The sequence below is a fragment of the Acartia tonsa genome, chromosome 1, assembly GCF_053477335.1.
Source record: "Acartia tonsa isolate MP-2025a chromosome 1, ASM5347733v1, whole genome shotgun sequence".
NCBI lineage: Eukaryota > Metazoa > Arthropoda > Copepoda > Calanoida > Acartiidae > Acartia > Acartia tonsa.
In genome coordinates this window covers 38055669-38199847 of record NC_137260.1, presented here as the reverse complement: position 1 = coordinate 38199847, position 144179 = coordinate 38055669, and the positions used below count along the sequence as shown (strand labels likewise).

General features: G+C 33.1%; 10 protein-coding genes and 2 long non-coding RNA genes across 22 annotated transcripts in view; 5 read left to right on the top strand and 7 right to left on the bottom strand.

The window, feature by feature from the left end:
* The first annotated feature begins 1353 nt into the window (after positions 1-1353).
* On the top strand, positions 1354-5791 carry LOC145318908 (uncharacterized). The gene is made up of 5 exons (XM_080160600.1): positions 1354-1464; positions 2113-3640; positions 3904-4088; positions 4333-4604; positions 4887-5791. The coding sequence occupies exons 1-5, from the start codon at positions 1408-1410 to the stop codon at positions 5611-5613; spliced, it is 2769 nt and encodes a 922-aa protein (XP_080016726.1). The 5' UTR covers positions 1354-1407; the 3' UTR covers positions 5614-5791.
* Positions 5792-23901: 18110 nt separating this feature from the next.
* On the top strand, positions 23902-31800 carry LOC145327423 (endoglucanase E-4-like). Its single transcript, XM_080170978.1, has 11 exons — positions 23902-24018; positions 24452-24560; positions 25844-25909; positions 26657-26753; positions 27544-27695; positions 27766-27796; positions 28140-28197; positions 28743-28817; positions 29627-29790; positions 30359-30452; positions 31646-31800. The coding sequence occupies exons 2-11, from the start codon at positions 24500-24502 to the stop codon at positions 31754-31756; spliced, it is 909 nt and encodes a 302-aa protein (XP_080027104.1). The 5' UTR covers positions 23902-24018; positions 24452-24499; the 3' UTR covers positions 31757-31800.
* An 884-nt stretch (positions 31801-32684) lies between these two features.
* Positions 32685-72703, bottom strand: LOC145318891 (uncharacterized). 3 transcript variants are annotated; one of them, XM_080160570.1, is made up of 35 exons: positions 71821-72703; positions 71090-71193; positions 69910-69961; positions 69354-69408; positions 68179-68254; positions 67381-67452; positions 66766-66882; positions 66117-66249; positions 65553-65637; positions 65250-65308; positions 64829-64934; positions 62771-62827; positions 61688-61754; positions 61119-61227; positions 60164-60244; positions 59753-59849; positions 53290-53400; positions 52789-52847; positions 51619-51679; positions 50174-50245; positions 49528-49688; positions 48975-49176; positions 48145-48317; positions 47797-47906; positions 44722-44947; positions 43983-44422; positions 43230-43332; positions 42266-42348; positions 37668-37757; positions 37331-37408; positions 36246-36321; positions 35495-35589; positions 34667-34788; positions 33836-33974; positions 32685-32975 (listed from the first exon to the last, which is right to left on the bottom strand). In XM_080160570.1, the coding sequence occupies exons 1-35, from the start codon at positions 72007-72009 to the stop codon at positions 32909-32911; spliced, it is 3927 nt and encodes a 1308-aa protein (XP_080016696.1). In that variant the 5' UTR covers positions 72010-72703; the 3' UTR covers positions 32685-32908. The 3 variants fall into 3 exon arrangements, with proteins under 3 accessions (XP_080016696.1, XP_080016712.1, XP_080016703.1); XM_080160586.1 differs by having other exon boundaries at positions 44767-44947; XM_080160577.1 differs by having other exon boundaries at positions 36246-36323; positions 37339-37408; positions 71821-72702.
* Positions 72704-78709: 6006 nt separating this feature from the next.
* LOC145318862 (uncharacterized) lies at positions 78710-88959 on the bottom strand. 2 transcript variants are annotated; one of them, XR_013879560.1, is made up of 15 exons: positions 88878-88959; positions 87948-88052; positions 87635-87715; positions 87247-87324; positions 86707-86763; positions 84969-85993; positions 84104-84182; positions 83551-83698; positions 82941-83143; positions 82378-82461; positions 81002-81078; positions 80712-80815; positions 80380-80423; positions 79071-79853; positions 78710-78775 (listed from the first exon to the last, which is right to left on the bottom strand). XR_013879560.1 is itself a non-coding variant. In XM_080160528.1 (14 exons), exons 1-14 carry the CDS (start codon positions 88935-88937, stop codon positions 79794-79796), a joined length of 2205 nt encoding a protein of 734 aa, XP_080016654.1. In that variant the 5' UTR covers positions 88938-88959; the 3' UTR covers positions 78710-79793. The 2 variants fall into 2 exon arrangements, 1 of the variants encoding a protein (XP_080016654.1); XM_080160528.1 differs by having other exon boundaries at positions 78710-79853.
* Positions 88960-89608: 649 nt separating this feature from the next.
* On the bottom strand, positions 89609-95680 carry LOC145318884 (uncharacterized). The gene is made up of 7 exons (XM_080160556.1): positions 95531-95680; positions 94849-94998; positions 94414-94533; positions 92711-93078; positions 91952-92308; positions 90141-90575; positions 89609-89669 (listed from the first exon to the last, which is right to left on the bottom strand). The coding sequence occupies exons 1-6, from the start codon at positions 95588-95590 to the stop codon at positions 90461-90463; spliced, it is 1170 nt and encodes a 389-aa protein (XP_080016682.1). The 5' UTR covers positions 95591-95680; the 3' UTR covers positions 89609-89669; positions 90141-90460.
* On the bottom strand, positions 95614-112728 carry LOC145318875 (uncharacterized). Of its 2 annotated transcripts, XM_080160541.1 has the most exons (8): positions 112588-112728; positions 112203-112307; positions 111521-111682; positions 111154-111198; positions 98781-99112; positions 96744-98300; positions 96304-96428; positions 95614-95860 (listed from the first exon to the last, which is right to left on the bottom strand). In XM_080160541.1, exons 1-6 carry the CDS (start codon positions 112675-112677, stop codon positions 97196-97198), a joined length of 1839 nt encoding a protein of 612 aa, XP_080016667.1. In that variant the 5' UTR covers positions 112678-112728; the 3' UTR covers positions 95614-95860; positions 96304-96428; positions 96744-97195. The 2 variants fall into 2 exon arrangements, with proteins under 2 accessions (XP_080016667.1, XP_080016671.1); XM_080160545.1 differs by lacking the exon at positions 96304-96428.
* On the top strand, positions 100922-102617 carry LOC145318815 (uncharacterized). Its single transcript, XR_013879540.1, has 2 exons — positions 100922-100981; positions 101936-102617. It is a non-coding gene; the product is annotated as an uncharacterized LOC145318815 (long non-coding RNA).
* LOC145311842 (uncharacterized) lies at positions 107655-110176 on the bottom strand. The gene is made up of 3 exons (XR_013876894.1): positions 110106-110176; positions 108163-108225; positions 107655-107787 (listed from the first exon to the last, which is right to left on the bottom strand). It is a non-coding gene; the product is annotated as an uncharacterized LOC145311842 (long non-coding RNA).
* A 2833-nt stretch (positions 112729-115561) lies between the features above and the next one.
* Positions 115562-127756, bottom strand: LOC145318825 (protein Aster-B-like). 7 transcript variants are annotated; one of them, XR_013879541.1, is made up of 21 exons: positions 127627-127756; positions 127379-127455; positions 126950-127155; positions 126655-126835; positions 126316-126488; positions 125518-125660; positions 124938-125089; positions 124552-124683; positions 124228-124310; positions 123805-123900; positions 122514-122752; positions 121863-122083; positions 120563-120653; positions 120181-120272; positions 118798-119188; positions 117987-118133; positions 117395-117570; positions 117003-117144; positions 116233-116337; positions 115780-115828; positions 115562-115636 (listed from the first exon to the last, which is right to left on the bottom strand). XR_013879541.1 is itself a non-coding variant. In XM_080160480.1 (21 exons), exons 1-19 carry the CDS (start codon positions 127724-127726, stop codon positions 116234-116236), a joined length of 2946 nt encoding a protein of 981 aa, XP_080016606.1. In that variant the 5' UTR covers positions 127727-127756; the 3' UTR covers positions 115562-115636; positions 115787-115828; position 116233. The 7 variants fall into 7 exon arrangements, 5 of the variants coding, with proteins under 5 accessions (XP_080016606.1, XP_080016593.1, XP_080016618.1 ...); XM_080160480.1 differs by having other exon boundaries at positions 115787-115828; XM_080160467.1 differs by having other exon boundaries at positions 115562-115828.
* Positions 127757-127843: 87 nt separating this feature from the next.
* Positions 127844-129096, bottom strand: LOC145318852 (uncharacterized). Its single transcript, XM_080160516.1, has 2 exons — positions 128307-129096; positions 127844-128034 (listed from the first exon to the last, which is right to left on the bottom strand). The coding sequence occupies exon 1, from the start codon at positions 129043-129045 to the stop codon at positions 128389-128391; it is 657 nt and encodes a 218-aa protein (XP_080016642.1). The 5' UTR covers positions 129046-129096; the 3' UTR covers positions 127844-128034; positions 128307-128388.
* Positions 129097-132625: 3529 nt separating this feature from the next.
* On the top strand, positions 132626-134749 carry awd (nucleoside diphosphate kinase). Its single transcript, XM_080160453.1, has 4 exons — positions 132626-133243; positions 133545-133617; positions 133925-134131; positions 134376-134749. The coding sequence occupies exons 1-4, from the start codon at positions 133191-133193 to the stop codon at positions 134499-134501; spliced, it is 459 nt and encodes a 152-aa protein (XP_080016579.1). The 5' UTR covers positions 132626-133190; the 3' UTR covers positions 134502-134749.
* A 6087-nt stretch (positions 134750-140836) lies between these two features.
* The window catches only part of LOC145318822 (uncharacterized), a 3617-nt gene continuing 274 nt past the window's right edge, over positions 140837-144179 (top strand). Inside the window, exons 1-3 of the mRNA XM_080160437.1 lie at positions 140837-140931; positions 142353-143206; positions 143533-144179. The exon at positions 143533-144179 is cut by the window's right edge and continues 274 nt beyond it. Coding sequence (XP_080016563.1) covers positions 140901-140931; positions 142353-143206; positions 143533-144179 — 1532 coding nt within the window. The 5' untranslated portion in view covers positions 140837-140900. The remainder of the gene's footprint in view (positions 140932-142352; positions 143207-143532) is intronic.

The window sequence follows — 144179 nt, the reverse complement described above, 5'->3', positions numbered from 1 at the left end:
TTTTGCGTTATTTCAAAAGAAAACACTTTTTGATAGATGCAAATGTTTTAGAGCGTAAATAATATTATGAACTAGAGTTGGCTCAATATAACTATATCGCTATTGGCTAGTTTTCTATAAGTACATATCTATTTATCTATTTCTCATTAAATCAATTTTCCTCCCCCGCCATTACTATCCAAAAGAAAGAAGTAAATATTTATTAATTTCAGTTATTTTAAAAAGATTTTTTCAATTATATTTTTTTTTACATTACCCTCACCAAAGGGTTAATATGATTAAAATTTTAGTTTTAATATTTTAACACAAAGGAAGTGTCGCCAGAATCGAATTCTTTTAAAATACAGTTTTCTTAGATTTACTCTATTATGAACGTAAATTTTTTATTTGTGAAAAAAGGATTAAATACTTCAATGTAATTCAAATATCAACATGAAGGGAAAAACTTAATTCATTCCATAAACAAATAGAATAAAAGTCTTATCGCTTTGGTCAATGAGAGTTTAATGAGGATTATTGGAGCACTATGAGTTTTAAACACTTTACCATTGGAAGACTCGAGCTCATTTATAGACGTTTATTTCCTATATAGATCTGTCATGGATCTTGATGCAATAAAGCAGGCCGTTTTGTAAATGTTAAAAATTGGAAGATTTCATTAAATAAAAGTAACCGCAAATATACTTAGTAAATAAAAATAATAAGTCAAAAGCTGTGCTTTTGTTTAAATCTAAAATTCTAAAAATTCTAAATAATGTATATCATAAATGAGATATATTTTCCTGCTAAATAAAAAAATGATAGGAGGGGTAACCACCCCTTGTAAAATTAAAGACGGAATACACCCTTCTACAACTCCCCTGGCATACACCCTTATCATACACACATCATTCGGTGGTACAGACAGACACACACACACAGAGATTCTGTTAACTTTACACAAAATTTTGCTTTATATGATTTTCTGCCCATTAAATTAGGATGAAAACATTATCAGTGTGTCCTAAATTTTTTTTTATCAAATCCCAGTGGTTTCTCTCAAATTGCCTGGTCGAGCTTTACACAGGAAACCCACCCACCCCCTTTATTTAAAAAAATGAAAATAAGGGTAGGGGTAGTTTTTCGCTTGAATCATAGGTTCGGCTATATTTTGTACTAGGAAGCCCCGCAGGGTTAGTTCAACGTATTCAACAGGCCCCGAAGAGCAGGGTAGATACTTTGATGGAAAGCATCCAAAATTAAAAATATCCACGCTTTCTAAAGTAAAAATATTTTATTGTTGTATGGATATTTACAGATGTTTCTTTTGTTTATATTCACTTAAAAAGTATAAAAAGGGACAAATTTTCATTTTATCGTCAGTTTTATTTCAGATATCTAAACAGAAAGAGATTTCTTGTCGGTAAAATGAAAAAGATCATAATGTATCAAGCTTTATTTTTGCTCATATTTACAACAGCCAAGGTAAGTTTCAAACTATATTTTTATGTATCTAAAGTGTCTTTTTATGAACTTAAGTTTTAGGTAATTATAGAATCGTTATTTATCGCATCGTATTATTGACAGCTTTTTGCGGAAACTAAAACTAAAGATTATAAGATTAATCCCAGTTAGATGGCCCCGAAGGTACTGGTATGATTTTTCCAATCAAAGCTTTATATCAGGAGATGCATCAATTTAAATCTCACTCTTTAAGCGGAAAAAATGAAAAATAACTGCACTTTTGAATCAAATTCTGTACACTTTCTAACCAATAATATGACTAGATTGTTCCTCCACTGTTTTCCTATTGGCTAATTTTGAGAGTGTGTATCTAGAACTTCTCTATCTATCTAATTCTATCTATCTAATCAAATTTAAGATAGCTATAAAAAGTAAACCCAACCTTTAAAAACGTAATTTTTATGATGCCAGACTGGGATTATTACCTAAGTTCCCATATTAGAATCTAAATTATTTATTATTTCTATCTATATATAGGATTTTTATAATAAAATGCATTACTAAATATTAAAGAGAAGAGGAAGTTTGTAAATGTTTGATTAGATAATTTTTTTATGGAACTGCCTCTTTTACTATTAGTGCATGTTACCAATTGCTATGTTCTTCTAGGTTTGCACTGCTCCTATTAGCGCTTGCACCTCTGTTAGCTATGACCATTACTGGAATCAGGGACAAAATGGTGTTCTTTCTTTCACTTTCCCCTCAGATACCTCATCATGGGAAGTTATTGTAGAATTTGATAGTCCTCTAAACAGTTTTGTTTTCTATAATGGAGAGATAGAAAATATTTCTGCAACTAAATACAAGATTACAAACAAGAATCACAATGGCGTGCAGCAAGCAGGAGCAGTCTTATCTGGCCAGTGGCAATCACAATTTTCTGACAGACAGACACCTCCTAAAATGTCATCAGCAGTGCTAGTCTCTCCAAGCTGTGGTGAGTCAGCTACAGGGTCTACTGAAGGTTCTTCTGCAACAACTACAACCATTAGTAGTTCAGTATCTGCAAGTCCTTGTATTAAAATAACACATGGACATCACTGGAATCAAGGACAAAATGGTTTTGTTGATATTTCTTTTCCTGTTGCTGTTACAGAATGGAAGATAAAGGTTCAATTTGATAGAGACTTATCTGATCTTCAATTCTATAATGGAATAGTAACAAGAATTGGCAGCAATACTTTCTTAATCAAGAATAAGAACTTTAATGGTGTTCAAAAAGCTGGTGCTATTGTCAGCAGTGAATGGCAAGCAGCATTTGCCAATAGTGCAACTCCTGCTCAAATGGTTGCTGCTGAACTTGTTGATGTTGATTGTCAGGCAGCTCCTACAACAACAACAACTACTACATCAAAGGCAACAACTACTACAAAAACAGCTACAACTACTGAAACCACCAAAACAACATCTTCGCCAGCTACATCAACCACAACAAGTGGCCAATCAACTGGGTCATCTTGCTCTTTTGATTTTGAGGAGAAAAACTCTTGGAATACAGGTCTTGACGGCAGAATCAATCTTAAGACCAACACGGATGTCAATGGATGGAGTGTTGAAATTGAATTTGGTGGTAAAATTTCTTCTTTATCTTTTTACACAGCTAATCTTGTAAGTTTAGAAAATAAAGTTGCCTCAATAAGCAACAAAGAATGGAATGGAAAGTTGTCAGCTGGTTCAACAATAATGCTTGACTGGCAAGCACAATTTAACTTTGGTCAACAAAAACCAACAGTCCGAAATGTCAAACTAAATGGGCAAACATGTTCATCGCAAGTCTCTATAACTTCAACAACACAGTCAAGCTCAACTTCTACTACATCACCAACAACTAGTGTATCTTCAACATCTCAATCAACAACAGGCAGCTCAACTGCAACATCAACAACTCAAAGTACAACTAGTGGAAGTACACAATCAACTGAGTCAACAACTTATACAAGTGGTTCATGTAAGAGTGTTACTGATTATGATTATGATGAAGTTATCCAGTTGTCAAACATGTTTTACCAAGCACAAAGATCAGGAAAGTTGGATGCTTATGGAGATTTTAACCATGAAAAGATTCCCTACCGAGGAGACTCCTGCTTGGCGGATGGTTCAGATAATGGTGTTGATTTAACTGGTGGATACTTTGATGGTAAGATACTTGTTATAAAGCATATCTACTCTATAACTGTAAATGTCCTTATTATCTAGCCACCATCTGACTGTTTGTCACATATTTTCACAAGATAATGATTGTTTGTTGAAAAAATCTTTTGCAAATAATAAATTTTATTTTACTCATATTTATACCCAAAGAAAGTGTAATTCCTTGGTATTGCTGTCCTTCTTATCTATAAATTTCAAATTGATGAATGATTGCTTATTTGAAATTTTAATCATGTTTAAATATTATAGCTGGAGACTATGTGAAATTTAACTTTCCTATGGCTGCTTCAACAACTCTTCTTGCTTGGGGAGCTATTGACTTCCAGAAAGGGTATGCCAGTGCTGGTCAATACAAGGCTACTCTCAATACAATCAAGTGGGCTACTGATTACTTTTTGAAGTGCCATGATGCTCCGAATGTTCTCTATGCTCAGGTAATTAGCAATATTCATAGATAATGCTTTACAAAACAAACTATTTTGTTAGAAATTTTAAACAAATGATTTAAAATTTTTGAAAAGCTTCAAAGTATTTGCATCTTTGCAATAAATACAAAATTGACAAAGAAAAATTGTCCACTTACAATAGAACAATTCTATTTTATTTAATAAAATATTTACATTTTACTTGACACTTCCAAAATTTATGGCAGAAAATGATCCACTTGCTCTATTTAAGGTTGGTGATGGTGGGGCTGACCATGCCCAATGGACCAGAGTGGAAGACATGACAATTCCCAGACCCTCCTACAAAATTGATGCGCAGAACCCTGGTTCAGATTTAGCGGGAGAAACAGCTGCTGCTTTAGCAGCTGCTTCCATTGCCTTCTCAACAGCTGATAATGACTATTCTCTTGAGCTGTTGGATCATGCAAAACAGCTGTTTACATTTGCTGACACCTACAGAGGAAAATACAGTGATTCTGTACCTCAAGCTGCTAGCTTTTACAAGTAAGTATTTCTCAACATTCATAAAATTGCAGCTTCTCTATGAAATAAGATATGATAGTACACAGTCTATAGTTAGTTTTTCTATGCATACAAGTTTTTTTTGCAGCATAATGTTTTAAATAGTTTGTTACACTAATGGTATTGAAAATGTAGTAATTTTTTATTGGTAATACAGTATTACAGTTTTTTTACTAAAAGACCAAACTGTACTTGAATGAGTTGTAATAAAAAAAGTTTTAATAAAATAAGAATGAGATTAAATAACCTTGATTTTTTCATTAGATCCTGGAGCGGTTATAATGATGAACTGCTTTGGAGTGCAGCATGGCTGTACAAGGCTACAGGGGATTCTTACTACCTCTCAAAAGTTGATGAATTCTTCCAGAGCAAAAACGTTGCAGAGCTCTCCTGGGATGAGAAAACAGCTGGAGCAACCATCCTGCTGGCCCAGCTCACTGGTCAAGATAGATTTGTGACTAAAGCAGCTGCTTTCTGTGACAAAATGGCTGATCAGCAACAGAAAACCCCAAAAGGCATGGTTTGGATCCAACAATGGGGCCCCCTTAGACACGCTTCTAATGTTGCCTTTGCCTGTCTTGAAGCTGCCAAGATTGATGATGCCAGAATAAACAAGGATAAATATTATCAATTTGCTAAGAATCAAATTCATTATGCTTTGGGTGACACAGGACGCAGCTTTGTTGTGGGATTTGGCACCAATCCTCCACAGAAACCCCATCACCGTTCCTCTTCCTGTCTAGTTGATCCTAATGAATCCTGCGGCTGGGATGATTATAACAATGATGGACCTAACCCCAATACACTGTGGGGCGCACTGGTTGGTGGTCCTGGCTCTGATGACAGCTATGAAGATGACAGAGGGGATTATATTAAGAATGAAGTGGCTTGTGACTACAATGCTGGATTTCAATCAGCTGTTGCTGGCCTCAGGACTCTGGCTGCTGAAGGCACTCTACCTGGATTAAATGGAGCATCTTGTAAATTCTAAAAAAAATGATAAATAAAAAAAGAATCTCACTTCACCTGGATATACAAAAATTATATTTAAAATTTTTTCAATCATTATGAACTATGTGCCATGGATTGTATCTATTATCTATGTCTTATGTAAAATTTAAATAAACCTTAAAATTAAGTACTAAATAGGTTTATTTTGTTTTAATAGTTTTCTTTCATATTTTAAATGAGTGAAATAGACTATGTAAGAACAGAACAAACAGATGACATGTAGACTAAAATCGCAACAAACTCATTTCACATTGCATTGATTGAACTGAACTTGATTAAAAGCACATCACTATAGCATTGCATGCTTCTATTTGCTTACTTGTACATTCGTGCACATGACAAAATATATAAGTCTACTATAAGTCTTAAAATAGTTCACACGTTAATACATTTTCCAGTATAACTTCAAAACCGATTAATATCAGGTGGATTAGAACCAGTCTTCAGTCATACTGAAAAATCAAGTATACCAACGAATTACAGATAATTGCCCACGAATATCAAAATAAAAATCATAAAATTATTACTAGTTTTAATAGCACTGGCCATCGGCCACCCTAACCTAACAAAGCTGGTTTTAACTTTTATTCTTCAAATTTATTCATTTTAATATCAACCTGAAGTTGTCTATAATACGCTGCGATAAATAACTATTCTAATATTTCCAAAATACTTTTTTGACACAGTTTATAAAAAAAATGTATTTACTGTCAAATGTTCTATTCTCCTTTTATGAAAGTAACAAGGATCTGATCGAACAGATACACGCGACTATAGCGCATTCGCTAGAAAATTATAAGTTCGAATCTCAGCCCAACACCGCTTCATAACTAAAGACATTAATATAGTTCTTACTCAGAGGCGTCCAAGCTTTTTTTATTTTGGGGGGGGGGGGGGGTAAAATTTTGAAAATAAAAATTTAGGGGGGGGGGGGTAATCTTTATTTTATAGAGGCATTTTTTTTATTGGGGGGGGTGGTGGGTAAAAATTGAAAATCCAAAATTTTGAGGGTGCCTACAGCACCCCCAAATTCATTTAGGGGGGGGGTAATCACCCCTTTACCCCCCCCCCCCTTGGACGTCTAAGGGCTATGTCCTATGTGTGACATATATAGTTAAAGTAGGGAGAACGCCTTGGCCCATACAGTAAAAGTAACAGTAACAAGCCCTTTTCACTCCACAGGGGGGAGCATAGGCCGCTGACAATTCGTCAGTGTTTCTGTAACAATGTGGCTTATGGATATGGGATAGGGTTGTCAGCCCTAAGCCCTATGATTGCGGTGTAAAGCGTCCATTTGCCATCAGACAACCAACCCTTTGATTGCACGACCTTTGTCTGAGAAGTCCTAACTGTGCATGGTAGTGAGTTGCGCCTGTTTTGGGCCAAGGCATTCCCCCTACTCTAACTATTTATGTCGCGCATCTGACATAGCAGCAGTAGGAACCATTTTTAACGTCTTTAGTTATGACGCGGTGTTGGACCGAGATTCGAACCTGTCACCTTCCCGACGACGAGCGGATGCGCTACGTGTTGAGCCCATACAGGCGCAACAGAATGAACGCCCGCATAGGTAAAACGGATATGGTTCGCATTCTCAATGAAAGATGTTTCTCCCCCCCCCCCCCCTTCTAAAACCCTTCCCTCAGGTGTTTCAAGGGCTTAGTCTTTAGTAGCTAAAATTTAGATGTCTAAATAATGATTTATATGAATTATTTGTATTTAGGAGACAAGTAAAGAAATAAAAGATATGCTTAATAAATACAATTATACACAAGTTTTACAACTGTCAAATTTGTTCTATCAAGCACAACGATCAGGAACACTTTAATCATTTTTCCAGTATGGCTTTGAAATTGTTTCATATCCGCTGGATTAGAACCGGTTCTCAGGCAATTTAAAAAAATCATGTATCGTATCGTATTGCTGATAATTTTCTACGAAGAATGATTACAAAAATCATAATATTGCTGCCAGTTTTGTTAGACCGGGACTTTGGCACCTTGGGGCTTCCAATACCGGAATTAATCTTATCGTTTTACTTTCCGCGGAAAGTTGTCTATAATAGGATGCGATAAATAACTATTAAATCTATTAATAATTTAGAATATTGTCAAAATGATATTTATACACGTGTATAGCAAATGCCAGAGTAGCTGAAAACCAAATAACAATAGCTTAGTAATCCTTTCATTGATATAAAACATTTGTTTGCAGAAAGCAATTTCTACAATTATGACTTGTTCGTGCGTTTATTTATCATTATCTGTATGATTAATCAAAAACTTAATTCCATGAACAAGTTTCATATGAAATATCTTGCATTTTGAATGGTTTAAAAAAATATCATTCTGTTTTTAATTTACTTCGAAATTAAAAGGGCTACTAATTCCTAATATTTGTTGATCGGTGCATCGCTTTTACGAAAGTTGTGTTCCTTGTTTTTATTTTAGGCGAAGCTTTTCTATAGCCAGGAAATCTCCGTCAGAGCGTCCAAACGTTTCAAACTTTGCATGAAGATTCCTGTAATAGAAATGTACCACTTAGCAAGCGTAGCAGCTCAATATTTGTTACCAGAAAGCTTATACATCTATTTAAGACACGCTTTTAATAATTTTTGATTGGTTGGTTAAAAAAATTGAGTGCCCAAACGTTTCAACCTCTAATTGTAATCTACAGAAGAGTTAATTTTACGTATCATTATTTGGGACGTACATCAATTTATTGACCATTGTCTTATCTCTTTCGATCACTATATATTTATTTATAACTAGCGGCTACGCCCCCTTAGAGGCCTCTAGGGGTGCTTGAGGAGGGAGATATGAATTTGATAACCCAAATTATTATTTTAGATTTTAAAAGAGAAAGTAAAAAAAAACTTTGTGGGGGAGGGAAATTTTTTCTAGGGGCGATTTCTCTTGGGAGGGTGAAGGTACCCTCCCCCAAAATAGTTATAAACCTTCCCGGGACCTATAAAAAGCTAACCTGATAAGGAGAACCCGATTGGTTCAGCGGTTATCGAGATCATTTGGTACAAACACAAACACACAGACACACAAACACCCTGTTACTTTAGTATAAGGATTATCCTATTCATCTGATTTTTGGAATTATTCATAGAACAACAAGTCAAAATGTTGTAAGCGAAGCATCTCTATCTATGCTCAAGTCCTTAAAATGTAAATTCTGAAACTAAAAGTTTGTTCGTCCTATCGTCTAATTTTTGAGTTTCACTTTTATGACTGTTGTCTTCCTTGTTTTTTTTGTGATAAATTTCTATAAAATTTTTCATCTGTTTAAAATAAATAAAAGTGTTAAATAAACAAGGAAAACTGGATGCATTTCAAGACTTCGACCATGAAAAACTAAAATTCAAGAAAGATTCTGCACTTCAGGAAAAAGTTATTTATTATTAAATTGAATAAAATATTGTGTTCTCTGAGGTTTAGTGTAGGAAAGTGATATAATTAAACAATTTGGTCAAACATTTAAATGATATTATCCCACCCAGAACAAACCCCCCCCCCCCCACCTCTCTCCATTATTTTAAACTTTGAAGAAAAAAACTTTCTCCTTTAGGGAACTCTAAAATTCCGAGACCTATTCCTATTTAACCTACCTTACCTAAACTAACCAAAAAATATGACGATTTTTTTTCTTCAAAAAGTTTTTTTTTTTTGTCCATCTGTATATAGGGAAACTGCTAACTGGTTGAAAGGAGGCGCGGCTTTTTCTGATAAATACAGATTTTAATAATTCTTAAAACTAAACTAGGACGGAGCTACTGAAGGCGTTGATCTATCTGGTGGTTATTTTGATGGTAAGGCCATTTTTAAACTAACAAAACAATTTGGGTCACAAGAGAAAATCTTCAAATAATTTACCAGCAGCTATGTGGAGCTGGAGCCGGTTTTTTGCAAGTGCTAGATTGGAGTCACCCTAAAGTAACAACGGCTCCACATTTCTTTTACCGAAGCGGTGGCTCCATATCGCTACTTTTGAGAGAACATTCAATAATTCTAAATTAAAATTACCTTTCCATTACTTAATAAACCGTGGAGATGCGAGAAAAAAAATATACCTTCCATCTCTATGACAATGTGAGGATCTAATTAAATGGAAAATTATATCCCAATATTTCAACTTCAGCCAAGGAATATTTTGTTTTCCAGATTCGGTATTGGTCTCAGGCCTAAAAACCTCGACCAAAAAAAACTTACCTGAAAAAATCTCTACGATTTCATGAAAATAGGGATAGAATTTCTCATTACGTTGAAGTCCTGAAAACGTCAGGGAAGGTATTTCCTATTCTTGATATCAATTAGTAAATGATAGTAAATTTTCAAGAAGCAATTAGGGGATAGATTTAACTATATGACATTAGCCTATTCTAATAAATTATATTTCTGTTACATGTGTATTGTGTATACTTATATTGAAACCTTTATTGGAATCATGGAAAGAAAACGAAGTAGCGGAATTTGTTGTATTTTCACAGTAACCTTTCTCCTATTTTAGGCCCTGCGTGGAGTAATCATAAACATTTACATACAAAATTCGCGAGTCGGCTCCTATTTTTTTCTGGCTCCCAATATCGAATCTCATATGTATTATAGTAAAGATTATAAGCAAATTTACATATATAATCCCAGAATTTTGGGAGTCAATTCATGTCTTCAAAGGCGATTTTTTTCAAAGATTTTTGGTGTTTAGGAGCCACTTTACAAATTTGATATGTAACGGTAATAAAGATGTTAAAGATAAGAAAGTATTGTTTATAAATAATTAATTACTCTTCAAATACTTGAAAAATATACTGCTAAAAAATCGCGCAACCTATTATATTTGTTAATTAAAATCTTGTAAACGGCTTGAATGATTGTTACAAAATTTTATTTATTGGGATTTATGTATTTTATTTAAGATCTATAAAACGGCGAAATCACACATCTTATTGACTATTCTATAAATCAATTTATCTGTCTGTATGTATGTGTTAACAAAGATCTCATAAACAGTTAAATCACACAATTTTTAACCGCTGGACCAATCAATACAAAATTTTCAGGGAAGTTTAATGTAGGTCTCGGGTTAGTTTTAAGTTGTTTTGAGGGGGGAGGGGGGTGGAGATTGTCAACTAAGATCTCGTAAAATTCCGCGGTACCCAAAGTATCATAACAGCATCTTATTAGACATTGGGGACTGTAAATTTCCGCGGTACCCAAAGTATTATAACAGCATCTTATTAGACGTTGGGGACTGTAAATTTCCGCAGTACCCAAAGTATTATAATAGCATCTTATTAGACATTGGGGACAGTAAATTTCCGCGGTACCCAAAGTATTATAACAGCATCTAATTAGACATTTGGGACTGTAAAATTCCGCGGTACCCAAAGTACTATAACAGCATCTTATTAGGCATTAGGGACTGTAAATTTCAGCGGTACCCAAAGTATTATAACAGCATCTTATTAGGCATTGGAGACTGTAAAATTCCGCGGTACCCAAAGTATCATAACAGCATCTTATTAGACATTGGGGACTGTAAATTTCCGCGGTACCCAAAGTATTATAACAGCATCTTATTAGACATTGGGGACTGTAAATTTCCGCGGTACCCAAAGTATTATAACAGCATCTTATTATGCATTAGGGACTGTAAAATTCCGCGGTACCCAAAGTATTATAACAGCATTTTATTAGACATTGGGGACTGTAAATTTCCGCGGTACCCAAAGTATTATAACAGCATCTTATTAGACATTGGGGACTGTAAAATTCCTGCGGTGCCCAAAGTATTATAACAGCATTTTATTAGACATTGGGGACTGTAAAATTCCGCGGTACCCAAAGTATTATAACAGCATCTTATTAGACATTGGGGACTGTAAATTTCCGCGTTAAAGATAAAACAATAGCCATTAATCCTAGTAGGCTAAATTTTTAATATGTTGTACTCAAAGCAATTCCTAACAACTTTGCTTTTATAAAAAAGTTGAAAAAAATCACTTTAAATATCATTTTTTCCCTTCGTAAGTTCGTATGTAATAATTATCAATGGAAAGAAGGAAAAAAAGATAGATAGATAGATATTAGATATGTTTAGGCTAGGCAATGTATGGGTTGCGTATGTATATGTGTGTGTGTGTGTATTATGTGTTGTGTTATAATTACATACGGAAGCCCTTACCACAGCGCATCCAACTTACAACTAGTTTTATCAGTCTGTCGGTCTACAAGCCATAAAAGACATATTAAATACTACACTCCATAGATGCCTCTAGGGGCACTTAAGGTAGGGGGGGGGGAGGTATCTCTTATTAAGAGGGTGAAGATACCCACCCCAAAATTAAAAAAAACTTCTGACCTTAAGAACCATATCGGTTAAACAGTTAGCAAGATCCTTTGTAACAGACAAAAAAGCATACTACTTTATTTCAATGGCATCTATAAACCCCGACTAAACTGTACATATATTAATTAGGAAATTATCTAGTTTTACTTTCTCAAGATTTTCTACAGATATGATTGTACTTGTTTAAAAGTTTAACCTTAAACTGCATGGAAGGCAATTAATTTCCAACGAACTATCATAACAGCTAAAATATTTGAAGAATAAACAAACAGATAAATAGATAGATAGATCACACACCCACTTACAAATACATATACACATTTTAGCATTTTTTTTTGTTGTAAAATTTTAAATTATATTTTGTAACATAATTTTCTAAAACATTTATTAAAAATCCTCTTTTTGTTTTATGAACACTTTGTGTTTTATTAAAGATTTTTAAAGCATGCAATTTCAAGTGTAAAATAGTTGAAGTAAATTAAAGTAAAACAAGGATGACAACATCTATAAATTCAAAGCAGTAGGACAAACGAACAGTAACACTTGTAGAGTGTCAGAACTGAATAATCAGAATATAAATGTACGAGTCTAAACAAAATTGTAAGTAATTCTTTTGAAAATCTTTTTGATACAGGATAATGTTTATGGATGTACTTACATTTTTAGGGCTTAATTTTACAGATGCTTAGCTTATAACATTATACCTTGATGTAAGAAGAATAATTATTCTCGTATTCATTCGAATCCGGTGGATAGGAACTGGTTCTCATCCATACGAAAAACTATGTCTAGCATCGTATTATATACAGCTTTCTACGAATATAAAAATGTACAATCATAAGATTAAAACCAGTTTTTTAGCCGGTGCCTTCGGCACCTCGGGGCTAAAAAAACTAGTTTTAATCTTATAATTGTACATTCTATATCCGCGGAAAGCCGTTTATAATACGATGCAAGAAATAACTATTACAAAACTCGGATGAATAGAATAATTATAGCACATTTTGTTGTTGAAAAGGTTAAAACCTACATGTTTTTAATGGACTTAACAGACTTTTTGGAAATGCTTATAGAGTTGCTACGCTTTCTAAATTATACCTAACTTATATAGGAATCATCATACAAAGTTTTTAAATTGACAGTACAATTCTAACATGTCTAAATTAACTAAAAAAGCTATTCATTCCAGACAAACAGACTGACCATTATTATAGAAAAGCTTGACTTTTAAAAACGTTTTTTTACTGTATAGAAAATGTGTAAATTTCAAATTTAACCAAAAAATTCATTTACTAAGTATATTTGCGATAACTTTTATTTAATGAAATCTTCCAATTTTTAACATGTATAAAACGGCCTGCTTAATTGCTTCAAGATCCATGTCAGATCTGTATAGGAAATAAATGTCTATAAACGAGCTCAAGTTTTCCAAGGAATATTTGTTGAAAACTCATAGTGCTCCAATAATCCATAATAAACTCTCATTGCCCAGAACGATAAGACCCATTATTTTACTTTATTCAAAATAAATTCCTTTTTTTAATTTCATGTTGCTATTTACCTTATATCAATGTATTTAATTTCTAATCATAAAAAAGAAAATTTAGATTTATAATATAATAAATTTAAGAAAACTCTGTTTTAAAAGAATTCGATTGTAGCGACACTTTGTGTGTTCAAATATTAAACTAAAATTGTAATCATCATCATTAACCCTTTGGTGATGGTAATGTAAAGAAAAAATATAATTTAAAAAATCTTTTTAAAATCATTTAGATAATTAAATATTTACTTTTTTTTAGATAGTAATGCCGGGTGAGGAAAATAGATTTATTGAGAAATAGATATGCATATAGAAAACTAGCCAATAGGGAGATAATTATATCGAGCCAACTCTAGTATGTATAGATTAGCAATAAAGATAGTCTTAATTGCTCAACTGAATTTTTCTGAACGGAAAATATTTCTTTTTTTATTTAAACTTGGAAACTATTTGACTTTTACTGTATAATCTACTAACTGCTTTGCCCCTAATCTTTAGGGCGAGTTGGGAATGTAAGAAACATAGCATAAAATCACCCCAAGATTATTCATAAAGCTTTCCTGAAAAGTATAACCAATTAAGACCCACAATTTCTGTAATTTTTAGCTTCAGACAAAAAAAACCTTACTACTTTATAGTATGGAACACTGTACTAGAAGCGGCTACGCCCCTAGAGGCATATAAGCGCTCTTGGTTTGGGGGGAAACATATATTGTTATCCCATAAGTGATTATATATTATGTAAATTCTAAATTTATCATATTATATTCATAAGTTTTAAAGTTATTGTATCAAAGCCAATTTAAGGATTCTTTCAATTTAGCAAAATGTGTAGCTTTTAATGTTAAACTTATAACTTGCTATTATTTCAACAATATACTAGAAATTTAATTTCATTGGCTGAAAATTTTTCTGTTATAAATACTTTAATGAAATGAGTTATTTGATAAACCCAAATTTAGCAATAATAAATATTTAATATTATATTTGAAATTCAAACATAAGTCAAAATCTAACAATCTATAATACAAAGTAGAATAATGTTTCTCCGTCCGTCTGTCTGTTTGTCTGTCTGTCCGTTTGTCTGTCGGTCTGTATTATATTTTACTATTCTTTTATATATTAAACATTGGAGTGTTATTCATACTCTAAAAATGCACGAAACTTGCAAAATGCCATCCTTGTTAAAACCACAGACAAAACTATATAGCAGTGTAATTAAAGGCATACTAAAATTGTTATCTTAACTTGAGACAAAAATAGGTGTAGCCCTGGGATTTTCAGGGCTTAAACATTGTAGGACAAAAGTTTGATATAAACACATAATTAAACTTATTATGATAGAACAGTTGCTTTAATTTTTAATTTAACAAAAAAGTCAATGGATGAGATGATATGATTGTAAAACTTTGGGGACAAATAGAATTTACAATCCAGTGTTCCCATCCCTTCCTCCCTGATCTAATCTGCTTCAGTAATAAGAGGTATTTTTTTAAATCTTAAATTATATAGGTATAAATTATAGAATGATAAAGGAGAACTCAATCGGTTAAGTGGTTATCGAAATCTGAAGCTACACACAAATTAACTTACTACTTTATACGATAGGATATATTTGAAATAACTTATACATTTTTGAAATAACTTATATTTTTTTCTATCGATTTATCCTTTAGAATTCGTGAACTATTACTTGAAAAGGTAAAGATTATATTTCTGTAATAAAATTCCCAGTTGTCGTTGATGATTCGCCAAACCCAAATTTTTAAAAGTCTTTAAAAAAATAACAATAAACTTATTTTGGTGCTATTATAATTAAATTTGGTATTTACTTGTCTGTCGCGTGGAAAACTTTTCCTTATAAAGTATTACAGTTCTTTGTTCGTTAAGATCTTAGTAACCAAAAGTTACAAAAGATCACACTAGTAATTTCAAATATACTAAACCTAATACACATGAATTAAAGGTACAGAGGGTTTGAATAAAATAATATTTGTACAGTTTTTTCAATATCCTTTACTTTATATTCTTTTATATTGTCCCATGTAGCCTTATTTTAATTTAGATGCAATGTTGTTTAAGCTATGGACATAATTGTCTTTGTTTGTTTAGCTTTGACTCGTGAATTAACTTTACTTGTAGCAATAAAGATAACTTTTCTTATGATTGCAAGACATTTGTCTGAAAGTGCTAAAAGCGCATGGTTATCAGTTTCATTAAAATTAAATCTAAAACTTTTACTAAATATAGACAGATATATAGACCAGCTAAATAGTAGCTCTGCAATGAAATATTTATGCTTAATAACCGCTTTTCTCAGCTTTTTATCTTAATACTAGCAGCTACGCCCCTAGAGGCTTTCTTAGGGCATTTGAGGTGGGGGTGGGATTTAAATTCTAAAAGACAGAGTAAAATGATGGGTTTTTTTTTTGGGGGGGGGGAGTTGATTACCCCCATTTTCATTTCAATTTTTAAACGAAAAATTGTGAGGGTGAGGGGTAATTTTTAAAAGCGAAGCTTTTCTATAATTAGGGTCGGTCCGTCCGTCCGTCTGTCCAAGTCCATCCGTCCGTCCGTAACGGATAGCTTTTTTCGTTAATTTGGGCATGTTAGAATTGTCCTATCGATTTCAAACTTTGCATGGTCATTCCTGTAGTAGTTAGGTACGATTTAGAAAGCGTAGCAACTCTATAATCATTACCAAAATGTCCGTTTAAAACATGTTGATTTTTTTACTTTTTTAATAACAAATTTTGATGTAATCTAATCATCCGATTGATCTCATTTTTTGGATACTGATTCCTGGGACATCAAAATACAATATTATAAGCGAAGCAACTCTATAATTAAGTCCTAAAAATGTCAGTATGTCCATAAACATAATTCTGTGTCAAGCATTTTTTCAACAAATTTACTTACAATTTTGCATCGACTATTATACATTTATATTCTGATTATTCAGTTCTGACACTATACAAGTGTTAATGTCCGTTTGTCCTACCGTTTCAGCGCTTCGCTTTTATGGATGTTGTCATCCTTGTTTTGGTAGAGACAGACACAGATTATCACTTCCTTAGATAAATAGATAGATAGTCAGATAGACAGACAAAAAGATTAATAGATAGATAGATAGAGATAGATAAAGAGACAGATAGATAGATAGATAGATGGATGGATAGATGGATAGATTGATAGATGGATATATGGATAGATAGATACAGTTAAAACATATTCAATAATTTGAAGTATTTTAAGAGTTTTTTTTGTCTAGAGTTAAAAATCATGAAAATTGGTAAACTCAATTAGTTGTTCTTTTAAGGGCAGCTTTATACATATCTTACTGGGTGGAGAGAGGGGACAATAGTCCCCAAAGTTTTCTTATTCGTTGATTTAATAATTTTATGGCCTATAGGGAATTTTGATTGCTTGGTTTATTGAGTTGTGTGTTCAAACGTCTCACTCACTAATCTTCAGATAAGGTAATTTGTGTATAATTTTGGATGTTTATCAATTTATCGGCCTTTGTCTAATCCCTTTAGATATCTGGTTATATTATAACAATTTGTTATTAAAAAATCTTTAAATGTCTTTTTATGTTATATTCTTTTTAGTAGCAAAGCTACTATATAAATAACTTTGTGTGTCTATTTGTCCGTCCATCTGTACGGCTAGGGGGAAATATCAATTTCGTAGAAAGCTGAAATTTTTAGTGTTAACCTAAGAAAGAGAGGGGACAATGGATTGTTTATCACACTAGTCCCCAAATTTTAAAATAAAGTTTACTAATTGTTGGCTTAACAACTTTGGGGATTTTTCTTGACTTTTGATTAGTTGGTCCATAAAGTTGAGTGACTAAACGTTTCAACCACTAATTGTAATCTACAGAAGAGGTTATTTTGTGTATCATCTTTGGGGTTGTACATCAATATATCGGCCATTGTCTTATCCCTTTAGATCCCTTGTTATATTATAACAATATCTTATTTATCTTTATCTTTAAATTGCTTCTTATGTTATCTTTTTTAGCAGCAAAGCTACTCTATAAATAACTTGGTGCGTCTGTCCATGCGTCCATCTTTATAACTAATGGGAAACGTGTATTTCTTGACTTCTATTTAACGTAGAAAGCTGAAATTTTTGTTGAAAACTTGTAAGACCCATGCACATCCTGGCTATACATCTTCCAATAATTACATTATACCAGGGAGGGAGATGACATTGGGCTGTTTATTACACTAGTCCCCAAAGTTTTATGATAACATTTTCTTTTTTGTTAGTCTTACAACTTTGGAGACTTTGGTTGGTTCAATAAGTTGAGTGTCAAAACGTTTCAACCCCATTTTTTCATCTACAAGTGGGGTAATTTCGTGTAAAATTATTTGGATGTTAATAAATTTATCACCTTTTGTCTTATACCTTTAGATCCCTGACATTATACAGTTTGACTTTTTTTTACTAGAAAACCTTTTTTAAACAAAACTCTAATTAGGGTCTGTCTGCACGGTCATCAGTTTGTAATTTGGACGTGTTAGAATTGTCCTATTGTTTTCAAACTTTGCATGATGATTCCAATAATAATTAAGTAAAATTTTAAAAGCATAGCAACTCTGAGAGAGAAAATAAGATTTACCCGCGGCAAAAATCAAGTTTCTTGGATAACTAGCGAACGGATTGGGTTAGAGTGGATCTAAACACGGCAAAATGAGCGTCTCACTATGCTGGATTCACACAAAAAAATTAAAGGAGCTAGGACAATTTTAAAATAGGCGGACCAAACGATTTATGTTCCATCGATACGAGTCGAGGCTTAAAAATTTCGGCCTTTCAGCAAAAATCAAGTTTCTTAGATAACTAGCGAATAACGGATTCAGCTACAGAAGATCTAAACACAGCAAAATGACCGTCTCAATGAGTAGAACACATACAAAAAATTTGAAGACTCTGGGACAACTTTTAGGTAGGCGGACCACATGATTTGTGTCCATCGATACAAGTCGAGGAGTAAAAAATCAAACTTTCAAGTTGTGGCCCGACAAGGAAGGAGTTGGAATCTTGACCCCATATTTAAAACTTAAATGTGGCTTGTTGAGGCGAATATTTTGCCGTATTAACATCGACTGTAGCTCAAAAGACAAAAAAGTTTTCCTAGGAGAAACTGTTTTTTTTTGAGCTTAAATTTGAGCCAAAATCTGTAAGTCAAAAACACAAATCGTTTGGTCCGCCTATCTTAAAATTGTTCCAGAGTCTTCAAATTTTTTGTGTAAGTTCCTGGGGTTGAGACGGTCATTTAGACACCCTAACATCGATTCTAGCTCAATCCGTTCGCTAGTTATCGAAGAAACATGGATTTTATCAATTTGGTATTTAATGTTTTTAAACATTTAAAAGTGAAATTTCAAAGTATAGTGTATTTTTTAGGGGAACTATGATGTGCGTCTATCTCCGAAAGTCCACTATGACCCTATATGGACTTGGTGGAGGTTTTAGTGTCAAATGGCAACACAAAAGTGCCTACTAAGCTAGTCTACGTGGTAAATGTGCCCTTTAAAGGGTAGATAGACAGGAATAAGGTATAACCAACAAGCGAAAATAATCTAAAATAATATTTGGGGGGCAAATGGAGAGGTCGTCAATTTTACGATGTGTTGCCCCCCAACGACAGCTGAAAAAGACGTATAAGTTTCGTGATTTTTTCCCGAATTAATTTCATTATTGGTATAAGCTGGTAGATAGAGCTCCTTTATCGTAGTATAGAAGGCTTATAAGTAGACAACGGTTGGTTATATCTTAGTAACGGTTAATGATCCCTTCTTTAAAATTATCCCTTTTTTAGATTGTAAATAGTGGTTGAAACGTTTGGACACTTGCTAAACCAACCAATCAAAGTCCTATAAAAGTCAACAAAGTTGTTAAGCCTCTCCCTCTCAGGGTTTCAGAGGATAGAAAACTTGAGATTTAGGAAGTTGAAAATGGGGTTTTCCTCCTGCACGCCCTTGATACCAAACCATTACAGTGAACTCTCTTATACACAGGATAGGTTAGTATATCTAACTTACATTTCTTAGGTGGGTATATCCATACTAATACTCGCTATAATTTTGAATTCAATGGTTAGGCAGTATACATTGTTTATTTTAAAACTATTTCTAAACCCCGACATTGAGGGTAAAATGGGCTGTTACTTACTCTAGTCCCCAAAGTTTTATAATAACGTTTTCTTGTTTTTTGGCTTTTCCAAATTTTTAATGGTTGGTTTATTAAGTTAAGTATCCAAATGTTTTAACCACTTATTGTAATCTACAGAAGGGGTAATTTTGTGAATTAACTTTGGGGATGTACATGAATTTATCGGCCATTGTCTTACCCCTTTAAATCCCTCTTCTAAAACGCACCATACTATCTTTCTCTATCTTATACTTCTTTTTTAGTTTGTTGATTTGTTTGTCTGTAAAGGATGGACAAATATATATTAACATTTTAAATTAAGTCTTATTTTTAAATGTCCCTTTTTCATTTTATAAAAAAAAACTTAACTCAATACAACATCAAAAATTTTCTCTATTAAAGACTTGTAGCTGACTAAAATAACGATCCCCCTCATCCACCCCCTTTACCCAATCGACTACCCCTCTACTGGATTAACGAACTGCCATAATAGCCAAGTATCCACTATATATCCATTGTCATCCACTAATAAAAATGAATAGATAGATCTTAATAGCGAAGCTACTGTATAACTCAATCTGTCTGTCTGTCAGTCAAATTTACCTACAATTTTGTTTCGAATTATGTACATTTAAATTCTGATTATCCAGTTTTGACACTCTACAAGGGTTAATGTTCTTTTGTTCTTTGTTTATAGAGCTTCGCTTTTGTGGATGTTATCATCCTTGTTTTCTTTTACAGTAGAAGAAAACACTTAATGCTCACTGATATGGAATATTCGCTGTCCCCATAGCGTTACAGACTGGCGGACTGATGAATAGACAAAGTAAATTAAGAGAAGCTTCGCTGCTATTAAAGAAATTGAATTAATTGAACTTTATTATTTAAGAACATGTTGATAGTGTCCTAGAAAATTTTCCTTATGACATGACGTCAGGGAGAGGTGAGAGGAGAAGTGGGAAAGGAAACCCCTTAAAAAGAGATGGATCTAATGACGTCATTATAGGACTATTTTAACACGTAAAATTTTTTTCTGGTGGTTCATGTGTATTTTTAGAGAAAATTACTTTTTCTAGTCATAGCGGTCAGACCGCTCCTTAGCCACTTTTTAGCGGCCAGCCGCTAAATTTTAAAACAGCTGTAGCGCGGCCAATTTTGTAGCTAGGATGGCAAAATTTTAGGACGAAGTTTTATTTTTCATAACAAAAAAAAATTTCTTTTTCTGATCAGCGCCGAAAAACGGCAAATGACGGAAACCGCCATTTTCGGCGGTTACGGCGGTAAAACAGCGGTTGGCGGCGCCAATTAACATTTTTATCTGTTTATTGTTGCTCAAGGATTTACCAAAAAAAATATAGGTCTCTAGCTGTAATAGAAGCAACGATATTCATGATATATATCTGTAGTAAAAGCCGGACAAAAATCGGTCATAAAGTCGGCCAGGGAGCGGTCAAACGGTCATAACACCACTTTTCTCAGAAGGTCATTGATATCTAAGTATTCATCAAAAAAATTTAGGTTTGTACCTTATACACAAAAGTCATAATGTAGAATTTATTTATTTTAAGATTTATTTAGGTTTTTTTCTAATTTTGGTGCTACCCAACCGACTTTGACCGGACACCACGACCGACACAGAACAGATATCCTAATAAAATCAACTCTTGCCGACGTATAATTACTAAACTTAAAAAGTCACAGCTCTCCATCTTACCTACAAAAAAAATGAGATTGAAAAAACTAGAGGGGGGGGGGTCCTGGAGCCCCCCCCCCCCGATCTGTAAGGGTTAACTTATAAGATTGTTCTATGTTTCCTAACTCCTTAAATATGTAAAAAGTTTTCATGTACGATTTTACATAGAATTAATATCAAAAGGTTATAAGTATTGTAACAGAGGGTGGTGGAACCCTCCCCCGAAATAGTTATGAACCTTACCAGGACCTATAAACAGCTACATTGTAAAGGAGAACCATCTCCGTTCGGTGGTTAGCAAGATCCTTCGATACACAAAGACAGACAAACACACACACACATCCTGTTTCTTTAATATAAGGATTATTTTGGATAATTTTAAAAAAATGAAAAATTATTTTATACAGCAAATAAATTTACCAAAACAAGGATGACAAAATCAGACAACATAAATTTGTTGCAAAATAAATTAAATACAGGACAAACTTTCATTTTTAGGATTTTACCATAGAGATGCCTAGCTTATAATATTTAACTTGTTGTCCTTTCATGCTTTAAATGGACGTATGTACTTTTTAGTGACGAATATAGAGTTTATGTATAAAAGAATTGTTCTGTTGTTTCTCTGAACCACAAAAATTTGTAATAATGATTGGTTGTAAGATTAAATCAATATTCGTCTGATATGTGCCTTTTTCTTCTAACAAAAATAAAAGCCTAGCCGCTAATACCTAAAATAAAGTATCAGGATCTGTGTCTGTCTGTCTGTACTAAACGCAAAATCAATGTGATTCTCCTTTACAATGTAACTTTTAATAGGTCCTATACAATTGAGCATCCATTATATGAGGATGCTCTAGAGGAAATAAATTTTTATAGGGAAATGCGTTTTTCCACTTTTGCTAATTAAGATAAAAGGTTAATTTGTTTTTTAAGAGCTTCGCTACTTACAGATATTATCATCCTTGTTTTAATATTTTTATTGTATAACTTTATTTGTTAACGATTATTGCAAAATTTTCCGAGCGGTTTTAAAGGTAAATCATAGGTTTTATGTTATTTTAATGGGGGGAATGCGACACTAGCTAACATATTTTTTTTCTAATTAGACAACCTGTCCTATTTATTAATTTATTGTTCTGTATGTATGTATGTGTGTATGTATGTCAACTAAGTAGGATCAATACAAATTTCCAAGCAAATTTTACAAATGTCATTGTTAGGCTATTTAGGAATTATGCTAGATAGAAAGAAAGATAAATATACAGATAGATAGATAGATAGATAGGAATTATGCTAGATATACAGATAGATAGATATACAGATAGATAGATAGGAATTATGCTAGATAGAAAGATAGATAGATATACAGATAGATAGATAGATAGGAATTAGGCTAGATATAGAAAGATAGATAGATAGATAGATAGATAGATAGATAGATAGGAATTATGCTAGATATACAGATAGATAGATATACAGATAGATAGATAGGAATTATGCTAGATATAAAGATAGATAGATATACAGATAGATAGATAGATAGGAATTAGGCTAGATATAGATAGATAGATAGATAGATAGATAGATAGATAGATAGATAGATAGATAGATAGATAGATAGATAGATAGATAGATAGATAGATAGATAGATAGATAGATAGATAGATAGATAGATAGATAGATAGATAGATAGATAGATAGATAGATAGATAGATAGATAGATAGATAGATAGATAGATAGATAGATAGATAGATAGATAGATAGATAGATAGATAGATAGATAGATAGATAGATATAATTTTCCGCAATTTTTATGTACAGCCACTCTATATTTGACAATGTTCGTCAAAAAGGACATAACTGTCTCGTACGGACAGGCGGACGGACTTAACTTATATGTAAAAAAACTTCGGTTTTGTAAAAAAAAATACTAAAATGAAAATTATTTCATATTGTTTCATTTCATTCTGAATACTGAAAAATAAAATAAAAATATTATTATTACTTATCCTGCTGTGCTAATTTTTAATAATTTCATCCTTTTAATCAATTTTATCAAAACTTTGGAAAGGTTGTGTGATTTAAACAATATATATTTGGGTCTTGATATGTAAAAACTCTTAAACTGTCTCTAAAAAAATATTTAGAGCCACCACATATTAGATTCCAATGCTTATCTCTAGATCAAGGTATTTATGACTTGGTGCTTATCTTAGCTAAAATCTTTTACATATAAGATTCAACAATGGCTCTCAAAAATTGTCCCAATGAGCCGGCTCTCGGAATTTCCTAATTAATAAAATTTCTAGAATACTAGGGACAACTTCTTTTATTTTCACTGTTCAGAACTGGTTTTCCTTCGTTGGAAATTCTTTTCTACAAATTTAGATATATTATAAGTCAACATTTAAGCCAAAAAATGACAAAACCGTATTGAAGGATAGAACCTTATAGAATAAGATATCCAACCTAAAACTTAAAAATATAACAATCCATACTTAAAAAGCTGCTAGTAGTAAAAAAGTATATAAATGAACGTTTGAAATAGGCTGTTCTGAATACGATAAAATGGGCTACAGACTACATCATCAAATGCCATCCAGAACCAAACTTATACTATGCCCAGGTATAAATCTAGAATACAAAGTAGAATTATTTCTGTTAGTCTGAAGCTTAAGATCTCGGTAACCACTGAATCGATTTGGCTCTACACTTTAGTGAAAGAAAGCTACTGGTCCTGCGGTGCTATTTTTTGGGGGATGGGAGATCCGCCCCTTCCTCCCTCCCCTCCTCCCAAAAAAATGAAACCCACATCAATTTTAATTTTTAAAAAAAGCTTTAGATCTCGGTAATCACAGAACCAATTGGGCTTTACTCTTCAGGGAAAATACATACTGTTCCTATAGTGATTTTAGGCTATTTTCTTGGAGTTAGAACACCCCCAACCCCCCCCCCCAACCCCAAAAAAAAAATCCTCTTAAAATTTGCAGATGCACATCGTACACCCCTTCTGGTATAATCCTGTGCACGCCACTGTTTTAAGAACTTTTTGTTGACAGGTTGGAGATGCAGATATCGAGCATAACTACTGGACAACATTTCATAACATGAATGTTACAAGACCTGTTTATAAAATTAATACAACCCATCCTGGTTCGGATTTGGCAGGTTTATAAAGTTTAAATATCTGTCCAATATGGCTTCGAAACCGACTAATATCCACTGGATAAGAAACAGTTCTCAGCCTTAAGGAAAAATTATGTAGAGCATCGTATTACAGACAATTATCACGAAAATTAAAGTAAAAATCATAAAATTAATTCCAGATACATAGCTTTACTGAAAGTTATGTATCCTATTGCAACATAGAGAATTTTTCACAAATAATAAAATTAAAATCATAAGACACAGTTTGTTCAAAGGTGCTTTGACTTTTGTGTCAGAACCTAAATTGGGACATAGTGCATTTCATTACCCTAGGTTAGGTAACCTTATTTCACTTTTCAATAAAATCTAAAATGCAGCCGTTTTTGAGAAAATTAGATTTGAAAATTTCAAGTTCAATTTTCATCCCCTACAGTTACCGCATAATCAAGACAAGAAAAGCAAAGATTAATTATTTTAAATCTTGAACAGGTTTGCTTTTATAAAGTTCTTCATAAAAGAACTCCTGAAGTGAGTTGATTCATGGCCATTTTATCAGTTGCTTTGCTAAGGTTACGGAAATTTAGCCTTAAATAAATCATATATAGTGGGGTTTTATGAAAGACTTCATAAAATCAAACTTGTTCAAAATCTTGAATATATAATCTTTGCATTTCTTGTCATGATTATGCGGTAACTCCTAGGGGATGAAAATTGAACTTGAAATTTTCGAATCTAATTTTCTCAAAAACGGCTGCATTTTAGATTTTATTGAAAAGTGAAATGAAGTTACCTAACCGAGGGTAATGAAATGTACTATGTCCCAATTTAGGTTCTGAAACAAAAGTCAAAGCAACTTCGAACGCACTGTGAAGAATAACCCCTTTTTTATTGGCCCGGGCCTTTAGCAAATTTGCAGAATGTATGTTGTTTAGGAAAAACCAAAGACCTTTTTTATCTATCTTTGAGATTTATGAATGAAGAAATGTTACGGGTTGAATATTTGATAAGTTATTCAAGACTTTAATAAAAGGCATCTATACTACAACGTAACATTATTATATGATATTATTTTAATTATTAGCAAAAAATTAAAAAAATATTGTCTTAAAATGCTTTATAAAATCCTCCCGTTTTTTGGAAGCTTTATACAAAGTGTCTCAAAAGAGATGCCGTGTGACGCCATGAAAATAAGGATAAGAGGTGAAGTGGGAAAGGAGACCCCTAAAAAAAATTATAATCCATAATTTTTATGACGTCACACTGCTAATCTTTTAAGACACATGGTAAGGCTTCGTTTTTTGTAGGTGAAACAGCAGCAGCTTTGGCAATAGCTTCAATTATTTTTGAAACAGAAGATCTTGACTATTCTGGTAAATATTTTTCTCGTATTCATTCAAAACCGATTAATATCCGGTGGATTATAACCGGTTCTCATCCATACGAAAAAAATATGTTTAGCATCGAATTATATCCAGTTTTCTACAAATATAAAAGTATTCAATCATAAGAATAAAACAAATATTATAGTCGGTGCATCATGCATCTCGGGGCTAATAAATTGATTTCAATCTTATAATTGTAGATTTTAAAATTTAAACCCGCGGAAAGCTGTTTATAATACGATGCGAGAAATAACTATTTCTACACAAAATCCGTATCTAGTGCAGTTCATGGTAAAACACTTGTGTGAACGATTATCTCCAAAAATCTATAAACTTTAAAAGGATATTAGCTGCCAAACAGCTAAACGTACATGTTATTCCCGCTCACCGTTATGTGCTGCATACGAAGGCTTACAAATAATCTGCCAACGGGCGTAAAATAAGTCTTTTTCGCGAATATATGTGCGCTGCAAAATAGTGTGTGTTCATGAGTAATAGCTACTTGTCGGCCGGCCTTCTTATGTCGGTTAAAATTTTGTACTTACAAGTTACATAATATATATTTTCAGCCGTTTGTCCACTAGCAGTCATTAAAGTTAATTGATTTTTGTAGATAATTGATTCCAGCCTCATAGGAACTTTTTTTACCGTGAAATGCACTAGATCCAAAAATCCTAAACAATTACATTTCGAGTTTGAATACCCATAATGTGCAATTTTCTGAATGTTTTTTAGATATTTTATTAAAGCATGCAGAAGAGCTATTTGACTTTGCCTACAACTGTAGAGGAAATTATTCTGAGTCTGTTCCTAAAGCTGCTAAATATTATAAGTAAGTTATATTTATAGTGATTCTTAAATATTAGATGAATCAGTATGGAGTGCTATGTACAGCTGTATATATCAGTGTATCACATATATTTAGATCATGTAGCGGGTATACAGATGAACAAGTATGGAGTGCTGTATGTCTGTATACATACAGCTGTATATAATATATATATTTAGATCATGTAGTGGGTATATACAGATAAACTATTATGGAGTGCTGTATGTCTGTATATAATAAATATTTAGATCATGGAGTGGGTATACAGATGAACTAGTAGGGAGTGCTGTATGTCTGTATACAGCTGTATATAATATATATATTTAGATCATGGAGTGGGTATACAGATGAACTAATATAAAGTGCTGTATGTCTGTATACGGCTGTATATAATAAATATATATTTAGATCATGGAGTGGGTATACAGATAAACTAGTATGGAGTGCTGTATGTCTGTATACAGCTGTATATAATATATATATATAGATCATGGAGTGGGTATACAGATGAACTAGTATGGAGTGCTGTATGTCTGTATACAGCTGTATATAATATATATATTTAGATCATGGAGTGGGTATACAGATGAACTAATATAAAGTGCTGTATGTCTGTATACGGCTGTATATAATAAATATATATTTAGATCATGGAGTGGGTATACAGATGAACTAGTATGGAGTGCTGTATGTCTGTATATAATAAATATTTAGATCATGGAGTGGGTATACAGATGAACTAGTAGGGAGTGCTGTATGTCTGTGTACAGCTGTATATAATATATATATTTAGATCATGGAGTGGGTATACAGATGAACTAGTATGGAGTGCTGTATGGCTGTATACTGCCACATACAATGATTCCTACCTACAGAAAGCTGAGTTGCTGTATGAAAACTTAAAGAAGAATGTTTCAGAATTTTCTTGGGATGAAAAAACTATAGGTAGGCAAGATTTTATTAATAAAACTTTAATTAAAATAATATTTTTTTTCTAAATTCTTTTTATATTTAGGTGCAACGGTTGTTTTAGCACAAACAACAGGAAAATTTTCTTTTAATTACAAATTAAACCAAATCTCTAACACTTTAAAATTGAATCTTAATAATTATAAGTTCTTTAGAGTAGTGGTCCTTTATTTTTTGCATATTGAAGTAAAAAACTAAATATTTAATCTGTTTTTGAACTGTTAACAAATATGCAGTTAAAAAACAATTGCTAGAAAGATTTACTATTACAGAAAAAAATATGGTACAACATCCAAGTAATTATACATTGATTAAACAATATTGGGTCTAAATTCCGAATAAAATATTCTTTGAATATTGAACATTCCTTTTTCTATTTCGAAAAGGATTCATAATGATAAAGAGATTACTTACTACAGGCAAAGAAGTATATGTGAATAAAAGCATAGAATTCTGTAATCATATGGTGTATAATCAGGTATAGTGTGCTAACATTTTCAGTGGGAATTTTTAAAGATGCTGTTTGTTTTACAGATTTTACTAACAGCCACTAAAGAACGTCAAAGCTTTATATTGAGTGAATGGTATAATGAGGGTTTTTAAGGTTTCGGGAGGGCGGTTGCATAATATATTTTCTAAAAGTTTGTGGGTGCCTAGGAAACCCCAAAATATTAAGGGGGGTGGACACCTCTTGGCCGTCCTTGCAGCGACTATATTTGAAGTAACATTTTAAAATTAAGTAATGTATGCTTTTGTCCTTGTTAGATTAGATTAAAACACTAGAGGGGGAAGGGATTAAATAACCGTATGTCCCCATCCCAAGGACTTTGTGCCGACTTTCAATTGGGTCTTTGAAAATCAACCAATAGTGTCGGGAATATTAACACAGCCAAGCAGCAGAAAACAATTTGCTAGTAGACGAAAAAGGTCCTTGAAATAGGGGGGAAGGTAGTTATCTGTATATACATCTATACTATAGATATATTCTTGTTAGGAAAGAAATAGACATCAAATTTATTCTAGGAAAGAACGCAAGGTGGATTGATTTGGATCCAGGCCTGGGGCTCTTTGAGTTATGCTATTAATATAGGAGAATATGCTCTTAAAATCTAGTTTTTTCTGACCTTTTTAGTAGCAGGGCTACTTTATAATTAACTTTGTCCGTTCGTAACTATATAGGGGGAAATGATCGCATTTTCTCAGTAGATATTCAAGTTAGACGAATTAATATCATGGTACAAAAATCTAAAAGGTTTCGAGATTATCTAGTTTCATCTATGATCACTGAATATTTTTTTATGGCTCACTTTGTCTGTTTGTCCATCCATGAGTTTTTAGTGCTTTGCTACTTATGGATGTTGGCATCCTTATTTTCTGGAAGGTCTCAAAAATGATACCCAGATAATTCAGTATTTTAAGAAGTAAAAATGTATCAAATATATTATCCAGAAAAGTATAATAAAGTATATCAAGTTTATAGAGCCATATTCTGAAAAATTAGCTTTTGTTTGCCTGGAAGCTACAGCTATACAAGGAAAACACACTTAAATTAAGAATATATTTTCTCGTATTCATTTGAATCTGGTGGATAGGAACCGGTTCTCATCCATACGAAAAATTATGTCTAGCATCGTATTATATCTAGTTTTCAACGAATATAAAAATGTACAATCATAAGATTAGATCAGTTTTTAAGTACGTGTATTTTCACATCTCTGGGCTAAAAAAATGGTTTTTATATCCGCGGAAAGCTTTTTTTGATACGATGCCAGAAATAACTATTACAGACAATCTTTTGTTCTATGCACAGTATTTGACAAAAAGGAAACGGGTTGGTGCTTTTGATTTTATATACCAATATATGATTTTACTATATAGGATAGAGTTCCTCCTTTTATCAATTTTAGTTTGTGTGTCATTATAAATTAGATTCAAGAATAAACGCACAAGACTATGTAAAATTCGCCGCCAGTCAAATCAATTACGCTCTTGGAGATGGCGGGCAAAGTTATGTTGTCGGTTTTGGCGAGAATCCGCCAGTTCGCCCTCATCACGCAGCCGCCTCCTGTCCTCTGGATGAAAAAGGGATATATAGCATTTAACTTTTTACCTGAAGACATCACTATGCATGTCATATTTGATGTTAGGTCCGCATAATAACATACAATGCTGTTATAAATTTGTAGTAGCTACAAAAAGCATAAGTTTTTACAGAAAAATATCCATCATATTTGCCCTATTTTGAAGCTATTTAACAAAGGGGGGGGGGGGGGGGGTTAATGCAACCATCTCGTATTCAATAGGTAAATGGCACTTAGAATTTGAATTGCGATCTGGAATTTTACATGAGTAATCCTTGGTAGGTCTATTTTCACTAAATAGAACAAAAAGATAGAAAAGTAACGGCTGGCGGCTCAGCCTTTTTTTTGCCTATTTTCAGAGCAAATTTCATTAATTACGTAGGAATCAACGTTTAAAAACATATTTTTGGTTTAATTTATGTTAACAATAACCACACTGGTGTTCGTGCACCGCCTGTATTACCATAGCCCCCGCATTGTTAGGGCCCATGCAAAATACAACCACCCCCTCCATTTATTTAAAAGTGAACTTTTATGTCTAATTTAAAAAGTTAAATGTGACTTAACAGAAAAATGTGACTGGGATGATTTTAACAATGATGGACCTAACCCAAGTATCCTGTGGGGTGCCTTAGTTGGGGGTCCTGATAAGGTACCACACACTTTAGTTTTTCTTTTTATACAACACCCAACCTTTTCCTATTCTTAATTTAAGTCAGAGTTGTGACATGAAATTTCATAATATATTATAACCCAAAGTTTTATGATCGAATATTCTCATTAGTTGGATAAAAACTTTTTGATTGGTTGGTACAAATAACATAAAAATAACAAGATGTCTGGCTGTGTTGCGAAGAGTCTATATCCGCTAAACCAACATTAAGATATATATAAGTTGTAAAGAATTTTCTCGTATTCATTCGAATCCGGTGGATAGGAACCGGTTCTTATAAATACAAAAAAAAACTATGTCTAGCATCGTATTATATCCAGCTTTCTACGAATATAAAAATGTACAATCATAAGATTAAAACCAGTTTTTTAGCCCGTGCCTTCGGCACCTCGGGGCTAAAAAAACTAGTTTTAATCTTATAATTGTACATTCTATATCTGCGGAAAGCCGTTTATAATCAATGCGAGAAATAACTATTAATGTTAGAGGTAGATTTGAAATCTGCATCAAATTTTAAGGATTTTTATAACATTCGTTTTTTGTATAATTCTTTATTTAAAAGCGCAAATACAATTTAAGTAAATTAATTTTTACATCCATGATAGGTGGATTGAAAACTACCTGCGCTCTAATTGGTTGAATGATGTACGATACTTAAGCTTCTCTAATCAGAGCGAAGATAGTTTTCAATCCACCAATTACAGATGTCAAAATTGATTAACTTAAATTGTATTTGCGCTTTTAAATAAAGAATTATACAAAAAACGAATTTTATTAAAAATCCTTAAAATTTAATGCAGATTTCAAATCTACCTCTAACATTAAAATTCTTTATAAAAACTTATATATCTTAACCAACATGCTTCTCATTCACAATGAAGCTTCTCCCAAAAGAAATAACTCCTAGAATAGTTATTTATCGCATTGTATTGTAGACAGGTTTCCGCTGATAATAAAAATTTAAAGATTAAAACCAGTTTTGTTAGCCCTGAGGGGAGACGAAACTTATTATCTTTATTTTAAAATCCGTAGAAAATTGTCTTTATTTCGATGCTTTACATTTTTTTTAGTATGGCTGAGAACCGGTTCTAATCCAATGTTTATGAATCGGTTTAGAAATCCTACTGGACTGTGAGTTACTACATAGTTTACCTGTAACTATTTGTTTTAAGGATGACAAGTTTCTGGATGATCGAAGTGACTTCAAGAGCAATGAAGTATCTATCAACTATAATGCTGCATTTCAGTCAACTTTAGCTGCTTTAAATTCATACAAAAACTAATTGTCAACTGTTACAGTATAATAAAATTAAATTTCATATGTACATATTTATCTGTAAGGGTCGTTCAAATTCAGGAATAAATGAAAACTGAACAGAACACAATAAAGTCAGGGAGGGAGAGGACATTGGGCTGTTTATTACACTAGTCCCAGAGGTTTTATAATAACGTTTTTATATTTGTTGGCTCATCAACTTTGGGAACTATATTGAATTTTGATTGTTTGGATCAGTGAGTTGATTGTTCTAACGATTCACCCATTAGTTGTTATCTACAGAAGGGGTAAATTTGTGTATCATCGTTGTACATCAATTTATCGGCCACTGCCTTATCCCATTAGATCCCTGCAATAAAGTATGTCAATGTTTTGACACGCTAATCATGTTCTATAAAGCTTACCCGTCCTAACTATTTCTCTAACTATGTATGTATGTAATGCATGATTTATATTTTAATTTAATATGTTTTAACCTTTATCCTATTATATAAAGTAGTAAGCGTTTTTTATCTATCCCGAAGGTTCTCGCTAACCACTGAACCGATATTGTTCTCCTTTACAGTGAAGCTTCTTATAGGGTCTGGGGAGGTTTTAAACTATTTTTGGGTAGGGTTTCTTCACCCCCCTCCCCCCAAAAAATATTCTTTTTACTCTTTTGAAACTCAAATTTAAAAATGGACGTGCACGACTTTCCCCCCCTCCTACCTTAAGTGCCTCTGGAGGCTTCTAGGGGGCGTAGGCGCTAGTTTTCAATACAACACTGGATAATTCATGAGGAATAACAAGCATGGCAACATCCAGCAATACGCAACAAAGCCTACTGTAAGCGAACGTTGACATAGAATGATATTTTCATCACGGTTCATGACTGGTTTCTTATCCAGCGGAAATTAATCTGAGTCACAGCCGCCATAGAAAACTAAAACGGTAGGTATTGTTGTAATAAATATATTATTGACAATTTCTAATTTCAACAATTAAATAACAAATGTATAAGTAAACACATGCAAAAATTTAGTAGTTTTATCAAATATTTTAGTTTTAAAAACATAATTGACAAGAATTTTGTAACGGAAGGAAATAATGCTTCTACCAATGATTTTAATGGTTTCCAAATCAAAACAATAATAATTTCATCTTTGAATTGAACTCTTTTTCATTCTTCAATAGTAAGCCTGAATGTCTTCACAACAACATCTTTTTCGCTCATCATTTCGCTAAACCTAAAAATATCATTGGTTATTTACATTTTTAAATTTAAAATGGATCCGTATCAGATTTATTTCCGCTGAATTTTAACCGATTCGTTGCCATGATGCAGTAAAATAATGTTTTGATTTTTTTAGAGAAAAACCAACATCAACATTTACCACGGAAACATCTTCCATTTGATATACCTAGTATTTCTAAAAGCGAAGCTTTTCCAAAATAAGGGGGTTACACGTCAGACCATACGTAACGGTTAGCTCCTAAAGTTAATAAAAGTTGTCCAATAGATGTCAGACTTTAGGCGATGATTCCTGTAACAATTAAAAGAAAGTCTGTACTTCCATTTAAATCATGCTGATTTATAACTTTTACAACAATTTTTCGTGTGATATAATTATCCTATTCATCTGATTTATGGAACAATGATTCCTAGGACAACAAAGTACACTATTTTTAGCAAGGCATTTATATTATCAAAACCCAACAATGTAAGAATATCCTTAAACGGAATCCTGTATATACACAATTTTGCAACAAGTTTATATGCAATTTTGTTAATACCTTTAAATTAATATTCTGCTCATTAAATTTTGACATTCTACAAGTGTTCATGTTAGTTTATTCTACCATTTGATTTCAGAGCTTAGGTCTTATGGCTGTTGTCATCCTTGTTTAATGTCATGCCTGATTAACAACAGTTTGACTTCAACGATTTTGCATATAATACATTTTTTGAAAGGTTATATTTTCCTTGGTGGCTGGAAAACAGAGGAGACCTGCTAACCTCATAAATAAACTTATTGTCTTTGTATGAATGTCTTTTTTATGTTGATCATCACTTTTGTTAACCTTGTTAAATTCAGATTATACCTACCTAATATTGTTGATGGACAATGACAGCCTTGGAGAGCTCCCCTCATTTCGTTTCAGTTTTATTGTCATGGTGCCATAATTCGTTGTATTCGCATCTTTAGTTTGGGCTGCAGTCGGCTTTTCAACATCTTTAGTTGAATCTTAAGAAAAATATGGATTTCAGCTTATTTTAGGTTTTTCGTATCAAGGAAAGAAAACGAAGTAGCGGGTTCCGTTGTATTTCATAGTAGCCTTTGATAGGTTATTTTAGGTTAGGTTTGGTAAATGTTAAGTTACAGCCCCCCGCATTGATAGAAATAGGAGAAAAGCTACTGTGAAAAAACAACGAATCCGCTACTTTGTTATCTTTCCATGATCCGCTTTTTCTTTAGTTACGTTATATCTTTGCATTTGGCAAAATGATATCTTTCACGTTTTATTGAAAGTTGTCCGCAGATAGGGAAATAAAAAATGTATGACTGAAACTCTTTATACGGCTTTTAAATTGCCCGATCCGAGGGGGGAAAAATTATTTTAAGATAAAATATTTGTAATCATATTACTATAATACAAAGTTGAATGATGTCTGTCCGTCCCTTAAGATCTTTAAAGTAATTTTCTTGGGGGTGGGACACCGCCAACCTCCCCCCTAAAAAAAATCCCCCTTACTTTTTTTAGGCAGTTAATTTGAAATAGATGGTTGAGCAACCAGAGGTACTTAATATTTATTTTTTTAAAATTTCCTCCTGGGGCAAAGCCCCTAAAGGCTAGGGGCGAAGCCGCTAATATATATATTTTTACACCACAGTCAAGAACTGGTTTTGTAGCCGTAACTAAAATCCTGAAGAATTACCTTCATTTTCAATCTGTTGATTATTATCATCTGAATCGGCGAAAATACTTTGATCTGCTGCGGATATGTTGTTGTTGGAAGCATTCTCCGCTGCAGGTTCAGCTGTCTCACTCTCATCCACACTAAAACAAAAAAATATGCGTGCTGAACTTCCAATAATAACTGTTTTATTGCTATGTTATATATCATCACCACAGGAGTCTTTATAGAAGAAAATTGTTCTTTTTTAAAAGACAAACCTGTCATAATTTGTAATAAAATAGGAACTTTCCTGGTAGAACATATCTATAGTGTAGATGTACCTCCACCCCCCCCCCCTTTTCCAATGAACTTTTTCACCATTGGTTGATTTTCAAAGACCCATTTGAGAGTCGGCACAAGGTCAATGGGATAGCGAAATACAGTTCCCCCTTCCCCCTCTAATCCTGGTAGAGCAAAATTCTCCACAAGTGCTAGGTCTCGAGCTGTAGAGCTCCGAAGAGTTAAGCAGATTCAATATTCAATATTGTTTTCTTATTGTCATTGCTTGAGCATAAATTGGACTATTTCTTATTAGTTTTGACCTAAACTGTAGGGTTTATATTGAAAAGGTAAAGCGATGTTTTTTTTTTAAAGCGCTTTAAGACGGGACAAAAGTCTCAAAAATCAGCCACGTGACGTCGTAAAAATGAGTGATAATCACTTTCTTTTTTTAGGGGTTTTCTTTCCCACTTCTCTCATCTCCTTCATTTTTATGACGTCACCTGACTGATTTTAGACACTTTGTCCCGCTACAATACATACGAATATTTTTAAATATTATATAAAACCGAATGATCTACAACTAACCTTTCATTATCAGAATCACTTTTGTCTTGGTATGTACTAGATTTATTCTTAGCACGATCAAAGCTACCAAAGAATGATTTGGTACCAGTTTTTCCCTAGAACAAGAAAATAATCATATCAATTTATAATGAAATTTTATGCTCAAAAAGGGAGGGGGCGCAATGACATCTGAACTATTTTTGTCAATTTTAATGTAGAAACTTACTTTTATTGTTTTTTTTCTCAAGTTTTTCCTTGAATACACAATGTTTATTCATAAGGATATTATTTAAGATGATTCAGCAAGTTGGGGACCGAAACTCGAAAAACTTTAGAAAAAATGAATTTAACCCCTGCGAGCCACCCTCCTAGCCCGCTGGAGTCGGTCCCCGACTTGCTGAATCATCTTAAATAATGTCCTTGTGTATTCAAGGAAAAAAACCTAAGAAAAAAACAATTTAAGGTAAGTTTCTACATCAAAATGGACCAAAAAAGGCCTAAAAATTCTATTTCCGCAGGGTTTTCTTACCTAACCTAGAAATAAAAAAATTAGATTTTTATTTCATTTAGATGTAGTACCTATAGGACTAGCCTTATGTACCAAGTTACAATAATCTAGCTCGATATTTAGACCATTTTGATGATTTTAAAATTTATAATTTGCTCTAACTAATAGTTAAATAAGAAGAATAATTAAAATAACGCCCTTTATAAAGAAAAGTACTAAACAAATTGCAATGAATGTACTTATTAGTTAGAGCTGAGAACTAACCTGCTTTTCTTGTTGACCGATTTTGAAAAGTCTTTTTCTTTGGTGTGTGTAGGTTTTAGGTTCAGCTTCGAGTTCTGTGGAGGATTTTTTTTTTGGAATTGTTGATTTTAAAATCGAAAACAAACATTTATTTGGAGCAAGGAGTTAGGTATGAAGTAGGGATCTAAAGGGATAAGACAATGGCCGGATAAATTGATGTATATCCCCAATGATGTACCTCTTGTTGAAACGTTTGGACACTCAACTTAATGAACCAACCAATCAAAATTCAAATATGGTCCTTAAAGTTATTGAACGAATAAGTAAACATTACAATTAAATTTTGCGGACCAGTGCAGTAATAAAAAGTCAATTGTCCCCTCCCTCCCTGGGTATAAAGTCGTATATACAGAGAGATTTTTTGTTTGATAGATTTAAAGGCTTCTTACACCCAAATATAGTAAAGTGGGAGGGGGGATAGGCCTATACACCAACAAAAATTATGGATGATGTAGGCATTCCTCAAATTTTTAATATCATAATTGATTCCTCCCCTCGGAAATATAAATGAGGTGAATATTAATGGATATAGGATATACGAGAATATAAGGCAGGGAAAAATTTTTCCTCCATTTTGCTTGCTTATATGGACCTCATTTGTTGGTCAGTTCGTTCATCCAGTAAATTGGAGGGGGTAGATGGTGGGACTCGTTATTTTAGCCAGCTAGTACTAGTATTACTTTATCAGAGTACATGAAAATTTAGTGCAACATTCAAGTACTTTATAGTAAGAATATGTCGTTTTGACGCACATACTCGTCTATGTGTGCATGTCCGCCGTCTTAACCGTGCACCTCCCTATTTTATTTGAATAAGTCACGCTATTCGACGGCAGAAGCTGGACAAGATTCATTCTTTTCCCCGCCTGCAAACTATTTCAATACCCCCTAGTTTTTTTATATTCATTTTTTATCCCTCCCACATATTTTTCTAGTTTTTCCCCCCAAGGAGGGAGAAAAATTAATCATATACACATACAATATATACAGAATATACACCCCTGATAATCTTACAGTATTTAGTAAGAAAATAAGAATACAATTCCTTTTCCTGTATTGTTGATGTTACTCTTAGTCGACGTAAAGTTGTTGGCTTGGGATTTACTTCGGCGATATGTTTTCAAGCTAAAATAAATATTTTATTCTATCATTCTATCAATTTGCTAAACTGTATGGACGCGCCTGGTTATAAGATTATTAGATCCGTTATTATATTCGTCATATTCGTTTATTGGTCACTTTGTTCATTCAGTGGGAGGGAATAGGATCTGGTCAAGGTAGAGAAAGAAGTGAAGCGTCATTTTAGCCCGCAGTAAGTTTCACTTTATTAGAGAACATGAAAATCTGATGTAAGTAATAATATATATTTATTTTTCATATTTACCTAATCTTGTACATATTTGGAGACTTGTCGATTTCTGAGAGATTGTAAGGATCAAGATGCGGGTTCTCAAAAAATCCGAGGGATCTTTCTCTGAATAATTAATATTATTTCCTGTGCAGATCTAAGCTATACCGAAAAATCGTGTATTGTAACGTATTATACCTAGACATTTTCCCGAAAACTAGATAAAAATACAAATCATAAAATTGATATTCAACAATGCCAGATTACTTCAACGGGGCCAATGAAACAGAAATTAATCTTTTTTATTTTTCATGATACTGTACTCAAAAATAACTAATCTCAAAATCTGATTAATTTCAGCTGGATTAAAACCTGTTCTGAGCCATGCTATAAAAAAACATATATGAAATCCTACATTAATAATTTGTCTACGAAAAAGAAACCAACAAGGATGACAACATCCATAAGTAGCGAAGCACAAAATCTATAATAAAATAGACAAACAGACAAAGTAATTTATAGAGCTGATTAACTGTTTCCATAACAAAGAAAAGAAAGAGATATATATGCAAATAAATATGCAAAACTTAAAATCATGAAACTTTGAAAAATTAAGGTTTATATCTGAAAGTTTTAAAAAGAAAAGCAGCTTAAAAGCAATCAGAATACCAAAGATTTTTCATACCTAAGTATGGGGCATAAAGTTAGTAGGTAATATTGGCGAGTTTCAGTAGTGTATTTTTTGTAGGAGCCGAGAAAATCTGTTGCAAAAATTAAAAACGGTCAAAGAGCTGTTAAGAAGCAGTCTGGCCGCTATTGATGATGAATACTTAATTATGCTTCATATTGTTGGAAATGTTGACAGGAAGTTTCAGCCTTCTATCTTTTACATGAGCCGAGAAAATCAGTTTTAAAAAATAAAAGCGGCTCTAAGCTGCTTAAAAGCAGTCCGACCGCTATTGATGTTTCATATTCAATTATGCTTCATATTGATAGGAATGTTGACAAGAAGTTTCAGCCTTATATCTTTTACAGGAGCCGAGCAAATCAGTTTTGAAAAATAAAAGCAGCTTAAAAGCAGTCTGACCGCTATTGATGTTTTATACTTAATAATGCTTCATATCAATAAAATTGTTGACAAGAAATTTCAGCATTCTCTCTATTACAGGTGCCGACTAAATCAGTTTTGAAAAATAAAAGCGGCCAAAAAGCTGCTTAAAAGCAGTCCAACCGCTATTGATGTTTTATACATAATTATGCTCCATTGATGGAAATGTTGACAAGAAGTTTCAGCCTGCTCTCATTTAAAGGAGCCAAGAAAATCAGTTTTGAAAATTAAAAGCGGCTAAAAAGCTGCTTAAAAGCAGTCCGACCGTTAACAGTGTTTTATACCAAATTATGCTCCATAATGATGGGAATGTTGACAAAAAATTTCAGCCTTCTATCTTTTGTAGGAACTGAGAAAATCACGTTTCCCCCAAAACGTTTCAGACATAAATACAGACGGACATTTCAAATTATAGAGTAGCTTCGCTAATAAAAAGATAATCATTAAATATTTTCCTATCCACAAAAAAACTATCTAAAATAAAATGCTATATAAAAACATGTGACTTAATATTCAAAAGCTGTCAATTCTTTTTTTTTAGTGAATCAATAGTTACCAACATTTTTTTTTTTTTTTGGGGGGGGGGAGGGAACTTTTACTAGTTTTTAGAGAAATAGTTTTTTAACCACCGATAACCTACATATACTATATAGCAGACTATTATCCTTTTACTTACCTGTAATGACTTCGCCCCTAGCCACTCTGATTCTACTTTGTGTTACGCATGAGAAAATAAGGGGGGGGGGGGGTAAGTTTTGCCACTTTCGCGTAATCAGTGTTGTGTGGGCTAGGTATTGATCTGAGATTATAGGTTATTTGGGATAAAAGTTTACTTTTGGGTAGTAGTTCACGGAAATTTAATCATTTTTTGAATAGGTCTCCAGGTTCAGGTGCTGCAGGCTGGAAGGTCGTTTCTGGACAGGTAAAAAAATTTTAAAAAGGGAGAGGTCATTTTCTAGTAAATCCCGTAAAGGTGTGTGTTATAAGGCCTAAAAATAGTAGTAGAACGATAAGGTGCTCTAGATATATGTATTCCCTATTGAATAGAACAATAGGGAAATTTTTTTTTTTTTTTGATAACCGTACCTGGATTATCTAAAAAAAATACGAAATTTCTATCAAACGCTTTGTTTGGCTCAAACTGACAAAAATTTAAAAAAAAATATAATTATAATAATAATGTTTTCTATAGGTACAAGGTAAAGGTTAAGAACAATCTATACCATTAAACAAAGGAAGAAGTCATTCTTTACAGGTTGATTTATTATAATTATATTTTTTTTTATTAAAAATGACAATCGGCCTCCAGGTTCAGGTGCTGCAGGCCTCCAGGTTCACTCTGGACAGGTAAAAAATAAAATTTCTTATTTGAAGAGTTAGAGGTACACTTTTAAAACAAAATATGCACTTTTTTGGATGTTATCATCATATTTGCAGAAAAATTGAAAATCGGCCTCCAGGTTCAGGTGCTGCAGGCCTCCAGGTACACTCTGGACAGGTAAAAATCAAAATTTTTTATTTGAATAGTTACAGGTACACTCATAAAACAAAATATGCATCTTTTTGGATGTTATCATCATATTTGCAGAAAAATTTAAAATTGGCCTCCAGGTTCAGGTGCTGCAGGCCTCCAGGTACACTCGAGACAGGTAAAAATTAAAATTTTTTATTTGAAGAGTTACAGGTACACTTATAAAACAAAATATGCATCTTTTTGGATGTTATCATCATATTTGCAGAAAAATTAAAAATCAGCCTCCAGGTTCTGGTGCTGCAGGCCTCCAGGTACACTCTGGACAGGTAAAAATTAAAATTATTTATTTGAAAAGTTACAGGTACACTTATTAAACCAAATATGCATCTTTTTGGATGTTATTACCATATTTGAAGAAAAAATGACAATTGGCCTCCAAATTCAGGTGCTGCAGGCCTCCAGGAACACTCTGGACAGGTAAAAATTAAAATTTCTTATTTGAAGAGTTACAGGTACATTTATTAAACCAAATATGCATCTTTTTGGATGTTATTTTTTTGATACTTTTGATATGGACACCTTACCTGGATCCTGTTGACTGCTGGTTGTCGCTAGCCAGTTAAAAAAGCCTAAATGGTTATTTTTGAATTTAGAGGAATGGTTTCTAAAAAGAAAATGGCTAAATTATAATAATTTAGTATAATATAGTATTTAAGGCTTCGAAATGTGTCCCAGACAGGCTCTAGATGGCCTCCAGGGGCCTGCTGGACCGGTAAATTAAATGTGTAAAGGAAGGTATAGTATATAGAAAAAGATAAGAAACTTAAATAAAAAATTGAGCATGGAGGCCACCTTGAGCCTGTCTAAAGCACATCTAGGGACATTAAATAATATGTATTGTATTTGATAATGCTATTTAACCTTTTCCTATTTTATAACCTTTTCTCTAAATTCAAAAATTATGTATTAAGATTATTAGCTATCCTGCAGGCTCCTGGAAAAGGTTTACTTGATATATTTTGCTATTTTATTATATATTAACAATTTTCTATTTTGAAACCTTTCCTCTAATATCAAAAAATACCTAAATAAGAAATTTTAAATTTTACCTGTCCAGAGTGTACCTGGAGGCCTGCAGCACCTGAACCTGGAGGCCGATTTTAAATTTTTCTGCAAATATGATGATAACATCCAAAAAGATGCATATTTAGTTTAATAAGTGTACCTGTTACTCTTCAAATAAAAAATTTTAAGTTTTACCTGTCCAGAGTGTACCTGGAGGCCTGCAGCACCTGAACCTGGAAGCCGATTTTAAATTTTTCTGCAAATATGACGATAACATCCAAAAAGATGCATATTTAGTTTAATAAGTGTACCTGTAACTCTTCAAATAAAAAATTTTATTTTTTACCTGTCCAGAGTGTACCTGGAGGCCTGCAGCATCTGAACCTGGAGGCCGATTTTAAATTTTTATGCAAATATGATGATAACATCCAAAAAGATGCATATTTTGTTTTATGAGTGTACCTGTAACTCTTCAAATAAGAAATTTTATTTTTTACCTGTCCAGAGTGTACCTGGAGGCCTGCAGCACCTGAACCTTGAGGCCGATTTTAAATTTTTCTGCAAATATGATGATAACATCTAAAAAGATGCATATTTAGTTTAATAAGTGTACCTGTAACTCTTCAAATACGAAATTTTGATTTTTACCTGTCCAGAGTGTACCTGGAGGCATGCAGCACCTGAACCTGGAAGCCGATTTTAATTTTTTTTGCAGATATGTTAATAACATTCAAAAAGAAGCATATTTTGTTTTATAAGTTGCTCTCTAACTCTTCAAACAAAATTTTTAATTTTTTTTTACCTGTCCAGAAACGACCTTCCAGCCTGCAGCACCTGAACCTGGAGACCTATTCAAAAAATGATTAAATTTCCGTGAACTACTACCCAAAAGTAAACTTTTATCCTAAATAACCTATAATCTCAGATCAATACCTAGCCCACACAACACTGATTACGCGAAAGTGGCAAAACTTACCCCCCCCTTACCTTGTCTTGGGTGTGGATGAATAGCATGGAACAGTCATACTGTTGGTCACACCAGAGCTATAGTTTTCTTTATCTCGTGAACTAATATTTTTTATAATCCATTAACATGAGTCTATACCTAACTATCCCAGTAAAACTAGATTATATTATTATATCAACTAGCGGCTTCGTCCCTAGCCTCTAGGGGCTATGCCCAAAGAGGTTAGAAAAAAAATTTAACCACAATTTAAGAAAAAAATGATTAAATAAAACTAAAATAAAATTTTTAGTTTTTTTGGGGGGAGGGGGGTTGGGGGTGTCCCATCCCCCCCCCCCCACCCCCCCAAAAAAAGCTTAAAACCACCACAGGACTGTAGGCATATTTCCTAAAGAGAAGAGCCTGATAAGTTAAGCGGTTACCGAGATCTTAAGCTTCAGACAGACAGACAGTCATCGTTCTTCTTTGTATTATAGATATGTATGTGTGTAGTAAATGTGTTATTAGAATATAGTTATGCCCATAACGTGTCAGCCACGACAAATGGTCTACTAAAATAATAGCCAATAAAGTTTAGTCTTACGAAAATATGTCAGCCATGAATACTTTGAATTAATGACATAAAGGCGATAAAAACTGTTGAAATTCTATGACAAATCCACAGAATGACAATGATATGACTACAAGCTACGTTTGTTATAAACATGAATGTCCTTAGGGATCTCTAGGGCTGATAGATTGATTAACTTCCCCAATGATGATTCACAAAATAACACATTCTGTGTATTACGATTAGTGGTAAAAACGTTTGGACGCTCAACCTAATTTACCAACCAATTAAACTTCAATAAAAGTCCCCAAATTTTTTGAGCCAAAAAATAGGAAAACATGACTAGAACTAGTGTAATAAACAGTCCAATGTTCCCTCCCTCCCTGGAATGTCCTAGTTTAATAAATAATAAATAACATTATCATGGATTATTTCCTGTCAAAAGAAAACTCTTCAGATGTATCAGCAGCAGAAAGAATACTGGCTATTTTCAGAGAAGCTTGCTGTGCAGTTTTACGTGAAGATCGTAAATTTGAATTTCTAAAATTGAAATTAATAAATTCTAAAACTTACGAAAATTTTTTTTTCCAGATTAAAACTGACTACCTAGTAAAATATTTAATAATAAATTTTATTATCAAAATACTTTTTAATACATAAAATTGTGTCATAGGTTAGCAAAGACAGTCTTATTGACAGAACGTCAAAGATAGAGACAAAAAGAAGGACGATTCTATTCAATGGGCGCGTGGCTGTTTGAAATTATTAGTATAACATTAAGACATAACTTAGGAGATAAAAAGAAAAATAAATGTATGAGTTTATAGTTATTTCTCGCATCGTTTTATAAACAGCTTACCGCGGATATAAAAAGCCCGTGCCTTCGGCATCTCGGGGCTAAAAAACTAGTTTTAATCTTTTAATTCTACATTTTTAAATTCGTAGAAAATTGGATATAATACGATGTTAGAAATGATTTTTTCATGAGGATGAGAACTGGTTACATCCAACGAATATTAATCGATTTCAAATGAATACGAAAAAATGTATTTTCCGTGTTAAACTAAAGTTCTCATGTTAGCACAATGCGCGAGAATAAATATCAAATACAAACAAAACGACAGACACAAAAAACATATAGAGTAGCTTCAAGAAAAAAAATGTTCAAAATCAGGTTCTAAATTAATTACCTGATATTTTTGGTTGTTTTAGCCACTTTTTCACTTGCATTACATTCATCAATAATAATATCTTCAAAAAGTTCTACATGTCTTGTTGTATCAGACGATTCTTCATTTATTTCGAGTTCATTATTATCAATCATTTCAACATTTGTAGAAATATCATCAGCATCTGCGTTAGTGGAAACATGTTCTTTATTTTCAGTTACTTCGATATTCAAATCAGAGTTTTCGATAGCATTCGGTTGTATGTTGTTCATGTTCTTAGTTTTATCTTGTTGGACTACAGCGTCGATTTTTGCCGATACTTTTCCTTTCTTGGTAAGTTGTGCATTGTGAAGTTGGATTGTTTTACGTTTACGCCCCCCTCTTCTGCTGGTTTGTCGGGCTCCTTTAGGATTTGTACTTAGTGGGGTGCCGTCACCCTGCATGCTTGCCTTTTCTTTCTCCTTAAAGAAAATTGTGTGAATAGGGGAAAAAATAAAAAATAAAGTGCTCTGAATACATTTATTTCCCATCCTTGGAGGGGAAAATACAAAAATATGTGGCCGGGTAAAAAAATAAAATAAGGAGTACTGGAAACACTTTTCTGGGGGAAGAAACTTGGGGGGCGGGGGAGAGCGATGAATTATTTTGCAGCTGGGGAAAAAAAGAAATATTTTGCAGCTGTGAAAAACAAATTACTCGTGTGCAGAATATACATCTCCTAAGGCTATTTTACCTTAATTTCAATGTTAAATTTATTTACCTCGCCGCCACCCAATTCAGAATTAAAATGGCCAGCCGCACTTACATTCAAATCTTTGTTGATATCATCTTGTTGTTCAACAGGCGTGGCAAGACCTTCATGAATGACATTCAGCGTTCTTTTCAGCTCATCATCTGTTGAATCGTTGGTAGTATCAATGGAGAAAGAAACAGCCTTGTCGACAAATTCTAACTTTGTGGCAAAATCTAGCTTCGTCAGCCTGAGTCTTGTAGAGAAGTGTGTTTACAATACAGTACACAATCGATTGCACACAATTTTAAGAAGCTAAAAAATCTTTATGAAAACCCGTCTCTGAAGTGCGTTTGATGTATAACCATAAGGGTGTAGGGACGGGCATTACGCTGTTTATCAATGCAATCTATATATATCTATACCTTTAGATTCCTAATTGTAACGGACGTATGCTAATCCTAACTATTTAGAAGTTATGAGCTACAGTTGAGATGTTGATACAAGCCATAAAGTGCTGAGTAAAGAATAGTAATGTTGTGGTGCAGAAACAAGTAATTAGATAAAGAAAAGGAGCGAAGATTTAACGAAGAAAGGGGCAAAGACATTGCATAAGATGAACATGTTAACTGTTGAAATCATGGAGAAAAAGTTAAGAGGAGAAACGAGAAACAACATGATTCTAAGAAAAGAGTAGAACTGAACCTACAAACTGCTTCGTCGACAGCTTATCTTCTCATCACGCCACCCAAATATAGTACTAAATATTAATTTCTAAATTACAAAATTTCATTTCTACACTTAAATACTTTTTCTATGAAAATTGTGTCTAAAGTAATTAAAGTAAGGAAAATAAAGACAATCATGTCCAAGAAGAATTTAAATCTGTATTTGTTCATAGGAAATCATTGTAAAAATATATGTGCACATAATCAAAAGCAACTTAAAGTTTTAAAGCCTTTTTCTTGTTTCAGAAAGTAAAAGTAAGTGAATGAATAAATATTTGATATAACGGGTGGCTATCTAGGTGAGAAAATTTTAAATTTTAATTTGTAATCATAGTAACAGCGAACTCGTTGGAAAGGAAACATCAATACAAGATAAATGAACATAAAGTGAAAATATTTAAATAGTTATCAACTGTTTTGTTGAAGTCAAGCTAACATTAAATCATATGAAGATTGAACTTAAAGTAAATAACGTTTCAAATGTTTTGTTAAAGTCAAACTGACATCAAGTGACACAAAGAATATTCTGTTAAAGCAAACTTAGTATATCAAACGTTTTGGTAAAGTCAAACCAACGTAAATTATATAAAGAATAAAGAGCTAAAGTACATTATTTAAACCTCCATGGCCTCCAATAAGACTGTTCCATTTTAGAAGGATACCCAAGCAGAGAACGGATCTGTGTTGTGTGAAAGACCCCAAATTCTAGAGAGACCCCTAAACAAAAGACCCCTTAGAAGAACTAACTTGATTGGCGGAAAACCAGCCTTGGATAATTGGAGAAACTAGTGTGCCCTACCTGTAAAGGGATTTGCTTATCACACTGAAATAAAAGGTATAGAATATTACCTATACACTTTATAATTCCTTTATTGTAGCAAGGATTCAAGTAAATGTTCAAAATAATGTTTAAATAATCTGACGTCAATAAGGAAATATAATCTGGCCTTTTCTAACAATTGTTATCTTTGCAGGAAGTTAACAGGAACAGCTACAACCAAAGCTTAATGAGAACAAGTCATAATAACTCAAAGCTAGATACCATCAAGGAAAGAACACCAACCCTAACAACGCAACTAGGGGATTAATCGGATATGTACTATTCTACTGGAACCAAATTTCAGCCAATGTAAGTTCTTTCAGGGTGTTTCAAAAATTTAAAAATTAAGAAAACTGAAAACATTTTTCCATTCCCCCCCCCCCCCCTCTAAAAAAATGTGTGGTAGGAGGGGTAAAATAGATAAAATATTGAGTTCTTTAAATTTTTTCCTTTTTGCCCCTACTTGGTGAAAAAAACCTGGAGGGGGGGGGGGGGGGGGGGGGTGGGGAATATAAAAATTTGTATTTTATAAGTGCACTTTACTAGCCAACCCGTTATTATTGTAACTACCTGGAATTAATATTGTTTTTTTTATTCTAGGTTAATTTTACCGAACATTCGAGTCAAAATAACTGCTCTACTATTTCCAGACTACATTGAAAGAAACTGATAAAATGTTAAACCACAGAAAAAAAACCAGCTAACCAAGTGTGAGTGGCTCTGAAAAGCAAAGGTAAGCCGTCTTCTACACTAATAACCATGCACTCCATTAGCAAGATTTGGTTCGAAGATACACAAAAAGGAAAATCTCGTGGTAATTTATATCTTTTATAGATTATTATCTATGTTAAAATATCTAAGTTGCTAAATTCCTTAAAAATGTGTTATGTTAGCTGGTAACGACTTTAAAGTTGCAAGATTATACCTCAGCGTTACAAGAATCCTTATTCGATTATTAGGTGACACCTATATTGATGATCAAAGCTATCCAATACGGTTTGATGCACACACCATTGTTGTAGAAATTACGGTTGGCAATCCGTCTAATATTTGCCCGGATTATGATTCTTACAAGAAACCATTTAAAAATAAAACGGATTTTCCGCGGATTCCGGATTCTTAATTTTTAGACGGATTTCGAATTCTAGCAATATTAAAAAGGTTTAAAAAAATTAATTAATGGATTAAATTATACCGGTAAGAATATAAAGCTGCGTTTTTTCAATTTTTCTGATCATTCCACTTGGTGGTGTAGGTGGGTAGAGATGGGGGGGGGGGGGGGGGGCTGATCTTTGCCTTCAAAGAGAGGGGATTGAAAGAAAAAAACTCAAGACGCTAATTTTAGCCTAACAATTAAGAATCCGTTTTTTTAATTTGCCAAAAATTGGGGGAATTCCGGATTCGGATTGCCAACCCTAGTAGAAATGCTGTGCTTAAAAAAGGGATCGTAAGATTTATTTCTTACCAAAAATTTAACTCTTTTTACAGCTTCTATTGGCATATTGTTGTCGCAAAAGACGAAAGAAAATAAATACCGAGTCTGTATAGTAAAAACACCTAGAATGAATTCGCTGAACACGCACGCGCCCTCCACACTTGGTTGATTCTACATCTCTTAGCTTCGCGCACTTGATAAGAATTTGGGCTGGAGCAGGCACCTCTGATGCCTACACAAAAATTGTATAATATGTAAATGTGAATATGAAAATAATAATTTAAAGTCCTCGTAATGTGTAAAAAAAAAAAAATCAAAATAGTTTACCTTCTACATTAGGTACAAAATTATCAGAATTTTTAAAATACAATTCCCAATTGTTCTGTTTGCAATAAACAATAATTCCTGTTTTACTGTATTAATAATCTCCTATTGCCCTATGCCTAAATCATTGGATTATTAATACATACTTTATTAGGCGTTGCAATAGCAGGTACACTATCAGACCCGGCTTCTATCTTTTCCGAACAATCAAGTTCATCTTCGTCCGAGTCACTTATGATAGTTTTATCTTTCTTGGCGACAGTATTTGTTAAGCGCTCTTCAATAGCATCATTTTCGACAGTGTTGTTCTCATTGTCTCCTTTGCAAATAGATGTATTTGAGTGGAATTTATATAGAATACGTGGATGTTGTGAGAGATTCTGGCATATCCCTATAAAATGTTACTCCAAGCTGGTTAATATAACGATACCCCCCATCCAACCCACCTTATGAGTTTACCCTTTATTTATTTATTCCCCTAACCAACACCTGATCATGCTAACTCATGCAAAGAATATTTAAAATGACCAGTAATACATATACAGTTGCTATGCTTTCTAAGGGGGGGGGGGGGGGGGGCGGAAGTTTTAGTTTTTACAACAACATTAAAAGTCATAGGAACTCATCTAAATAAAGAGTTGCAGCTTTGAGATTTGGCCTGGCAGTTGCTTTAAAGATGTACAATATAGAACTGTGAGTAAATGGCGGCGGAACCGACGCTCCCGCCGAAAACCGCCATTTCCCGCCTTTTCTCGCTTAATTAGACAATTTCCAATCATCTGAGATAAACTTTTTTTCCATAAAAATTTACCTACCTTATATTTTCACTTGACACTTTTTTAATATTGGATGGATGTAATAGAAAGAAATTTAAAAAGTTGAATTCGGTTTTCTTTAACCGCAAGTAAGTTAACAGCATAAAAAATGATTTACGGCAATCACCTATTTAGAGATCAGCTGTGATACTGTCACATACCTGATTGAAAATGAATGACTTGGGGTACTGATGCACTTTGATTGGCCGAATTATCCTTCTGTTTTTGTGCATCATTGTTAAGCTCGATAGTTTCATGTTCTTGTGTGGAAACTTGATGTATATTTTCTCCAAAATCCTTGGCTATGCTGGAGATTTTAAGCATTTCAATCTGAGACCTTGACACTTCAGATTTCTTCTTACCCTACAAATTTATCATCTTTAATAGAGCAATTTAATACAGAAGAATTTAAACTTTAGCCAACCTATAATTAGATATATCCGTCTTACCGTTAGAAAAGATATGGGTAAAATGACAATTAAAGACAGGCAGCTGAAAATTTCTAGGGGCAATTCCTCTTGGGAAGGTGGTGTTACCCTCCCACAAAATAGTTATAAACCTTTCCGGGACCAATGAGAAGCTACCCTGTTAGGAGAACCCGATCGGTTTAGCGGTTAGCAAGATCCTTCAGTACAGACAAACAGACATCCTGTTACGTTTATAATGATAATCTCCTATTGTCCTATATTTAGTCCTTGGATTATCTATACTTACTTTAATAGCTGCTGAAATAGCAGGTACACTATCAGACCCAGCTTCTATCTCTTCCAAACAATCATCTTCACTTTCTTGTTCCTCCGAGTTATTGGCCTCAAGTGTACTTTTGATAACCTCATTCAAATCTTCCTCCAAACTGTTCTCTTTACAATTCTCATCTGGATGAAGCATTATGCAATAATAGTTTAATAACCGGTTTCATTCCAGCGAAAAAAATCTTATTCGGAGCCATACTGAAAACGGCTTCGAATCAGATTAGTTGTCTCTGGATAAAAACCAATCCTGAACCATCATAAAAATTGTAATTATAAGTAAGCATTGATCTTCAGGAAACGAACATGGCTGATAAATTAATGCAAATCCCCAATGATGATACACAAAATAACCCCCACTAAAATAAAAGTTGGTGGTTGATTCGTTTGAACACTAGCTATCAGCATAATGAACCAACCAATCATAATTCAATAAAGGTCCTCAAAGCCCAACGTCACTAAAAACTTTGGGGACTTGTGTAATAATCGGCCCAATGTCCCATTCCTCCCAGATAAAAGGTTTTTCCCATTAGAATGTAAATTAAAACCATAGGATTTCATTTTTTCCCCAACATATTAAATAAATATTTATAACCAGAAGAATATTATACCTGTAACCAAACTGTGGTTGTTGTGGCCTGTCTCTATAAAAAATCCTGAAGATTTCATCGTTTGCTCAGCCTTTTTAATGTCCAAAAATATTATTTAAACGATTTCTCAGAAATATATTCAGTTAAGTTATACAGACAAAGTGGATATTACAGTAGCTTCGCTAATTTAATCTAAAAATTATTTATAGATCACCAAGAAATTCTATCAGTTTCTAAGACTCGAATATTATCTATAATACAAAGTAGAACGATGTCTGTCTGTCCGTCTGTCCGTCCGTCTGAAGCTTAAGATCTCAGTAACCACTGAACCGATTGGGCTCTACTCTTCAGGGAATATACCTACTGGTCCTGTGATGGTTTTAAGCTATTTTCTTGGGGGATGGGACACCCCCAACCCCCCTAAAAATGAAAAATCCCCCCCCCCCAAAAAAAAAAAATTTTTTTTTACTTTTTCTTTTTAAATCTAAAATACGAAAAATTAGGTTGATCAAACCTCTTGGGGCAAAGCCCCTAGAGGCTAGGGGCGAAGCCGCTAGTTATTTAATACACTAGCGGCTACTCCCCTAGAGGCTTCTTGAAAAGGTGGGAATTAATTTGGATAACCTAATTTCTTAATTTAGATTTTAAAAGAAAAAGTGGAGGGGTGGCGTTTTCGATCCCCTTTTTTAAAATTTTGGTTTTAAAAGGAATTTTTTTGGGAGAGGTGTGGGGGTATTTTTTAATTTTGGGGGGGTTGGGGGTGCCCACCCCTCAAGAAAATAGCTTTAAACCATCCCAGGACTAGTAGGTATATTCCTTGAAGAGTACAGCCCATCGGTTCAGTGGTTTCTGCGATCTTAAGCATCAGACAGACAGGCGGACAGACAGACAGACATCGTACTACTTTGTATCATAGATAGACAAATTCAAAATCAAACTTCATTACGTTCATAACTTGAAAATCAAATGAAAAACTGCTTTCATTATAGCCACTCTACCAGACGTTAAACCATTAGAACGAATGAAAAATTCGTTAATCTTCTAATCGTAATCATTCGAAAATCAAATTAAAACGGCATAGATTTACATTATAAAACTGATAAAATTATTTTTTCTACTCCTAGCCAATTAAAAATAAATGAGAAACGTAAAATTGGCTAAGAGTGTGAAACATTTTTTTTACAGAGAAGCTAGAGAAGCTTCACTACTATACAATTAGGGCCGTCAATGAGGTACAATTTAGAAAGCGCAGCAACTCTATAGTCATTCCCAGAAATTTTACATTTTAAACATTTTTTATAAATAATTTTAGTATAGATTTTCATGATTTTTTCTTTCTTTAAACCTTTACTATTTAATATTAAAAGCGTTGTTACTTTACAATAGACAATATTAATATCTGTCTGATTTTTTAGCTTTGCTTTTATGGATGTTATCCTTGTTTAAATAATTATTTTGACATTCCTGGTGTACGGGTTCTGTATTGAGAATTATCATCTGAGAAGATTTCACAATATTGCGGAGATCCTGGAAGATATACTTTTTTTTATAGAAGGAGGTAACATTGGACTGTAATTCATTTTCTCGTATTCATTCGAAACCGATTAATACCCGTTGGATTAGAACCGATTCTCATCCATACGATAAAACTATGTCTAGCATCGTATTATATTCAGTTTTCTACAAATATAAAAATGTACAATCATAAGATTAAAAACAGTATTTTTTGCCCGTGCCTTCGGCATCTCGGGGCAAAAAAACTGGGTTTAAACCAGCGTTGCAGAGCCGTTGATTTTAGTGCGGCTCCGGATCCGGCTTCGCGGAGCCGCCTGTGAAAACAACAGCACCGGCTACTAAAATAAAAAAAACTCAACATATTTTTTTTCTTTCTATTTTTGACTTTTAATTAAATTTTGAAGTTTTTAAAAGTTAAATTTTTGATAAAAAAATGGACTTGAAAAACTTAAAAGGGGCATTTGCATACGACCCAACAGAGTTACCAAATTATAATTAACAAAAAAATCTCTTGTTTTAGATAACCCGAAGCCGTTTTTAAAAGAAAATTACGGATCCAGCTCCGGCAAAATTTGGCGGCTCCGCGGCTCTGGCTCCGGCTCCACAGCACTGGTTTAAACTTATGATTGTACATTTTATATCAGCGGAAATCTGTTTATTATACGACGGGAGAAGAAAATGGGGTACTTGTTTGGTTTGTTCAAACTTTTTAACAAATAGTTCTACAGAAATAGTACATCATCAATAATGAAGCACATATTTTTTTTTCAATCGATCCGGTGGATAGGAACCGGTTCTCATCCATACGATAAAACTATGTCTAGTATCGTATTATATCCAGTTTTCTACAAATATAAAAATGTACAATCATAAGATTAAAACCAGTATTTTTTGCCCGTGCCTTCGGCATCTCGGGGCAAAAAAACTGGGTTTAATCTTATAATTGTACATTTTATATCAGCGCAAAGCTGTTTATAATAAGATGCGAGAAAAAACTAGTTTTTCATGCGTTGCCTATAAAAAAAAGGGGTACTTGTTTTTTGGTTTGTTCAAACTTTTTAACAAATAGTACTACAGAAGTAGTACATCATCAATAATGAAGCACATAATTTTTTTTTTACCTCACTTTGGTCCAAGATTCTGCTGTTGTCCCTCTCTCTAGCAGAAATCTCTAGATCCCCTACATTTAAAATTACATTTCACAAAGACATTGTAAAGAGATGAAATGAATATAATAAATAATTATATCTTTACTCTTTATTGATGCAAATTACATGAAATGAAGGGGTAAAGACCTCTATATGTACACGTGTGCCTTCATGGAAAGCCTTATCCTAATATAATTTAATTTTTAATGAGAATTTTAGATTTTCCTGTATCGCTTCGAAACCAATTAATATCCGGTGGATTAGAACCGGTTCTCAGCCATACTGAAAAATTATTGTACTACATCCAGTTATCTACGAATATAAAAATTAAGATTTAAACCATTTTTTAGCCCATGCCTTTGGCATCACGGGACTTTAAAAAATTGGTTTCAATCTTTTCTTGACCACTAAAATCCTTCACCTTTTAAATTTTAACCCCCCCCCCCCCTTAATTTTAACATGTTATAACCTTACCTAAACACAAATCACGAGAAGTGTCTCTGAGGACTTCATCAGACAAGAGCGTAGCATTGCTGTCCTTAGATCTCTTGTTCGTGGGCTTTCTTCCATAGATGTTTATTATGTCTGATTCAATAATATTCATAAAAACAAAAATATCAAATTCAAATTAAGTACCTAAACGATTAATTCTTATAAAATCTTTTTAAGTAGATAAGGGGGGCAGCGGTTCTGACACTTTTGCGTAAACAGGGTGCATAAGCTTTGTCTTAGGAGTGAGAGGATAGGTTATTTGGGAAAAAGTTTACTTTTAAGATGTATTTTTCTTAAATTTAAAACAAATTGGATTTGGCCTCCAGGTTCAGGTGCTGCAGGCTTCCAGGTTGTCTCTGGACAGGTAAAAATAAATTTTTTGTTGTTGAAAAGTTAGAGTTCAACTTATAAAACAAAATACTTATGCATCTTTTATCTTCAAACATGTAGGTAAACAACATTCAAAAAGATGCATATTTTGTTTAATAATTTGACTTCTAACTCTTAAAATTTTTTTTTTCATTTTTACTTGTCTGCAGTACCTGAACCTGGAGACCTAACAATTTTTTTTAAATATAAGAAAAATACATCCTAAAAGTGAACTTTTTTCCTAAATTAGTTCAGCAGTTAGCTAGATCCTTCGGTACAGAATGACAGACAGATATCATGTTACTTTATCATAAGGATACAGACAGACACATAAACAGAGGCTAAACTTCATGGAACATGATTTGCATGTTGATACTTTACAAAACCAACTAGCGACTTCGCCCCAAGAGGTAAAAAATAAAAAAAATTAAAAGTTATAAATTTTTTTTTGGTAGGGGAGGGGTGATTTTTTTTTTTTTGTGGGGGGGTTAAGGGTGTCCCACCCCCCAAGAAAATAACTTAAAACCACCACAGGACCTGTAGGTATATACTAAGAGATCTATAAGTTTTCCGGAATTGTAATGTAGGGAGTAGATTTGAAATCTGCATCAAATTTTAAGGATTTTTTTTATAAAATTCGTTTTTTGTATAATTCTTTATTTAAAAGCGGAAATACAAATTAAGTTAATTAATTTTGGCATCTGTGATTGGTGGATTTTAAAAATCTGCGCTCTGATTGGATGTCGTACATCATTCAACCAATTAGAGCGCAGGTAGTTTAAAATCCACCTATCCTATTGATTGGTCAAAATTAATTAACTTAAAATGTATTTTCGCTTTTAGATAAAGAATTTTACAAAAAACGAATTTTATAAAAAATCCTTAAAATTTGATGCAGATTTCAAATCTACCGGGTAAGGGGGGAGAAGTTTCGGTAAGGGGCTATTCTCGGTAATTTCGACCTACCTTCATTAAATGACCTTTTTCTCCATGTTCCTTTCAAATGACAGAAAAAAAACATAAAAGCAAATTTGTTCCTTATTAAATTGCCTGCAAAAAAGTATAAAATGAATTTTTTGTGAGATGAATATTAAGGGTACTTATTGGGTCTCAAAGTCGGACGAAAAATTTTTTTTTTCCAAAAATTTTTTAGTAGGTGTGTAAAGATCGACCTACACAAAAATTGGTAAGACCTAGAGCTGATCTGAAAAACTTTTTGAACTAGAAATTGCCCGCTTTTTCCAAATCCGTTGAGAGCTTTAAAATCGGGTTAATATTTTTTTCAAAAATGACCAAAGTTGGCGCCGGGGGAAAAATCGGTAATTTCAAAAGAAATTAAAATTCAACTTTTAAGGTCATGTTTTCATGTTTTCTTTTGTCAAATCTATTATTCCATATGGACTTTTTAAGAATTAGGCCTAAAAATGAATAGAACAGATAAAAAAACAAAACAAAAAATTAATTTTATTTTTTGAATCAAAATTTTGCGAGGAAAAAATCAAAATTTCTGGTCCTTTGAAAAAAAAATATTTTTGACATAGGAGGAATAGTCCGATCTTTATGAATTTTTTTGTGGTTAATCCCAATCGCCTATACTAATTATGATTTATTACGCTTGTTTGGTCGTTTGGCCTTTTTTCATCAATTTTTTTAAGGTTAAAATGTAGTCAAGATTTTTTGCAAAGATGACACTTTTGCTTCAAATTCAATTTTTAATCAATTTTTATGTTTTTTGGGCTAAATCTATAGTTCAATGTGAGCTTTTTTAGGATCAGGCCTAAAAAGTAATAAAATACGTTTTTTTCTTATATTAATTTTAAGTTTAAAAAAAAAAAAAATTTCGAAAAAAAAAATCGAAAATTCGCGTTTGGCCGTTTTTCATCGATTTTTTTTAGATTGAAAAAAATTACCGATATTTCCCCCGGTGCACAGTGGGCCAGAAGGTGTCAAAATACATAAATTGGGGGGGTATTTGGTTTCTTGGTATTTATATTTTTTTCTTTATATGACTAAATTACATACATTAGGGCTTTTAAAAATGATATATTCAAGGTCCAGGTGTATTTCTGAGTGCGTCCAGTGCCTAACAAAGTAGAGTAGGGTCGCATTTTTTAAGGTATTTTTTGACCACTACCAACCCTTCTTCAAACCGAGATTTCTCAGGCTAATGATGGCCAATTTTCAAAAAATCAAGCTTCAGATAAACGTTACAACAATTGTAATCAGATAATAAAAGTAAAACTAGAAATAAATAAATAAAATGGTATTTAAACAATCAATTATATACAAAATATTCCTAAAATTTTGCTTATTTTTAAGCATAGGTCAACTTTCAAAGCTTGTAGCAAATTTTGCCCAGACTTGCCCGGTCTAGGATCTTAACTCTCATAAAATTTAGCTCATTCATAGGCCAGGAGAAAAGATTTTAGCTGCAGCCGTTTGCAGCCGTGCATTCTAGAAAGTTTTAAAATTTGCTGGTTGAATCTTGAAATGTACAATTTTATATGTACGTTAATAATTTGAGTTGCGCATTTTTTCCCAAATAAACCTAATATTATATGTATAAATGTGACAATTTCATATACTCTCTCTCTCTCTCTCTCTCTCTCTCTCTCTCTCTCTCTCTCTCTCTCTCTCTCTCTCTCTCTCTCTCTCTCTCTCTCTCTCTCTCTCTCTCTCTCTCTCTCTCTCTCTCTCTTTCTCTCTCTCTTTCTTTCTTTCTCTTTCTTTTTCTTTCTCTCTCTCTCTCTATCTCCTTATAATTCTCTCTTTCTGTGTGTTTGTTCATAAGTGTTGATGCTACATAAAACTAACCCTCCTCCCTTACCTATGAAGTCCCTTAATTTATCCCACTTTCCCATAAAAAAAAAAGCATGGACGTTCTTGTATTATGTCCTGAAATAGTGCAGAAATAACTAATTTTATGTTAACAAGAATGACAACATCCATAAAGCGAAGCTCTCTGAAACGGTTGGACAAACGAATATTACCACTTGTAAAGCTTTATATTAAAAACCCCTCGTATTAGCGTAAATGATAGCGTGCCTGAGTGCTGTCAGGGAGGTGTCGTGGTTGATTCTTGTTACACCATGTTATACTAATGACGTTAGAAATGTTACCTTTTGCTGCTATGTCTGATACATGACACTAACAGTGAGAGTAGAACGAATGCCTTGGCCCATAAATAGGCGCAACTTAGTTCAATTCATAGTTGGAACTTTCAGACAAAGTTGGTGCATTCATACTAGGTATAGTTTGAATGGGTTGCCATTTGTTGGGCATCATTACTTCAACGTTTTTTAAGCAAACACAGGGAGGAAGGGACATATAAATAATAAATTACACTGGTACCCAAAGTTTTATAACCCCGTGATATTATTTGTTAGCTCAAAAACATTCATTGAATTTTGTTGCTTGGTTCAAAAATTTTTATCAATAATGTTATTCAACCTGGGTAAAGGGAGAGGTCATTTTCTAGTAAATCCCGTAAAGGTGTGTGTTATAAGGCCTAAAAATAGTAGTAGAACGATAAGGTGCTCTATATATTTGTATTTCCTATTGAATAGAACAATAGGGAAGAAATTTTTTTTTTTTTTTTTTTTGATAACCGTACCTGGAATATCTGAAATTTCTATCAAACGCTTTGTTTGGCTCAAACTGACACAAATAAAAAAAAATATAATTATAATAAATCAACCTGTAAAGAATGACTTCTTCCTTTGTTTAATGGTATAGATTGTTCTTAACCTTTACCTTGTACCTATAGAAAACATTATTATTATAATTATATTTTTTTTAAATTTTTGTCAGTTTGAGCCAAACAAAGCGTTTGATAGAAATTTCGTATTTTTTTTAGATAATCCAGGTACGGTTATCAAAAAAAAAAAAAAAATTTCCCTATTGTTCTATTCAATAGGGAATACATATATCTAGAGCACCTTATCGTTCTACTACTATTTTTAGGCCTTATAACACACACCTTTACGGGATTTACTAGAAAATGACCTCTCCCTTTGTCAGGGATCTTAATGGATAAGACAAACAAGATTAACATTTCTGTAGATTAAAATTATTAGTTGAATGATTTAGAAGCTTTTATAGAACCCAAATTAAATAAAGGTACCCAATGTTTTTAATCCAGCGAATAAATAAGAATAAGTTTAAAACTTTTTGTATTTGAGTATTTAACATTCCTATCCCCCCCCCCCCTTCCCCCCAAACTTTGTTAATTTATTATCATTATCAATATACCGTACATTGTCTTATCCCCTATGATCCCTGGATAAAAAAATTGATAATATAAGTTGTGGAGATATTTATATTGATTATTATAGATTTTGTCATCCTTGGTATTAATGTTGCTCAGTCTAGTTTTTTCAAACTGGGTATTTCCCCCCTCCCCAGTTAAAAATGTTTGCATGCCCTTGAAAAACATATATTATCTTTATAAAGTAAAAACGCATTGAATACTAAGATTCTTAGATTGTACCCTACTGTTAGAATTATTATGAAAAGTTTGAAATCGATAGGTCAATTATATCTTGTCTAAATTATTAAAAAGAGCTATACGTTTTGAACGGACAAACGGATAGAACGACCGGAATTATAGAAAAGCTTAGCCTTTAACAATTGTTGCTTATGCATAGCTATACTACTATTCAGAGATCAAAAAGGATAAGACAATGGCCAATAATTTGATGTACATCCCCAATGATGATACACAAAATTACCCCTTCTGTAGATTACAATTGTTGGTTGAAACGTTTGGACACTCAACTTTCAGAACCAAACAATCAAAATTTAATGATATGTCCCCAAAGTTGTCAAGTCAACGAATAAAAAAAAGTTATTATAAGACTTTGGGGACTAAAGTAATAAACAGCCCAATGTCCCCTCTCTCCCAAACTACTACACTGCTTTTTCTAGAGAGAGAGAGAGGGGACAATGTGTTTATTACACAAGTCCCCAAAGTTTTATAAAAAAGTTTTCTTATTCCTTGGCTTTTCAACTTTAGGGGGCTTCAGGTAATTTTGATTAGTTGTTTCATTAGGTTGAGTGTTCAAACGTTTCAACCAATAATAATGAAATTAAGTTCTGTAGGTAAAAAGAAATCCGCAAAAAATACACCAAAACCACATGAAGGAGTGGTCAAAGGTTAATTGTACATTAGAGCAAAGTTGCTTAAAATTTAAAAATATGAAATTGTTCTTTTGGTGTTGAAACTGTAAAATGAAGTTTAGCAGTAATTTAAAAAAAAATCCGCGAAAAATACACCTAAACCAGATGAAGGAGGGGTTAGAGGTGAATTGTACATAAGAATAAAGTTGTTTAAAATTTAATAATAGGAGATTGTTTTTTTGGTGTTGAAACTGTAAAATAAAGTTTAGTAGTAATTTTCAAAAAAAATCCGCGAAAAATACACCAAAACCACATGAAGGAGTGGTCAGAGGTTAATTGTACATAAAAGCAAAGTTTCTTAAAATTTAAAAATATGAATTTGTTCTTTTGGTGTTGAAACTGTAAAATGAAGTTTAGTAGTAATTGAAAAAAAAATCCGCGAAAATTCCCCCAAAACTGAGTATACACAAATAAGCAAACTTTTAGTTTTTGCATAGATAGACATTTCATGTTTTACATTTTTTTCTCTAAAACCATTAGTTTTTGAGTTAATGAATTTTGATCCGTTTTAGGCAATTCTGGCCCACTGTGCGGTGGTGGGGAAATATCGGTAACTTTTTTGCGGTCAATTTCGGCCAACTTCTAAAAGTCCTAGGATAATGTCCTTTTAGGACCTGATAGTCCTTTCCGTAAGCTTTCTACTGGTCTTGGTTTCATTTGAAAATATTAATATTTACCCCATTTTTTTTCAAAAAAAACGAAAAAAAACCGAAATTTCCCCCCCCTTACCCTACTCCCTACATTAAAATTCCGGAAAACTTATATCTCTTAGTATATACCCTGAAGTATAGAGCCCAATCGGTTCAGCGGTTACAGAAATCTTAAGCTTCAGACAGACAGACAGATATCAAGCTACTTTGTCCTATTATAGATAATGTTGCTGTTTTAATGAACACACCTCCTTGCTGTAAACTCTGTGCTGGGTTTTCATCAACTTGTTCAATATTATTGTCTTGCTCGTCATTGTCTAGCTCCGAGTGAATATCTTTGCCCTGATTAGGAATGACGATTTAAAAACAAGGATAAAATAAAAATCTATTTTATTACCTATTAAATATTAGTGGCTACACTAATTCAAAATAATTTTAAGTAGGGTTGGCAATAAGCCCAATTTTTAGGTCGGATTCGGATTCTTACAAAAAAACTGCCCAAAAATAGCGGATTAAACCGTGGATTGCGGATTATTGTTTTTTTTTGTGGATTGCGGATTCTAGCAATATTATTATGAATTATAGAAAAAGCACCGGAATGGTTTTAGGCTAAATTTTCTGTCATAATTTATTTTTCATAATCATTGTCCATGTCCCTGGTTGTTAAGTTGTGCACAGGGAATGTCTTGGCTCGATTCAGACTCCACCACATTTACACCTTTGGCTGCATCGTCGTTTGGCTGAAAAAAATTTATTTTGATGTTAAAACTTTCAAAATCTAAATTTTCACTATTATTTTTATATATAAATATAACAAACCCGAAAGTTTTCATTAGTAATAAAGTATTATGATAACAGCCTTCCATCTGCCGCCTGTAAGCCTCAGGAAAATCAAGAGATTTCCAAATCAAATTTTGTAGCTTTTTGTCTTTTCTATTTGTTGGAAATTTATATTTTCATATGAAATATGATTTTCAAGTAATTGAATGAATAGCCGTATAGTTGTGAAAAAAAGGGGGGTAGCATCCAAAATAAAAAATAAAATTGCTGGTATGTCGTGGCACGAGTCACCACATTCCCCCCCCCCCCCCTCCCTTTTAGCCCTTGACATTATTGTCGGATGTGAAATTTGATTGGATTGAGTTTTGGCTTACACTTTTTCTTATTTAAAGACGCAAGTAGATTATGTACTTTCAGGCCTGAAACATTCTTTATAAGATTCAGGATAATGCCCCAAACACACCACAAGAACATTATTACAAAATTCGTGCAATAAAAGATCTGATTGACAAAACTGCTATACATAGGCAGATTTTACAAATAGTAATTAAGGGAGGGGGATTAATTTAGCGTTAAGGGTGAGCTATGAACGAACGAGAGCAAGTGATGTTAAGCCCTTTCCAGCTGTGATGTAAGGTATTCTTTGGTTTATATTATAGGAGTGAATGAAAAAAGCATTTGATGATGTCTTGCCATATTATTTTTTGTCACTTTGAACTCAACAAAACATTTAATATATCGTCATGTTTTTGATATTATAAAACCATGGTTAAATATATCACTTGCTCTCGTTCGTACATAGTCCCCCATTGCTCTCCCTAGTTTATTTTATACCTGAACGAAAATGGAGCTGAGAGAATTGGTTTGTTGGAAATAGGGTTCACTCATCTGTTGAGAATAAAGCTCGGAAAACAGTGAAGTTTTGTGAATGTACGGGCTCCTGTGTTGTTTGCTTTTGGATATCTCAACTAGTAGCAGAGCTATTTTTAACTTTACTTTGTCTGACTGTCTTTGTCTAATGATTATGCAAGGAAAAAATTAAAATCTAGGAGCTTTGTATTTGAAGGAGTATGGAAAATAAGAAAATAGCTAAGAATAAATACCCTAAAACAATCCAGGGACCTTTATCTTAGGAAGATTCCATTAAATGGAGAGCTCAATCGGTTCAGTGGTTAGTGAGATCTCAAGCTTCAGACAAAATACGTTACTTTGGATATTCAGATTTTTGACAAAAAAATGAGCAATTTTTTATCTAATTTTGTCCGTACGTCCGTTTGCTTAACTTTATAATTATATCTAATTATTTGTTGAGACTGTTAATTAACAGGGATTTTTGTTGTTTAATATACAGAGATTATATTGCCGGATATCCGGTCCATTCATTTATAAAATATCCATCCCTGGAGAGACTAAGGCTAGTGTTTTTCCATGTTGGTTTATGCTGAATTTCAAATTTATCTCCATACAGGTCTACAAAAATAGGACAATTATTATGTTCATAAGAACGAAGTTAACAATGATTTAAGTATTTAAAAGGACTCTCCACAGAAAAATCAACTTTGGATTTTTGAAAATCTAACCTGAAATTATTATTCTCTGTTCAATTTTAGGCATTTTTTGTTTTTGTGGCATCGCGATCGAAGCCCTTTGAAATTTTTTACCTCCTTTAAGTGAATCCTCCCGCCATTTAATTTGTGCTGCTTTAGTGATTTTTAGCTTCTTTTTTTGCCGCCGTTGCCGCATTCATCGCCCTTCTCCGCCGCTACTCCGCTGTACGTCGCTTTTTAATACATGCTCCCCTCTCCCTTGTTCAGAAATTAAATGGAGGCTGGGGGTGTTGTGTATAGCTACGTACGCAATGTATAGCGGAGTAGCGGCGGAGAAGGGCGATGAATGCGGCAACTGCGGCAAAAGATGGTTATATTTGGCGGAGGCGAACACAAAATGGAGGCGGCAGGATTGTCCAGTCAAGGAAGAGGATAAATCGTAGAGCGGCCGGTTGCAATGGAGCAAATGTTCTTTAGCGGCGAACATATATTGAGTGGAGGAAAGTGTAGTATATATTGTTATAGCGGCAGTACAAATAGGCGGCGGACAAAATTTTCAAAGGGCTTCGATCGCGATGCCACAAAAACAAAAAATGCCTAAAATTGAACAGAGAATAATAGTTTCAGGTTAGATTTTCAAAAATCCAAAGTTGATTTTTCTGTGGAGAGTCCTTTTAAATTATAGGTATTCAAGTAAGACTTGTAATAGAGTAGCCGGTGCTTTCCCAAACGTGGCCGGTTGAGCACTAAACACCCATATTTTTTCGAAGGTTTTATTCCGGGATGCTCCCTAAAATAGTCATTAACCTTCCCTGTACCTACAAAAGGCTTCACTGTAAAGGAGATCCATTTCAGTCCAGCGAGTAACGAGATTTTAATATACAAACACACAGACAGACATCCTATAGATTGTTTTTAAGAATTTTCTATTTATTTTACCTTTCATTAAATCAATAATCTTTGTTTCATTTCTAAACAAGATCACATACTCTTGCTCTAAAGTAAAATTAAAGTTTTCATCTGTTTGTAATTTATCTTTTCAGTTACTCACGATCACAGGAAAATATTTTGTTACTTTTATTTCTTTAGTAATGTAGTGCAGATACTCATAAACTAAGTATAATATGTCTGTCCGACTTAGAAAATATTTTTAACAAGATTAATTTCATGAATACTAATGCCTTTTAGAATTGAAAAAATATTAGGGTAAGGGGGGGGAAGTTTCGGTAAGGGGCTATTCTCGGTAATTTCGACCTACCTTCATTAAATGACCTTTTTCTCCATGTTCCTTTCAAATGACAGAAAAAAACATAAAAACAAATTTGTTCCTTATTAAATTGCCTACAAAAAAGTATAAAATGATTTTTTTGTGAGATGAATATTAAGGGTACTTATTGGGTCTCAAAGTCGGACGAAAATTTTTTTTTCCAAAATTTTTTTAGTAGGTGTGTAAAGATCGACCTACACAAAAATTGGTAAGACCTAGAGCTGATCTGAAAAACTTTTTGAACTAGAAATTGCCCGCTTTTTCCAAATCCGTTGAGAGCTTTAAAATCGGGTTAATATTTTTTTCAAAAATGACCAAAGTTGGCGCCGGGGGAAAAATCGGTAATTTCAAAAGAAATTAAAATTCAACTTTTAAGGTCATGTTTTCATGTTTTCTTTTGTCAAATCTATTATTCCAAATGGACTTTTTAAGAATTAGGCCTAAAAATGAATAGAACAGATAAAAAACAAAAAAAAAATTAATTTTATTTTTTTAATCAAAATTTTGCGAGGAAAAAATCAATATTTCTGGTCCTTTGAAAAAAAAATATTTTTGACATAGGAGGAATAGTCCGATCTTTATGAATTTTTTTGTGGTTAATCCCAATCACCTATACTAATTATGATTTATTACGCTTGTTTGGTCGTTTGGCCTTTTTTCATCGATTTTTTTAAGGTTAAAATGTAGTCAAGATTTTTTGCAAAGATGACACTTTTGCTTCAAATTCAATTTTTGAGGTCAATTTTTAATCAATTTTCATGTTTTTTGGGCTAAATCTATAGTTCAATGTGAGCTTTTTTAGGATCAGGCCTAAAAAGTAATAAAATACGTTTTTTTCTTATATTAATTTTAAGTTTAAAAAAAAAAAAATTTCGAAAAAAAAAATCGAAAATTCGCGTCTTTCAAAAAAATTCATTTTTAACTTAGAAGGAATAGTCCGATCATTATGAAACTTTTTGTGGATAATCCCTATAACCTATACTAATTATGATTATTTATGTTCGACTGGCCGTTTGGCCCTTTTTCATCGATTTTTTTTAGGTTGAAAAAAATTACCGATATTTCCCCCGGTGGTGGGGAAATATCGGTAACTTTTTGCGGTCAATTTCGGCCAACTTCTAAAAGTCCTAGGATAATGTCCTTTTAGGACCTGATAGTCCTTTCCGTAGGCTTTCTACTGGTCTTGGTATTCTTTCATGTAAGAACATAAAAACCCATTAAACTATTTAGAAATAATTTCCTAAAACTTAAAATCCAAAATTAAAACTATTCTTCTAGCTCTGTTATGGATCCCCCTTTAATATTATATATGACCCCCCCCCCCCGTTTTATGTTAAATTAGGAGGCAATTAAGGAGCATACTCAAAGAAATGTCGTAATTTAAAATAAAGAATGCAAAGACACAAACCACCCTGTGTAATTCAAGGACATAAATTTTCCCCTCCTCCTTTTTCTCCCCTTCTTTTTTTCCCCTAGTTGTTGCTCTTAATTCTTTACATCCCATCCAACTACCCTTTTACTACCCTACTTTGTTTTCTCCATATTGAAATCTATGTATATATATTCTTTGATATACTTTTTGCGGACCATAGAATAGATGTCCTAAAGGCCATACAAATGAGAAAGCATTTAATTTTTTTTAATTGGTGGAAGAAGTGAAAATTAGATGTCTTTTTAAAAAAAATACATAAAAATCATGATTGTTTTAAGATATGAATAAGATATGTTACCTTTGCACTTAAATGCAAGCTTTATCTTGTTGTTACAAATCTGTGCTGACACCGAACATACATCCTCTGCCTCTATCCTCTCAAACTTCCAGGCGGATTCACTTGTCTTTATGTACAGGTTAAAAATATTATTTTAATTCTTGTAACAAAAAAAAAACAATTACCGATAAAAATAGGCAGAACTAAGACTCCAGTAGAGAACAAAATTTTTTTTACAATAAGGTTAGGTTAGGTTATAGGCTAGGGGGCCGAGCACCCGTGGATAGGCAGGCTAGGGCCAGAGTTCACAGTTATGTCGGGGTGAGGGGTATAATACCGAATCTTCTATAAAATGGAGAAATCATGCAGTTTGTGGTTAATGAAATCTTAGGCTAAAAACAAAAAAAACCTTACTACTTTTTTTTTAAGAGGATAGACTTACCATTGAAATATAATACCAAGAAATAAATCTAGATTTCACAGAGATATCCACCCAAAATTCTAACAATTATCATAATCTTATTAAAATGATATTTAATTTTTTTTTCTGATTCAATAATGTGGATCTTTGCTGTATCGATGTATAGCAGGCAATCACTGGTATGACGAAAGGAAGAAAATTGTACCAAAAAACGCGCCGTGGCCAGCCGTTGAAAGATAAATTGTGTTAGAAAGGCATATATGACATAATAACATATTAATATATAGCATCCTTGCTTGAATTAATAAATTTAAGAAATTATGCCTGGAAATTCATTGGGTTTGTTGAGAACTGATTCAGCCATTCTAACACTTTCTGCGGCATACGAGTAGACCAGTCTTGAAGTACCCTGTCAAGTAAATAATAAAAAATCATTAATGGTGACAACATCCTAAAAGATAAGCATAGCATCCGCGACATAACACACGTAGCGCATCCGTTTATATTCGGATGGGTTGTGGTTTCTGGTTTCGATTACCGGCACGAACCGCGTCATATCTAAAGACGTTCAACTGCTGCAATGCAATGTAATTTGTGCGATATCAATAGTTGGTGTGTACTGTGTAATCATGTACTTAATTAGCAAGATTGTATTCAGAGATACGATAAAATAGGACCTTATGGGACTGGTTTTGTTCAATAACTACCATGAGTTTAGATATAGTACAGAGCAAGTTTTAGGCTATTTATCCCCCCCCCCCCCTCCTGCAAGAAATAATCCAAAGAAAAAAATCACTTTCCCCCAACCTTTTTTAGAACTTAATATAAATGCGAGGAGGGCGATGCGACTTGAGGCGAGTCCGCTAATTATAAATAAAATATATTTACCTGTAGATCATTATACTTGATAAGAAAGTTCCTGGCCAGATTATCAAAATCTCCGCCTCTCACAATACAATTAAAAATGGGCTGCGTTTCTTGTGGCAATAGAGCGGCAATACTTGTATCATACTTGACAAGTCTAAAATATAAATAAGAACGTATCACAGTCTAATTAAAACGTCGTCAGCGCATAGTTGATTGTAAGACCTTTTTAATAGGTGCTGGGTAAGAAATTCTTCCAAGTCTTAACTCTTCCTAGTACTGGCCCAATCGGACCATCCATTTCTTAGAGAACTTGTTTTTTACAACAAAACAAACCGACAGTTTCCTTCAAATAAGTGCCTGGTCGAGAACAGATCCCCCAAACCCTCATTAGAAAAATATTAAAATTATTAAATTAAGTGTGTGGGGGGGGGGGGAATTTATGGTTAAGTCCGTTAGTTAAAAAAGGTACTTGGAAGACCCGCAGGGGGTTGGAGGTTCAGTACTCGATAGGCACTTTGAGGAAAGGTACAAAAAACCTGCTTTATTATTGTACTAGGGTTTATTCTGTGTCTTCTCTAATAAGTAGAACTCAATCAGTTCAGCAGTTATTGAAATATTAAGCTCTGAACAAAACAAAAACCTTACTACTTTATTTAATAGGATAGGATACCTGCAAAGGGTTTCCAGGACACTTTCCTGACATTTATAATCTCCTAAATCAGCAAGGCTTAGTGCCAGAGGCTTCAAGTAAGCCTTGCAATCACGTAGGATCTTTGCTCTTCCAGACCTAGAGATAATGTAATATAAACGTCACAATTCTAGAATAGATCTGCATCAAACTTTATCCCATATTTTTGCGACTATTCTTAAACAGTAGGTATTTTATTTGTTAGTGTTAAGATATGGAGAGAAGGTAGCAAGAGAAACCGATATCTCTACCTTTTTTATGACTTTTTTCACCAAATTAGACAATTTTGAATCATTTGAGACACACTTATTTTTCTTCCTAAAATGTTATTACTACTTTAAAAATGCGACTTCTCAACTTAAAAAAAGTGTCAAGTGAAAATATGGAATTTTTTTCTAAAGTTTGTCATAAATGAAAATTATTAAATTTTAACTTTCTAGTCCTGTTTTAGTCTTAAAATAGAATGCCTCCCCCCCCCCTTTATTGGTCAATCCTATAATATATCGAAGCATCGTGCTAACCGCTGCTGTCTAGACATGGACTTATCTATTTTGGAGAAGGAGTACATTTTCTAACTACACAAATACAATATCCTACCTTAATTCCTTGTGTCCAAAGAGTAGGTTGAAGCTTTCAATACAACGACACTTAACATGAACTGGCACAAAACTGAAAACAAAACAAATAATGATTATTAAATTGTTTTTGAGTAGGTAGAATTTAGGATTCCATTAGTATTCCGAACCGAACCTAATAATCAGCGTTTCGGAGCCGTATAATTTTGATGCGGCTCCGGCTCCAGCTCCGGCTCCTACCTTAAACTAATATATCAATTTTTGATCATTATTGAATTTGATAAAATAAAATAAATAATATAAAATATTTTGCTTTTATTTGATTGAAGCTATTGAAGTGTGTCTATTTTTTAAGTAACAATAGTTTTTCAGTTTATTATATAGAAATAGACCGTTGCCAAATTATAATATTATTTTTAAAAAATCATTTTTAGCTAATCTGGAGCCGGAGCTGTTTTTAACGAAAAATACGGCTCCGGCTCCACCAAAAATGTTGCTGCTCCCGGCTCCGGCAAGCTGCTAATAATATTATATAATCCAAGCTCCTAAACCGTACAGAGGCGAAAACCTTGCGGTAACCTTATCAATGCGTTGGGTTAGCCCATCTGATTGCTATTTTAAGAAATAGGTGCAATTTCTTGTACATTTTCTGTCAGGAGTTGTTAGGCCAGAAGAAAGTTAGATGTCACTTAACCTAATATCCTTGGGTGTTAGAGTATTGCATTCCATTACAAGTGGATGATGCTCTGGAATCTCTAGATGATCACTGAATGAGGATCCCGCAATTACGAGGTAATGGTAAAAAAAAATGTTCAAGTACCTGAGCGTGGCTAGCTGGATGAGTAGGAAGCCAGAATCCAGACAGAAATATAATCCCAATTTTGAATCTTCGTCTGTCAACAGGCGTGTATATTCTGCACAAGCAGGGTGGGCATACAAAAAGACCACCCAGGGTTTTTTTTAAACCCATTGAAAAAACCCAAGGTTTTTTGGGTTTTTGAAAAAAACATTGAAATTTTACTTTAAAATTTACAAATTAAACCTCTATTTACTCAAAGACTAGGATCTAATAACATTTTAAAGCAAATTTTACCTGAAAAACATAAAAAAATATGAAGTAATTATATAAATGATGCTCTATGTACTTTACTTATTGTTCAAATGTTTATGAAATTACTTGCTCTCAAAACTTAATTTCAGAAAACGCTTTGCTACTAAATTGATAATATATAAATTGTGTAAATTACATAATCATAATTGATTTTTTAAACTAAAACATAACAATTTATGAAAGGAAATAGTTACAGTGGCGTGCAGAGGGTTTTATTAAGGGGATGTAAAAAGGAAAAGACCTTAATAATTTCTGGGAGGGACGGGAGGGTGTTGACAGCTTAAGAATAGAGGAGTAGGTTCCATGTTTTGAAGCTTTTAACTTCCCCTCCCCCTTAATAGAATATTTTGTGCACCATTGCTAATAAGGGTTTATAATAGGGTTGGGCCGGATATCCGGCCACACCGGATATCCGGCTTCACCAGATATCCGGATACCGGATATTGAAACTATCCGGCCGGATATCCGGCCCAACCCTAGTTTATAATTGATCGGAATGCCAGCTTTCTTCATTATCTATCTTGTTTATTGTGAAATCTTGCTTACCTTTTACCTACAACAACATAATCATTAACATTTCATCAATATATCAAATGTATTTGACTCCTAAATGAAAAAACCCAATAAAACCCCAAGAAACCCATAAAAACCCAGGGTTTTAATGGTTTTTACGTGTTGGGTTGGGCTTTAAAAAAAAAAAACCTGGGTTTTTCCCCACCCTGTGCACAAGGTTCATTTTATTTCCACCAAAGAGGGGAGAAAAATGGAAAAAATGCTTTCAGTTCACTTAATTTTCACATTTTTCCCACCAACCAAATATTTTTATTCTTTATTTACCCCCCCACCCCCTTAGCAGGGTCAAATTTGCAGAATATACACCCCTGCTTTGTAATCATATGCTTCTTCAGCATACACCTGGAGAAGGCTGCAGATATGCTCCTTAACAAATAAGGATGACAATATCCAAAAAACTGAACACTTTGTATTACATACCAGCGGATACGCCCCTAGAGGCCTATATTAAATTTAGATTAAAAAAAAAAGTTTTAAAAAACAATTTTTGGGGGGAAGGAGGGTCGACTTTTTGGCTGAAAATTTTTTTGCGAGCTACGCAGAATGTTCCGAATCCTATAATATATTTATGTCTGAAACTTAAGATTTCGGGTAATACTGGACAAAATTGGTTGTAATTTTTAGAAAGCTTTATATAAGTCACGGGGTGGTTTAAGATTTCCTCACCCTCGCCTAGTTTCTAGGCCGCAGCCACTATACCTTTTGTAGGAAAGGTAAAGAGAAAAAAAACTTTATAGTTGTTTATTGCTCATTTAAGTACTTAATTATGCTGCCCCCGATAAACACTTCTTATGTGATTATGCTTGCCACTTTTTGATCACGTATCAATTAAACAAAATTTTAACGGGAAATATTTAGATATTATACCTGCAGATCAGAAATATCCGCCTTGCCAACTCTAAGGTGTTTATCATAAAACCTGTATGTAAAAATAACATGTATCTAAGTTTATACAACACAAATAGAGAACTATATATATTGTCTTTGTCAAATACTTTACTTTAGTCAAAAAGGCACAAATACAATTTTATAATTGCTTTTCATAAATGAAGAATAAATGTATAAAGTATACCTAAAGTTTATGATAAAACAGTAAATAATGTAGGAGAGAATTAATTGATGATTTTTTGTCACTAAACCAGGGGTGTCTTTTCTGCAAAAGATTTTTTTTGCCCCTGCTGAAAAATATTTCATTTTTTTCCTCCTACTATTTTTTTTCCTTTAGGAGGGGAAAAAATGGAAAAATGTTTTCAGTAGGTACTCTTTATTTTATTCATCCTCCCTCCCCCATATTATTTCCTTGTTTGGAGTATGGAAAAAATATTTTCAGGACTGCTTATTTTTTCCTTTTTACCTTCCCCCCCCCCTTCCCACCTCCTAGATATTCTTTATTTTTTTCCTTCTCCTTTAAGCAGGGTCAATCACACAGAATATAAACCACTACATTAAACTTTAATTATTCTTCCTGGAAATTGATCAAATGCTCAGTAAACTTCTAAATTGAATTTAACAAAATACTAAAAAAATCCGCAAAGTTGGCATGTTAATGATTTGTACCTGTTTGTGGGCCAATGTATTCCCCTGTTCTCCCAATAAGCGTCAGTGTCACACGTTAGAAATTAAAGCAATATTATCCACAATTTTCAACGACTGTGTAGTTATAAATGCAGTTTTGACTCTTTGAGACGAAACTTAGATATTTCACATGATCGCGTTTACTCTTGTTGCTTTAGCGTAAATAATAGCGTGCCTGCTTGCTGTCGGGTTTTAATCTGCACCACAACGCCTCATACTAGAGACATTCTGCTGCTATGTTTAGCGCGTGGCATTTATAGCGAATGCCTTGGCCCATAAACAGTTGCAACTCATAACCATGCAACTGCACAACAGTAAAAACTTCCAGAGAAAATCGTGCAAAGGGTTGGTTGTTTCTGTCTGTTGAATGTTACTAATCCTAATATCCTATAGTATCCGTTAGAATATGGTATCCCATCCCATTCAAAGCGGATGACCCTTTATTACATCAGAAGCTGGACAAAAACTGTACCTGAGTAAATTGGCCAGACCTTTAGCTCTCAGTTCAACAGATCCATGTTCATTGAGTATGCTGCTGCCGTTTCCTTTCAATTTGGACACCTCCAGCTTGATTTGCTAAATTATGGATTATTTTTTGTCAAATCTGTTTTCATAAATATTGAGCTTAAAAACTTCTCCCATTTTGTTAATTTTCTTGACTTTATCCATATCCAATTATTAGGACTGGACATCGAAAAATAACGGTAGAGGAGAGTTATACTACTTCTTTAATTTACTATTTGTAGAAAATTGTGTATACCAACTCTAATCCAGCGGATATTTATCGGTTTCGAAGCCAAACTGGAATTGTTATTTATCATACTTACAGTTAAAAAGGCGATACACAAAATTTCACTAGATTAACATTTTCATATTCGTTGGCTTATCAACTTTAAGGACCTTAGTAAATATATAAGGGGTAGTTTTGTGCATCATCAATGGGATGTGTAAATCTATTCAACGGCCATTGTCTTATTCCTTTAGATCCCTGACAGATACACATATATCCAATGATTAATAGATCAATTAAAATTCATTTTCCAATATCCGTCAATTAGCAAAGTTATGCAAAATTGCATAACCAAACATCCTATTACTTAGGCATATAGTCATTCATCGAACTATTACATATCAAACATATTATTATATTGAAACAATTTATTTTCGCAAAAACAGTGCAATGGTGCTTTGCTTAAGACTTACTTCCAAGATGTTGTGTTTATCAATCATTTCTTCGTCCATTTTGAATGTCTTAAAACTTTTGTCTAAAAACATTGCAATCAAATAACTATTTATAATATTGTAGGGATGGCAGTCCGAATCCGCATGTGTTTCAATTTTAGCAACACAACTCCGAAACCGAAATCCACTGAGATTAATCATAATCCGCATCCGTTTTAACTTTAATACAGATTATCATATCTCGATTACAATGGAGATATGGAAATAAAATTAAACAAACAAAATTAATGTAGCCAATATATTATATTTATTATATGACTACTTAGGTCCATGACTACAATTTTATCAACATATTAAAAATAAAAAGTATCATTTTAGGGTACATTCATGTAAATCAATAATAAGTACTATACTAATGAGGAGTATGCACGAACGAGAGCAAGTGATTCTAAGTACCTTCCAGCAGTGATTCTAAATTTTTTTTTGTGTGAATATATTAGGGTTATATTTAAATAAGTGTATCAATTTAAAAAAAAATAAGTTTCACCATGGTTTTATATGAAAAAAATTAGAGGTGATATTCATTTTTTGGTTATATTTCATCAAATGTTATGTTGAGTTCAAACTGCTGTAAAACAAAAGTAAACTGTTTCAATAAAAATGTGAATTTAGGAAAAGGGATGGTAACTTGTAATATTGTTAACAGTGCAGTGTTATTGGTGTACTTTCGTAATATGTTTTGGCGTGTTATTTTAATTGAACCTTTGAACTCAACAGAACATTTGATGATATTTCATCAAAAAATGCTTAACATTTAAAGTTTTATTCTTAGAAAACCATGGTGAAACTTGATTATTTTTAGTTAGTTTAACTAAATATAACATAACCCTTGTATATTCCCAAAAAATATTTAGTATCACTGCTGAAAGGTGCTCTCGTTCATGCATAGTACTCTTTATTCTCTTTAATTCACAAATATTTTTATTTTGTTATTACAAGAAACATCAAGTGGCTACGCTCCTAGCATCTACGGTATCTATATTCGAAGGGACAGAAAAAATAGCATAAACCCATCCCAAGACTTAAATCAGAAAACAAAATAGCATGAAACCCTCACAGGACCTAAGTGAAGCTTTCCTAAAGCATCGAACCGAATCATCAATGGCAAGAACATTAAAAAGATACCTAACGAAACAAAATTTTCAATATGGAACATAGAATACAGCTTCCAAATTTTAATTTGTTAGGGAGTTTCAAGATTAAAAGAACATATCAATGAAAACTTTAAATGATACTTTTATGTTTTTGAAGACTCCCTCCCCGTTTCCTTTCAGCTAATCAGATTAATATAAGAATCTCGTCTTACTCGCATATCTCTCAATATCGCCTTCCAAATCTTAACCGTACTTCACATTGCCACTTCCCCCATAGAATATGCAATACACTGTCCTCGATATAATACAGCAATGCCATCGTCAGAGATTGGGACGGATTGGGTCGATTTGAATATTTATTTGGTATTCCATTCATCATCATATCAATCAGGTAACAGGATTAAACTGTTATTATCTTGGTCTTGACAGACAGATTCCAAACTTTCAGTGTTTTCTTAATAAAACATTTTTAAACAACTCTGGGTCCAACTGCTCTTGTCCGGATATAGCGCCATAAAAAAGTAGCTATAAAATAACAAAATGCAGGGCGACCACCGCATTTTTTATATTAATATTGAAAATAACGTACTACAAAAAAGTTACAATGAACACAATAACGTACCTTTTTTTAAAATAACGTACAATAACGTACCATAAAACACATATCTATAATACAAAGTAGAACGATGTCTGTCTGTGTGTTTGTGTATTTGTGTGTTTGTCTGTTTGTTTGTAGCGAAGGATCTCGCTAACCGCTGAACCGATCGGGTTCTCCTTTACAGGGTAGCTTCTCATAGTTCCCGGGAAGGTTTTTAACTATTTTCTTGGGGGGTGGGACACCCCTAACCCCCAAAAATGAAAAATACCCCCCCCCCCAAAAAAAAAAAAATTTTTTTTTCTTTTTTATTTTAAATCTAAAATACGAAAAATTGGTTTGATCAAACCTCTTGGGGCAAAGCCCCTAGAGGCTAGGGGCGAAGCCGCTAGTACATCTATAATACAAAGTAGTACGATGTCTGTCTGTCTGTCTGTCTGAAGCTTAAGATCTCAGTAACCACTAAACCGATTTGGCTCTACTCTTCAGGGAATATACCTACTGGTCCTGTGATGGGTTTAAGCTATATTCTAGGGGCATCGTCAAAAGAGGTATTGAGTTTTTTTTAAAAGGGAGTTTCCCCACCTCACCTACTTGTTATATTTTACAAAAAGAAAAAGAAATTTTTTGGAGGGGGGGGATTCTTTGCCTAAAACCACAACAGGACCAGTAGGTATATTACCTGAAGAATAGAACCCAATTGGTTCAGCGGTTACCAAGATCTTAAGAAAGACGGATAGATAGACAGACATCGTTCTACTTTGTATTATAGAAAGTAGTATCTCATTCCTATACCTAAGTACAAGAAAACATAACTATCAACTAAAAATGATCTTGCTAACTGATGAACAAATATCATACTCTTTTAAAGTTTAACTTTGCATATGTCCTGATAAGGTTTGTACCTAATTGGTTCAGAGAATTTTTTTTTATTTACTGAAATGCTTGATTGATTTAAGTTTTTTATTTTATGGAAGCTTAACTATGACGTCATAAATCCCAGGATAAATTGGTAAAATGACGCGCAAAGCGCGGAGAATTTTTTTGTAGTTTTTATGAAATACAAATACATTAATGATCACTAATACTAATCATACATTACAGAAAAACGTACAATAACGTATGCTGAAATGTTCATATTGTACACAAAAATCAATAACGAACAAAAACGTACCAAAAAACCTAAAAGTGGTGTTCAATATGAACATATTGAACATAACATACATAGTGGTCACCCTGAAAATGATATGCTTTTACTTCACGAACACATTCTCTTTTTTATCCTACTTTGGTAATACCCCCCCCCTAGATATACCACACTTTTCTGGGATCTTGCTGAGTCAAGTATCAACTGTTGGGAATATCAAAGGATGACTCCATGCAAAATTTGAGCCGGATACGGCCAAAACCGGCCGTGAATTTTATAAAAAACCGATTTTTTCCGGTTTTTAGGGGGTATCTGTAAATCGATTCAGCTGGAGCAAAACCGGTTGGAGGTACAAAAAATTTTACTTCACATGAAATTTAGCCAATGCAATTGCCTACAAAAATGTACTTCATCATCAACTTGATTGGACAACTCTTTCCCCTCCTAAATGTCCATTAAAACCTCGGAAACGGCAAAAATCGCCAAAAATCAAGCCTTCGGCGGCAAATAACGGCTAAACGGTCAGCCGGAGGCGAATGAAACATAAATAAAGAAATGTCCGCCTCAAAAAGTTGTTCAACATCAAAGAGATGCTTGTAGTCTCTAAAACGACTCCTTCCCCTCCTTTAAGGGGAAAAACTGAAAAAACGCGATTTTCAAAAGTATGCCCACTTCGTGGGTGTGGGGGGCACTGAACCCGTCACCCCAGGGTCACCAAATATAAAGTCTAGGCGGCCCACAATGCTGAATTTTCACCAAGTGAAAGTCTTGTGTCATTATCTCTTATGAGAAAAAAGTTATTAATTAATTAAAATTTCAAATTGTGATTTTTTGATGGATTTCTTTGATGAAATGACAGGCTGGTCAATTTTTAGGCCATTTTTTGCTGTTTTCGGCCCGCCACGCCCAAACGGTTTGAGATAATCTCACGGGACCTTTCGCCCGACCTAAGTCTGGTTATTTGTGAGGTCTAAGAAAAAAAAATTCTCAGATTGGATGAAGCACGACGACACTGCGCGCCGTCAAAAATTGCTGGTCGGCTCATTTTGCCCCCTCAAACCCTCACCTCGTGCCATTTTTCTGTGTAAAGATTATAATTATAATCTTTTGCGTAAGTCTGATTTTTTTTCTTAGACCTCACAAATAACCAGACTTAGGTCGGGCAAAAGGTCCCGTGAGATTATCTCAAACCGTTTGGGCGTGGCAGGCCAAAAACCGCAAAAAATGGCCTAAAAATTGACCAGCCTGTCATTTCATCAAAGAAATCCATCAAAAAATCACAATTTGAAATTTTAATTAATTAATAACTTTTTTCTCATAAGAGATAATGACACAAGACTTTCACTTGGTGAAAATTCAGCATTGTGGGCCGCCTAGACTTTATATTTGGTGACCCTGGGGTGACGGGTTCAGTGCCCCCCACACCCACGAAGTGGGCATACTTTTGAAAATCGCGTTTTTTCAGTTTTTCCCCTTAAAGGAGGGGAAGGAGTCGTTTTAGAGACTACAAGCATCTCTTTGATGTTGAACAACTTTATGAGGCGGACATTTCTTTATTTATGTTTCATTCGCCTCCGGCTGACCGTTTAGCCGTTATTTGCCGCCGAAGGCTTGATTTTTGGCGATTTTTGCCGTTTCCGAGGTTTTAATGGACATTTAGGAGGGGAAAGAGTTGTCCAATCAAGTTGATGATGAAGTACATTTTTGTAGGCAATTGCATTGGCTAAATTTCATGTGAAGTAAAATTTTTTGTACCTCCAACCGGTTTTGCTCCAGCTGAATCGATTTACAGATACCCCCTAAAAACCGGAAAAAACCGGTTTTTTATAAAATTCACGGCCGGTTTTGGCCGGATCCGGCTCAAATTTTGCATGGAGTCATCCTTTGATATTCCCAACAGTTGATACTTGACTCAGCAAGATCCCAGAAAAGTGTGGTATATCTAGGGGGGGGGTATTACCAAAGTAGGATAAAAAAGAGAATGTGTTCGTGAAGTAAAAGCATATCATTTTCAGGGTGACCACTATGTACGTTATGTTCAATATGTTCATATTGAACACCACTTTTAGGTTTTTTGGTACGTTTTTGTTCGTTATTGATTTTTGTGTACAATATGAACATTTCAGCATACGTTATTGTACGTTTTTCTGTAATGTATGATTAGTATTAGTGATCATTAATGTATTTGTATTTCATAAAAACTACAAAAAAATTCTCCGCGCTTTGCGCGTCATTTTACCAATTTATCCTGGGATTTATGACGTCATAGTTAAGCTTCCATAAAATAAAAAACTTAAATCAATCAAGCATTTCAGTAAATAAAAAAAAATTCTCTGAACCAATTAGGTTTGAGATAATCTCACGGGACCTTTCGCCCGACCTAAGTCTGGTTATTTGTGAGGTCTAAGAAAAAAAAATTCTCAGATTGGATGAAGCACGACGACACTGCGCGCCGTCAAAAATTGCTGGTCGGCTCATTTTTGCCGTTTCCGAGGTTTTAATGGACATTTAGGAGGGGAAAGAGTTGTCCAATCAAGTTGATGATGAAGTACATTTTTGTAGACAATTGCATTGGCTAAATTTAATGTGAAGTAAAATTTTTTGTACCTCCAACCGGTTTTGCTCCAGCTGAATCGATTTACAGATACCCCATAAAAACCGGAAAAAACCGGTTTTTTTATAAAATTCACGGCCGGTTTTGGCCGGATCCGGCTCAAATTTTGCATGGAGTCATCCTTTGATATTCCCAACAGTTGATACTTGACTCAGCAAGATCCCAGAAAAGTGTGGTATATCTACCCCCCCCCCCCCCCTATTCTGACAAAATAACATATGACCAATACTTACAGATTTTGATACATATGGTCCAAACGTGTATGATATCTTAGCGGACAAACTATTAATTTAGTATAGAGAATTGTCAGATTGGGGGTATGACAACTCAAGAAAATACAAAAGTAGCCCTAAAAGAGCTGAAACTCGAATTATTTATTTCTTAACTTAATTCCAATGTTGGTTAAACCGACGACGTCAGATTTAAAATATTAATTTTGTTAAAACCAAAAATAGTTACGACAAAACTTTATCATACATAAAATAAGGATGACAACATCCAAAAGCGACGGTTAAATATTAACGAACATTATTTAGAATTACTACGCTTTCAAGTACATAATTGTCATCTACAGGAATCAAGTTTGAAATCGATAAACCATTTCTAATAGACCTAAATTAACGATTAACGATAATAGCTAAACGTAACTTTATATTTTATATGAACGAAGGCCGAACTTTAAATTTACTCGCTTAATTAAATATGGATACTAAATAAAATCGAGAGCTGTGGTCCTGGTATTAGATTTTCCCCTCAAAATAGCCTAAATCCTCCCCAAGATTTGAATTTTATGATAGAAAAGCCTAAAACAATTCCTGTAATTTGCGGTCCAAAGCCGTTTACGATTTTTAGCAGAACAAAACACGTACATACAAAATATTCACACATACTGAACAGACATCCTGTTACTTTAGGAGCTTAATTCAACGCAATCCATATGTCGGATTGTTTAACGTTTATTTCGGCGAATAACGGGAAGCGGGAGTAACGGAACGACCGAGTAACAATAGAAATTTCGCGCCAAAACACAAGACAGCTGGTCAAATTCTTCTCCACAAAACTTCCCCTTAACTTAAATTATTTTTTGTTGCTTATTCTATCGGTTACATCTCTAGCATACGAATGGATTTAATAGAAAATATTTTATGAAAAAAGTGAACTTTGTAGCGGGCTAAATTAACGATCTCCCCCATACACCCTATTTACCTTATCCTCCCGTTTCCTGCGGAGTAAAAGGCCAACCATAAATGAGAGGGGAAAATGCAACCTAAATTGACGACAATTTTTCTCCTGACATATAATATCCTCATATTATCTACAACCATTAGCAGAGAGCTTTCTTCTTGGGCGATGGGAGTGGTAAAATGAAGATTTTTAAGTCCTGGGGATGCATAAAGATATTAAAAAAACACTATATATTTTACTTTATGTACATACATTACATATATTTTAACAAAACTAAATTTCTAGTGGGGTAGTTGCACGAAATGCATTTGTAATTGAATTTAGTGAACCACTTATTTTTCCTGTATAATGGTTGAAACTCTATTTGTAGGGCATATGCTTAAAAAATTTCAAATTTCTACCAAATAGTTTTAAAGATATCAAGACTGAAATAGACACGAAAGTAGACATTTTTGGAAGTAACGCAAAAACTGCCAGGTAAAAGCTTGATTTTATTTTAAATATCTTCATGGCTAAGCGATATATATGTCATATAAATTTTTAAAAAATCATTTAAAGGTTTACTTATAAAAGTACCCCAACTCGTTTCATGCACTTCGTGCAACTATCCCTTAAATAAGCTCAAAGCAATGTAGTTTTAAAAGCACAAATTAATTTTAATTGTCCAAATGCGACGACATTGTTACAATTTTACTTTATATGATCCATTTAAGTTAGACATAGAAAAATATAAAAAAGCAATTAAAAAAAGATAAACATTTAGAAAATAGATATTTTGTATCAGGTATTATTACTCGAGGCAATGATTTAACAGTTCGTAGAAAAATTTGTTTTCTTTCTCTTAAAAAAATATTATAAAAATGCTATTTCTATCACACAAAATTAATCACTTTTAATCACTTTAAAAGCCATAAAACCAGTATCATATAATTTTTTCTTTTTCTTTAAATAAATTTTCCAAACAAAAGCACAAAATTACCTAGGTATGACATTGTTATTTTGAATTTTTGTTAATCGGTACAAAAGCATTCAATTTATACAACAAACAATTAAGGACCGAGTGGACGAAAGTCCCGGCCTAACAAAACTAACAATAATTTGATGATTTTTATTTAGCTATTTGTGAAGAATTGTCCATAATACGTTAAGATGCATTTTTTTCCAGTGTGGCTTAGAACGGTTAAACGGTTTCGAAGCCATATTGAAAGTTATTTATTGCATCGCATGATAGACAGCTTTCCACGCATATCAAAATGAAAAATATAAGATTAATATTTGAGCACTAGCAGGCATTTCTGTCTATTTGGGCAAATATCTGTTGTATTCTTCAACAATGCCGGAGTGGAAAGTCAGAAAAGCCTGAACAAAAAAATATTTTTGATTTTATAAAACAAGCAAACTAAACTAGCGACCGTGGCTCAACACGTAGCGCATACGCTCGTCGTCGGGATGGTAATAGTTTCAAATCTTGGCCCGACACCGCGTTATAACTAAAGACGTTAAAAATGGCTCCTTCTGCTGCTATGTCAGGTGCGCGACATAAATAGTATATAGGGGTATGCCTTGGCCAATAAACAGGCTCAACTAATGACCATGCACAGTTAGGACTTCTCATACAAAGGTCATACAATCAAAGGGTTCATGTCTGTTGGATGTTTCTTAACCTAATATCCTTGGGTGTTAGGGTATCGGATCCCATTACATGCGGATGATGCTCTGGATTCTCTAGATGATCTCTTAAAATCCCGCCCTTAAGAGGTAATTAGCGAACTTAACTATCTATGAAAGTGGCATGGCTTAACATGTTAATACAGCACAATGATTAGATTTTAATAAAAATCATTTAAATATAATAAGCAATATTTGAAAGAAATAAATAGTTCACCTGTCTTATTTGAGCACGGTTTCCAGTAAAAGAAACAACCATCACTATAAAGTAAAGAGATACTTTAAAATAATACTTGTAACGAATAAACTCCGATAATTTACTAACCAGTCTTAATGTTAATAATGTTTTCAATAAAGCTTTTAAAAAATCTGGTTAAAAATAGATATACGAAATTTTCTGATAATGATTACCTAAAGAGCTGCTACGCTTTAGAAATTGTTTCTTAATGTTACAGGCAAAGTTTTAAGACGATAGGACGATTATGACAGTTATGAGCTATTAGTTGTGGACAGTCGAACCTACTGTAAATGTTTTAAATTCTCACTAACCTTGTCTATCTCCATGAGTTATGTCCGATTCAGTAAATTCAATTGTTGTGAGGCAAACCATATTCATCATGCTAAGCTTACTTACAACTTCTTTCTCGTAAAATCTAAAACATTATGTTTTCATTTGCCAAATAAAAACCAAATATGTATCAAAAACTTCATATTCAACGCAGGTTCTTATGCTATTTTTCATAATAGATATACTAATCTCGTAAACGCATAACTATTTCCAATTTTGTGCATGGACAATAACATTTCTTGTCCTGTAATCAAATTTTATGCTATTATACCTGGGTACGTTAATGGTCATCTTTGTTCTTCCATCATCCAACCTTGTATCTGTTATATTCGTGGCAACTAGCTTTTCCTTAACAAAAATGATAAAAGCAACACAATAGCTACTTTCTTTTATTTCTTTTAAATTAGCTTAGATTTTTAAACCCTAAAGATCTGAAATGTAATATTTCGATAATGACAAGATTTGATAAGAACATAAACAACATATTTTCTGATTAAGAAATGCTCCAAATCTTTAACCCAAAATTGACATTCCATGGGAGCAAAATTTCTTAAAAAGGACCTTGCGAAAATTTAGGTTACTCTTAAATAGGGCATGCCAAAGATCTATTGATTTTACTCTCTGCATAACGTAATGCTTTTAAATGGATTTTAAGTATTTGAAATATATGAGTGTTAAAAACTATGAGTGATTGAAAAAAGTGATTCAAAGCAAATTCCAGCATTGATGTCAGGCATCCTTTTAGCGAATATTCAAGGCTTTTGGCAATATAGTAAATGAATTTAAATAGAAATTAAGTTCTTACACGGTTATATAAAGAAAATTATTTGCAAATGTAAACCGAGTTGCTACTATAGTTAGAATGCTTGAGCACAAAAGCATACTTTTGTGATAAAGTAAACAGCACAATTTTAATCAAAATGAATGATTTTTTGAAGTTATTTCATACCATTAAATTATATTTTTGCCGTTATTTTATTTATAAACATTCGCTAACAAGTAATGTCCTAGATAACCAAGAAGAACCATTAACTGATTATCAAAGGCCTTTAAAAAGTCAAACTAACTATAAATGGATAATAAAATACGTCATCACGAAACCTTTATAAGACTCAGAAAGACTATGTGCAAATAAAAGTCACATAACCTACATATCAGGAGGGCGCTTTCTCTTAATTGTTTGTTGGGTTTATAGTTTGATGTATTATGGAGATCTCACAATATATTTATGTTTCCTTATAAAGCTTTTTTTAGTTGAGTTTTGTCTTTTTATGATTATTTAATATCTCAAAATATCTCTGAACATTGTTAATTTTTTATATGACTGTGGCAGGTATAACCAACAAGCGAAAAAAATCTAAAATAATATTTTGGGGGCATTTGTAGAGGTCGTCAATTTTACTATGTGTTGCCCCCCAACGACAGCTGAAAATGCGAATAGGTTTTCTCCGATTTAATTTTGTTATTAGTATAGGCTGGGACTGTGGCCGAAATATAAATTTTTCGTTCATTTACTAAAAATATATCTATCATAAACCTTCTACTAGTATGTAAACCATAAATAGGCTTGACATCACTGCTGGAAGGTGCTTATAATCACTTGCTCTCATTCGTACAAAGCTCCTTTAAATACAGAATTGCTGTTACCTTTCCATCCTTATAGTAAATTGGCATTTGCACTCTGATAGACTCGACTAGCTGAGTATCTGTTCCGGATCCAGGATCTTTAAACTAAAATATATTTATATATTAGCGAAACGCACTTGGGATTGGGGGGGGGGGGGGGGGGAGGGGGTAGAAGTTAAATTCGATAACCAAAATTTTTATTTTTATTTAAAAAAAAACGAAAATATATTTGTACCACCCCCCAATTTTTTTAAAATAAATTTTTTGTGAGTTTTTTTTTCGAGAGCGATTTCTCTTGTCAGGGTGGTTTTAACCTTCCCAGGACCAATGAGAAGCTACCCTGTAAAAGAGATCCTTATCCTTATGCCTAACAGGGCCCTAACCCTGCGGGCTACTATGTAATATAATCATAAGTAAAACACACGAAACTATCCTTATATATTCAATTTATTTTAAAAAGGGATGTGGGGGGGGGGGAGACGAAGGGGGGGGGGGGGATTTTTTGGAGTACATCTAGGCACTCATGTAATAACGAAAAAGAATTTTAAAAATTTAAATCCTAAAATTAATGATAATGAACTAACCGTCGGAGGTATTGTAGCAATAATGATATCATCATCCCCAGGCTGTTCAGTTTGAGTGGCGCCGCCATAATGAGCAAAATGTCCAGGATAAGGAAACGCCGGATTTGGAGGAGAGGCTCCTTGGAGAGGGTTACCAAGTGGATGTGGAAATGGAGTTAGGGGCACGCCAGCGTAAAGATGAGGATATACCTGAGTAGGACCTTTAAGAATTTACCATACTTTACATTTTTACCTCACTTGCGCATATAAAGAAATCCTATTCTATAAGGTAGTATTTAAAGTTTTTTGTCTAAAGTTTAAAGTTTTTTTATTTCTCGATTTTAGTCTAGAGATATGATGGTTTCAGGCTATTTTTAACCCTTTCTTTTTTCCCCATTGAATACAGAACCCATCAACTAGGGGCGGAGCCACTGGTATTTGTATATCTTTTTAAATCAATTAAATATATGCCATAAAACTTATTTTGAAACAAGGGACTTAAAAATGACGAAAGCAGTATTTTCTTAAATTCTTGGAAGAAGTGAAAACTATACCTACGCCTTTTTTCAAAAAGGCATAAAAAGTTAATTAATCGTAATAATATGCAAAAAGAAAAGTATGGAAGTTCCTTGAGGTACTGAAGAATGAACTGTTCCTCCAGAATTGAAGCCAACTAGGGTTGGATTGTGGTGGTTAGGTAGATAGGAGCCTAGCACTTGTCTTGTCAGCATAGGACCTGGATAGGCGGTGCAGGGTAATATTTTCTGCTGACCATGAATCTAAAAATTAGAAATATGTCATGTTAATAACACATCAATTAGAGCTAATGTTTATTTTTAATCTTTTACAATAAGATAAACTTTGCAAGTATATTTTACAAAAGATAATTAGGGGAGCAAATAACTCATTTTCCTTAACACTCGGGGTATCATGATGTTAAGTAACCAACTGATTGATTGCACGACCTTTGCCCTTACTGTGCGTTTTGAGTTACGCCTATTTTGGACCAAGGTGTTCCCCCTAATCTAACTATTAATGTCTTACATGAAAACAGCCGCAACCATGTTCACTTTTTTAGTTATGATGCAGTGTTGAGCCGAGATTTGAATCATCATCAACCGTCGATAAGTGTGATTACAAAGAAGTAAACAAACATCCTGATACTAATGTGAATATAAGATAACCTGAGCTTGAATAATCTGTGTGTACATATGAACCTGCTGCTGAAAAGATAACTGGTTTCCGGGTACAGGTATAAATGGACTGAAATCAAGGGCATGAAAAAATAGTAATAAAATGAAAAAAATTTAAATTAAAAGTTTATCTTAAAAGATTTAAAAAAAAAATTTATTAATAAGGGAAGTAGTAAGAAATAACTATTCCAAATGACTAAAAACTAACCATATATGAATATGAGAATATGATTATTATTGAAAGATTTAGCGCTTTATTTTTATAATAACAAGAATGACAACATCCATAAAGCGAAGCTCTAAAATATATCAGAAGGAGAACAAAAGAACAAATACCCTTGTAGAGTGCCAGAACAAAATAAGCAGAACATTAATTTCTAAGTCTAAACGAAATTGTTCTTGCTAAAATGCGTAAATATAGGATGCAAAAAAAGGACATACTTTACCTTGTTGTCATAAGAATCATTTTTCAAAAAATCAGATGAATATGAAAATCACATTAAAAAAAAAATGTTGTTAAATGTTAAATGATCATCATGTTTGAAATGGACGTACGGACTTTCTGGTAACGATTATAGAGTTGCTATGCTTTCTTATTCGTACTTAACCGGAGTAGAAATCGTCGTGCAAAGTTTGAAATCGATAGGACATTTATAACATTCCTAAATTAATGAAAAGAGCTAACCGTTGCGGACAGGCGGACGTATGGACGAACCGACCCTCATTATAGAAAAGCTTCGATATTGATCATGTACTATAATAAAACTCCTTGTATTTAAAAAAGCTTTTTAGTTAAAGATTGCAAAGAAAATAATCGAACAGAAAGAATGAGTTTCTTCTAAAAAATTTGAAATACCTTATTTCACTACAATGTGGCACAGGTGGTGACTGAACAAACTCAGGAGATGAAATCAAAGGCAATTGAGCAAATGTTGAAGATGGAGGCGATTTAACAGTTGACAATGGTGGAGTTGGTGTGGACGTAACAGATGCTCTTGTGGACGGAACTAGTTTTTGAGTTGATATATTTTGTGAGCCTGTTGAAGTGTTTCCAGTTGTAATTTGTTTTGGTTGGACGGTTGCTGGTTTTGGCACAATATTTGAACTAATAGAATTACTATATTTTATTTTTGTTTTGGGAATTGATTTAGTTGTTGTTGACTGGGCTGCAGTAGTTAACTGTAATGTAGCAGTTGACTGGGCTGTAGTAGTTGAATTTGCTGTGGTACATTTCACTGCCTTAGAGGATTCATCCTTTTCACCTTGTAAAACATCAATGAATTTATCTGTATCTTTCATGCCATTTTCTTTTCCTGAATTCAAAGAATCTGCTTTGATAATTTTCCTAGTCTGCCAAGAAGTTCCAGTGGTATAAAAACTATTTCTAATATCGCCTGAATGTTTAGCATTCTTCGATATACTAGATACAGCATCATCTATCAAGCAGTCCAAGATATTATCAGCGTCAGACACTGTATCATAATCAGTGTCACTTTGTGCCTTTGTCTTTTCATTTTCTGGTGGAGACATCTCTTCTGAAGAAATCTCGGAAAGGGAATTGTTAGAAGCATCGTTATCTTCGGAAACATCACTAAGTTCATCTTTGTCATGAAAGAGACAAATATCATTATCAATGACATTAGTATTTACATTATTACAAGAATTATCATCAAATGCATTGTTTTCGTTCTTTGAGGTACTTCCATTGTTTGTTATTTTGATACTTTCAGAAAAATCTGTATTGCTTTGTTGTGTACAGTTTTGTATTGAATTTGGCAGAGAACTATTATTGTTATCCTTTAATGTTTTGAGTTCTGCTTTGACTTTTGATATTGAAGAGACTAGACTATCAATTTCCTTCTCTATTCGCTTTGTCATGACCTTAAAATGTTTCATTCAATCTTTAAAATATTAGGCACACTTTTAATCTCTTCAAACAAGTCTAAAAAGTCTAAAAGATTTTAACTTCCTAAAATATTATTTTAAGATGCCTATAACATTTTTTTATTGGAAAAAGGCTTCAAATTTCGGGCATTTGGTCTACATATGGTAATCTTTTAGTATTTAGAGCCGTGTATCTCCTGCAGGTTTCCTTTTACTACATTGCACACTGGTCTGAAAACGCAGTTTTGAGTCAACAATTCGTTTTCAGCCGTTTTTTGGCCGATTTTGATGCCCAATACGGCACATTGGGGGTTTTAGGGGTCAGAGAGTCCATTTATGAGGAAAAAAGTTGGAAAGGTAACGGCTAACAGCTGGCGGCTTAGCCGTTTAGCCGTTTTTTGCCTATTTTCAGGGCAAATTCTTTATTTAAAATAAGGTAGCCTAGGATGTGTTTGGAAGTCTGACAGGTCAACTTTTGTCTTAATTGATGGGTAGGAAACGTTGAATTTTTGACCCCTTCAGACCAGTGTGCATTGGCTATCAAATTTGGTCAGATTTTGAGATAAAGAGATAAGATTCGTTTGTTTGTATGGTTTGTTAGCTCAACGGTACACAAAACAATAAAATTGTAAGCTAAACATGGATAATCTTTATGAAAAGATAGGATAGGCATATATTAAGAGACTGTTTAAATAAACCATTTGAATTACCTTGACACAAAGGTCCAAATCTTTTAACTCCCTAGCAGTCGATTCCCAATCTTTTATCTGAATAAAGTTATTATAACCATCTATAATACAAAGTAGCTTGAAGTCTATCCATCTGTCTGTCTGTCTGAAGCTTAAGGTCTCAGTAACCACTGGACCTACTGATCCTGTGGTGGTTTTAAGCTATATTTATGGGGGGTGAACCAACCCCCCAACCCCTCCAATATTTTTTCAAATTTAAAGTTTTGTTTATACTGCAAACAACCTTGGTTTAATTTTACGAATTTAAAGGAGGGGGGGAAAATGTCGTCACATGACACACCAGCAATTTTATTTTGGGTGCTACTCCCTTCGTTATAGAGATAATTGAAAAATTAAAGTCCCAAGAGGCTAAAGGCGAAGCCGCTAGTTTAATTTATATTAAAGCTATTACTTTGGAAGATTTTTAAACGAACGTTTTCAGATCTCAACAATTTTACTCATAAAATTCATTTAAAAATGTAAAAAACAAACAATTCTCAGTTTCATAACTAACTTTGCTACCTTATTTTGAATGAGATGGAAATACGTTTCCAATTTGTTATTCACTTCATCTAACTTTTCTTTCGCAACATCATTTGCCTGAACAAATTTAAAAAGTAAAAATATTTTTGAAAATTGTATAGCGATGCTACTTGATAATATGGCGTTTTTCCCCCTTCTTATACCTAAATTGAATATAAGGGGAGTGGGGTTAGTTTTTCTCCAAAACTTAAAAAAAAAGAGACAGGCACTTTGAGGCTACCTGCTATTTAAGAATAAGGTGGACGGCTATAATGAATTTAGATAATTTCTAATCTACTGAGGATAAAGATTATCTACATTAAAACTCGTTAAAAGTACATAGGTCAGAATCTGTCCATAATGGTCATAAAACGGAATAAAAAATCACCTGGCATTTTAGTTCCAAATCTGTTAGCTGTTTCTTAAAGGGCAGTGCGTCGATTTTGTTCACAATTATTTTCAAAATTACCTAATGATAAAATATTAAGCTGAAATACATCACAATAAAGGCTGAAAAAAGCTTTCTGCAAATAAAAAAGTTTAGCTTTTGAGAAAAAAAGTTAAAAAACAACAACTTTGTGATATTATTCTAAAGTGATCAACATCAATAGTTTATTTAAACATGATAGGTATATATATTGAAAAATACAGTGTTTATGAAAATAAATAGGAAAATGTTGTTCTTTCAAATAAAATGATACCTTATGGTTATCAATTTCTTGTGTGAGCTCTGAAATATTTGCTTCGTGCCTTTCATTTTCACCCTTGGCCCAGGATTCCTGCCATTTAAGTCTGTGGCCATGTTCCTGAATAATAATGAATATAGAATATACGTGGATTTTATGACATAGGAAAGTGTCGTCAATTTAGTTTTCTAACATGGAACTCTTTTATTAGTCAGTTCATTCATCCAAAAGGAGGAAGAGAGGCGTATTTTAAATAATCTTGGTAATTTGCTTCTTTTAATTTCGGCTATGTCTGTATGGACGGACGTCCATTGCATGAAGAGAACAATAACATACATGAATAATATTCGAAGCAACTGGTATATCAAAATAATGCATTATTCTAACTAGGGTTGGCAATCCGAATCCGGAATCCGTCCAGTTTTTGGACAATTTTGGAATCCAGAATACGAATCTGTTAATTTAATAGCGGATTCGGATTGTTAATTGTTAGGCTAAAATTACGACTTGTTTTTTTTTTTGGCCCGAATATATATTTCAATTTTTAACAAAGTAATTTTGGCCGCTGTGTAAACAAGAAATAGGAGAGAAAAAAAAAGGATCCGGAATCCACGGATTAATTAATTTCCTTTTTAGGCGGATTTTTGTAAGAATCCCTTCCGGTCCAAAAATTGGAGGGATTTTCAACCCTAATTCAACGGTCAAAAGTGTTCATTTCAATTATTCTTTTACGTATCCTTTATAGCAGTGAAGTGGAGCCGTTTGATTTTCTTGCGGCTTTGGCTCCACACCGCTGCATTATAGAAAACAAAAAAGTTTACGTGAATGTATGATCACCTTTGCAATTTTGGGGGATAATGGCCTAAGCAGTATTAATTCTTTTAATTAAATTGTTAAAATTCGATAGTTTTAAAAAATATTTAACCCCAACCCATAATCACTTACCCTTTGAAAAGCCTCAAGTTGGCCGAGCCTACGTTGTATTTCAAGTATATCATAATCCATTTTTTAAAGTCATGTCTGAAAGAAACTTTTATTTAACAGATGTAGGTTAGGAGATTAAGGTTTATATTTAGTAAATACACTTAAACATTAAATATCTAAACTACAATGAATGACAAGAATACATGAAATAGTTTATTTCTAACAAGCGGCTACGCCCCTAGAGGCCTCTAGGGACACGTAAAATTGTTTCTTTTCAATCTATGTTATAATCAGCTACCTATTAATCAAAAATTATTTTTTCGCCGCTAGATGGTACTAGTTGTTTAGCTAATTATCAAAAATATCCGCATATTTTTTTGCGATTTCTCTGGGGAGGGTGGTGTTTTCCTCCCCCAAAATAGCTATAAACCGTCCCAAAACATATGAGAAGCATGGTAAAGGGGCAACAAATCTGTTCAGCGGTTAGTGAGATCCTTCGGTACAAACAGACAGACAGGCGGACAAACATCCTGTTCTTTTATTAAACGGATGATTTTAAATCTTTTATTATATATTCTTAAATATTCTATACTAACTAGGTAATAAAACTATGATTTCGGAAAATTACTACTATAAGCATAAATTTTCACAAGACAATAAATAAATAAATAATAGGGGGGGGGGTTGCATTCCTCCCCCCCCCCCCCGTTTGCAAATTTTCTATACAATATTTAAAAGCTAGGATGTAAATGCGATAATCACAAATAAATAAACATATAAGTACATTACATTCTACAATAACAATATTTTATACTTAATAGATTTTAAGAGAGGCGGTTGGTGATTGTTATAGAGATCTTATAAAATTAATTTTCATGGATAGTTTCCTAGAACATTTTAAATAAACATTTTTGTACATTTTTAAATATTTGGCTTTAAGCTTTTTGACTCAGCAAGGCATTTGCATGGAAGTAAAAATAATACCAGACCTACACTAATTGCGGTCCAGATTGGGATACAGTCTAATTTATAACAAGTTATGTATTATTTGGAAGAATCATCGATTATTTCCATAATAATGACGAAAGAAATTACCACTTTTTCGACACTCCTTGTTTGGAACTAACAAATCCAAATTTTTGCGCCAACGAATAAGATATCACGATTAAAAAAACTTTGGGTACAAGTGTAATTTACAGTCCAATATCCCCTTCCTTCCTGGGTATTTACAAGTGTTCATCATACCCTATAGCTAATTACATGATCTCTACAACTATAACACACCTTCACACCCTCCTTTTCAAAGGTAGAACGCAAACAAGTCACAAATATTTGCACGAATATATTAATAAAGCTATTTTATTGAGAGCATAATTGGATATGAGTATAAATATTAGGTATACCTCAAAGAAAAGAGTTTTCAAGTTTATAATTGCAATATTTTTGTTATTTCTTATTATCAAAAGCTGTATATTTAGACAAGAGAAAACTTGTTGAATACTTTTCATATAACTCTTTTTAGAGAGCCAATGCAAAAATCATAAGCAAAATTGTAATTTGAAATATAATGAAATAAAACAATTTACAATTGTTATCTTTAATTGTCAGTCAACCTGAGAGTTATGACATAGGAGTTTTCTTAAGATTTCAGTAGCCTCGCCAAATTCAAACCAATATTCCTCCACAAAACCAGGTTTTCCATAATTCGGAGACAAGAAACTGTAATAAAAATAAACTGCTAATAAAGTCAGTAGAATTTTATTCTTATTTAAATGGAAACAAGGATGACAACATCCATAAGTAGCGAAGCACAAAATTTCGTGGATGGGACTGACGGTCATTGTTGTTTTCTTCAAACGACGGGAAATTAAATTTTGATATCTTTAACTGAAAAAATTTTGAAAATCGATTAATAAACACGAAAGATATGGGGGAAAATGTAAAAAATATAAAAAATAGGCAAAAACCTGCAAAAAGGCAGTCTGACCGTCATTGTTGATTTCTTCAAATGAGCGGAAATTTAATTTTGATATCTTTAACTGTAAAAATTTTGAAAATCAGTCCATAAACACCAAAGATATGGGGGAAAATGTAAAAAAATATAAAAATAGCCAAAAACCTGCAAAAAGGCAGTCTGACCGTCATTGTTGTTTTCTTCAAACGAAGGGAAATTTAATTTTGATATCTTTAACTGAAAAAAGTTTGAAAATCGGACCATAAACACCAAAGATATGGGGGAAAATGTAAAAAATATAAAAATAGCCAAAAACCTGCAAAAAGGCAGTCTGGCCGTCATTTTTGTTTTCTTCAAATGACGGAAAATTTAATTTTGATATATTTAACTGAAAAAATTTTGAAAATCGGACCATAAACACCAAAGATATGAGCAAAAATGTGGAAAATAAAAAAAATAGCCTAAAACCTACTAAAAAGCCGTCCGACCGCCATTGATGTTTTAGAGTTAATGTGCTCCTTAATGATGGGAATGTTGTCAAAAAATTTCAGCTTTCTATCTTTTATAGGAGCTGAGTAAATCCCATTTCCCCCATAGCGTTACGGACTGACGGACGGACAAAGTGAATTATAGAGTAGCTTCGCTACTAATAAAAATGCTATTGTAGTGTAAGTAGCGTAACTTCACTATAGATAGGACATCATGCCCATTATCAACACGTCCGGCCGTAGTATTCCAAAATAAATGTCTTGTTAAATAAAACAGCCAATTATTTGGCTGTATGTTCATAAAGGTAGGAGGGCCGGGAGGCAATGCAACCATCTCGTAATTAGTTCACAAATAGCACATGAAATCCGAATTTCGTTTTGAAACTTGGCATGAGTATTGAGTAATCTTTGGTAGGTGTATTTTTCCTAAAGCATTTGTGCACAGATTATGAGATGATTGATTTACCCCCCCCCCCCCCCCCTCCCAGTAAATCTCGATCATGCAATGTTTTCATAGGACTACTAGACTATGATTTTTATCATTAATACCTACGGTTTTTTTTATATAAAAACAATTAATTTTACTAATTGTGGACAAAATTTCATTTTTATATTAATAATTAAAAGATTATGCAAGTATTCAAGTAAGTTACCTTAGTTTATCTGTTTTGTGATGATCCATATTTATTTTAAGTATTTGATTTTTTTGAGTATATTTATCAATGTGTGAGATTTGAGTATTGTTTTCTTTGGTATTTGCATCATACAGAATTTTATCTGCTTTTGAATTTGAATCAATGGCAGAATCAAGTATTAATTCTTGGTAAACTTTGGTTGCTTCGCCAAATTCAAGTGTTTTATTTTCATAATTGTTTACACTGCCATCATCTTGTGTAGAGGGGTTATCTTTATTCTCTTCCAAATCTTTGGTAACATCGCCAAATTCTATTGCATTTGTGTTAAGCTCATTTTCAGTTTCGATTTGAACTTGTTTTGATTTTGGGTTATCACTTAAACAAATTAAAATTTATGTACCTATTAGTTACATTTACATATTCAAATTCAAACAGCGACTTCAATTTATTTAACTTTGAATTCATACCAAACATCTACCTACTCGAAAAAAGACTTAAAATGATAGCTTTTCCAGTATGTTAAAATCCGATTCAATTCCGCTGGTTTAGAACCGGTTCTAAACAACTAAAAAAATCTATGGACCAACAAAACAGGACTTAATCCAAGTAATTTTTATTCTCCTTTCTGTGAAACTGACTATAATTCGACGTTATAAATTCATTAATTCAAAAAAAGCATAAATATTCAAGTACTGATTTATCGACAGGGACGATTTTTTGCCTAATAGGTATCAAAAATAAGACTTTAAAAAATTGGAATCACTTGAAATCTCTTACCTTTCAAGCGTATCACAGTCATTAAGCGTATCATAATCTTGGTCATAGTCATCAGCATCCACATCTCCAAACCTCAATTGTTTGCTCGAGTTCTCCTCAAAAAATCTTCCAATGTCAACAACGTCAGAATTGTTGTCCGAGAAAATTTTAAAACTATTGTAAGTATTCTCCTTGGAATTTATGTCATTTTTGATTGAGACTATGACTTTTTCTGACTTTTTAACAATCTTGTTTGATTTGTTGTCGTCTTTCAAAAGTTGACTGTAACAATAATCTAGATCATCGGTTGGTATACTTTCAACTTCACTATTGTCTGCAGTGTCGTCGCTTTCATAGCAATTGCTCGACTCCAAGTCAACATTAGAAACCTAAAAAATACCAAGTCATTTAATAAAATTAAGCTTATTTATATTGAAAGATTAGCACAGATAAATGAAATAATGAAGATAAAATGATCTACTAAAAAATAAAAAAAAAATAAAAGAAATGACAAGGATATGACAAGTGGCTTCAACCCTAGCATCTAGGTGCCATTCATTCTAAGGGGGAAGGGAGGGCACATGTAAAATAGTAGTGATGGCAATCCGTCGAATTTTTGGGCCGGATTCGGATTCCTGATTCTTAAAAGAATCCGTCAAAAAAAGTGGCGGATTCCTTACGGATTCCGGATTCTTATTTTTGGCGGATTCCAGATTCGGATTCCGGATTCTAGCAATATTTTAAAAGGCTTTTTTAAAAAATTAAAAAATGTAAGTGCTACATATGTCCTAAAGATTAATGTTTTTGTTTTTTCTATAATTCACTTCCGAGAATTGAACCAGATTTTAAAAGATATCTATAATACAGAGTAGAACGATGTCTGTGTGTCTGTCTGTTTGTTTGTTTGTAGCGAAGGATCTCGATAACCGCTGAACCGATCGGGTTCTCCTTTACAGGGTAGCTTCTCATAGGTCCCGGGAAGGTTTTTAACTTTTTTCTTGGGGGGTGGGACACCCCCAACCCCCCCAAAAAATTAAAAATACCGCCCCCCCCCCAATTTTTTTTTTCTTCTTAAAACTAAAATTAAAATAGTGGGATCAACTACCCCCCCCCCCAAAAAATTTTTTTTTTTTTAATTTTTCATTTAAATCTAAAATACGAAAAATTGGTTTGATTAAACCTCTTGGGGCAAAGCCCCTAGAGGCTAGGGGCGAAGCCGCTAGTTATATATAATGATGATAATCTTTGCCTTCAAAAAGGGGAAGTTGAAAGAAAAATTTCAAGACGGTAATTTTAGCCTACCAATTCAGAATCCGGAATCCGCTATTAAAAAACGGATTCCGGATCCGGATTCGGATTCCAAAATTGGCCCAAAAATTGGGCGGATTTCGGATTCCGGATTGCCAACCCTATAAAATAGCCTCAAATATCCTGGAATCTATGAGAAAATTTCTTAAATTGGTGAACTAAACCGGTTGAATGTAGTAAATAATACATATTTTCAGAAATTCATCAAATGCTTTGCAAGCGTCGAGTTATGAGTAAAATACGAATTATCAAAAAAAAACATTAACAATTAGGATTTGCAGAATATCGCGAATAAAAAAAGACGAATAAACAAGGGAAGGTATTAATATAGAAAACTTGTAGCCATGGCTATGCAGTTATTAGACTTGATAAAAAAAAACCTAATTTGACAAAAATAAAATTACAACTTAACCTACCTGTGTTTTCATGATCTTTGAAGCTGCCTGTTCTTGTTTGACGGCCTTCAGCTCTCTTTCAACACATTGGACTGAGAGACTTATTCTTTGGATCTCATCTTGGAATTGTTGACTAGACATCTAAAAACAAAATTACGCAAATTATTTTTTTGCCAACCCTTTCGTTTTTTATTTCAGATTTGATTTCAATGTAATTTCCTGAGGTTTAAGAAAAAATAAAGATGGTGAAAATCGTACGAGACAAAAACACAAAAGATCTGTAACTTTTGTTTTCATTTATGTAATTGAATGCAATTAATTAAAGAAGTGATATTTTCATTTACTTTAGACTGATAGTGGCAAGGGAATTATGATTCTCAAAATAAACTGAAAACCAGGCAAAGATTAAATATTTTAATGCCGGGGATAATTCATGTTTAACAATTATACAGTTACCTCAAATTTTGCCAAGGAAAGAAAAGTGTCCATTTTCTTCTCTATCCCAATCAATCTTGACTCCAACCTGTCCGTCTTGTTGTTGATCTGTTGGATATGATTGCTGTCTGGCAGAGACTCGATCTTGTTAACCATGCCACGTAAAATCGCCTAGAAATTTACATTGGTGTCAGAGAGAGGTTTTTATTTTTATACATTAAATCTAATGTATACAGGATGGCAAAGAACATAGCAAATAAACTAATGTTCGGTTTATAAATATGAACATGAAGCTACCAAAAGCCTAACTACGAGGTGACATCACTTATTATGATTGATTTTCCTATTCCTGCATTCATGAATAAATTGTTTTTCTAAGGCTTTAATACATGATTCTTTGTGATTGATCTTTCCCTTGCCCTTGTTCTGTAGTACCAATATTACTGCTATACAAATCTGATCAATACCTTTGGGGTGGTTGATAACATCCTAAGGCTAGACTTTACTGATAAGTGTAACTGACATCCCTACAATTGCAGAAAACCCACAGTTAAATATGGATTTCTAACTGTGAATGGTAAAATATTGGGTCTGATTTTTGCCAAGGCATTCCTCTTTATTCTAAGCATAGGCAAACAGCACAGTAAGTTATAACGTGTAATGACAAATATTCGAACCAATCATTGGACGGATATTCGCTAACCTGTTGTGTCTTTTCCATGGCCGCCAGCCGAGACATCAACTTCAAAATATCTCCCTCCATCTTTTACTTTTAATGTCAAAGCATCTGCAAAAAAATACAGATAAGTACAAGTATATATACACTTGAGATCTTTCTTCATGCAATTTGAACATATCTATTATTGTTTAAAAATAAATGAGGGGGAGACTTCTCTGGTCCACTTGTTGCTTAGAGGGATTACACAAAACATTTTAAAATTGTTACTTAAGGTATAGGTACTCCTATATATTTGTAAAAAAATATTTTGTTAAAAAAACATAGAAAAATATTTCCTCGACTACTTGTTTTAATCTAATAAACAAAAAATATTTAACATTAGGTACCTACTCTGCAACAAGCTCAAGTTTTTTAAATGAAAAAATATGTTTGTAATTTCAATTGTTTTTTTTCTTAAGAGATAGTACCACTACTTAACAAGTTTAGTTACTTTGATTATTGATCCTTATAATACATTCGAAGTAAATGATGAATATAGAATGATCTTTTACAAAATTACCACGCTGTTTTTGAGCAAATGTGCGATTTTCGATTGCTTAGTTAATTTTACAAAAAATACTAGGTATTTAATATTTATTTTTTCTACAAGCCTTAAAGTTAGGAAAACTAACCTATATGGTGGAAAATTAAAATTTTTTATTATACCTAATCTGTATAATTACATACAGATTTTAGAAAAAAAAAGTCCAATGCTTTTCGTGAAACTTCTTCTTTACACATTGACGTAGGTATATCACCCTTATTAAAATATTAATTTTTTTGTTAATTTAAATGTTTAAATAATCGATGGGAACAAAATATTTTCTAAAACTATCTTTTTAATCAAAACAATGGCGGATAAATATATTCATTTTTATCAGTACTCACAGATTTATATACATAAATTGGGACAGAAATTAGAGATAAATGATTTGTATCATTTGATACTTGATTGAAACTTTTTAAATATCTAGGTAGACTTATTTCTTATTTAAAAGGCTCAGAAAGTGGGGGGAAGTTTTACTGTAAATGAAAACTACCGAACCCCCAAAACTTAATCATCTTTAAAAACTTTGGGTGCAATATTTTATTAGATTTTACTTAGATAAACTATTCCACCAATGATTTTAATTTATTAATAGATATAGGAAATCTAAAAACAAGATTTACATGCTATAAGATTGTTTCTTTTACTGACCTGTCCCAACTTATTAATGTAAGAGGCAATAGTTAAATGGCACATTTTGTTTATATATATCACATTATTTACATACAGTAGATAAATGCATCTTTAGTTATTTGCACATGAATGGTCTAACGACATAGATTAAAGCTCATTTTTTGAGAATCATAGCAGTAGTTTATCACAATTTTACTCGCAAGAGCGTGCAGCAGCCGTGCGTAGATAACTTCGCTGAGGGGTTATAAATAGATTTCCCTTTAAAATTGACAGAATAAAGATACTTTTTTGAATACTAGATTTATGTTAGAGAAGACTTGTTTAAAAAATGGCATAGAAGCAAATTATCACATTAAAATCACTTGGTATTAAAGTTATTCAATTACTTTTTTTGTATTTTAACAACTTAAATGGTATTAAAAATACAAAAATGGCAGGAAAATTATTTCAAATGTTCAGTATCTGGGTTCCTATTGATTAGCTGAATAATTTGCTGGTTGTCTGACGATTGTTGGTAGAGCATAGCCTGGGGAAGCCTGTGGCAGGTAATGAGCAAACATTCCGCTGTCAGAATTTACTGGTCCTCCGTAGTCAATTGGAACGCCAGGCATGGCAACGAGCTGGCTGCCTGAATTTAATTCATGTGCCATGTAGCCATGACCTTGCATTGCATAGGTCATTGCCAGATTGAAATTAGGAGGCGAAATATTGCCTGCTTGTGGAGGAGAATGCCCTGGTGAGTTACCAAGGGATATTGGAGTTCTTTGGCCAAAATTGCTTTGAGTTGCTTGTTGGTAGGGATTTCTATATGGGGTTGTTGTCTGCAGGGGAGCATTAGGATCAAAATTGTGCACTGTTTGAGTTACATGATAATGTAAGCTACTTTTCGCTTGTTGGTGAAATGTAGCAGGAACTGCTGTGCTAGATGTTGCTTTTGCCTTATCTATAAGAATAGGATTCTGTTTCCTCGCATCATCTAGCGATTTTGTTATATATTTATTGGTCTGGGTACAAGTTTTTGTGTCAGCTGTAAGTGAGTTGAAAACAAAAGGCTTGGCATCAGTAGTTAACTTAGTGGAAACGCTTTTAGGAGGATGTTTAGTTGTCCAATCTTCAGAAGCTTTATCGAGGACATTAGTGTCATCAACAAGCATTTCTGTTGATGACCTTATATTCATTGTAAACGGTTTAGCATCGGCTTTTAATTTACTTATGACATCAGAAGCATTTTCAGATAATGTTTTTTTGTTGAATTGATCTTCAGTCGGTTTTCCTTTGGACTCTTTTGCTTCAGAATTGCTAGAAACTTTGATATTCCCATTGAACACAAACGGCTGTGCATCTGGAGTCAACTTTGATTTTGTAATGGAGGCATTTATAGCGTCTTCATCAGCTTTGTCCGCTGTGTTATCATGATCATATTGAGATTCTTCAGATTTATCGGCTGTGCTTGCCAACACAAATATATCTTTGTCTGGCTGACAGAGGCTAAACTCTGGCGCACTAGGATTTAATTTTCCAGTAGCGGTTGAAGATGTAGATTTAGTCCTTGATCTCTGTGTCATGTCAGCCCCTCTGTAAAAAAAAAATTGGTTAAAAGTTTTTTTTAAAAATAGACAGAGGTGTATATTCTGCACAATTGACCCTGTATAAAGGGGAGGGGTCAATAAAAAATAAGTGGTTGGGGAAAAAGAAAATTTAGAGAACTGCAAAATATTTTTTCATTTTCTATTTGTGGGAGGGGGAATAAAATATGGAGTAATTAAATATTTTTACCCCCTCTTTGGTGAAAAAAACTAGGGGAGGGTATAAGAAATTTTGTAGCAGGGAAGAAAAATAAGTCTTGTGCATAATATAAACCCCTGAAAATAGATTACTTGTAAAATAGAGTTGAGTAAAAAAAACATATTTGATTCATTACCGTAGGTACATACTTCATATTTGAAAAATAAAATTAGCTCAACAATAAATCATTTTTATAAAATTTAAATAAAATTTGTAGAACCTCAGATTTTGATTTTTAAAAAATAATTTAGAAGAATATTAAATACTTACAACCAGTCTGCAACAGTAGCAAATGAAAAAGAGTTTGATTGTTCACACTTTTTAGATGACATTCTGCGCTTGGAGCTGGAAGTTACGCTTGTGCTCGAGTCTTTGGGAAGCTCTGGGAATTCTATATCTTTGTCAGACTTTGTCTTCTTGTTCTTGTCTTCTACGTGATTGGTGTCTTTTAGTGTACTGCCGACCAGCTGTTCGGCAGGAGTGAGATCAAAGGAGTGATTGTGAAAGACATTATTCTCCTTCCATCTATACCAATCTGATGTTAAGCTTTGCAAGTGTTGCGTGGTAGTTTTAAGACGTTTGTCCACATCTGATATCTTTTCCTGTAAAAATATTTAATAATTATCTATAATTTTCAGGGGTGCTTATTCTGCACAAGATTCATTTTTTCCCCTGCTAATAAATTTATAAATTTTATTTCACCCCCCTCCCCACTCTTGTTTTTTCCCTAGGAAGGGGGAAAAAGAAGTAGCCTCCCATCCCCTAAATGCATTCAGTTAATTAAAGTTTTCTTTTTTATTTGATTAAATACAATAAAAATACGGCTCAATTTACTTTTCGTTTTTCATTTTTTCCACCCCCACATGTTTCTAATCCCCCCCCCCCCCCGCCCACCTCAGTATGGGATCCCATGCAGAATATACACCCCTGATAATTCCTTAATTCTTAAATAATAGGTTTGTTAAGAATTGAACAGGAACAGCAACAAATAAGGAAAGGGTGCAAAAAAGAACAAATAAATAAGGGAAATATGACTAGGTATTAACAAGACTATGACAAAATAATATTTAAGTAGTACCTTAGTTAATTATATTTTTATCTTTTTTTTGAAAAATACACTAAAGCCCAGTTCATAAAAGCTTTTTGGAGGTCGACCTTTTTTTCAGTAGGTCAACCGATTTTAGTACAACTGAAAAATAACCCAACCTAAACATATTCTTATTTTTTGCTGCAATTGCTAAGTTTTTATACACAAAAATAATTAGAGATTGTAATAATAACCCCATAGTATAGATTTATAAGTATTATTATATAGTTCGGCGAAAAAAAAGTTACTCTATAGTAAGTCTCATTTTCCAAATAGATTTAAAATCAGTATCTTATCTTTCTATCCCTGATCATAATCGGGGCCAAACCATATCAATAGTTGAAGTTTATTAAAAAATATTAAAAAGCTGTCTTTTAAAAACTTAAAATATTTTATTTTAAAGCGTAAACAATTTAATCAATTGTTTTATTTTTATTGAGGGGTAAACAAAAAAATATATATTCAGCTAGCTACTTATTGCTGTGTATTTTTTAAAAAGATCTAGAATTATAAACAAGGAATAATCAGCTGATATGATTTCAAAAATATAAATAATAAATAGCGTAAAGTTAAAATTTTATACCTATCATTATAATAAAGTAACAGGATGTTTTTTCTGTCTGTACCGAAGTATATCGCTAACTACTGAACCTATATGGTCCTCATTTACAGAGTAAATTGTCATAGGTCCTGGTGAGGTTTAAAACTATTTCGAGGAAGGGTAGCACCACAAATAGGAAGTTATTTATTAACTTTTATTTTACAAGTTGAAAAAAAAAGATTATGTAAACGGAATCATGGAAAGAAAACAAAGTAGTAGTTTTCGTCGTATTTTTACAGTAGCATTTCTCCTTTTTCTAGCCCCTGCTTAAGGGGCTCTAACCCTGCAGGGAAATCATTAATATTTAACTATAACTTAACCTAGAATAACTTATTAAAAGCTACTATGAAAATATAACTAAACCCGCTACTTCGTTTTCTTTCCATGATCCTAAGAGGGATAGTTATTTTGTTTGCAATTAGCATGAATAATATTTTTTAATTAACTTTTAAAAGGCGAAGCTTTTCCATAATTAGGGTTGGTAAGTGCGACTGTAAAGGATAGCTCTTGTCGTTAATTTAGGCATATTAGTTTTGTGTTATAGATTTCAAGTATTAAAGTTCGTTTGTCCTAACATTTAAAAGCTTCACGTATATGAATGTTATTATCCTTTTTATCATGTAGTTTTTAGAGAAGAAGTCCACTAGGTATCTTTTTCCGTTGCATATAAGTAAAATAAGTTTAAATAATTGGAATGAAGAGTAATATTCCGTTTTATATTTCAGAGATAAAAAAAAAATGATTTTCATTGAGCCGCACACTTCTCTCTTTGATTTATAAAAGGTATTTTTTTTTATAACCCTCGACTGTGGTGTAATAGCAGCGCATCCGCTCGTTTTTGGCCCCACAACGCGTCATACTTAAAGACATTAAACATTGTTCCTATTGCTGCCGTATCAGGTGTGTGACATAAATGGTTAGATTAGAGAGGAAGGCCTTGGCCCAAAACAGGTGCAACTCATTACCATGCTTAATTAGTACTTACAGAAAAATATGTGGTGGCGTGCACAGTGTTGTGCTAGTAGGGTGCTCAAAGGAGAGGGTAGTCGACTTCCTCCACCCACCCCCTTCATTATCAATTTTTGTTTTAAAAAGAAAAACATTTTTTGGGAGGGTCAATTTTTGTTGGGAGGGTGGAGAAATCCTTCCTCAAAATAGTTAAAAACCTTCTCTGGATCAATTAGGAATCTTAACAGTAAAGGAGAACCATATAGGTTCAATGGTAAGTGTTACAGACAAAAAAAGCTTTCTTCTTTATATCCTATCCTCCTATAATATAAAGTATATAAAATAAAGCTTTAGATTTAAGTAACTACTGAACAGATTGTGTTCTCTATTTTATGTAAGCTGCACATAGATCCCGTGAAGGTTTTAGGCTATGTTAATTTCCGATTTTACTCTTGGAATAGGTTTAAGCTATCTTTTTAGACCATTTCTGCCTTTTCGAATACAGAGCCCCTAGATGCCACTAGTATTTTATAAAGCAGTAGGCTTTTTTGTCTAGTGAAAGATCTTGCTCCCCGGTGAATTGGTATGGTTCTCCTTTGCAGTGGAGCTTCCCCTTGAGGCTTCTATGAGCATATCTGCTAGTAATAGGTTGTAAGCATTTATGAAATGTGTAGTTGCTCTTATTGTCTTTAGCTCCTCTTTTAAAAAGCCACAATGTGAAATTGGACAGACGGACAGACATTTTGAACTATAGAGTACATTTGCAACTAAAAAGTATTTCTATTTTAGAGGTTCCATTTATCCAAGGAGGAAATCAACACAATGAGATGAAACTCAAAGTAATACAGCACATTAACAAGATCATCCAATGTCGACATGTAGTAATATATATAAGAAGAATGTGTGTGTGGTTTGGACTTCTTTCTCTTAAGTCTATACCTAACCATTGAACATATTTTGATACCATTTTATTTTTAAAAATAATAAACTAGCCTAACACACATCCCTCTTATATTCAATTCACCATGATATTTTTCTAATGATTATTAATGCCATATTTATGTGACATTAAAAAAAAATTATTTAATACTTATTAATATTATTTTTCTACTCCAAATCGAATTGTCTGTCTATCTTTGCTTTTTGGTCAGATTTTAATTTTTTTATAATATTATCAATATTAATATTATATTTTTCTTTTTTCTACAAAACCTTTGTGAAAAGATGAAAGGACAAGTATTGTTACTTTTTATGTTTAAGTAAAAACTTAATTTTTGGTTGCTTTAAAGGTTGTTTTATCCTTGTAATATATCAATAGGATGTTTGTCTGTCTCACTAGCCATTGAATTGTTAAGGTTATCCTTGCTTCTCATAGGTCCAAGGAAGGTGTATAACTATTTCGGGGGAGAGTACCACCCCCTCCCAAGAGAAATAGCCCTTAGTAAAAATTCATGCCCCCCCCCAAAAAAAATTTTCTTTTAAATTGTAAATATCCAATTCATCTCCCCCCTCAAGTGACCCCAGAGGCCTCTAGGGGTGTGGTCGCTAGTAGATAAAGATGCATGTAGCTTTATTGCATTATTTTAGATTATCTATCTGATTAATTAGCATTCATTCTAATAATTTATTTTTTAATTCTGTTTGTTTTCTAGTCATCTTTTTGTGCTTCAATACTTATGGATGTTGTCATCTTTTTTTAATTATTTTCAATACAGCTTGGTACCTGTCATAGAACTATCCCTTATATAACTTATTTCAATCAAGATTTTAGTAACAAAATCTCATGTAAATTGAAGTATTACCATTTCGAGAAAAAAACCTGTTTTTAATGTTTCTGTGATTACTGTTACATATTTTACTTAATTTCATCTTCAAATTATGATTTTATAATAATATTAAAATCTTTAATAAAATATAATTATCCCTTCAGTCAATCCTTTTCATGTATTAACATCATGGCTACTTTATAACTAGAGTTTCAATATTTGTTATTTAAAAAAATAAGTTTCACCATGGTTTTATACCTACAAATAATGTTGAGTTTAAAGTTTCAAATAAAAAACACGTTAAAAATTTAATCAAATGCTGTAAATTACTAAAGTTTACTAATAAAACTGTTTTTCTAAATTAACATTTTTAAAAGCGAAGCTTTTCTATGACTGGAGTAAGTCCGCCCATCCGATGGTGCATTCATCTGTACATCTGTTCAGAATGGATAGATTTTTATCGTTAATTTAGGCATGTTAGAATTATCCTACCAATTTCAAACTTTGCATGTTAATTCCTGCAGTAGTTTGTACAATTTATTAAGCGTAGCATTTCTATAATCATTACCAGAATGGCCGTACATTCAGTTAAAACATATTGATTTTTTTACTTTTTTATCAACATATTTTTATGTGATCTAAGGGGGGGGGGGGGGCGTAATGACATCTATTCTTAATCCGTGAGCAAAATGGTCTAAATATTGAGCTAGACCCTTCAAACTTGGTATATAAGCCTAGTCCTATAGGTATTACATCTAAATGGCAAAATTCAAAAAAAATTTATTTTTAGGTTAGGTTAGGTAAGAAAAACCCTGCGGAAATGGGGTTTTTAGGCTTTTTTTGGTCTATTTTAATGTGAAAACTTGCCTTAAATTGTTTTTTCTCAGGGTTTTAACTTAAATACACTTTATCTATTCATATGGACATTATTTAAGATGATTTAGCAAGTCGGGGACCGACCCCAGGGGGCTAGGTGGGTGGCCCGCAGAGGTTAAGTGCATTTTTCCCAATATATATGTTGTGATACATCAAATTATAGGTTTTTTAGGTCAAGGAACTCAAATTCACAGCTAAAATAAGCATTATACTAATCTGAGCTAGCCCCAGCGGGCTAGGTTGGTGGCCCGCAGGGGTTAAGTGCATTTTTTCCAATATATATCTTGTTATATATCAAAATATAGGTTTTTTAGGTCAAGAAACTCAAATTTAGAGCGAAAATTATCATTAGACTAACCTAAAGCTAACCCCCCCCGGGCTAGGTTGGTTTTCTGCAGGGCTTATGAGCATTTACCTAACCTAGCCTAGAAACTTACTTATATTTTTACAGTTTTTTTCTTGAATAAACTGTGTCTATTAATGAGGACTTTATTTAAGATGATCCAGCTAGTCTTGGACCAACCCCAGCGGGCTAGGTGGGTGGCCCGCAGGGGTTAAGTGCATTTTTCTCAATATATATGTTGTGATACATCAAATTATAAAAATGCACTTAACCCCTGCGGGCCTCCCACCTAGCCTGCTGGGGCCTGTCCCAAACTTGCTTTATCATCTTTAATAATGTTCTCATAAATAGACACAGTTTATTCCAGAAAAAAAAACCTAAAAAAAAAACAAGTAAGGTTCTAGGTTTAGACTTAAGACTTGCAGGCAACCCACCTAGCCCGCTGGGGCTAGCTTCAGATACGTCTGATCCTTTTATTAGCTTTCAATTTGATTTTCTTGACCATTTTTGATGTATGACAACACAAAAAAATGCATTTAACCCCTGCGGGCCACACACCTAGCCCGCTGGGGTCGGTCTCAGACTTGCTGGATCATCTTAAATAAAGTCCTCATTAATAGACACAGTTGATTCTAGAAAAAAAACCTGTAAAAATATAAGTAAGTTTCTAGGTTAGGTTAGGTAAATGCTCTTATGCTCTGCAGAAAACCAACATAGCCCGGGGGGGGGGGGTTAGCTTCAGGTTAGTCTAATACTAATTTTCGCTCTGAATTTGAGTTTCTTGACCTAAAAAACCTATATTTTAATATAATATAACAAGATATATATTGGAAAAAATGCACTTAACCCCTATGGGCCACCAACCTAGCCCGCTGGGGCTAGCTTCAGATTAGTCTAATGCTTATTTTAGCTCTGAATTTGAGTTCCTAGACCTAAAAAACCTGCAATTTGATGTATCACAACATATATATTGAGAAAAATGCACTTAACCCCTGCGGGACACCCACCTAGCCCGCTGGGGTCGGTCCCAGACTTGCTGGATCATCTTAAATAAAGTCCTCATTAATAGACACAGTTTATTTAAGAAAAAAACTGTAAAAATATAGGTACGTTTCTAGGTTAGGTTAGGTAAAATGCACTTAAGCCCTGTGGGCAACCCACCTAGCCCGCTGGGGTTAGCTTCAGATTGGTCTTATGCTTATTTTAGCTCTGAATTTGAGTTCTTTGACCTAAAAAACCTATAATTTGATGTATCACAACATATATATTGGAAAAATGCACTTAACCCCTGCGGGCCACCCACCTAGCCCCCTGGGGTCGGTCCCCGACTTGCTAAATCATCTTAAATAATATCCTTAAGTATTGAAGTTAAAACCCTAAGAAAAAACAATTTAAGGTAAGTTTCCACATTAAAATAGACTAAAAAAAAGCCTAAAAACCCCATTTCCGCAGGGTTTTTCTTACCTAACCTAACCTTAAAATTTTGGATTTTTTTGCCATTTAGATGTAATACCTATAGGACTAGGCTTATATACCAAGTTTGAAGGGTCTAGCTTAATATTTAGACCATTTTGCTCACGGATTAAGAATAGATGTCATTACACCCCCCCCCCCTTATCTGATTTTTGCTATACTAATTCCTGGGACAAAAAAGCACAATAAAATAAGCAAAGCAAATCTGTAATCAAGTCCTAAAAATGTATTTATTTCCCTAAACATTATCCTGTATAAAGTAGTTTATAGAAATTTACTTACAATTTTGCTTCGACTCTTAGATATTATATACTGATTATTCAGTTCTGACACTATACAAGTATGAATTTCCATTTGTCCTACCGTTTCAGAGCTTTGCTTTTATGGATGTTGTCATCCTTGTTCATTTGTATTCTTGTGTCACATCAGTTTGACCTCAACAAAACATTTGATATTTCATTATTATTGGCAAAAAATACAAAACGGCAGGAGATGGCTGTTTTCGATGGCCGCAGCGGTCTCGCCTCCACATATTTAACAGTTACACACTACCTAATTAAAGCAATTACCATGCATTTTAACCCTGTCTTGAAGTCTCATAACTTTAATCTTTTTCATCAGATTTTTGTATTAAAGAATCATATTATAATATGAAACTTTAAGCTTTAAAATGCAAGTATGTCCGTTTAAAGCATAATCAAATAATCAATACACAAGTTCTTAGGCATGTTCAAATGTTATGAAATTCAAATTTGGCTTGACGATTCCTGTAACAAAGGCTTGTGAAGACGATTCCTGTAATATGCAAACTTTAGTGTGTATATAAATTGAAGTTTACATTTCTGGAAAGTCTGAATGTTCATTAAAACATATTTATTTTATTCTTCTATTAACCTTGATTTTCGGACCTTCAAAAAAATTACACTGCGTTGCTAATATTATATTAAAATAGCAGCTACACTCTAGCATCTAGGGGATTGTATATCCTTAAAGGGGACTTTAAGTTTTTTTCCAAGGGCGATTATATTGACGAATACCTTACTCCTGAACCTTCCCAAGACCTGCCAGGAATCTGTAAAGTGAACCATTTAGGTAATTTGATCCCCCTTTCTTATTTTAGGTTCAAAAACAAAAAGTTTAAAATCATTTCGAAGAGAGACAGTTAGTGGTACTCTCCTCAAAAATAGCTAAAAACCTTCCAAAAACAAAGAGAAGTTACACTGTAAAGGAGTATCGTATCGGTTCAGGGATCAGAGGGATTCATTTGAACAGACTTACAGAGATCCTGTTACTTTTCAATAAGGTTTAAAAGAATGACATTTTTTAAATTTACTACACCTAAAGGGTAGTTCCACGAAATGTTATTAACAAAGTTAAAAATTATCCTAATTTGAAAAAAAATTCAATTGAAACTCTTTCAATTCATACCTGTTAATCATATTTATCTCCCAACATATTTGTGCCCTATTTATCCCTGCAGAGCCCTGTTTCTAGGGGAAACTACCCTCGGATCTTCTAACCCTTTACATAACCTAGTAAAAGTTTTCAAAAATAGAATTTGTAGTCCATATGCGATCTGAGGGAACCCACAACAATCAAAAATGTGTATTGATTAAAAAAGTTGTTATCTGAAGGTACGATACCAATAACAAGCAGCAAAGGGAAAAATACAATATAAATCCATAGAGAGGTGACAATGGGCTGTTTATTACCTAATATTTTTATAATAAAGTGTTTCTATTCGTTGGCTTAAGAACTTTGGGGACTTTTACTGAATTTTGATTGATTGGTTTATCAAGTTGAGTGTTTTTTAGTTTATTTTATGTTATCATTGGGGATGTACATCAATTTATCGGCCACTGTCTTATCCCTTTAGATTCCTGGTACAAATTAGAATATCAAGAAAATCGAAAAAAATATGAGTTTGAGTCGAGATAATAGCCACCCAGACCAGCTGCTGTGGGTTTCAGAGCAGCCAAGAAGAACATGTTAAAACGTACATATGGAATCAAAGAGTAGCTTTACTATTGAACTAAAAAAAAATATGAAATAACTTATTTTATTTTATTTGTTACAAATAATGGTATTATAATTTTGAAATCACTCACAAATTGAATTATTATAAGCTATCAATCTTTGAATGTTTTTTTTTCTTGATAACAGCTAAAAAACATCAATGTTTCCTGAAAAAGAAAAACAATACTTAATACAAGAGTAGATTTTAACCTTTCTTTAACCTTAAGTCCTCAGTAGTTAAGATACTTATTAACTACTAGCGGCTTTGCTTATATAAGACTTTAAGAAAGTGGGGGAGTTTTCTCCCAATTATTAATAACAAAGTTTTTCTAACTTTACGAGCAAAAAATAATTTATCGCGTTCGTGCGTTGTCCCTTTTTGTTAGCTTTTAAGAAATAAAATATTTATTTCATCATTTGTGTATCTTAACTATAAAATCTTTCTGTCTTAAATAACTTAAACTGTGTAGAAACTGTAATATTACGACATAAAATAAAAAAGTTTAAGTCTTATCATTGAAAGAAAAGTTGCGTATATTTACCTTTATATAGAATGTATATTTCGTTGTTGTAATAAAGAACTTGTAGGTCAGTCTGCTGATATTCTAAATTAAAAAAAAAAATCATAAACAACATTATGAATGTTATAAATCCTTATATAAGTAACAGGATGTATGTCTGTCTCCCTGTAATAAAGGATTCTGATAGGTCTAGGTAAGGTTTAATCTATTTAGGGAAAGGGTACCACCACCATTTTAAAGATAAACCGCTCCTAGAAAATGCCACTCACAAAAGAAAATTCTTTAAAAGGGATAGTTGCATGAAGTGCATTTCAGAAAAGTGATTTCAAGCATAAGTACAAGCATACCATCAAACATATATAGTGGGTGTTGTATTACAATAAATAACAAACAATTAGACTTCACTAAATTAATCGTCATGCTGTTTTTGTAAAAATAAGCCAGCTTTATAAATTGCATAGGTATGCGAGAATGCAATTTTCAAGTCTTGATATTTTTATAACTACATGATAGAAAATTCTTTCAAATATATGGCCTATAAATGTAGTTTAAACCATTAAACACGAAAAAAATGCAGATCACTAAATTCAAGTTAAAATGCATTTCGGGGGGGTAAATTTACATTTTTGAGGGGTTGGGGGTGTCCCACCCCCCAAGAAAATAGCTTAAAACCACCACAGGACCAATAGGTATATACCCTGAAGAGTAGAATCCAATCGGTTCAGTGGTTACCGAGATCTTAAGCTTCAGACGGACGGACGGACAGACGGACGGACGGACGGACAGACATCAAGCTACTTTGTATTATAGATAAAATTAAAAGTATCTTGTCCATTTTTAACATTTTTCTCGCTAAAAGATAATTATATAATTTTCAATAGACAAATGTAGTAATTGTATCTATAATAAATGTAATTATGATTACACTTTTTAGTGTTAATAATAGGTTTCTGTTTGGTATAGTAAAGTAAACGTAAAACTAAAATGCTTCATGTGTTACGTGTATGAAAGAATTCACGGCAAAAATAGCTTCAAATGAAATAAAAGGCTTAATTTCTCAGGGTCGTAGTTAAATGTCTGAAGCTAAATATCTCATCCTAATTGATTTACTTTACAAGGAAGCTTTAAGTCTTGGGTAAGATTTAGACTATTATTCTCGTCAAAATGCTAGGGGTAAAGCAACTGTTTATCTTTTAAATCGCTTTTGATAAATATATCGCTGCACTAAAATTAATTCTTTTACCCGCAACCATAGCCTAACATGTTACCCATCTTCTCGTCATCGGGGAGTTGTTAGGTACAAATCTCGGTTAAAATATGGTTCCTACTACACTATATCACATGCGCGATATTAATAGTTAGAGTAGGGTGAATGCCTAAGCCCAAAACAGGCGCAACTCATTACCATGCACAGGTAGGACAGAGGTCGTGAAATCAAAGAGTTGGTTGTCTATTGGATGTTACCCCCCAAGATGCCAAAATCTAGATTTAACAGGGGAGTGCACATTTATGGCTTGAAAAAGGGAAAGCCAGAGGGAGGGGTTAGGGGGCAGACTTAAACTTTTGCGTTTGTTGATTTTTTTTTAACAGAAAACTAATATTTTCAACAACAAAAAAAGTTTTGGTCACATCACTTACGCTCGTTCTTTTATCACCTTTCCATTTTTTAATTTTTTAATAGCATTGGCTTTAAGGTTTATAAAATAATTTTTGGGTATAGTCATTTTAATGGCAACGCCTCTTAAGGGGCGTTTCGTCGTTTTTTCACAGTAGCTTTTCCACCATTTCTAGCCCCTGCGGGAAGCCTAAACCCTGCATGGCAATCACCTAACCCAACTTAACCTAAAATAACCTATAAAAACTAATGTGAAAATACGACAAAACCCCCCTTAAGAGGCGTTGCCACGAAAGGGACTATACCCTAATTTTTATTGTACATTACATGAAGAAAAAAAAAGTAAAACCTGATTTGCTTTTTTGTTAGTAGAAACGTCGTTCCAATGCCGTCAATTTCTTCTCATCTTTAATATCTGAAAAGAATCAAACTTTTAAAATATATAGAAATAAACATGAATGTATTACCTAAAGATAGTATATATTGCTGCATCCATTACACCATATCTGTGAGGAAAGTTGTGTTTGGCACATTTCAGGCCTTGTTTTAGACAATTAACCTACCCTAGCAATGAAAAAAAAAATAACGTACATTCCCCCTTTCTATAATTTTTGTATTTATTTAAATGCTAGGGAGCAAATGTTACTGTCTTCAACGGTTATAGTTAGTAATTATTATCTTAATATGTGTCACTTCATTTTAATAGCTTGCTTACGCAAAAATACACACACACATAAACGCAACGTAAACTTGTAAACTTTTCATCCCCAACCAACCCCTATATAGTCCCCGCCTCGCTTGATTTTTGATAACTTTCAACAAACGTTTATATTGTAATATCTGAACAAAATCACAAATTAAATAATTATAATATGATGCATTTAAAAAGTATCAGTATCTTAACAATTTAACGTTTTAATTTAATATCGAAAAAGATATTTGTTATTGTGTCCGCCATTTTTAATTAGGTTGGTTAGAAGTTCTAATCGATCAGCTGGAGGTTGCACTAAAAAAAATTGATAGACGTTTGTTCAACATTGCAAAATTTTTAATAAATAAACACCAAAAATATTTATTTTCATTTCAATAACTAATTACATTCAAAGTACTTTAAGATTGCAGATGTCATTTTTTAATTTTCAAGAAAAATTAAATCTTATTGAAATTATTTTTTGGAGATCATGAGGACGTCCATCGAAATTTTTATAAATCTGACTCCCAGCTGATCGCTCAGGGAAAAAGGAACATTAAATAATCTATTTTTAGGGTATATATTCAAAAGTACAACTGAAAAATGGTTGACCTCAAAAAAGGTTGACCGAAAATTTCTATCAGTCGACCGTTTAGCTTTTGTGAACTGGGCTAAAATTACAAATAAAACAATTTTAATAACTCACCACAAAATTTTTTTCAATTCGAATTGAGTTCTTGCTGACTTGTTCCTGAGAGATAAAAATAAGTACAAATAATAGTTATTTCTGGCATCGTATTATTAACAACTTTCTGCGGATAAAAAAATGTACAATTATAAGATTAAAACCAGTTTTATATTAATAGAAAACCGGATATAATACGATGCTAGACATAATTTTTAGTATGGATCAGAACCGGTTCTAATCTACCGGATATTAATCGGTTTCAAAGCGATACGGAGAATTATTGTTTTATTTTTAAATCTTTGTAATATTGTAACATTTAAAGGAGATAAACTAACAGGTAGCTGTTTTTTTTCAATGTTTTTTTGCGGATATAATAAATAGGTACCTGTTCTAAGGATTGCTTATCAAGATTTTCCATTATTTCTTTGATTTGGCCTTCCAGTTGTTTAGATTTTTTGGATGCTGTTTTAGCATTTTCTTCAATCTTGCAAAATTTTTCGACGGCTGGGAAAGAGTCAACTTTGGAAATGATTCCGGCAAGAATGGTCTAAACAGAATAAATATGCAATAATAATAATAAGAGAACCTGAAGGAGAAAAAAAACTATTATCAAAAAGTCAAAATGACAACAAATGAAAAGATAATGCAGCAAAGTTTAGTGGGTGAGTGGTCAGGGATCTAGTTTACGGGTGTTTAGCTTTTAGTTCGAGTCAAGTCACTGCATTAAAACGATATGTAAGGAATTATTACATTCTTCATTGGCCTTACTGTTTAATCCATAAAATTGGGTTAAAGTAGGACACTTGCCATACTAAGGTCATAGTTAAGTCTTAAAGGAATTTACTCTGGTTATATATTAGGGGCGAGGGTCTATTGTAGGTTAATAACTAATACTGAATTATCCATCTCACTGTTGTCAGAACGTGGAGCTAACACACCAATAACATTTGATCATGTCCTATGGTTGTAACTCACCACTATATGGCACCACTATGATGAAAACAATGTTAAATAAAGACTTAGCCTTAGCTTATCTAAACACAGCAAAGAACAACAGGAAATTTTACCTTATATGTTTCATATTTAGTAGAAAGCTCTGCTATAACATCGGCGTTGACTCCAACTCGAGATTTTGTCCATAAATCTTGCTCCTCTAATTTTGCCTCAAGTTTCTAAAACATTAATGAGCAAGTTCCATTACAGTGTATACAACAAGTTTATCAACTAACTTTGTGGTGTGGGTCATAAAATGTTTTCCTACATTGCATTGCTTCGAAACCGTTTGATATCCGGTGGATTAGAACCGGTTCTCAGCCATACTGAAAAATCATGTACTGTAGGATTTTTCGCAGATATCAAAATTGAAATTATAAGATTAAATCCAGTTTTGTTAGCTCTGAGGGGCGATATATAACTATTACTACATGATAAGTCTTTAACAATGTTTATTACCTTTTGAGCCAATTCAAGATTTTGTAAGCGAGCCATTAGATTTTCATGGTTTGTCTCCCCTCCTACGCCAACACATCCGTTGCCGTCCATTTTGTTCAAACTTTCATAATTTCTGTAATTAACAGACAAATAATAATATAATAATAATAAATATCTTTAGGTCAAATTGCTAAATAATAAATAGATCTATAATCAAGCTTTTATAATATCACATAGGTTCACAACAAAAATATACAAACAATATTTAATTTTAGTTATTGTTTTCTTATGTCAAAATTTTTAACGGGCCTTTTTTGGGGCTAATTATAATGACACATTTTCACCCCTGTCCTGGATAAAATGTTTATTTAAAAAAACATGCGCGTTCAGTTTTTTTCATTTCCTGATACATTTTTGTCCCCCGATTACAAAAATATCTTTCCCGAAATCCTAGCTGTTCTATAAGATCTCCAAAAATGCAAATTACTTTTGTCACTGATTTTTCAATAATTTTTTAAATAACTATCACAAATTTTTGTTCAAAGCATGTTTCAGTGAACAGTAAAAAGTGTCTAACACACCTTAGAATATACATTCCTTGAATGCCAACAAGACCTAACAGAATCAATAAAAATATACCTGCTGTTTTGACCACTATTAACTGTTAAACATAGACATATTTGTTTTTAACCAGAAAAGACATTTAAGGAGCAGTTTTTTGGACTTGACTTAGAAAAGCAAAGTTGTAGAACTGGCCAAGCCTAACAATAGTTGTAAGGAGGGCATCTGCCTAAGACAAAATGTTGCAGCTGTGGCGACGAATATCTGAATTAAAAATAGATAAAACAGCGCATAGCAACGTTGTGCCCATTTTTAGACAAGAGGGACTCATATTAGGGGGACCTGAAAATCAGACACAAATATAAAACCAATGAAGACCTAACAGAATTTAAGCCAAAAATTTGAACCTGCCAATGACGGTTTGCCCATAGTGGTGGTTAGCGCACTAAGCTGTGGTTGGGAGAAACCAAGTTCAAGTCCCAGCATAGACTTTGCACTTTGCACATTGCAATTTGTCAGATTATGAGATGCCCTAAGTTTGTAAGGAGGAAGATTTGTAGGAAGTTCTACATATCAAGCAGCTTTAACCATGCTTTCCTTTGTCTATGCTTCTTGTATGAGAGTGCCAATAATTAGTGTGGCTTTATGTGGAACACCTGCCAAAACTCTAGGCCAGGGTGATGTAAAAATTGAGTAGCTTCCTTGAGAAGTGTGGGTCAGCTTGTAATGTAACATAGAATACAATCAGCTATGCGAGAAACTTACTAATCTAAGATTGGTCAAAGGGTTCTCACTTCCAGTCTCCGCATGCATCTGAGTCCTAACTTCAGAGAATCAGGGCTACAACAACAACAACCATATCAACCATTAAACGTCAGAACTTTCAGTTTTTCCCAAAACAACTTAAGTAACTTTTTTTGTGCTTTAACAATAAATACAAAGTTGTAGAACTTGCAAGGCCTAACATTGACATTATTGGCATCTACCTTTGACACACTTTTCTGGACATTTTGAAGAAAACTGAAAATTGTGAAGTCTTTCCTGTCTAAAAATGGAGAACATCATTGAAATGTTTGGTTTTATTTACTTTCAACTCAGATAATCTCTACTGCCATTGCTGGCAGTGGTCTGTGAAAATTTGTGTATGCTGGATGGTCAGGTTGATGTCTGGTCAATAGGTATTTTTTTTTTATTTCATCATGCAATATTCTTTGATTGGTAAAATTTTTGTTTCTTGATGTATATGTTGTTTTGGGGCCATCTAAGGTTAACAGTAATGAATTTGAGAGCTTCTGTGGTCTTTGTAACTTTTTCCAGCTGTTCTCTGAGATGTCAGGACTCCATAAGGATATTCCAACACAATTTTGGCAATGGCTTAGTAGATCATTGTCATTGTCTATTTGTCATTTGAACAAACTAACAAATCAATGAGGATAAAATTAGATGAAAATTTGAACCCACCAATCACTGTCTTTACCGTTATTCACTGTTAAACTCACAATTTTAGTTTTTCTCAGAAAAGTGTGTCCTAGATGGATGCCAATAATGTTTATTATTATTAGGCCTAGCAAGTTTTACAACTTTATATTTATTGGAAAAGCACAAAGTTGCTGTCCAAAATGGGCACAATGTTGCTATGCGCTGTTTTATATATTTTTGATGCAGAAATCTCTTCCACTGCTGCAACAGTGTATCTTTCAACTATATTTAAGCGCTTGGCGAGTTCTACAACTTTGTTTTACTTAGTCAAATCTGAAAAACTGCTCCTTCAATGTCTAGTTAAAACCCTAATTGGCTCTGTTTAACAGTTAATAACGGTCAAAACAGCAGGTATATTTTTATTGATTCTGTTAGGTCTTGTTGGCATTCAAGGAATGTATAGTCTAAGGTGTGTTAGACACTTTTTACTGTGCACTAAAACTTGTTTTGAACAAAATTTGGTATTAGTTATTAAGAAAATTATTGAAAAGAAAGTGACAAAAGTAATTTGCATTTTTGGAGATCTTATAGAACAGCTAGGATTTCGGGAAAGATATTTTTGGAATTGGGGGACAAAAATGTATCAGGAAATGAAAAAAACTGAACGCGCATGTTTTTTTAAATAAACTTTTTATCCAGGACAGGGGTGTTTTACTATAATTGCACATATCATATCAGATGTGTTAGTGAATTCAGATCATTATTATGCAAATAAAGTTTAGAAAAAAACCTAAAATATTGTTTGTAACAATATTTAACTAAAATATAAACCAAAGAACAATATCATATAACTTATTGCATAGTTTACCTTTATAACTCAAAAGAAGTTTATTTTCTGACATTCACTTAATGATCTACATGAATTAAAATTACTAAACTAAAATATCATAATTGTGGTCTAAAATAAGATGAAATAATGTTATAACTAAACAAATAATATTCTAAAAATTGACTATTTCTTTTGAGTATCTAATTCTATTTGTAATTGACTGCAAAGGTAAGAAGTTGTTGAAATACATAACTGTAGATTCTTTACAAAGGTGTGCATTTACTACCGCATATTTATCGCATTCTCAAATCATTTCAAATTAAAATCCAACCCATAAATTTTGTGCCTTTTTGTAAATATGAAACACTATGAAGATGTGATAATATGCGTCTGTGAATTGACACCATTTACGACGTTTATGAGATTTTTTTATTAGGGGTTATCAATTTATTCCTAGGGAAAATAAACAGATATTCAGTGATTTTAATTATGTAAAGTTCGGTTTATGTTTTGCCTTGAAGGTTTTAAGGTGATGAATGATGATGGATGAAAGGCACTCATTGCAACTTTTTATAATCGTCTGCAAGCTTAATGGATTATGAGACTTCGAAGCTTGGTGCTAATTGACCGAGTTACTGTGATTAGAGTCTAGGTTCAAGTTACTATGTGGTAACTCGACATTCTTGCAACTTTCCCCCCGGTTGTGTTAGATTCCCTTGAACGTGAAGCATAGGGTGGCCCTAAACTAAAGTGTCTCGTCCTACTCCATGGTTGATTAGGTCCAAACACTAAAAAATAGTTGCCATACACACAAGTTACTTAAATTAATTGATTAAAATCGCTGAACATCTGCTTACGTCATGTTTGTTTAAAATAATACATAAGGGTCATTTTCAAGTCATAAATATAAAATAATATAAATAGAAATGAAATAACAATTAAACATTTAATAAATATATTCTTCAAATAAATGTCATAGATTATAACATTTTAACACAGATTTAACCAGAATAAATGTTAACTTGTGACTAGTCTTGATAAAACTTACATTTAGCGGTAGTGCCATTAAATTGCAAGTGGACTACACATACAGCCCCCCCCCCCCTCCATTTTAATGCTATTTATATTTTTATATGTTGAGTAATTTTCAGGAGTGCCACAAAGAGTTGTAGCTTCCAATTGGTGGGTAGATAAGGTCCACTCTCATTGTATGTGAATGTATCAATAATTTTTTACAGTATGACTTCAAACCCGATTGATATCCGCTGGATAAAAACCAGTACTCTGTCATACTGAAAAATAATTTTAATATCCACGGAAAGCTGTCTATAATACGATGGATAAATAACTATTATCAAGCCTAAAAAGCAAAATTTTCTTTTATATTTAACACTTATATCATCATATCATTGATAGGAAGATTTTTACTGACTGGTTAAATTAAAACCGGTTTCTGACTTTATAATAATTAAAAAATATACACATTTTTTAAACATTAGTCTTAATGGTAAGGGAAAGCACCTTTAAAATAAAAATAAGGTCAGGATATATCATTTTCAGAAATAAATATTACCAAATATTTAGAATCTTATTCGTGAAAAATAAACAATAAAATGTTATAATTCCTCATTGGCATCTGAATTGCTATATTGATGATCACTTGGAGTATTTAGTTGCTGCTCCTGCTGTTCATGAAATAGTTCTTGTTGATTATGAATGTGATCTTCCACAGCTTGTTGATGCAGAAAATGTTTTAACAGCTTCCTATTGATGTTTAAGTTCAAAACTGTTCTGATTATTTTCAAATAATACAATAAGTTTATTAGCGCATCTACTCTATAAATAGGTTTTGTCTTTACGTCGATGTCGCGTCCGTTTCACTTTTCTGAAAGTTTTCCAACATCCTGTTTCAAAATAAATCATTAGGGTTAAAAAAAAACTTTCAAGTAAAAAGTCTTACAACCTATCCCAAACAATATTTTCATTGGAATTATTGAAATTTTGAACAAAATCCCTATTAGTATCTGCTTGAAAAGTTCTGCTAAACACGGACATAGCATTTTCTGTCTGTTTGAGAAGCTCAGCCGCTGACTTAACGGCTTGTTGCCACGCCTCCAGATCCTTTGCATGTTGGTGTTCTTGTTTCCGTATTAGGTTTAGCCAGTCTGCATTACTTTTAGGTAGCTCCATCGGTCCTAATAAAAAAAAAAGATTATCGCCATTTAAAGCTAGTTTGATAATTAAACAACTTTTAGTACCATTCTATGACAGAGATTAAATAGTCATCCTAACAAATGTTTAATTTAAAAACAATGCATGATTATACTGTACAATAATTTGTACATTTTTTGTGTCTAAAATAATTAGGTATTACATAATAGTTAGCAAAAAAAATTAACGGCAAAATTAACATTACATACATAGGTAAGAAAAGGTTCGGTACCAACCTTCTTTTCACCTTTTTGTCCCCCCCCCCCCCACACATATTTTTTTTTGTTTTTTCTCCCATTGAGGGACAAAAATGGAAAAAAATGTTTTCAGGACTGATTATTTTTTCCTCCTACCACATATTTTTTTCTCCCAACCCCTTATCACTGTTTTATGAAGAAACCTGTAATCTCATCAATTCTATATCTATCATAGAGGTCAATCTTGTTAACAACTTGTTGTTCCAGGGTCCAGAATTTGTACAGCAACATCATGTTCAACAAACAAAACATAATCAGAAAACATAACAAAATAACATTCATCCCTCCTGCGAATTGACGGACATTATAAAATTTCTAATAACTTCTTTATTTATAACTAGAGGCTACGCCCCTAGAAGCCTCTAGGGGCACTTGAGGAGGAGAGAATCGAATTTTATTACCCAATATCTCATTTTAGATTTTAATAGAAAACTTTTTAAAAATTTGGAGGGCGAAATTTTTTTTTTTTGGGGGGGGGTGTCACACCCTCCAAGAAAACCTTCATGGGACCTATGAGAGGCTACCCTGTTAAGGAGAACCCGATAGGTTCAGCGGTTATCGAGATCCTTCGGTACAAACATAGACAAACACACAGACAAACAAACATCCTGTTACTTTATTATAAGGATTATAAGGATAAGTAACTGCGCCGCTTGCATCTAGGGGCTTTGTATTCGGATAATGAAGGAGGAATCAAAAAACAGGCAAAACAATCTCCACTTATATGTAGAGATAGAATCATAGAACAGCCTAAAACCATCTGGGACCTATTTGAAGCCTCCCTTAATTTGAGAAATCATAAAGTTCAGTAGTAAGCGAGAGCTTAACTACAAACAAGAAAACCTAGGTTGATAATTATTTTATTTGACGAAATAGTCTTTATGCTTTATCATAAGTTATTTAGATGTATAATTAAAAATAAATGCACTAAAAGAATTATAAAATCCATCCCTGAACTTCCATTGCCGCCGCCATAATGTGATCCCGCCGACTGCTCTTGATATGTATAAGTTGGCGGGCGAAGAACAGTAAACTTGCTAGCACCACTACCGCTCAAACAACCCGCCGACTCAGTCACACTAATCTTTCTCGCCCGCTGTTTACGAGTCTTCTTTTTAATCGCCGCCGCATTTGGTATTTCTCCGCCACTTCCGCCGCACACACTGTCTTGTTTAGTGATTAGAATGGAGGCAACTTCGCGTTCGAGGGCGCTTGAAAGGGCGGTGAAGTGTTCATCAATGCCGGCCCAAACATTCTTGTCTATGAATGATTTGATGATGCCCCAGGGAGATTTCTTGTATTTGATATCACAGAGAACTGTTAGGCGACACTCGTTTTCATTTACCTAAACATTAAACAATATTGAAAGTACAAAGTAATAGGTAAGTATGTTTTCTATGCGTTTAAAGCAAAACTCTATATAACATTCCTTGGTATTAGGTATTCACTATACTGGCTTTTTCCTTTCCTTTTTTATTTAAACAAATGCCTCAAATATATATAGGCTTTTTTAAATAATGTTTGTTTCCACGTAATAATTTTTTTTTACACAATTATCCTAATATAAAAGTAACAGGACCGGTGTCTGTCTGTCAATGTGTTTGTTTTGAAGGATCTCGTTAACCGTTGAACCGTTATGTTCTCCCTTATAGGTCCTGGAAAGATTTATAACTATTTTGGGGTAGGGTAAAAACACCCTTCCAAGAGAACTAAAAATTAAATGTGGGGGTCGACTTCCCCTCCCCCCAACTCAAGAGCCTCTAGAGGCGTAGCCGCTAGTATAAAATAGATGAATGATTTACGTCAACAACGAAAAATAGATAGTTACGTAATGTTTTTTATTTGTGAAAAATTCAAGTGTTTCTTTTGAATAATGATAAAATTGTAATGAAAAGGTATTGTATTCAGAATGAGTAATAATTTGACTTTTTAATTGAGTAATAAATACAATTTTTATAATTATTTTAAAATTAATTGGAAATAAGAACGAGGGAGCGATTGTGTGCATCTGCATTTTACTTTAGGTTAGGTTACATTGGGTTGGGTATATTCCATAGGGTGTATGCACCCGAATGGATAGGTCAACGGAGGTATAGGCCTTGCAAAATAAGTCATAACGAAAGAAAACTAGACACGTTATTACTTATTGGCAATCTATTTTTAAAAATAGGGAAGGGATTCGATGTTCGATTGCAATTTGCACCTTGAGGTAAAGCTACGTAGATTATACTTTTTAGTAAAGGATGTTTGCAAGGACTAGACATGATTTTCTTGTCATGCATTAATAACTACTACCTAACAGACACTCTTTCACTTAAAAAATACGGATTATCTTACCTTAACAATGCAATAATGAGATAGAACAGAAAAGTATTCAGCATAAGGTATGTCCGCATTCGTGGTTTCTACGTCAACATTGTAGATATGTCCTGATATTTTAATATGATTGCTTTAGATCCCATATTATTATGTGTATTCTAATTAAGAATCACATTAGAAATAATCTTTAAATAATACTAACCCTGAGAAAATGTTTTATTTCAATGTTGAAAAGAAGTAAAAACTATATGCCTTCTTTCAAAAAGGTATAAAAAGGATTCAGTTGTATAATTGATAGTAATACATACAAATATTTGACTATTAGGTATCACAAGAAAGAAAAAAACCTAATATATAAATCTTAAGTTCATAGCAAAAATATTTGTAAAAGCAACTATGCCTGGGACAGAGTTGGCACGCATTGTTTGTACTTCCGTAGCCCGTGATGTTCGAGGTCCCATGGCATGGTTCAGATTCAGTGTAAATTCCACCTGAAATGTTTAAAAAGTATAATGTATACGGACGAGATGCATCTTTATCACTACAAGGATTGTTTCTGAGATCTGTTTTATTAATACATTCAGAAAATGTTTCTAGCGCTATTCAGAAATGCTCTCTTGTTTAGATAATCAAAAGAACCTTCAACTGACTATCAAAAGCTTCGAGAAAGTCAAAGTCAAATAAATGGATAATATATCAATAAGTCACGAAACCTTTACAAAGACTCACAAAGCCAATCTACAAATGAGAGCAGAGTTGTGGATCCGCATTGATTGTATGCGGATCCGGATCCTCAAAATTTGGTCATTACGGATCCGGATCCGACTCCGGATCCTTGACGATAAAAATAAAATCACCAAATTTTTCAAAAAATATTTGTTCCTTAATCTCGAAGTCAAAAATACTTTTAATTTTTTAGTCTGAACCTAAACCTTAAAGATTGGCTCTCATCACGAGAATGTCTTTGTAAGTGACTATTTTATATAAATTTAGGTAGATTTTTCCATTTTTTTCGTATTTTTTTGAGTCCAAGGATCCGGATCCGCATTTTTTTGCGGATACGGATCTGGATCCTTGGACTCAAATAAGTGCGGATCCTTGCGGAACCGGATCCGGATCCACAACTCTGAATGAGAGACCCACAAAACTTACAGACTTAGGATTTATCTTATTTATTTGTCTCTTGGATGTATAAACTGATGGATTATGGAGATCTCAAATATGTTGATGCTTTCAGAACAATATTTTTTTAAATGACCGGATGAGTTTTTGTCTTATTTATGGTGGAACAGTGAGAAAAATCAGATATTAAAAATCAGCAGGGGTGTATATTCTGAACAAGACTCATTTTGTTTTCCCTGCTGCAAAATTTTTATTTTTTTACCCCTCCTAGTTCTTTCCAGCCAGGAAGGAAAAAAAATGGAAAAATATTTTTAGATATCTTTATTTTATTAACATTATTATACCCCCTCCCACATATTCTTTGAGTTTTTTTTATCACCAAGAAGGGGAGAAAAATGGAAAAAGGTGTTTTCAGTTCTCTTAATTTTTACATCCCCCCCCCCCCCACCACACATTTTCAATCCCCCCCCCCTTTAGCATTGTAAACCATGCAAAATATTCACCCCTGATATTAAAAGATCAGGTCTATTTTTTAATGTCAATATTACGATTTTAAGGGAAAATAAGATATTTGTTACCTTTCTAAACTTTTCATCAGAAGTTTCGCTTTGTTGCCAGGGACACTGCACAATATCAAAAGTTTTCCGTTCAGCTTGGAAATCGTAGAAAAACTTGGAGTTGGTGAACAAGAGTGTAAACAAATCATCAATATTGATTGTAAAGTTGGTATTTAAGACTTCCTTGGCCACTTTGGTTTGTCTCCATGCTTCGTACGTTAGAATGTCTGTACTTACAATACCTAACAACAATCACTTATTAAAATATTATTTTAATATTATGGGATACCTTTAAGTTATAACGTAAATATAAAAAATAAAGAATAATTCTCATACTGAAATATCTATACATTGTTCTGTCTTTTATCAAAGTCATGAGTCATAAATATTTCTTTATCCGATTAAGAAAAATACCTAAAGTTGTTAAAATTACCGAAAGCACAGTATGGCAAAAAATAAAATGAAGTATTTGATCATGTTAAAATAAACATATATCTTCATATTTTTCTATTAATATTTGTGAACATAAAATAAGTTTGTAGAATTTTTTTATTCCTATTGTGTTTCATAGCGAAAATGAAAAGGAGGTTGTGCGATAATATGCTGATGAAATGTGATCTATGAGTCTCTAACTTTTAATAAAGTTTAGAAAGATTAAATAAAGATAGTTGCCTGGTCTAAGGCTTGGGCTATTCATAACAATTCCAGCTTTGGAACCCCGCGGCTTTATCAACTGAACTTGCTGAGTTTCTGACTCTGAATTATCTGACATATCGGTGGGTAAGCTCTCGGATTTCTTGGACATGGCCCGCAGGGGTTTATCCCCTATTGTATCTGGCAAGAAAGATCCTTCGTTGACGGCAAGCTTGTTTTCTTCATTCTCCTCCTCAATATTGCTGTAAAGACGCCCCCTACAGAATTTTAATTCACTTAGTAAATAAATATAAGGAGGGGGGGGGGGGGGCAGGGGGTTAATGCAACCATTTCGTAATCAATGAGTAAATGGCACTAAGAATTCGAATTTCGATCTGAAATTTTGCATAAATATTCCTTGTTTGGTCTATTTTCCCTAAATCGAACAAAAAGTTGGAAAGTAACGGATAACGGCTCAGTCGTTTTACCATTTTTTTTTGCTATCTTAAGAGCAAATTAGTCGCGAAACCTATCTCCACATAATACTTTTTGTCGCTCAAAAACCTTATCAAACGGTTCTAGCCGGTAGCTGTTGGTACTAGAAATTTAAAAAATGGTTATTGCTATTATTTAACATGAATTAAACCAAAAATATGGTTTAAAAAGTAAATTCCTACGTAATTAATGATGAATTTGCACTGAAATTAGGCATAAAACGGCTAAACGGCTGAGCCGCCAGCCGTTACTTTTCCAACTTTTTGTTCGATTTAGGGAAAATAGACCCACCAAGGATTACTCATGAAAAATTTCAGATAATATAAGAAAAATTAAATATTTCACCAAAAGAAACAAACATATAAAATGATGAAATAATCACCTACATTTTTGCTTGTATATTTATGATCTTCATTTAGACACTGATCAATGATAAATAAAGTGGAGTGTTTGTCTGGTTTAAGTCAAGTAAATTCTAGATCATAGGACAATTCTATCCAGACACAACCAAGTTATTCCATTTGTTTGGACAAAAGTTGGATTTGACCAAACAAATCTAATGATACTTGATAATCCAACATAGGTTTAATGTAGCGTAGCTAGGCTAGAATTACCTTAAAATTCAAATTTTTATAACCATGTTATCTTATTTGTTGGCTCAAAAGCTTTGGGTACTTTTCACATTTCTAATTGATTGATTCCAAACTAATAGTGTCCAAACGTTTCAACAAATTATCTTAATCTACAGATGTTCTAATTTTGTTCAATTTTCTATTTTTAATATCTCTAGCAAATCTACATTTTTAAAACATTACTCGCATCATACTCTACCTACCTTGGTTGTGGGTCAAGCCCATCAAATGATTGATTGCTACCACCGTCATTACTGGCATCATACTCGACATCACTTGTTTTACCACTGCTGTTAGCTCTAATCAATATTATGCATTATAATATGTGTCTGTTGAAATAAAAGGTAGAGGAAGGTCCAGGTAAGGTACTTATTTTGGTTGGAGCTACAGATATTAAAAAAAGCTGGTCCGATTGGTTTATGATTTTCAGGTAAGCCTTGCTTACCCTTATGCATAGCCCCTAGACTAGGGTTAAGTTGTATAAGATAAAAATAGTCAATTGGCAATGACTCATTTTAAAAGTTCATTAAAATGAAAGTTAAATATTTCATACAAAACATCATTAAAAAAAATCACAATACAAGAAAGAGTTTCAGGTGAAGTACAAAATAGTAATGCATTTTTACCTGGTATCCCCATATTGAGCCTGGGCCCAACTCCATAGATCCGCCTCGGTGGCGGGACAGTCCATCAGGGCGTTCTGCCACACCTCAAAAATAAAATCAACGTATAAAACTCTTCTTTTACTTTAGATAGAGGGTACAATGGTGTGGGAAGCTTCTCTTTTGGTTGTAGATTAATTCAACAGTAAATTCTCTTCTATCCCTCCAAAGTTTAAGTATTTAAATTGTTTATTTTAAAAGATTCTACTTAATCTTCCAAGGGCATATGTATATTAGTAACTCTTGTTTAAATCCGATGATAGTAAAAATGTTTGTATGTTTGTTTACCTTGAACAAAGTGACATGCGCCTTGTCCCTGACTGTAAAGGAACAGAAAAACAGTTTTTCATTTCTGGTGCAGATTTGTATGGCGTTGGGTATAACCAGAGCCGTCTTCTCTTTGGTCATTGCAGATACATCCTTAATAATGTAATATTTAATAATGTTTTAATTTACTAAGGGGAGGGGATGCGAAGCTACTTTTATTAGTAGTCAAGTATAAGGACCTGGATTCTGAAACAATTCTAAATGAAAATATCCACACAACCAACATCCTTCTTCTCCCACCTTTGCTAAATTACAGCCCCTACAAGTAACATGCTGCACTCCTATATGACTTTTTATAGGATTATTAAAAATAAAATGGAGGAGAATAAAAATACAAATTCAAATACCTTCCATTTAACTGTAACAGCCGTTTCCCACTTCCAAAGGTTTGCATAGAAGCAGAGAAAGTTCGTGGTGACATACATTCTGCCATGAACTAGGATTTCTTTCTGGAGGGCACAAGAATAATCACCAAGTAGAAGCTCTGTTACAGGTAGACCTAAGAGGAAATTCAACTCGGTAAATTTACAAAAGTTAATATTTGTTACCTAAAATAAGTCAATGTTTATTATACTAATAAAAATCAGAAATATAAAGCGACCAGGCAACATAATCTAAACCCTGTTTGTTAAATGAGTAATAAGTAAAGGGCATTATTACAAAATTAACTCTCAATGGGATTTGGTCATTTTATTTACACAACTTTATTAAACTTTAGACAAATAGATAGAATTTAGAATAAAATATGTCTTTATCATTTATTTAATAGAAGCCTAGGTAGCATATGTATTATGTATAGACAAAAATTGTAATCTGCTTTAATTATTTTCTCTTGTTCGTCTGTACAGACATTTGGATTTTAATCATGTTTTCTACACTAATTTTACTTTTGAATCTTTTTTAAATATGTAAATAAAAATACTTTACCTGGAAAATTTTTCCTTAAATCCTCGCACTTCGAAGTATAGGTGGGATTTAGTGCGTTATTTATCCAAGATTTTCGTTTTGTTCTTTTATCCGAGGCACTATTATTAGATGATGCAATACTAAATTCAGAAATATATCCTCCTATGTTATGCATACGAATTACACACGCACATTTTACTCATTGAAGCATTGCTACTCATCAATAGTGGTAGGTCTGTTTGTCTTATTAGGCTTAAGGTTTATTTAGACCAGTAGGCTATTTTCCTACTTTCCTTACTTCTTCGAATAAAACGCTCCTAGATGCTGGGAGCGCAGCCAATAGTAGATTATTTCTTGTGTACGAGTATGTTTACAGCTTTGCTAAGTGTCATGCTTGTGCCAGAAGAAACTGTCTAGACTGATTAAATAACCTTCTCCTAGTAAACGACGACCGGGGACTAAAATATCTACATTTACAGAGAAGCGAAAAAAAATTTAAGTTGATTAGGTAATGTATTTATAATGCAAGTATAAATGCACTACAAAAATTAGAAGACAAAAAAACTCTGAACATTGTGTCACCATAGATAATTATAACTTTTTGACTACTGCTTTAGATGATGTCATGCTTGTTAAAAAAGTATTTGACAATAAATATAGTAAAAATGTGTAATCCTTTGATTTAAACTTCCTTTTTGTTGTGTAATGCTGTATGCATTTAATTTCAACGCACGAAACTTAAAACAGGCGTCCAATTTACAAACACATAACATTAGAAAATAAAATAATATACATTATGATTTTGTGTGTAATTTTCCTGCAGAAAACTTGCCACTATGTGATCTCTTGAAGCTCATAGAGGGCGTGGCTATTGGAGATGTTCGGGTGGAGGGAGGTGACCTTCCCAAGCCACTGGTTCCACTTTGGTCTATTGGTGTAGAACCCAGTGGTGGTGACTTTTCCTGCAACGGCGAGGAAGGTAAACTGGAAACCTGAAGAAAAAACATTCTTTTCTGTAATTCATTATAAGAAGCACGCTCAGACAAAGAAACTAAGTAATTTCTCATATGCTATACAGACATTCTTTTTAAAATTTTTTTGCTTAGGTAACTTATTGTAGAAAAATTATCCATATTTTTTATTGAAATAGGTACTTACCTGATGTTTTTTAGAGGATGAATAATTTATTCCAATTGCAGTTGATGAATGTAGAGCATTAGCATCAAACGCCAAAATAGTATCCTCTAGACCCGTGATTGCTACTTGAGATCTGTCTTCCTTGGAAGATATCTTCTTCCTGTCAGATTCATTCTTCTTTGGTGATTTAGACTGGGAGGACCTACAATTTGATAATCTTTACTTCAGATGTCATAATTAAATTTGTTTGCATTATGTTAATTAATACATTAGTTCGAAATAACTTTTATAATATCTATCTACTTTGTTTTCTTACCTTGATATGTCAGAACTTCTCCGTCCCTGAAGTTTCGAGGATTTTTTGCTAGCATCACTTTCTAGCGCTTGCTTGCAGCTTGACAGCCCACCACTGCTTTGATCAGATGATTTGCTAGCCGCCCCTGGAGGTGAGATGCGACCTGAGGACCTACTACTGCTGTGACTGCTTGTGTTTAAGCTTGATTGACAGGAATTTGACGTGTTCTGAATAATGTAAGGAACATAAAATAAATGTTGCAGAAATCTTTTAATAGGGGTATATATTTTCAAACAAGTTAAAATTCTTTCGGGAATTATAGATACCTTACACCCTAGCACTGATTAAATGTTGAATCATACGTTTGTCAAAAATATGTAAGAGGTAACAACACACACGACTCATACTTTTACTTTATGAATATCATATGATTCCAAATAAAATGATTACCTGGTCATGACTAGATTTTCTCGGCTGTTCTGTTGTCTCCTGGGCAGAAGTTGACAAACCTTCCATCTCTCTCACTTCTAAAACAAGTGAGTATTGTTAGTATAGTCAAAAATAAAATCATGAGAATATTCATTTATTTTATACCTTTACAGTTGACATATCATATCACATGAAACATTACTAAACAGTTGCATAAAAATGCTGATCTTTTAATATTTAACAAAAAAAATGCAGATTTACTGTTTTACCTGGGATAAAATACTCCTCCTGATCCTGAACAATAACATTCAGGTTCTGACCTCCGTCCTCTTCGTCAGAAATCCCATTCATTCTCACAAGCTTTTTCATCAACACATTTTTTCTAATAAGGTGTAACAAAAATTAATGTAAAAGACAATAATATACAAAGTTTATTGGGAAAGAAACAATTTTATTATTTGTAGGCGATTTAAGATTTCTTTACAAAAATTTCACAAAGAAGCCAAAAATTTACTTTTAACTACAAATGAAGCTTACTGCGTAAAAGTACTAAATGCATTGGGTAGGTAATTTCAAGGATAATTTTATTTCTTTCCTTATTTTCTACTCTAGTGCATATTTCATTTGTTTTAAAATACAATAAATTACAATAGTTTCATTAGGTAAGTTGGTTAAGTCTAAAGAGTCATAGAGAACAGGGGTGTATATTCTGCACAAAATCCTTTTTTTCCCCTGCTGCAATTTTTTTTTAATTTTTTTCCCCTCCAAGCAAGGAAGGAAATAAAATGGAGGCGTTATCCTCTTAGAAATTTTTTTCAATTTTGTAACATATCAGTTCAACAGTTAGTGAGATCCTTCGGTACAAACACACACACATAGACAGACATCCTGCAACTTATATAAAAGGATAATAGATACAAATAGAAGGTACAAAAATAACTCAACTTACAAAATTCAATACATTATTTGTACAATAATACATATCATTAATTTTGAGATGCTGTTCTTCGGTTTTATTTTTTCCTATTTTATTAGGCTCTCGCGCTTCTTTCTGCTTCAACTAGGCATTCTCTGACCAATATTCTCGCGTACACAATCCCGCGCTTCAATCTTTCAGCACTTGACTTGGAACCTGCGTAACATGGCCTGATGTCTTTGGACATCTCCTCAATGACGGATAAAAGCTGCTGGTACTTCGTCTGGCTGGCAGGATCAAGAGCTCCATTGCTGGTCACAAATGGTAGTTGTGAGCTGGATGTGTTGGGAGTTGCAACAATTCCTGTAGAGGTTGGCGTAGCCGCAGCTGGTGGACGGTGTGGAGTACCAGAAGCCCCTGGACGTGGTGTTCCCGTTGGGGTAGGTGTAGAAGGTGTGCTCGACCGAGAATATGAATCCTTACCACCTCCTGACACACTTGTGAGGCTAGTACCAGCTGCAGCTAACAATTGCTGTTGAGCCGCAGTTAGACCAGTTATGTTGGTTGAGGACTGTTGAGGAGCCTGTTGTTGAGTTTGTTGTGCTCCACCCATGCCGGCCAGGCTTGACAACAGCTGTTGCTGTTGACTTGCCGATAGCTGAGATAGACTGCTGCTCATTGAGGCCAATAGTTGCTGTTGCTGAGAGGCTGTAAGATTAGTCCCAGCACTGGCCAACAGCTGTTGAGCTGCTATCAAACTTGTCATATCCATTTTAGTGCACTTGAGGAATAATTTGTCTGAAATAAAACGTATTTGTTCTATAAAATCATAGCACAATGAAAGAAATAATATAGTAGAAATACGAGTACGTACCACAGAGATATTGTTACCTTACATTTATTTAAACTACATTTAACTTACCTAATATGTAATATAAATCTTTTTAAAACTTTAAGTCAGAATTTCATTTCAAATTATGGAGGAATTCCAGTATCTATAATACAAAGTAGCTTGATATAAGTCCGTCTGAAGCTTGAGATCTCGGTAACCACTGAACCGATCGGATTCTACTCTTCAGGGTATATACCTATTGGTCCTGTGGTGGTTTTAAGCTATTTTCTTGAGGGGTGGGACACCCCCAACCACCCCCCCCCCCCAAAAAGAGAGTATGGTTGGGGGCACCCGAAATTTTTTTTATTTTGTAAAAGCCGCTAGTATTTTATAATTAAAATCTTAAACAAATTAAGCCTATAAGGGGTCGATTAACCGGGGGCTAATAAAATGTTAGCGTATTATTTTCCATTTTAGTGATGATTATTTAAGGGGGGGGGGGAGTTGGGACTCTCATTCTAAGGGCTAGTGGGGCAAAATACCCCCCACCCCCAAACACAAAAATTTTAAGTTATGAGCTTATTTTTTTAAGATATCGAGCTGATTTTTTAAATCGAACCTTTTAATACATAAATGAGTTGATTAGCCACCCCATATTTCATTTATGCACTTACTTCTAGAGGCTTTTAGGGTAAAACAACCCGCCAAAATACAAAATTTTTAAGTTTTGAGCATACAAGCCCCTAGAAGTAAAGTGCAAAAATTAAATATGGGATGGCTAATCAACTTATTTATTCACGGATAATCAAGGAAATATGATCAATAACAACTTCTTCACAATAAACTCATGGTTAAGGTATGGTAATGAACTAAAAAATCTTACCTTAAGTAATCTTATCTCAAACTTTGGCAATGTTTTAAATTATGATGAATTTTGCAGGAAATCTTCCTGTTATGTAACCCCAAATGAATTTATAAGAATGAAACATAATCTAAGAGTATTTTTAAATAGGTGTAAAACAAAATTTTCTCAAAAATCTGTTTCAATATTAGTCTTTATTTCAAAGCCCAATTTGAGAGCAAAAGATTTTAGATACTTCTTAGATATATCCAAATCTATGTTAACTAATTGTCAACCCGTTAAAACTAGAAATATGTGGCTCAGTAATGAAATAGATATAAATAGAGAATCAAGGTTTATGTGCATGTGGCGATTATCCTATCTTCCCATGAACATAAGAGACTTTGCTTTTAAATTATCTAACAATCTTCTTCATTTTAATGCAAATTTATCAAAATTTAGTGACACTAGTCCAGCATGTACACAATGTACAATAGCTTTAAATCTTCCCACCCCTAGAGAAACTTCTTGTCATTTTTATCTTTATTGTTCATCAAATACAGAATTACTTTTAGAATATTTTAACACTTTTCTTTACCAATCTAATATAACATGGGTTGCCAATTATGTTCTCTTGGGAGCACCGTCTAATATACCATTCTATAAAGCTATAATAATCAATACAGAAATTATTATTTCAGCTTGGTTTCTTTTTGAATGTAGAAATAAGAAAATTAAACCTGTATTGTCAATGTTAAAAGAGTTTTTAAAGAATTTTAGAGCAATATTTATGCGTTTCCCAAAATATCAGAATGCGTATAATAAGTGGATAAGAGGATAAAAGGGTTAGTGTTATTACAGGGACATTAAAAAAAATCTGTTAGTTTTTGTATCTCTTTCTTAATATCTGTCAATATTTCTTTCAACTATGAATTTTTTCTAACTTAAACTTTCATTCTTTTTTTTTCAGTTTCTTAAGCTGACGGCTCAGGGTAAACAGATAATCAGGATAACCAAAAATCCTTGTGTTAATGAAAAAGATGCCATTGCCCTCACTTTGACTAGACGAGAAATTACCAGCACTCAACACATCTTCAAAGAAGACGGAACACATGAAAGAAACCAAATTTATTTTTATATAGTAATTGTAAATAATTTCAATTTTATATTTTTAGTAATATTTTTGTGATTTTATGTTTATAAACTGATTAAAAACCAATAAAATACGTAATAATAATAACTTATTTATGCAATGAAAGCTTCCATTTAAAAAATCAGCTCGATATCTTAAAAATTAAGCTCTTAACTTGAAATTTTAGTGTTTGGGGGGTCTTTTGCCCCACTAGCCCCTATAAGGAAAGTTAAATTCAATTTTCAAAGTTTTACAGGTAGATCCAATCATATAAGAGAATTAACAAAGTTTACAAAAAGAATTAGTTTGACAACTATAAAAACAAGCCCAAACGGCCAGGCCAAAATTATTATTATTATTTGATTCTTTATTTGTCTTTATTATTTACTTCATACAAAAATTACATTTAAAGTATAACAATATTAATTTAAAACTCATTCAAAATATTCAAGTTGGATAAAACACATATATAAAAGAATATTATTTAAATAAAAGAATATTATTAGATACGTACTGAATTTTCATTTCCTATAACTGTACAAACTCCCCCCCCCCCCCCCTCTATTAATTTCAATATTTTTCATTTCTTACATAAAGATATATCTTTAATTCATTCATATCTAATAAGCAAATAAAATTTTATTCTAGAAAAGTCCAAGTTTTTAAAGATATTTTTTAGTATTTAACTCATTCATAATTTTAAATACACGATAATAATTAAATTTTGGTGTATTTTCAATGTAATATTTATTTTAATTTAGTTAAATACATATATTTTCTTAAATTGCACTTTATGGGTATCAATTTTAATTGTTAAAGGTGTTTTGTATTGTAATTTCCCTTCTATCTTAATATCAACTATACAATTATGAAATACACATCCAAATTTATTTTTATAGATTACGTAATTACATTAATATAATACGTCAAAAACTTACTGTTTCATTTGTAATACTAATTATCAACATCATAACCTTGAAATACTTGGGGAAAGAGCTTTGTAAGTCAAAATTATAATTAGAAAGCCAAATCTTTGTAAAGAAATAAATAAATAATTTCTCTCTGTCCGATAACGCTCTCTTTTGCTTTGCTGTCGCTGACAAGGAGATATTTGTTTTGGTGATTGATTGATTGCGAGACTCACGGGAAATGCCGCGTATAACACTTTACCTAAAAAATATGTTTTATCCTTTTTTGGACACTTTTTACAATATATTTTAGCATATCTAATGCATTTTTTTAAAATTTAATGGTGGTAGTTGATTTAATACTATGAAAGATCATGTAAGTACCTCTTTTAATAGATAGTAAAATATGTTAAATGTCGCCTTCGTTTCAATACCCAATTTCCGCATGGCACTTTGTAAGACTATTGTTAAAAACAAAAAAATACATTTTATAAAAAAGAATCAAATAAATTTATAAAGTTTTTTTTTAGCAATAATAAATATCTATTCTTTTTAGGGTGTTCTCGAAAACATAAATATCGGGATAAATTAATAATTTTACTAAGAGCCGTGCCATGGCGACTTCATGTCAGTCAGACTCAGAGAGCAAAGTACAAAAGTGAAAATCTGAAAGGGGTGTGGAAATTACTTGCTATCTTCAATCTTGTGCCGGTGGTTTCGTGGTTGTCTGTATTGGATAAAATTAGTTTCCTTTCAAGTCCTCTCTCATAGTTTATTATATGCATTTCTCATTGTCTATGATGATATATTTAGGGGTTTTAGGTTCAAAGGATTAAAGTGAAAATAGTTTCAATATGTCTTGAAAACTAAAATTTACTGTACGTTTTTCAAATAATGAGAAATCTTTTTATGCGTTTAGTAAGTTCTTGATTGATTTTATTGTATCTACCTATAGAAATTACTTAATTTAAGTTTTATGACTTCAAAGATAAGAAACTTCTATAAATCTTTATTAGGAAGCCATATAATTTGAATTTATTATTGTAAATCATATACTTTTAACAGTTCTAAATGCACTTTTGTTTATCTTGTGCTTGTGCATCTATATGTATTGTCTTAGTTTAGTACCTATTATTTATAGAATTCTAATAGGCTTAACCATTTTAAGTAATAAGTTTTTGTTTGCATTTCAGACTACATCACCATGTCTAACACTGAGAGAACCTTCATCATGATCAAGCCTGATGGCGTCCACAGGTGCGTACCTTCATTATTTTGAAATCTGGGGGGGGGGGGCGGGACAACCTTAGTAATTTGTATATTTGACTGTATGTCAATAACTTCTTACGTGTTTGAACATCTTTTCAAATATAACTACTATACCTCTGTTATGGGGCCCAACATTCACTTTCTTTACACACCCCTTCCCTTAGTAACTAATGGATGAATGGATTGCCCAGAAATCTAGGTCCATGATTGCCAGTAGAACTTACTAATAATGTTTCCCTGTCAAAATACCCATGTATATCCTATATTCATTTAAATTTTATTGTGTTAGGGGCATCGTCGGTGAGATTATCAAGAGGTTTGAGCAGAAGGGATACAAGCTGGTCGCCATGAAGATGAAGCAGGTATGGTTTTAATCTTTTTTTTTGTCAATCCTATTCTTCAACCTACCTTGCAATTATTTTTTTTGTTTATTGAGAAATTTTTATTAGTTTTCATCAAAGAATTTGCATTGTAATGCTTTTTTTATAGATTTTGATATAACCTGTTTGGTAGTTATTTGTTATATAATGTTAAAAATTCTAGAAATCTTAAGGGTACTTAAGTTGCTTAGATATTCTAAGCATATTTGTTAACAAGCTCCTTGTTTTCTTAATTTTGTCATCTTCTGAAGCAGTTTATGAAGTAGGTGTTGATTGTTAATATTTTCAGGCTAGCAAGGAGCTTCTGGAGAACCACTACGCCGACCTTTCCAAGAAGCCTTTCTTCGCCGGACTTGTTGCCTACATGGCCAGCGGCCCTGTTGTCTGCATGGTGTGGGAGGGTCTGAACGCCGTCAAGACCGGACGTGTGATGTTGGGCGAAACTAACCCCGCTGACAGCAAGCCAGGCACCATCAGAGGAGACTTCTGTGTCCAGGTAAAATTCGTGGGTTTTCATTGAATGGGTGTTATAAGCACGATTAACTAACAATATTTTAGCAAACTTTGCCAAAAAATACTACTTTGTATTATGATATCTGCATTTGTATTGCTATTTCTGTTTCCTGATATCAATTGAAAAAAGTAATATTACTTGTCTAGGTGTCCAATTTTGCAATTAATTGAAGTACCTAGCGCATTATTTGAATTAATTTAGTTATATAAAACTATTTATTTTTTAGGTTGGACGTAACATCTGCCACGGATCTGATGCCGTCGAGTCTGCCCAGAAGGAGATTGCCCTGTGGTTCAGCCCTGAGGAGCTCTGTGACTGGACCCCCGTCTCCAACCCCTGGGTGTACGAGTAAAAGTCTTTTCCTCCTTCTAAAGTCTTAAAACTTTTCATCAAAATGTTATTCTTATCCTGGTCCTAGTTACTATTGTGATTTTTGTAATATACACATTGTGAAAAGTCGTGTTGTGCCCTTAAATTCAATCAAGCAAATGTAATTCTTGGTTTTCAATAATTAAATTTGATTTCTTTCTATTTAAAGAAAAACTGACCACCTAACTTTTGTTTTATGGTTTTAAAGTAAATAAATATGAAACTTCTTAATCTTTTTAATAATTTTAGTTGTACATATAAGAGCTAATAAAAAAGTTCATATTCGTATGCTTCCAGGTCTTCCCGTCTCATGGAAAACTATTTCTATTCGGGAATATTTATTTTCTCGTATTCATTCGAATCCGGTGGATAAGAACTAGTTCTCATCCATTCGAAAAAACTATGTCTAGCATCTTATATCAGTTTTCCGTGAAAATGGGGGGGGGGGAAGGGAATGTAAGCGTAAGCCAACCCTCTACGTCCAAGTTTTCTAATAGGTAAAGTACCTTGAACGATTTTTTTTATGTGCGATATCTCTGGGAGATTATATAGGTGGTATCCACACTTTTTTTCTTTGATCTCCATCTCGACTGAAAGAAGTTGTGCTAATTGCCTTATCTTCAGATTAGATATTTTTAGAAGCGAAGCTTTTCTATAATTAGGGTCGGTCCATACGTCCGTCCGTCACGGATAACTTTTTTCGTTAATTTAGACATGTTAGAATTGTCCTATCGATTTCAAATTTTGCACGGTGATTCCTTTAGTAGTTAGGTACGATTTACAGGGCGACCACTGCATACTATATATACTATTTATACTATATAGGATGAATGTGGATACTATATCATACTATATGACAAAAATTTACTATATATACTATATAATATTACCTTTTTTTGACCAAAATTTACTATATATACTATATGATATTACATTTATATAACAAAAAACGAATATTGTCAGTTTTGTGACAACGCCTCTTACGGTGCGTTTTGTCTTATATTTTCACTGTAGGTTTTCTCCTATTTCTAGCCTCTGCGGGGCAATCATTAACCTTTATCTTACCTAACCTAACCTTCAATAACCTATCAAAAGTTAACTGTGATAGGACAAAAATACATAAATCTCTACAGGTAAAAGATTAAAATTTCTTATTTGAATAGTTAGAGTTCAGAATATGCATCTATTTAGATGATATTAAAATATCTGAAGGACAAATTAAAATCGGCCATCAAGTTTAGGTCCTGTAGGTCTCCAAGTCTTCTCTGGACAGAGTCCACATGGAGGCCTGCAGCACCTGAACCTGGAGAGCAATTGTATTTTTTCTTCAGATATGTAAAATTGTAAATAACATCTAAAAAGATGTTTATAAGAAATTTTGATTTTTACCTTACCAGAGTCCACCTGGAGGCCTGCATCACCTTAACCTGGAGCTCAATTGTCATTTTTTCTTTAAATACATAAATAACATCTAAAACTAAGCCTATGTTGTTTAATAAACTTACCTTTAACTTCTTAAATAAGAAATTTTGATTTTATACCTGTCCAGAGTCTACCTGAAGGGCAAGAACGTCCAAGGTGGGGGAATAAAGCGGTGATTACCCCCCACCCCCCAAACGAATTTGGGGGTGCTGGCACCTCCAAAATTTTTTCCATTTTATTCCCCCACATATAAAAATTACCCAGAATGAATAATCCCTAAAAAGTTCTGGCGCGAACACAGTAATAGTGTCTGACTGATTATGACGTAACAAAAAAAATTAGCCAATGAGAGGCCACTATAAATTTTACCATTGGTCAATAACGGCCTCTCATTGGCTAATTTTTTTTGTTACGTCATAATCAGTCAGACACTATTACTGTGTTCTTCTAGAGCGCTTCGCGCGCTTTTTTACTTCCACTTTCAAAAATTTTTACCACTGCCCAAAATCAAAAGACTAAATAGTTCCACCAGATAAAAACAGTTCTTAATCATGATAAAAACACGTGTTATAGTTTGCAATGGCCCTTTAATTAAACAATGCACTGGGTGTGTCCTATCAATATCTTTTCAAAGAAGTAACATTTTCCCAAATATTAAGAAAAAAATGTTTAAATCAAAATTGATTGTCTACCTTCCATAAAATAGATCAATCAAACATTTCAATAATTATCAAAATATCAAATACCCTCTTCAAAACTAGTTAAAAAACCTTACCAGGACATATTTGAAGCTACACTTAAAAGGAGAATCATATTGGTTCATCAGTTAGCAACGCTTGTTGGTTGATTATTTTGTTTTCATGTATAGGAATGAAATTGTTTTTAGTACTTTATTATTAGTTAGGTACTTTTTTTCATTATTAAATTACCCCCCCCCCCCAAAAAAAAAAAAAAAAAAATTAAGCTTGGACGCCTCTGTTGGAGGCCAATTTTTTTCCTTCAAATATATAAATAACATCCAAATATATGCTCATTTTTTTAACAAATAAACCATTGATTTTTACCTGTACATTGTCCACCTGAGGGTCTGCAGCACATGAACCTGTAGGCTAAATGTCATTTTTTCTTCAAATATGTTAAAAAATACCCAAAAAGATGCATAATTTGTTTTAAAAGTTGACCTCTAACTCTTGAAACAAGAAATTTGAATTTTACCTGTCCAGAGTGGACTTGGAAGCCTGCAGGACCAGAACTTGAATGTCGAGACTTTAATTTTTCTTCATTAATGTTAATAACATCCAAAAAGATGCATATTCTGCTTTATAAGTTGACCTCTTACTCTTCAAATAAAAAAATTATTTATAACCTGTCCAGAGTGGACCTGGAGGCAATCAAGACCAGAACTTGGAGGCCTATTTAAATTTTTTCTTCAGATATGTTAATAACATCCAAAAAGATGCATATTCTGTTTAATAAGTTGATCTCTAACTATTCAAACAGAAATTTGATTTTTTTTTACTTGTCTAGAAACCACCTTCCAGCTAGCCTGCAGCACCTGAACCTGGAGACCTATCCAAAAATGATTAAATATACGTGAAATACTACCCAAAAGTAAACTTTTATCCCATATAACCTATAGTCTCACATTAATACCTAGCCTAATAATCACAGAGTAAGCGAAAGTGGCAAAACTCTTTCCCCCCCCCCCCTTATATGTTAAATTGCTTTGATAACAACTTTGCTTTGAGTTATTATTTATGATGTATATACTATGTATTACTAAATAATTCAAAGTACGATACTATATCATACTATATGAGTAAAAAAAAATATACTATATATACTATATGGATAAAAAAAATATACTATAAAAATACTATATTTTTTTTGTTTTGGAGTGGTCGCCCTGGATTTAGATAGCGTAGCAACTCTATAATCATTACCAAAATGTCCGTACGTCCATTTTAAACATGTTAATTTTTTTAAATAGCTTTTTTCGTTAATTTAGGCATGTTAGAATTGTCCTATCGATTTCAAATTTTGCATGGTCATTCCTGTAATAGGTAGGTACGAGTTAGAAAGCGTAGCAACCGTATAATCATTACCAGAATGTACGTACGTCCATTTTAAACATGTTGATTTTTTTTACATTTTTAATAACAAATTTTTATGTGACCTAATTCTCCGATTTGTCTGATTTTTGGTATACTGATTCCTGGGACAACAAAGTACAATATTATAGGCGAAGTAACTCTATAATTAAGTCCTAAAAATGTAAGTATGGCCATAATCATTATCCTGTATCAAGCAGTTTTTCAACAAATTTACTTACAATTTTTCTTTGACTCTTTTTCATTCGCATTCTGATTATTCAGTTCTGACATTATAATAGTGTTAATGTCCGTTTGTCCTACCGTTTCAGAGCTTCGCTTATATGGATGTTGTCATCCTTGTTATGAAAAGTTTGGATACTGCACTCAGTTAGTTTGAATCAAGCTCCAATATAAGTAACTTAAGTTGTAAGCCACCGAATTAATAAGTGAACTATCATTATTTTAAAACTTTAGGTAATACCATAATAAGTTTAGGTCCAATATCCCTTCCTGGTGCAAACCGATATGTTTCAACACTACAATGACTATTTCCGCCGACAATAATAAAAAAACTTCTTACTTGTTGGCTTTAAAAACAGTGGTGATTTTTTAAAAGCTAATCTTTTCTATAATTAGGGTCGGTACGTCTGGAACGGATAGCTTTTTTCGTTGATTTAGGTATGTCATGCAGAATTGTCCTATAGATTTCAAACTTTGCATGGGGATTCCTGTAGTAGTTGGATACGATTTGGAAAGCGTAGCAACTCTATAATCGTTACCAGAATGTCCGTTCATCCATTTTAAATATGTTTATTTTTTAACAAATTTGTATGTTATAAAATTATCTGATTGTTTTGATTTTTGGAATACTGATTCCTAGGACATCAATTAACCATGTTATAAGCGAAGCATCTCTATATCACAAATAATGTATAATAAATGTCGAATCAAAATTTTAATTAAAATTTTGATTCGACATTTATACATTTATGTTCTGAATTTTTAGTTCTGACACACTACAAGTATTAATGTTCGTTTCAGAGCTTCGCTTTTATGGATGTTGTCATCCTTGTTTTTATAAAATCTCCTTTGTTATACTAATTAGCAGAGTACAGACTTTTTCCACATATAAAGTTTGGAATTTATGGATAATTAAATTGAAATTTATGCTAGATACTTGCGGATATTTTGTTAAAATGTATATTTTGAGCAAAATCTTAATATTCTTTTTGTTACACCTATAAGGCTATATGCTTAGAATTTATATGAAAGAAAATGCCAGCAAATTATTAAATCAATAACAAGGATGATGCATAATAAGTCCGAATGAGAAACCTTTTCAAGCATTAAGTTCAATATAAAAATAATATCTTGTTTTGAAGTCTAATGTGAAGGGTTTGATTATGTGTCACAAATATGTGAAGAATTAGAAAAAATTAGAAAGATATGTATGTTTTCTGTGTCTTGCTTAGTTTAAAATATTACCAATTATTTGATTAATGTTTCAACCAGGGTGTCGGAGCCGTATAATTTTGATGCGGCTTCGCGGAGCCGTATTTGGAAATACGGCTCCGGCTCCTACCGGGGGGGGGGGGGGGAGTTTGTACACTTATAGGAAATGAAATTCAGTATCAAAGTTTGGGAGGGTCGTGTGGGCTTGTTTTTTTAAGTTATCAACCTAATTCTTTTTGTAGGCTCTCTTCTATGACTGGATATACACGGAAAACTTTGAAAATTGAATTTCGGCACTTTCCTTCTAAGGGCTTGTGGAGCAAAAGACCCCCCAAAACACTAAAAATATGAGTTCTGACCTTATTTTTAAATATATCAACCTGATTTTTTTTACAATACTTTTTTAACATAACCGAACTAAGAAACCATTACAGATTTCAATTTGGGGACTTTCCTTCTAGGGGCTTGTGGAGCAAAAGACTCCCAAAAACACAAAAAAATATGAGTTCTGTGCTTATTTTTAAAGATATCAACCTGATTTTAAAAAAAAATAATAGGTACTTTTTGAACATAACCGAACTAAGAAACCATTACGGATTTCGTTTTGGGACTTTCCTTCTAGGGGCTTGTGGAGCAACAGACTCCCAAAAACACACAAAAAAATATGAGTTCTGACCTCATTTTTAAAGATATGAACCTGATTTTTTTGTATAAAAATACTATTTTAACATAACCGAATCAGGTCGATATCTTTAAAAATAAGGGCAGAACTCATATTTTTAATGTTTTTGGGGGTCTTTTGCTCCACAAGCCCCTAGAAGGAAAGTGCCGAAATTTAATTTTCAAAGTTTTCCGTGTACATCCAGTCATATAAGAGAGCCTACAAAAAGAATTAGGTTGATAACTTTAAAAACAAGCCCACACGACCCTCCCAAACTTTGATACTGAATTTCATTTCCAATAAGTGTACAAACTTCCCCCCCCCCCCCCCTTATATCAATTTTTTTCATTATTGAATTTGATAAAATAAAATAAATAATATAAAATATTTTGCTTTTATTTGATTAAAGCTATATAAAAGTAGAAGGATGTGTGTCTATTTGTTAAGTAACAATAGTTTTTCAGTTTATTATATGGAAATAGACCGTTGCCAAAATATAATATTACTTTAAAAAATCATTTTTAGCTAATCCGGAGCCGTTTTTAACGAAAAATACGGCTCCGGATCCGGCTCCACCAAAAATGTTGCTGCTCCGAAACACTGGTTTCAACAAATGATTAGATCAAACTTTCATACTTAGACAGACACAGTCACTTTTAGGGTAGCTTCATTTCTGTCAAATAATTTCATCTGTTAAACAATTATTAAAGAAACAATTTATCTGATTTTATTTAGTAAATAGTGTTGCAGTACCATGATTGCAAATATTATTTGCTGCATACTAGGTAATTTTATTAGCGAAGCTACTATACAAGTCACCAATATATACTTACTACCTAGGTCTATGTGCCTACATCAATATTATGTAGATATGGAAGTGCTTGTAAGTATTATTATGGCAGATTTTTATATTTGGTTACAATGTCAATATTTTGTTGGGGTCGGCAGCCTCACGGCTGCAGCTAAATTTAAGGTTGTGGCTGGGGGGAATCAGGTCAGATAGGCTGAAGTTGACTGCGATTGAGTGTGGTTGATTGTTCTTCCCAGCCAACTGGCTTTTTCGAATTTGCGCGTTTTTTGCGGCTGCTACTTCAGGTTTGTTTAAGGTGTTAGAATTAGTATTAAAGCGGTTACAGATGCTAAAAGTCGTTTGGTTAAATATCTGTGATAGAGGCAGAGGCTGATTGAGTGGCTTAAGCAGCCGACAGTTAGATCATTAGGTGCATATGAATCCGCGCAGCTGATGGTGGTTGTGGTTAGGGGCTGCCAAGCCATGCTAAATTCGGCTGATAATTTATTTTCAAAAAATACGTCCACACTTCTTTAATCTACTGGCTGGATGTACCACTGGCAGCAATTCTTTTTTTTGTTTTCTTCTCAACAAGTATTGTTGGCTTCATTAGTTCTTTTAAATCCTCCCACCCTCCTTCATTGTGTGGCATTTAAAGGATGAATTATTATACAAGTGTTCTTTTGTTGGTCCGTTTCCATTATATCTGATGTTTATTTTATAATTTTACCATACAGCTATTTCCCGTCGGTAGCTAGTTACAAGTTTATTCATTGGAAGAAAAATTCACACTCCGAGAGTAAAGGTTTTGTGATTTTAACTAGCAAATGTTGACTCGAGGAGGGGATTGGTTCGAATCTCCGCCCAGACCATGTGACGTTAAAATTAAAGACGATAAAAGTTGTACCTACTGTTGCTATGTTTGATGAGCGACATTAGGGGTAAAATGCCTTGGCCCAAATCAATACCATGTACAGCTAGGATTTCCAGGCAAAGATCGTGCAATCAAAGGGTTGGTTGTCTGCAAAAGTAAGGATGTTAGTGCCCTGTGACCTATTATAAAGGTCGATTGTCCTATTTTCTTAACAACTGTCCCCAGAGATAAGGTATTTTTAATTTTAAAATCTCAATCTTTTTTCTTTCATAATCTCTTTCTTATTTCTAGGTATTTCTAATATGTCTTTTTGTGAAGTAAAAGCCACAGTTTATTTCAATTGTAACATTTTCTGTAATGAATTTTAAACAAGAAATTTAAAAACTTGATAACTTCACTCAGTTATTAATTCATAACAATAAAGATATCAGTTTTAGTTTCATATTGGTCCTAAGTAAAAAATGTTAAGGTTACTGTATACTAAACTGTTTAACACCTGATGAATCTTCATATAATATAACAATTTTTTTATGCTTATAAAGGCGTTGCAGCTGTAGCTGGTAGCTATGTTCCTGGGACGCCTGGAGCTAGTTGGACCACTGAAGAGCTAACTCAAACCAAGGAGAAGCTATTGTGGGTGATGAAAAATCCCAAATCTGCCTTACAATGTACATCAGGTGGACTACATGCTGCATATTATTATCAGTACTATTATCAAGATCTTGATTCAATCCTTCCAACTGCTGCTAAGATTGTCAGGCTTGGATTTCATGACTGTCTACCTGAGAAAGACACTGGAGCTGGATGTAATGGTTGCCTCAATCTGAAAGGTGTTGGTAATAGATATTTTATCTATAAGGGCTGCGAGAATCCTACAACTGATTATATCAAGTACCTGTGCAAATATTATGAAGGAGATCTGAGACCACAAGTTCAAAATGAGACAGACAACAATAATCTCTTTTGGGTTGCAGCTGTTCTAGAGGATGTTTATAAAAATAGTTTGTATGGCGGAGTTCAATCTTCACAATCTTTATTTGATGCTGGCAAATCAAGGGCAGATCTTTGGGCTTTTGCGGCTTTAGTTGCGGTGAGATATACTCTTGAAAGAAACAATGAAATGTGTGAGAATTTTGAGCCAACCCAAGGGTGCAGCTTAAACCAGGGAGGCCCAGCCCCAGCAAACACAAGAAATGATAACTTTTGTAGTTTTGACCTATCCAACCCTGAGATTCAGCCTGAATTTAGTACAGGTCGGTCTGATTGTGTAAGTGACTGCAGTGAGACCTGGGCACCAGAATTTTGTACCAAACAACATGAAAGTCATCCTAATCCTCATTTTGCTGGAAATGAAACAGGAAAGTTTATGAATGTCAGTTTTGGTCTTAATGTTCAGGTATACAGTTTTACTTTTATTCACTGAGTTTCCATAGGATATTTGTAAAGATTTGCCATATTATAAACATTTCCTACAGAAATTAACGTTATTTGAACACAAAAGTAATTATGGTTTTATTGAATAGAGAAACAATATCTATATTATATTTGGACTATCTATAAATTACAATTGGCTGCTCTTAAACAGGTATTTGGAAGATTTGAGCAAAAATTATAATAAACTTATTTGTTTGGTTGTTGTTGATAATTTCAATTTAATTATAGGCTATTTTATTTTTGATTTAACACAGTTCGTTTCCTCCTTTATCCAATAAATATTTTTAGGAGACAGCAGCTATTCTCGGAGCCCACTCAATTGGTAGTATTCACAAAACTAGTTCTATGTTCAAAACAGATCCTTGGACTCCACAAGGTTTGAATGACTGGAATAATCTCTATTACATCAACGGAGTCAACTATATCACCACTGCTGACACTACAAACTCCAGAAGTTGCCTTTTTGTTGACCCAACAAAATATCCTGACACTGCTAACAATTTAGTTGGTGATGAGCTAGGAAATCCTATTCAAGTCAAGTTTAGAGTCAGAAGCGAGATGATGACGGCTAACAATGGGCCCTGGAACTGGAATTTATTTGCCAAAGGATGTGACAAAAGCATCTGTGATGGCATTTCTAATCCTGCACCTAAATCATGCTGTCGACTTTTGGCTTACTGTGCTACTAACCCTTGCCCTGAAATTCCTGACATTAAATGCAGTGGTGATAGTTGTAATGAGTATAATGTTTACTTGGGTGTCAACATGTTAAATGTTGACATGGGATTAGTATTTAATTTTACTACAGATTCAGATGGACGCCCAAAAGGATGTACTGGCCTTGATGACCCTCTATGGATAAATGGTGCTAAACAGTTAAGTGATCCAGTTGAGTGTGAAGTTAACAATGTACCAAGTGGCCTTTTACTAAATGG

Bases quoted from the DNA above. Each gene is read 5' to 3' on its own strand.
- LOC145318908 (XM_080160600.1), top strand. From the start codon at position 1,408: ATGAAAAAGATCATAATGTATCAAGCTTTATTTTTGCTCATATTTACA. The intron at 1,465-2,112 runs GTAAGTTTCAAA...ATGTTCTTCTAG, and splicing joins TCATATTTACAACAGCCAAG to GTTTGCACTGCTCCTATTAG. The intron at 4,089-4,332 runs GTAATTAGCAAT...GCTCTATTTAAG, and splicing joins CGAATGTTCTCTATGCTCAG to GTTGGTGATGGTGGGGCTGA.
- LOC145327423 (XM_080170978.1), top strand. From the start codon at position 24,500: ATGAATGTTACAAGACCTGTTTATAAAATTAATACAACCCATCCTGGT. The intron at 27,797-28,139 runs AAAATTTTCTTT...ACTTACTACAGG, and splicing joins GTTTTAGCACAAACAACAGG to CAAAGAAGTATATGTGAATA. The intron at 30,453-31,645 runs GTACCACACACT...ATTTGTTTTAAG, and splicing joins TAGTTGGGGGTCCTGATAAG to GATGACAAGTTTCTGGATGA.
- LOC145318891 (XM_080160570.1), bottom strand. From the start codon at position 72,009: ATGCGGATTATGATTAATCTCAGTGGATTTCGGTTTCGGAGTTGTGTT. The intron at 71,194-71,820 runs GTAAGTCTTAAG...TCCATAATTTAG, and splicing joins ATAAACACAACATCTTGGAA to CAAATCAAGCTGGAGGTGTC. The intron at 48,318-48,974 runs GTATGTGACAGT...CTATTTGCAAAG, and splicing joins AGTCATTCATTTTCAATCAG to GAGACAATGAGAACAACACT.
- LOC145318862 (XM_080160528.1), bottom strand. From the start codon at position 88,937: ATGGATTATGATATACTTGAAATACAACGTAGGCTCGGCCAACTTGAG. The intron at 85,994-86,706 runs GTAATTCAAATG...AAACATTTTAAG, and splicing joins ATTTGGACCTTTGTGTCAAG to GTCATGACAAAGCGAATAGA. The intron at 79,854-80,379 runs GTGAACTATTTA...TTTTTTGTTCAG, and splicing joins ACCGTGCTCAAATAAGACAG to GCTTTTCTGACTTTCCACTC.
- LOC145318884 (XM_080160556.1), bottom strand. From the start codon at position 95,590: ATGGAGGGAGATATTTTGAAGTTGATGTCTCGGCTGGCGGCCATGGAA. The intron at 93,079-94,413 runs GTAGGTTAAGTT...GGTATTTTTTAG, and splicing joins CAAAGATCATGAAAACACAG to GTTTCTAATGTTGACTTGGA. The intron at 90,576-91,951 runs GTAACTTACTTG...TTTTTATTACAG, and splicing joins CACAAAACAGATAAACTAAG to TTTCTTGTCTCCGAATTATG.
- LOC145318875 (XM_080160541.1), bottom strand. From the start codon at position 112,677: ATGGACGGCAACGGATGTGTTGGCGTAGGAGGGGAGACAAACCATGAA. The intron at 112,308-112,587 runs GTAATAAACATT...TTAATGTTTTAG, and splicing joins ATCTTGAATTGGCTCAAAAG to AAACTTGAGGCAAAATTAGA. The intron at 98,301-98,780 runs GTAAGTATTTAA...TTTTTTTTACAG, and splicing joins GCTACTGTTGCAGACTGGTT to AGGGGCTGACATGACACAGA.
- LOC145318825 (XM_080160467.1), bottom strand. From the start codon at position 127,726: ATGAAAAAGCTTGTGAGAATGAATGGGATTTCTGACGAAGAGGACGGA. The intron at 126,836-126,949 runs GTAAGAAAACAA...ATCAAATTGTAG, and splicing joins AGAAGTTCTGACATATCAAG to GTCCTCCCAGTCTAAATCAC. The intron at 126,489-126,654 runs GTAAGTACCTAT...TTTTTTCTTCAG, and splicing joins CATCCTCTAAAAAACATCAG to GTTTCCAGTTTACCTTCCTC.
- LOC145318852 (XM_080160516.1), bottom strand. From the start codon at position 129,045: ATGGATATGACAAGTTTGATAGCAGCTCAACAGCTGTTGGCCAGTGCT.
- awd (XM_080160453.1), top strand. From the start codon at position 133,191: ATGTCTAACACTGAGAGAACCTTCATCATGATCAAGCCTGATGGCGTC. The intron at 133,618-133,924 runs GTATGGTTTTAA...TAATATTTTCAG, and splicing joins TCGCCATGAAGATGAAGCAG to GCTAGCAAGGAGCTTCTGGA. The intron at 134,132-134,375 runs GTAAAATTCGTG...TTTATTTTTTAG, and splicing joins GAGGAGACTTCTGTGTCCAG to GTTGGACGTAACATCTGCCA.